The 120,756-nt window shown below is 40.5% G+C and overlaps 3 protein-coding genes across 4 annotated transcripts; all 3 read left to right on the forward strand.

Annotated features, from left to right (window-relative positions):
* Nucleotides 1–10,279: 10,279 nt before the first annotated feature.
* cUnh5orf22 (chromosome Un C5orf22 homolog) lies at nucleotides 10,280–29,256 on the forward strand. 2 transcript variants are annotated; one of them, XM_084368507.1, is made up of 10 exons: nucleotides 10,280–10,524; nucleotides 16,141–16,286; nucleotides 18,918–19,067; nucleotides 19,981–20,114; nucleotides 22,562–22,854; nucleotides 24,224–24,286; nucleotides 25,598–25,719; nucleotides 26,188–26,254; nucleotides 28,176–28,315; nucleotides 28,419–29,256. In XM_084368507.1, the coding sequence occupies exons 1-10, from the start codon at nucleotides 10,510–10,512 to the stop codon at nucleotides 28,573–28,575; spliced, it is 1,287 nt and encodes a 428-aa protein (XP_084224633.1). In that variant the 5' UTR covers nucleotides 10,280–10,509; the 3' UTR covers nucleotides 28,576–29,256. The 2 variants fall into 2 exon arrangements, with proteins under 2 accessions (XP_084224633.1, XP_084224632.1); XM_084368506.1 differs by lacking the exon at nucleotides 10,280–10,524 and adding an exon at nucleotides 14,687–15,030.
* Nucleotides 29,257–31,944: 2,688 nt separating this feature from the next.
* LOC311267196 (uncharacterized protein) lies at nucleotides 31,945–39,110 on the forward strand. The gene is made up of 7 exons (XM_084370098.1): nucleotides 31,945–32,302; nucleotides 34,778–34,922; nucleotides 35,645–35,740; nucleotides 36,984–37,128; nucleotides 37,280–37,425; nucleotides 38,585–38,724; nucleotides 38,928–39,110. The coding sequence occupies exons 1-7, from the start codon at nucleotides 32,203–32,205 to the stop codon at nucleotides 39,074–39,076; spliced, it is 921 nt and encodes a 306-aa protein (XP_084226224.1). The 5' UTR covers nucleotides 31,945–32,202; the 3' UTR covers nucleotides 39,077–39,110.
* A 14,321-nt stretch (nucleotides 39,111–53,431) lies between these two features.
* Nucleotides 53,432–108,086, forward strand: LOC311266374 (voltage-gated inwardly rectifying potassium channel KCNH6-like; the record flags this gene model as incomplete). The annotated part of the gene is made up of 22 exons (XM_084368721.1): nucleotides 53,432–53,507; nucleotides 57,069–57,299; nucleotides 72,010–72,174; nucleotides 75,814–76,264; nucleotides 78,818–78,990; nucleotides 79,817–79,896; nucleotides 80,481–80,600; nucleotides 84,654–84,826; nucleotides 86,573–86,711; nucleotides 89,177–89,314; nucleotides 89,575–89,729; nucleotides 95,207–95,448; nucleotides 96,251–96,450; nucleotides 99,810–99,897; nucleotides 103,177–103,341; nucleotides 103,493–103,614; nucleotides 103,740–103,811; nucleotides 105,180–105,279; nucleotides 107,204–107,300; nucleotides 107,410–107,507; nucleotides 107,669–107,930; nucleotides 108,083–108,086. The coding sequence occupies 22 exons, from the start codon at nucleotides 53,432–53,434 to the stop codon at nucleotides 108,084–108,086; spliced, it is 3,351 nt and encodes a 1,116-aa protein (XP_084224847.1).
* Between the last annotated feature and the right edge of the window lie 12,670 nt (nucleotides 108,087–120,756).

The following is a 120,756-nucleotide window of genomic DNA, read 5'->3' on the forward strand; positions in this document are numbered from 1 at the left end:
TATCATGATCTGTAATTGATGGCTAAAGAACAGTACCGACATGAATAGTTCAAAATTACATTTTGGGTAACACCTTACACTGCTATACATATGTACTCTTTAAGCAGACTAATTACATACATTGCATGATGTAGCATATGTACTTTTTAGCCACAAATAAATAAGAAAAAGATTATTTCCCTTCTAGATATACTTGGAAATCCATGTTTGTAGTTTACCCTCTGAATCGAACACAGAGTCCTTGTATTCCCTTAAAAGGGCATTATGGGTCAACCCATATTCCTGGACAAAGTTTTCAAGCCTTGTGAAAGTGCGACGTTGGAAACGGACCCTTTTCAGGTCCCACTGGCTCTTTTCCATGACTCCTTGGGTCCGGTTGTCCTTTGTGAAGTTCTGTTATGACCCAAAAGTTCAAAACAAACTAACTTATTATTATTTTTATCAACTCAATACGTGCTCTCTGTACATAAGAGCAACACACTTGTCATACATTAATAATTGAATTGATTGATGTTACCTGTGTTCTTTTGTCTGAACTGCTATGTTTGTCTTTTTCTTAGCCTGTCATACAAAGGGCCTTTACCATGGCGGCTAAGGTCACCTAGCAAATTAAATACATTACACTATGAAGTATCCATGACAGGAATAGTAACAGATCAATGAGAAGTATTAAAAATAAAATGGGAATGAAAATGCAGAGGATAAACTCACCTAGCATGATGCTAGACCACAGAGCAGTGTGGGGTAGAAAGTACCTCTCTAGTGAAGGCACAAATGCTGGTCAAAAGTACACATTCAGTTCACCATTTTGGTCCAGAACTCCATCGTGTATGACATGCTCAAAGTGCCTTTGAAATGGTGTTGGTCCCACATCATCCTGGAAGAAAAAATATAGCAGTTTAGGTTGGTGTGGAGTACCAAAAAGGCAATGATTTTCTTTTCTTAACTTATAACCATCTAAATTATTTTATTTCACTTACATTTTAACAAATAAATTTTAATATTATTGTCTATTACCATGTACATTCACAATGAGTCAAGTAACATAAAACAAGTAAACATACTGTTTATTCAATTAAACGTCATAACCATGACACAACCAATGCGAACATTCAAAAATCTAAGACTGTGGAAGCTTCTAGCTGTTTTTTGATTATTACCTGTTTTTAAACTTTTATTTATCAGCACAGAACTTGACAACACTAAGCCAAAATAGTGATACCTGCCTTTGTTAGAAAAAGCAACAGCTCCCTTTCATAAATATTGTTACTTCTTTCATCATACATTTTGAGTGACAGAGCAAAACGCTATGCGCCATTTGTAAAATTGATTACCTACCACAAAGTTTTCCTCCTCTACACCACAGTAGTGCTGCAGACTATGTCATCAAGCTCATGGAGCGTGGTGGCTTGTGTCATCAGCCTGAAGACGTGCATAGCCAGGTGGTAGTGTTTGTAAGCACTGTAGAAAAAAAGTAAATACATACTCAAAGTTAAATACATTTGAACACCTTATCATGTCAAACAGAAATACACATAAACAAACCACTTACTACTTCCGTCAAAGGTCCTTTGCATTTTTCATGATGTGGCTGAGGCATCGGTGTAGAATAGGTATGTGGTAGGCCTCTTTCTGTCCTTGTCCAGTGACAATGTGAAAGTTCTCGAAGACTCATTCCACAAAAGTTCTGTGATATGGACTCAATGAGGACCAGAGATCCATCACATGTGTACATCACACACCTTTTCTTGATATGCCTTCCATGGCATCTGATGCAGTCCGTCATGAATGACCCCGGGAAAAATGACACAGATGATGTTGTGTGGTCGCATGTGACAAATGTAGCCACAGGGACTGGTGACCCACCCTTCAAAGGATGTCTGACCACTATTTCATAAATATAAAATGATGCACTTTCCCCCTTTGCCTTTTTAATGATGCTCCCTGTTGCATCAACACAAACTATGTCCTCCTTAGCCCTTTCAGCAAAAAGCTGAATGGTCTCCAGAGACCACAGCATCACTCCCTTGGAGTGGATTACATCCCCCCTTCCTGAAGCTCGTCTTCAATGATCTTCTGGAGGCTAATCATTTCATTCTTGTCTCTGCGTTGTTTCTTCCTTGCACTCCAAGAAATTGTCTTCAGGACACCCGTTGTTGGTACTTCATCCCTGCACCCGGAGTCCTCCACAGTCTCATCTAGTTGACTAAGCTTTTCCAGGTACAGAGAATGGGGGAGTTTTGAAGTCAATGTTTTTTCAATGACTTCCCTTTGTTTACCACAGACAGGCCTCCTTTGCAACTCGTCACGATTGTGTCTGACACAGTCTCCCTGGAAGGTCACCATTGCTTTCAATCAAGATTCACTGTCCACCTTCACCTCCACACATACAGGACAGTCATCAAACATACAGTACCTCAAACAGGTGAAGAGTGGGGTGTCTCTTGATGACGTAATCAGTTTGACACTGTGGCGTTTAAATGCAAAACTACAATAGGGATTCACACAGTTCATCCCTTTTGACATGACATTTGTCCACTGAGATGTCTTGAACTGATGTCTGTGTTGTCTCTTGCGAAGATATGCCCAGTCCCCTGCAGAAATTTTTAAAAAAGCATGGCTGCTGAGGCAATTTCTTGATAAAAAATAAAGTATCCGAATCTTCTGCATTACCTGAAGAGGGTGTGTGATTGTCTGAATTGTCTGATTGACTGAATGTGCTTTGGTCCTCTTGAGGAGGAGAAGGAGGACTGAAGGTGCCATGTTCATCTGAAGTGGGGCAAGGAGTCAAAGTGCTGCCCTCCTCTAGAGGAGGAGAATGACTGAAAGTGCTTTCGTCAACCGGAAGAGGGGGAGAACCCAAAGTGCTGCTGACAACTTTAGGAGGAGGAGGAGGAGGAGGAGGAGGAGCAGGACTGAATGTGCTACTGTCCAGTGGAGGAAGAAGAGGAGGATTGAATGTGCTGCTGTCCAGTGGAGGAAGAAGAGGAGGACTGAATGTGCTGCTGTCCACTTGAGGAGGAGAACTTAAGGTGCTGCTTTCCACCAGAAGAGAGGGAGGACCAACACAGTCAACACAGTCATGAATACAAATTAACTGAATACATTACAAATGTGTTACATTACAAATATGTAAAATACAGAACATTACCTTTTGATGTTTGAGGTACACCTGCTTCAGTCTCACCCTATTTATGTGTACATTAGGGATTGCTATATCAAGGCATACATCTCCCAGAAGCCTTTAGCTGAACAGGTTTTTTCATCAGCAACGGACACACCAGCTGATGCCCTTAGCCTGCCAATGCTTGATTGTATTTCATCCACTGTTTTGGTTATTTTCCTGGACTTTAGGACACAGAACAAACAGTGATTTATCAAGAAAACACAATTATTAGAAAGCATATTGGTTTGAAGAAGATTTGACAATGGAATTGCTTAACACGTAGGCCTACCCATCCAAATGTAGAGAAAACATAGTGTCTGTATGTCACAAAAAAACAGAAGGGAAGAGGGAAAATAAATAAAAGAATCATTGAAACATGTGATTCAGATTTAGACTCTAACCAACATTTATATGTGAAAACGTCCACTTAACATAATCAATGGTCATACAATACACATATTTGCTAATGACTGAATAATGCATTCTCTGAAATGCAATTGTTGTATTATAACATTTTAGGGGTACAGGAGATTGTTCGGCCCGGTGAACATGGCGCCTGCTTAGGTGATCTGCGAGACACCAGACCAAACAATGTGTATTTAAAGACAATTGATAAATCAACTGGAAGTCCAGGACCAACTAAGCAATACAGATAATAGTGGGCGAATGTTTAACAGTTACTAGAGGAACGATCAAACAACAGAGAGAGCGAGAGAAGGCGTTCGCCACCGTGGCTGAGGAGATGGCGCACCTGCCTGGGCGAAACTACTGCTCCGCGAAACACTGGCGATCAAGTCGGACCTAGCACAAAGGTTTGAGCAGCTTGAAAATAAGTTTGAAACCATGCAAATTCCATCCAGTCACTGACGAAAGAAAATAAAGCAACTGTCAACAGAGTATCCAACGCGGAAAAGCGCATCAGCGCGCTGGAGGACAAGAACAATACAGTTAGTCCAAGAGTGGAAAAACTCCAAAAAGAAATCGAAACCCTCCACAATCAGGTGGATGATTTGATAAGTAGGAGTAAGAGAAACAACATACGTCTAGTAAACATCAAGGAGGGAGCCGAAGCTGGTGGCATGGGAGATCTCCTTGGCAAAATCCTCCGCTATATCCTGGATCTCAAGGAAGGCGAGAAACCACCGGAGGTCGACCGGGCGCACAAGGTGCCTCAACCAGCCGCCAAGGGCCATCTTCATCCGCCTTCTCCGGTGGTCCGACCGTCAAAATATCCTCCAGGCCGCGGGGAAGAAGCCCTCTCTCTCCTGGGAAGGCACCCGTTTTTTTGTCCGTCAGGATCTCTCCCCCAGGGTGCAACAGCAACGAGCAACATACTCCGGCATTATCGAGAAGATTAAAAGCAAAGGATACCGGTTCGGAATACTACACCCGGCGAGACTGATCATCACCATTGACGGGCAACGATTGATCTATGAATCCGCAGCAGAGGCGGAGAAGGAGTCAGATGCCGAATATCTTCTGAGTTGGTCTGGACAGTATGTGAGTAAAACTGTGGATAAACTGTGCAAAAAGACAATGACTTTCTTTCCTCCTTTTAAAAAAATAAATAAATAAAAATTATTTTTCTATTATGTTTTCTTAACGGTACTGTAAATCAAGAAGAAAAACGTTGGTGGCAGTGATTTCAGTTAAAGAACCATCAAGTGCCTGCATCAATATACTTAAGTGCAATGGGGATTAGGTGTGTGTGTTTTTTTTTCTTTCTCTCTCTATTTTTGGGTTTATATATATATATATATATATATATATATATATATATATATATATATATATATATACATATATAGGCTATGTATATATATATATATATATATATATATAATCTTTTCCCCCCATTACCTTTTTTTTCTGTTTCTTTTCTTTCTCTTTTTGGTAGTCAGCTCAACGACTGAAGAGAAACTTTAAGTTGAAAATAAAGTGTGAAAGACTGCACAGTTGCTGTTATATGTTCGATTGTTTTTCAAATCAATTATGTAGAAAACTCAAGTGGTCTGGTATACAGGTGCTGGTCATATAATTAGAATATCATCAAAACGTTGATTTATGTCAGTAATTCCATTCAAAAAGTGAAACTTGTATATTATATTAATTCATTACACACAGACTGATATATTTCAAATGTTTATTTCTTTTAATTTTGGTGATTATTACTGACAACTAATGCAAATCCCAAATTCAGTATCTCAGAAAATTAGAATATTACTTAAGACCAATACAAAAAAAGGTTTTTTAGAAATGTTGGCCACTGAAAAGTATGAACATGGAAAGTATGAGCATGTAAAGCACTCAATACTTAGTTGGGGCTCCTTTTGCCTGAATTACTGCAGCAATGCGGCGTGGCATGGAGTCGATCAGTCTGTGGCACTGCTCAGGTGTTATGAGAGCCCAGGTTGCTCTGATAGTTATGAAGGTAGATTTGTGTCTTTATTATTCAATCAAAAAAAAGGTTGCTTCAATCAAAATATATATTTTCAATAAAAAAAACCCTTTTCAATCAAAGAAAAAGTGTTTGAATGCAAAAATATTGTTGAGACTCAAAAAAATGCATTTGAACACTGTTTTTCTTTGATTGAAAAGTTTTCTTTGATAGAAGTGAAGGTTTTTTTGTTTGAAGCAACTTTTTTGATTGAAGTAATGTTGTTTTGTTTTTGGGCCATATTATGGGTAGGACATTTGTGTCTTTATAATTCAATCAAAAAAGAAGCTGGATGTATTTTATGAGTGTTTACAGCTGCCAACGTATGTAACGCTGCTACTGTGATGATAAATGATGGTTAAATATTGAATCTGTGTCTATAATAACCAGATCCTGACATGTAAATGTGACATCTGTGGGAATAAAAAGCACCAACGTCGTTTTTACACAGTGATTTCTGATAATCTAAGTAATAATAATAATAATAATAATAACAGTCATGGAGACAAATAATTAAAAAGTCCGCAAATCAAGATAAGAAACTGCAACTGGCAGTGAGCCTGCTTTCTTTTCTTTTAGCAGTGAAGTGATAAACTCCATGACAGGTTATTAGATGTTGATAAATACTTCGTTCTGTTCGAGCGTACGGCTGACACCTTGAAATGGCCCACAAAGGTTTGGCCGTTACTATTGCAATGTGTGTTAACTGGGAAAGCCCAGGAGGCATATACATCGTTGTCACCAGCTGACAGTCTTGACTATGATAAAGTCAAGGCTGCCGTGCTTAGAGCATTTGAATTGGTGCCTGAAGCCTATAGGCAAAAGTTTCGCCGGTATAAAAAGTTAGACAACCACACTTTTTCTGAGTTTGGTCGGGAGAAAGAGGCTCTGTTTGACCGCTGGTGTCATTCATCTAAAGTAACAGAGTTTGAACAGTTACGTGAGCTCATCCTGCTAGAAGAGTTTAAAAACTGTTTATCAGATAGGCTGGCAAACTATATTAATGAGCAAAAGGCTTTGACACTCGCAGCTGCAACTGTCCTTGCGGATGAGTATGTGCTCACCCACAAGGACAGTTTTGAGCGGACTCCTGTGTCAGAGCGTAGTTCTTACTCCTCATGGCGCAGATCTAACACTCCTCACTCAGACAGCTCTTCTCACTCAGACAATGTTCCAGTAAAAACCTATGTTCCATTTGTTAAACGGGGGGGTGAAGAGAAGCCTGAAAAGTCAGACAGTGGGGAGGGTGTGAAGGAGAGGCCAACCTGCAGTTATTGCAAGAAAATTGGTCACACTATTAACAAATGCTTTACTCTAAAGAACAAGTCTCAACCACCGAAATCTGTTGTGTTAATTAAAAGTGAGTCTTTGATTTCAGCTCCAGCAGAGCCGGTGCGTATTCCTGACCCGGAGTTCCAGCCCTTTTTAATGAAAGGTTTTGTCTCTTTGACAGAGGGGGACCCTAAGGTACCAGTTCATATCATCAGGGACACTGCGTCCAACCAATCTGTAATCTTGGAGCATGTGTTGCCATTTTCAGATAAGTCTGCCGTTAAATCAGATGTGCTTGTTAGAGGTTTTGATATGCGATATGTGGGCCTGCCGCTTCATAACATCTATCTTGAGTCAGATTTGGTCAAGGGGTGCGTTAAGGTGGGGCTCAGCGCGCAACTCCCAATCAAGGGGGTGACTCTGCTCTTGGGCAATGATTTGGCTGGTGGTAAAATGCTCATTAGTCCAGAGGTAATTGCTGTTCCTCTGCCAGAAAACTCCGACGATTTGGCATTGAAATTTCCCAAAGTGTTTTCTGTCTGTGCCGGGACGCGGGCAATGGCCGAGCGTCAAAAACTGGAGGCTGAGGTGGAACTGTCTGACAGTTTTCTGGTTGACTGTTCAGCTTCCCCACCTGTTTTGCCTCAACTTGACTCCAAAGTTTGCATGTCACGTGAGCAGCTAGTTGCCGATCAGAAGCGGGACGCGTCACTAGCTCCTCTCTTTGAATGTGTGATTTCAGGAGAGGCGTTAGATGATTTGTCAACAGGGTTCTTCCTAAAAGGTAACGTGCTCATGCGTAAGTGGACACCTCCACAGTTATCTGGCCATGACAGTTGGGGGGTGGTGGAACAGGTCGTTATCCCTCAAACATATCAAAGTGAGATTTTGAAACTAGCACATGATGATCCACTTTCTGGTCACCTAGGGATTAATAAGACTTTTGAACGTATCTTGCGGTACTTTTTCTGGCCAGGGCTAAAAGGTGACGTGCGTCACCATTGTAAAACTCAAGCCATCTCTCCATATCCACTTTATCCAATCCCTGTTATTGGTGAGCCGTTCGAGCGTGTGCAAATTGACTGTGTTGGGCCTTTCCATCGCACCAAGAGTGGTAACAAGTACTTGTTAACTATAATGTGTACAGCGACTCGCTTTCCCGAGGCCATTCCTTTGCGTTCTATTACAGCTCCAGCTGTTGTGAAAGCCTTGGTCAAGTTCTTCTGGCTGGGTGATAGCAAACCTCAAAATCTGCTCGACTATGTGTCAAAGTTCCGTTTCAAACTCCGCCACGCTTGTGAATTGGCGAAGCAAAACATGACCGTTGCACAGGGCAAAATGAAGAGATGGTTTGACAAAGGTGCAAAAAGCAGGAGTTTTAGTCCCGGTGATAAAGTGCTGGTTTTATTGCCTATTCCTGGCTCTTCTCTGCAGGCGCGTTATAGCGGCCCTTACCAAGTCAAAGAGAAGGTGGGCGATCGAGACTACATCATTGACACCCCTGAACGTCGACGGCGTAGTAGGCTGTGTCATATTAATATGTTGAAGCCTTATTTTGACAGGGAGTCTCAGTCTGTTTACACCTCTTCTGATGGTCCGGAGGTCAGTGTGGCACCGGAGCTGTCCAGTGGAGGAATTGCTGATGGTGACAAGGTGACTCTGGCGCTGTCTAGCAACGCCAGCAATCCTCCTCCTGAATCTCAGGATGACCAAGAAGATATTGTAGGTATATCCAGTGATGTTATTCATGGGCGGCTAAAGAACTCAGAAATGCTTTCTAATCTTCATGATTGTCTTCCAAATTTGGTTCAGTCTCAGCGTGAGGATGTGATCGGTTAATTGGCTCTAATTTAACTCTCTTTTCAGATGTGCCGACTCGCATGCATGTGTTGCAGCATGACATTGATGTTGATAATTCTCCCCCAATCAAGCAACACGCCTATCGCGTTAATCCTGAGAAAAGGCTTCGTCTCCAAAAACAGGTGAACTACATGTTGTAAAACGGCATAGCTGTGCCTAGCACAAGTGCTTGGAGTTCACCCTGTCTTTTGGCTACCAAATCTGACGGCTCGGATCGGTTTTGTACAGATTATCGAAAAGTGAACGGGGTCACAAAACCTGACTGTTATCCTCTGCCTAGAGTAGATGATTGTGTTGATAATGTTGGCTGTGCCAAGTATGTCACAAAACTCGACCTACTAAAAGGTTATTGGCAGGTGCCGTTAACACCTAGGGGTCAAGCTATATCTGCCTTTGTGACCCTTGACGCTTTCCTAGAGTACACCGTAATGCCATTTGGAGTTCGAAACGCTCCAGCAACGTTCCAGCATTTAGTGAACACAGTTCTGTCGGGTTTATCGGGCTGCGAGGCTTATTTGGACGACGTTGTTTATTTGCGCAGTGTTTGGCAGATTGAGTGCGGCCAATCTCACTCTGAATCTTGCCAAGTGTGAATTCGGGCAGGCTACAGTGACATACCTCGGCAAAATTGTGGGTCGGGGTCAAGTTAAGCCTGTCCATTCTAAAGTAGAAGCAATCCTTTCGTTTCCTCCTCCTGTCACTCGCCGTGGTCTAATGCGCTATTTAGGAATGGCAGGATACTATAGAAGTTTTTGTAAGAACTTTTCTGCCGTCGCAGCCCCGTTAACCGACCTGTTGAGCCCAAAAGTGCGTTACCAATGGTCTCCGAGCTGTCAGCATTCTTTTGATGGTATAAAAGCCCTGTTAACTAATGCTCCAGTTCTTGCTGCACCTGCGTTCGAGCGGCCATTCTAACTCGCTGTGGATGCAAGTGATGCGGGGGCGGGTGCGGTACTACTTCAAGATGGGGATGATGGGATTGAGCATCCGGTCTCGTATTACTCGAAAAAATTAAATCGTCATCAACGTGCGTATTCCACAGTTGAGAAAGAAGCGCTTGCGCTTATTTTGGCCCTAAAGCATTTCGAGGTTTATGTAGGCTCTTCTACTGAACCTACGCTCATTTATACTGATCATAACCCTCTTGTTTTTCTGAACCAGATGCGGAACACAAACCGAAGGTTAATGAGGTGGTCAATATTCTTGCAGTATTTCAACGTTGAGATCAGGCATGTCCGTGGCAAGGATAATGTCCTGGCTGACACATTGTCACGCTCTTTTTCTGATGAGTGAATGACCTCACGTTGCACTCCCGGTATTCGCCATCATAGGGTGGGGGTGTTGTGCGTGGCCATGACATCCCTCACTCACTCACTCAGACATCACTGTGCTGTGCCTAAACACCCATGTTTCTCCTTTCTCATCAGGCTGGCACACTCAGGCTGACACACCTGCAGCAGATCAAGATCGTTACAGCCCAATTACCAGCCTGCTGTATAAGCCAGCCAGTTGCTCTAGAAGACACAGACCCAGCAACACCTTAGTCCAACAGTATGATTTGTTAATCACCTTTTTCTTTCAGCAATCTTTAACTTAGTTATTTTATTTTGGCCTGGAGATGGCTGGCAGTCCTTCTTTTTGCTTAGTTTTTAGTTTATAATTTGGTTTTGTTAGGCAGGGAGGGGGGCCAGCTTCGACGTCCCTATAGGGGGTGGCCTGGTTCCCCCCTCCATTTTGCTGAGTTGGCTGGCATCTCCAGGTTCCTTCTGGTTTGATGATTTCTCACTCGGTAAAGTATTTATATTGTAGTTCTGCTATGGTTTCATAAAGAATGTTTATTGTGGGAACAGTTGGTTAATAAAACCTGTGAAAATGTTCTATTTTCTGGTGTCCTTCTTTTATGTTGAGGTCTCCAATTTGAGCCACTGTTACTTTATTTAATTGTTTGGAGGCCGTAACAGGTGGCGACTTCAACCTGGTCAGTGATGCCAGTGTTGACTGTTTGAGCCCCTACCATCAGATAGAGCATCAGCAGCAGCTTTTAGCGAGATGAGGAGCTCACTGGCACTGACTGATGTGTGGCATTTGGTAAATCCACAAGAACGGAGGTATACATATTATTCAAACGTGGCGACAAAGCAGGTAAAATGCTCGCCTATCAGCTTAAGCAGCAGGAGAACAAACAGTCAATTCCAGCAATAAGGGACAGCAGTGGAAATATTATTTCAGAACAGGCTTTAATAAGCTCCGCTTTTTAAAGAGTACTACTCCAAATTATATCAGGCTGCAATTAAAAAGCTTGCCAATGGCAAATCCCCTGGGGGAGATGGATACACCATAGAATTTTATAAACGGTTCCAGAACAGCCTGTCTCCAGTCCTGACTCAACTTTATAATAACATTATTGAAATAAGTCAATGCCAGCGACAATGCGCACGGCTACAATTTCACTTCTTCCCAAATCAGGAAAAGACCATTTAGAAATGGGAAATTTTCACTCTTTAAGTCTATTGAATAATGACTATAAAGTATTCGCAAAAGTTCTGGCTCTCTGTCTAGAAAAAGTCATCACCTCCCTGGTTCATATAGACCAGGTAGGATTTATACCAGGCAGACTCTCAGCCAACAACATGAGAAGATTGCTTCAAGTCATGTTAAAAGCTAGCTCTCTCCAGTGTCCAGCGGTAGCGATATTGCTGGACACGGAAAAAGCTTTCGATATATTAGAATGGCCATATTTGTTCCAGATATTGTCAAGATATGGTTTTGGACCATCTGCTGTGCAGGGGTTCAAGGCCCTGTATAATAGCCCTGTTGCCGCAGTCAAGGTCAATGGTCTGATCTCTAAGCCTTTTCATCTCTACCGTGGCACAAGACAGGGCTGCCCCTTAAGCCCTTTAATATTTGTCCTAGATCTGGAACCACTAGCATGCGCCATTCGTGAGCATGCCAATATAACTGGCATAAGGATAGGTGGCCACAATTTTAAGTTAAATATGTATGCAGACGACATTTTATTGACCTTATCAAACCCAATTCATTCCGAATTCAATACCGAAAGTTTTGGAATTAATTTAATCGTTTGGCTTGTTTTCAGGATACCAAATTAATTGGAGTAAGAGTGAAGCAATTCCGTTGAACTCTAAAACCTTCTCAGCGGACCTGAAAACCACCCCTTTTGTGTGGAGACCAGAAGGAATGAGGTATTTAGGAATAACCATCAGATCGCCAGTTTTCGAAAATTTTTGATCTTAATGGTTCTCCCCTTCTAAGAACGATTTGTGAAGACATCAAAAGATGGACGACTCTCCCACTGTCACTATGGGACAGAGCAGAAGTAATATTCTAGAAGTAATATTCTACTAATATTCTACCGAGATTAATTTACATCATTGCTTCCCTCCCATTGCAATTTCCACAGGGCTGGTTTAAAGAGATTGAGGCTTTATTCACTAGCTTCTTAAGGAAAGATAAGAAACCAAAAATAAACCGTAAAAAGCTCTCCAAATTGAGATCCCAAGGTGGGTTAGGTGTCCCAGATGTATTTCTGTATTATCTGTCATACAATGCGAGATTTCCACTCTCTTGGGGCTACAATGATATCTCAACCAGAGGTACCTGGGATTGGCTTGAGAGGGAGTTAATTATGGAAAACAACAGGTCCATTTCTTTATCTTCACTATGGTATTGCCCCAAATTTCCATCTAAATTAGAGAATCTAATCATTAAATTTACATGCAACATTGTGAAAAAGACACATAGTAACCTAGGCACCAGTGGAATTTCCCTCCCCTCGTGTCCCCTATGGAACAATCCCTTATTATCAACAGGTGGGAATCCATTATCTGACAAAGCATGGCAGAGTCTGAATATACATAGGCTTAGCCAAGTGCTGAGGGATGGTTCAATGCTTCCACTAACTGCGCTCAAGGCAAATTTTGGACTGAGTAGCAGCTCTTTCTTGACATACCTACAACTTAAAGCCAACTTAAACAGATTATCAATGTTGGGCAGTGCCATCGGTTGCCACAAGGAGTTGGATGAGAAGTTGGAGGCTATCGCCCATGGGAGAGGAGTGGTATCCAAACTTTATAGGCTTTTATCCCTTTCCTCCCCCAATTGCAATACCCCGACCCAATTGCAGTGGCAGCAAGATCTGGGAATTAACTTGTCATCTTCTGAATGGGATGGCTTGTGGAGGAACTCAATTAATACAAGCAAATGCGTAAGATATAGATTAATACAAATGAAGATAATGCATAGGGCATATCTAACTTTGGTCAGACTAAAAAAGAAGGACCAGAGCCTATCAGCTCAATGTTGGCGTGGATGTGGAGAAGAGGGAACGCTCCTCCATATGCTATGGCACTGCCCAGTCATTGAGCCCCTATGGAGAGAGGTGGCACATTTCCTTTCAGGGATCATCGAAGTTGACTTTCAGCTTTCCCCTAAAAATGCCTGCTCGGGGCCCGTGTCCAGAATATCCAAAGTAATAAACACCAAAGAGTGGTTGCCCTTGCGTGCCTCTCAACAAAGCGTATGATTTTAATGAACTGGAAGGTGAGGAAACCCTCCTGCTTCTCCAGAGATAGATGGCTGGAGGAATTCCTTTTAAGAGATCAACAGTATAAATACCTGTGATAAATAGTGTGCTTCGGGGAGCTGATTCAAATTTGTTTATTTGAGAGTGTTATGGTTTAGAACATTAGGATGAAAGTATATGAATATTAGTCAAATTATGTCTCAACTATGTTTAATAAGTTGTTGCAGTACTTTTTGGGTTGAGCCCATTTGTTACACAGATTAGCTAATATACCAATTTTGTACACCTCAGAGCTTATAAATCACAATAACACACGAAGACACTGAAGAACAGCCCATAAAAAACTACGGCTGTGATTTGATATCAAAAACCTTTTGCATTCAGAGATTTATGTAATAACACTTTTTTTAAGGTAGTATTTAAGTATTTTAACATATTTGAGAAAGCCATATATCCTCTGAATGTCGTCAAGCTGTTTTTATTGTTGAGGTTCACAATGGGTCATTTTGAAAACCAAAGTTAAACTTTAAAAAATATTTAAAAATAACCTTAATTACATGAATTAAGTACTATGGGCCCTAACTTAATCACACATTGAAAATATAGGAATGAAAAGTCTCATCTTCCCAGTCATACATAACACAATTCCAATATTGTGCAGACCACAATATGCAGCAATATTCAAATTATATATATGTATATATATATATATATATGTGTGTGTGTGTGTATATATATATATATATATATATATATATATATATATATATATATATATATACTTTTATTTTGGCATTTCTCCACATTGGTGCAGTAAAAAAAAAAAATGATGATAAGTGTTTTTTATTCATCATGGGCGCATGAAACACTTTAATATAACATTATTTTAAATGTAGGTTCGATATATAGCTTACTGTTCTTAATACCTTTATTTTGAAAACCGGAAGGAAATACGCTGTTTCTCCGGATTTACCATGATCCTGAGAATACTTGTACACTCGAAATTTAAGTGTGGCTGATTTGACCACGGAGATCGGAGTGACGGCTGGCCTGACCGCATAGCGGACCAGACTGATATCAAAACACTGTTTCATAACTCCAGTGATGTTTTAGTTATCTATCGCCACGGCGCAGCTCCGCCGAACAGCTGGAGTTATGAGACCAAGGAGTTCCCGCGATAATTACATAATCACCCCGACCGCAGTTATAGGTATGTGTTATAAACACCACAACAACACGAAGTGTTCCCGACCGAATGATTAGAAGAAGAGCTTGTATTTGTCTCTTTTTTGAGGTTTTTGTGCTGGCATCAGCACGGAGTGTTTTATTTTGAAAATTAACCGGATGTCATGTTGTTGTTTCGTGTCTGACTTCCTGTCTGCTATGTGCTAAATTCGGCTGGCGGACTGCCGGAGCTGGGACGCAGCAGACACGCAGCGCAGCGGAGCCAGTAGGTGGCGGCATGCAAGCCCTACACGTTGGTTTGCGATCCAACATTAAACTACAGAAGAAGAAGAAGAAGGAGAAGAAGAAAAGGAGACACTTTCTAACAAAACGTGATAATAAATGTGCTGGAGAGGGAGCATGAGACCGTGACATTGGTCAGCTAAAGCCAAGCTAAGAATCACGTCAACGTTACCTTCACATACGGAGTCAAGAAGTTACACGTAGATCTCTGTTTAAATGAGTTCTGTTCGGCCAAAGAGGTTCTACAAGGAGCTGCCGGTGTGGATAGTAGAGGACCACCATGATGTAAGCCCTTCTCTGATGTGCTGTCATTTAGCTGTGATGTACAACCCACTGTTGCGTCTGGAGGCTTCCACTTACTGTACGTGCAAACAATGAGTATGAGCCTTTGACGATTAAACAGACAAAACAAAAATAATTATAGAACTAGCCAGGCGTGTAGAGTGGCATTGTTTTCACAGCGATACATTTCATTTTCACGTCAAAGCCTGTCACTCGCCTTTTAGCCAATCACCAGCCTCTTAGCACGCTCTTCAGTTACTGTACCAAACACGGACTGTGAGCCCTGATCAGATATCCGCTGAATGAAGCCTCGGGCAGGACAACTCTTTCTAGAACTTATCTCATCACGTACGACATGATCAAGTTTCTCTCATTTAGTATGAGTTGTCTCTGGCCCCTTCAGTCTATTCATACTATTACAATGTGTGCTACAGTACTTGTACAAACAGTACTGTTTTCTTTCTGAGCTGTCCAATAGACCTGGAGGCTACAGTACATTGGCTTGTTTTGTTTGCAGTGTTGCCATTTTGCCATCACATCTGCCAGTTCTGAGTCACTAACTCAGGAAACAGAGGTGGTATCATCCAGATCATTACACCTACCTGGAATGATCAGAAGGGGCCTGGTGAGACCCACAGATTTAGGTAGGGTTCAGATTGTACCTGTAACTCCAGCTTTGTCCTCCATCTGATGGGACTGTTAAACTGATGACACAGACTGAACCTCCAGTCATTTGGGCCCAGATTTATCACCTGCTACCAAACTGCCAACTTCTGCTTTGGCAAATTTCAATATCTCGGATTGTTAAATGTGTTACATTCTGTATCAGCTGTGCTAATAGAGTAGCAATTACTGCTGCACAAAGCCTCACCCAAACACCTTCATTTTGGATGTTGTGTGTGTATCATTACTATGGATTCTGTACGATCTCATTTTATGGCTGTCTGATGTGTCAGATAACTGTAAAATGCAATTTGTTCTCTTTCTGATGAACGTGTTGGTGATTGACTTGTGAAGTGTCTTATAATTTTATATAATCTGTAATTTCTAATGTTTTTTATATTTCACGAGTGAAAGGGCTTAAAATCGCGTATTTGACTGTGTCTTTCCTAGGTGGTGTGTCATATTTATCGTGCCATTGCATCCAAACACCTCCCGCTGGAGAACATAAAAATGGTGCATTTAGACTCCCATCCTGATCTGCTCATCCCTGTCAACATGTCTGCCGACACCGTCTTTGACAAGGAGAAACTCTTCAGGTATGTTTGGTTTTGTAACAGCACAGTGTGTTGCTACCAAGACCGACTCATTCTGAACGTTCCCTTCAGTCTTCTGAAAGCCTCATCATGAAGCTGTGGCTTGTGTTAGTTCAGGCAGAGGGTTATCTGAACAGATGATAGCTGGATGTGGCTACGGTGTCACTTATCTGTTGGAGTAGCTGTTGCACAAAGTTAACATTATTAATTAAGCAGCTGAGGCGGCTTCACAGTAAAAGCTGTAGCATGGCTATCTGAAGGGTTGGTTCACCCAAATTAAAAGTGCTTGGTAGAAAAAACATACTTATGAAACTGCTGACAGTATGTTCTGTGAATTATTCAGATAACTGAAGTTATTTCTCTATGTTTAGTACACAAATTCCTTCAGACAGGCTGTCGTTTTGTCTTTGGTGTCAGTATCCCAGAATTTGACAAGAAACTGAGATGAAACACTGAACTAAAAGTTCATGAAGTCTGAGTATAGTGCCTCTTTTACAAACACAACTTGTCATTGTCCACCTGTACCATCACATAAACTGGCAAAAGTCCAAACCGTTAGAAAACAGCATAGTTGTGCAGCAGAACACATTTTTCAGCCTGTAAATACTTTTTAGAAGATGAACAAACTTGTCTTTAGTGCTTCAACTTTTTAAAGTATGACAAACTTATCAACTCCTGTTATATAAACCTGGAACATGTAAGAGTTTACCAGCTTGCTTTACATAAATCTGAGATCATTTCAGTGCTTTGAAGTAACTTGTATTATGTAAACCTGAGAACATTTCAATTCAACCTCAAATATGCATGTTCTTCTTCAGGAACGACAACTGATCAGCATGCTCAGAGGTGAGTGCACTTCTCTGAGCGGTAATTGGCACCGGTATGAGTCTCGTGCATCCCCCGTGTTCGTAGCAGTTAGGAGTGCATTTCCACCATTAAACAGCGCAATATATTTCGCAAGCTCCTGCCAGCTAGCCGTTTGTGACTGACAGGATAGATGGACCGGTCCCACGGGACAATTCTCGCAATGTTTGGTCTCGCGCTGACAGGCCAGCCAGTGATTATAGCTACCGCTGACGCAGTGCTGTGGAGGGACATCCCTATGGTAACAGTGTGAGAAACGCTCACCATCGTAGTCAGTCCAACTTATCATTTGGCATTGTCTGTTTACATTTTCTGTCATCCTGAGTGAGGGGACAACGTAACGGCGTTTGTTTCAAGACGTGCAGCACGAGAGCTAGCAGCTAATGGAGCTAACAGCTTACAGCTGAGCTAAACACAGCAGGGGGGTATTCCAGAAAGGAGGTTCAACAAACTCTGAGTCTAACCCTGAACTCTGAGTTGATTTACCCTGTGAAGTGAAACTCTGAGTTGAGCTCGTGCCTGACGACTAGTAAAAAGCCATCATCAATGGAGCTCCGATACTGTGATTCACCATGGCAACAGGGGAGAAAACAGGAAGCAGACATTTTCTGGGGGGGGGAGTAACACGGCTGCGGCCGTAATAAAAATCACTGACAGTTTTAGATGCGGTCGTCTTTTCATTTGGAATTTAACATCAGTTTCTTTCATATTAGCCTTTGGGGAAGTGGTTGAATGTTGTTCAATGTTTTATTTTATTTTATTTTAGGCTATTTTATAAATTTATTTAAATTAAATTATTATTTATTTATTATATATATTTATTTAAATCGGCTGAAAATGAAATAGCCTACCTATAAAAACAGTCTCACGGTGGCTCCTCCTCCTTCTGGCTGCTGGAAGGTCATTGATTAACCTGCGAAGTGATTAAAAAAACAAAACAAAAAAAAACCGCAGAGGATGGTTCAGACCTGAGAGCACGTCAGCGAGGACGTGTAGCCTGATATTCGCTGTGCGGCCGGAGAATATAAATGACGGACTGATGAGGAGCGGTAGCTACTGTTCGGTTCAGTCCTCGTCAGGGAGTGAGAGCTCATCTAATGAATCTAAATTCTCCTCCTGGTGTAAAACTATGTGAATTATTTCTGCTTCAACATGATCGGACTGAGAAGGAAAGGACAGCCGCTGTCAGACAGCTCCGTCAGACTCAGGGTTTCTTCAGGTAAACCTGCCAGTGAGCAGGTTAGGTTCACAGAGTCAGTTACCGCGGTAACAGACCCAGAGTTTAAGTTATCTCTCTTTCTGGAACTGAAAACTCAGAGTTTCTCTCATCTCAGGGTTAACAAACTCAGAGTTTTCACAAAACCCGCTTTCTGGAATACCCCCCAGAACTGTTCAGCAACAACAAGACATGTTAAACAGTGAACTGCAGTTAAAAAGTTCACACTAAACAAATGTGCTGAAGTACTTTAGCTGAGTACAGTGTTGTCGGTGAAAGTACTTTAAGTTTGGATCACTTTGCATCTGTGAACATTTTATCAATCTGAAGTAATCAGGCACAAGCAGTGCCCAGGAAGTGGAGTAGTTGCTTCAGGGAGCAAAGACTGAGACAACTGAGACTGAGATGCAGAATTTTTCCTAAATTCTGTGATTTATTTACTTTTTCTGAATTCTGTATTTTACAGTCTACAGATAACTATAACTATTTAGATAATTTTACTGCTGGGACAAGCATTATGTTGGACCAATCACTGTATGTATTTTTTGTTTCAGTGAGTTGAGTATAGAAAACTGGATCATCCCCATGGTGTATGCTGGCCATGTGTCCTGTGTGGCATGGCTGCATCCATACTGGGCCCAGCAAATCCGAGAGGGAGAGCACAGGATGACTGTAGGAAGAGACTCATCCACCACCACCATCAGGTACCATACACACACTAAAACAGCCTCATACTTCTTTGTTAAATCATCTTTTGCTTTAAGTTTTTTATTATGAAAGCTACTGTAAATATACATCATAGTGTAAAATAATACAAAAATAAATCACAGAGGATCTGTTGGAGAGTTTTCTATTTTTAATTTAGATGTTGAAAACATCTAAAAACAAAAAACAAAACTTTATTTTTCTCACATTTGGCTCCCTCTCACAAAACGCGTCTGTTTCCTGGTGACACTGATCTGATTGTGGGTAGATCATCATCTCCTAACATCTTTCATGTGGTTTTTGAAAGACATTTTATACAAATCTACATTTTTCATATTTTTCTTTTTGGATAACGTCTTGCTCAATTGAATTGTAAATGTCATATTTTCATTTTTCAACAATTACTATTAAATTACTATTGAATTATCTTGCTTTGAAGGATTTGTAGGATTGTTTTATGATCAGTTATTTACGTCAAAAATAACTTTTAACAGGCACATTTGCAGTAACCTTTGACTAACAGGACCATTTTCAGCGATGTGTAGAACCGATCGGGCAGCCAGTATAGATTAGATACCGACACCTTCATTAAAGCCCCAACACTTCCAAACAGGTATTTTTACATTCATTAGACTTCTTCTCAGGACTGTTTTGGCCCGTATACACTTGGCTTGGTTTACATCTCCCTCATTCTGCTGGTAGTTGCAGGGTGGGATAAGTTCTCGTTATCATGCTTGTAGGTACATACAGTAGGGGTTTTCAGCATGCAGCTCCAGCACAACAAGCCAGAGGAATGGAAAACACCTGAGTGGAAGTGCAGGGCCTTTAAGTATGCAATAGATTTTTCCCTGTTTTTCCTCTTTGGTTCATCATGAACTCCACTTATCTCTATCTCTATCTGGTTCTCTGCAGGCTGACCAGTACAGACAACTACTTTCTCAGTGATGGTCTGTATGTTTCTGAGGAGCAACTGGAGAACTGTAAACCTCTCAGACTGGATGTGGTCAAGGTCAATCCTGTCAAAGCAAGTCACAGGTCACCTTCAGGTGTGTACTTTAGCTACTGAGGGTGGGTGGACAGTAGTCACAGAGATGTCTATCCACTATCCTCCCCAGAAGAATTTCTGGGAAGGTTTTTGTGCAGAGGGAGAGAACCTTTTCACCACATTAAGGCTGACAGATGGGGATAGGAATCTGGGCATCCAGACTTCTGGTTTCGCAGACAAGCCTGTGCTAAATGGAATTGCTGTCTTGTTTGACACACCTCTTTAGTGTTGCATGGAGGTCGGTGACAGTACCTTTGGAGTGGCATACTGGGGTGGTGGTTACCATCTTTAAGAAGGAGAGTGTGCTCCAATTATCTAATAAACTGCGGAACTGCAAGTGTTGCAGACCGTTGTGGTGAAGAGGGGTCCATTTAAGTTCCAACCCTCACCTATGGTCATGAGGTTTTAGTAGTGACTGAAAGAATGAGATAGCGGATACAAGCATCCGAATTGAGTTACCTCCGTAGGCCTTAGCCTTAAAAATAGGTTGAGAAATAGGTTGAGGAGCTTTGACATCCATGGGGAGCTCGGAGTAGAGCTGTTGCTCCTTCGTGTCAAAATGAGCCAGCATAGGTGGTTCAGGCATCTCATTGGGATGCCTGGATGCCTCCCTTTTGGAGGTTTTCTGGGCATGACCAACTGGGTGGAGACCCCGTGGCAGACCCAGAAACCACAGGAGGAATTATGCAGTATATCTCATCTGACCTGGGAACGCCTCAGAATCTCCCAGGAGGAGCTAGAAAGCATTGCCTGGGAGAAGGACATCTGGAATACCCTATTGAGCCAGCTGCCACTGCAACCCGACCTGGATAAGCGCAAGACGATGAATGGAAAGTCGACTAATTCCTACGTCTTGGAGCCATGACAAAAGCCATTCTGAATAGCCCAACCCATATTTGTCCACTTTCTTCACAACATCCTTCAAAGTCAAATGACAAATCAAATAAAAAAAATGTGATGTTGCCTATAAAAAACTATGAAGTTATTTAGGTCTCACTGTTGGGCCTAAACGTTAATAAGACAGCAGAGCATGCCCCCTTATTGTTATCCACATACGTGCATGCATGCTTTCAAATGAATTAATGCTGCCAACTTTTGAAAAAAGTAAAACCAATCATGAATCATATGACAGTATCTGTCAAAAAGAACAGTAGGAGAGTCTTTACTCTTATTAAATAAAATCTAAGGATATTATTTTCAAAACTTGTGAGCTGTTGACTGTTGCTTATTTAGTTATTAATATCTGATGTTATCAAGAGACACTTTGAAAACCAAAGTTTTCGGAGGCTTAAAGGTTTTTCCACTTAAAAATAAATATTTTTTATTAAAAAATGTGACCATTCACTGATTAATTAATTTTCAATTAAGGAGCTTTGTCCCATTGGGTTAGGTTTAGGATTAGTAGTTAGCCTAATCCATGATGTTATAATTGCAATTGTAATTTTGATAAATAATAAAACTGCTATTAAGCTAAATACACGTTTTGTGTTGTCCTATTCTTTTACTGTATATTGTCATAAAGCATTTTAATAATGCTTATTTTTAAACATCAAAGTTTTGATGGATAAGCTTTACCTTGAGTTATTTAATTGTAGCAGCAGTGTGGTCAGTGCAGGTTAGTTTCTTTAGTCACATTACCTGCTGCTCCCCCAGGTTGCACCAAACATCTATAGCAAAAACTATATCTTTTGTCATGTCTTCCCTAAAATATTTTGTTACAGAGGTGGTTTGGTCTGGGGGTTTATATTCAGCAGCATAGAAAATTTGAATAACTCAGTGATCATAGAAATGTTATAGGAGTTCTAAAGTGTGTCTTGATCCTCTTCTACGACTACACATTGCTACTTGTCACCCTGATTATGAAGGCGACACTACTCTACTAGAGTCTATAGGCTACAATATAACATAGAATTGAGAATTTATAGAATCTAGTTTAGAGAATGTTTAAGATCCAAGATGAAACTGACAGAAAGGCTGGACAAGACAAAGGCACAATTACAAATGTGTCTGCTGCCTCGGCGCCATGGACAGCACCATGGATTTATCAATACACAGTTACTGATTTTTCCTTCTGTCAAACTATTTCTAGATGAGAATGTAGGAAGGTTACCATGTGTGATGCACTTGGTCATTTTGCTAACAAGGTACAAAAGGGCAGATTAATCTTTAGAAAAAAGTATTTATGTCAGACTGCATTATATTATTCAAGTATTGGTGGTAGTTACCTAAATGTATAATTCCATAACTAAGTCGCTTAGTTAATTATTTTCCATTTTTGTGTTTTATTTCTTTATCAGGTATTTTTAATTTGATTTATTTCCATCGTCTCCTAGTCCTTGTTCTACCTTTGATTATATTCTGTTTATTCCTAAATTAGTTATTGAACTTAGTTCAGTAATGGACAAACCTCAGTCTTACACTGCTATGCTGTTCTGTGTGACATTTCAGAAAAGAAAACAGAAGAGGACACAGAGAGATGGTTTGTCAAGAGAGCACGTACAGAGGATGATAAGGGTGGGGAAGCCAGCTGCTCCGAGTCCCTCTTAAGATGCACGGACACACTGCATCCAGCAGAGAGCAGCAACGGGACAAACTTGGGGGATGATGATGATGGTGACGGATCCACGAGTTATGTTGTTAAGAGAATATCTGCATTTCTGAGTGAGACAGAGCCGTACATCTTGGACATTGATTTGGATTTCTTTTCATGCAAGAACCCCTTCAAGGAGTTATATACACAGGTATGTCCCACTGATACACCTCCACCTCATTCATAATTGTGTGTGTGTGTGTGTGTGTGTGTGTGTGTGTGTGTGTCATTATTGTAAAAGAAATGTACAATATTGATGTAAATAGTCATTAATAACGTACTTAAATGGAGCCAACTGATACTTTTTTACCCTTATTCTTGATTAGAAACACATTCTATCAGTGGATGATTTTAACATGCTAAAAAACAGGAAGTCACCATGAGTCCAGAGTTTGGAATGATCCCTGGTCTGATTCAACAGGAAATGCATCATATCCAGAAAGTAAAGAGTCCATGGGGCTTTTAAGGGAAAAGAACTGTATTGAAATAGAAACATAATGGTTGTTGCCACAAACATTAGAAAACAGACTAGAGACTGGAAGCTTATACAATACGTCTCTCAAAGAGATGGACAGGTCGACAAGACATTATTTATGATTGTGCTGTAGCTCAGGTGGTAGGGTAGGTCAGGCAGTACCCCTCCTTCAGACATGCTAAGATGAAGCGGTGAAGCCCAGATTCCTGTGCTTGTTTGTGTCAGGCAGATGAATGTAACATAATCTAATCATGGTATACACAGGAGTAAACTAGGCCTTTATCTTCAATTATGAGCAGTTGAGAAACATAAGCAGGTCATCAACTACATACCTGCATTTTGTTAATTGATGAAAATAAACTATTAACACTTTAGTTAACAGCATTCGAGAATCGAATTGATTTGTGACCTTAAAATCGCTAATTGAATGGAATCGAGGATTTGGAGAATTAGGACACCCCCATGAACTATAATAATCAGCATTGTTTCACAGTAAAGGTGCATGTGGAGGAAACCTATGAACAACACCAGATTCTGTCAAACTAACAGAGCTTGATGAAATATACATTGTCCAAACTGAAGAATCACAGAGCTTAAAACAGCAGAGTGTGAGCTCTGGATACACATTTATAAGCAGTTTATCTTGAATGTTTAGTAAATGTCACAAATGTAATGGCCTCCTGATGATGCTTGTTATTTTACCTCCTCTACAATGCAGTGTAATTCATAAAGGCTAAAAAGTGGCGTTATCATTCTTGTTGGGCCTATAGTAAGTACCAGGTTTATCAAAGAATTGTTAAAGTTTATGAATATGACCAAATTATTACCAAATTCACATTTTTACTTCACAATGAATCCAGTCATTCACCCATGTATCCCATTTAGCTTAAAACAGAACAATTATAACCTGAAGAAAGATGAATGTGCGAATTGCATTTTAAACTATGTGCATCGACATAAAGATCCCTCTGTAGTTTAAATGCAACATAGTAGTAAAACATGTTTCCTTGAAGTGACCTCAGCTCCATGTTGTCTTTGTGTCAAGGAAGAGTACACCATCCTTCAGGAGCTCTACAACTTCCAAGGACCCAGCCCTGATGCTGATAAGGTCAGACCTTGTTTTTGCTTTTGTTTAACCAAAAATTATAACCCTCTTCTTACAGTCTCCATACAAGTACAGGGTAGGACCCAGGTGTGGTTGAACCTGCAAATGATGTCTATGTGAGAACTGTGTTCTATTATAACACACAGGGCTGCATAATGGAATGAAATTCTGTAACTCCATCATGCACTTATACGTGTATACACCCACAGCTTTGGTTCTGGTGCCCATTCCCATTTACCTGAAAACCTCCTCCTCCAAAGATGCTGTGATAGTGGTTTTAAACAATTCTATATACTGTAAATATAAGTGTAATCCTCTGAAGGAGAAACTCCACATGTATTTTACCTAAACCATCCATAGTTACTCTTACAATTAAATAGTTCACTCTAGAACGAAATTCAGCCATTATCGACTCACCCTCATGCTGATGAGAAGTCCGGTGTAGTTTCTTATTCCTCAAAGTGCAGCTGGAGACCCGCGGGGTACCCTCCTGCAGCAAAAATCCATATAACGACTGTCAATGGTGCCCGAGATGAAAAGGTCCATAAAACTACAGAAAAACTTTGTAATATTCCTCCATACTGCTCGTCCGCTGCAATCCAAGTGTCCTGAAGTGGCGACATCCAGAGTTTACTCGAAATGACGTCATTTAGTACATTTTTCTAGCCTAAACAGTCACTATGCTACATCTGCCTGGAGGCACGTGAGTCTCCCTCACAGCGTTTGCACTACGGAAGCCGCGCCGGACAAGATGAACGAGACTCGTGATAGATACACACCGGTATTTACATCCTGCTGTGAGTGTCAAAGTTTCAAATCACTAGTGCAGCAGATCCCTCTTGTGTTGTGTGTGCTCGTTGCTCACAGCTAGAAAAATGTACTAAATGACGTCATTTCGAGTAAACTCTGGATGTCGCCACTTCAGGACACTTGGATTGCAGTGGACGAGCAGTATGGAGGAATATTACAAAGTTTTTGTGTAGTTTTATGGACCTTTTCGTCTCGGACACCATTGACGGCCGTTATATAGATTTTTGCTGCAGGAGGGTACCCCCGCGGGTCTCCAGCTGCACTTTGAGGAATAAGAAACTACACCGGACTTCTCATCAGCATGAGGGTGAGTCGATAATGGCTGAATTTCTTTCTAGAGTGAACTATTCCTTTAACCTTTTAGAGCTGTGGTAGGTTTTTATTGTAAATGTATGTTTTGATAACTAACTAAGGTGTCTGTGTGTCTGGTCTGTGTGATTGATTGATTGTGTGTGTGTGTGTGTGTGTGTGTGTGTGTGTGTGTGTGTGTGTGTGAGTGTCCAGGAGGAGCTTGATGCATGTGTGGATCGTCGTGTTCATCAGTTAGAAGACCTGGAAGCAGCATTTGCTGACCTGCTAGAGGATGATGGGGAAGAGACGGTTACACGCTGGGCGAGAAACCCTGGGTAAGTTTCTCTGTGACAGTACAGAGAGCTACACAACACACTGCCTGAACATTGAAGTTAGTGCATTTTTTAAAGGGGAGCTTAGACTTCATTGGGTCTAGTACTCAACCTGTGATGTGATGTGTTGTTTTTTGAGCGACGCATGTTAGCAGTTTCTTTTTATTACACATTGTAGAGATGCAGGTGACGGGATGATTATGGAGGGAAATTAATGCTTACGCTACTTACTCTATATTAAGCAGTAAACTGAGTTTTCTGAAACTTAATTGTGGTCATTTAGCCTCATCACTGACAAGTCCAGCACTTTATAGATCGAACAGTTATGTTCTAAAGTGTAGAGTCATGCATTATGTCACTGTCAGTAGAAAGTCCATGCCATTGCTCTCTGTCCATTACTGTACATTTGTAATTTTTCAGGGTACAGTAAGAGCTCATTTTCTTCCCTTTTTCCTTATATGTGTTTTCAAGCATGGCTTCATTAACCCAACTGGTTTCCAGTCTGAGGTCGAGAAACCTGTGCCCTGACTATGAAATGGTAAGAATGTTACTGAACCTGTGTACTGTAACTGTATCTACCACTGCTTCCAGAACCACCATAAAAGTATAAATAGTATCAATATGTAATTATTACACCATGTTAAAGCAGCTACAAGGAACTTTCAGTTTTTTCACTGCAGACAGAAGCATATGAGCCACACTGCCTCCTGTGGAAAAGATCTTGGTCTGGCTTGTGTGTGCATTTGTTTTGGAAGCAAGTGAAAAGAATGATACAACTTATTTTTAAAACAATTTTTAAACAGGAAGCATGATGATGAGGTTGTGTCTTTAGACCCTTTTACAATGCCTTTTTATGGCTGGAATCTTGCACCGATATTCTGCCTCGCCATCTGTACAGAGGGGGAATGGGCGACAGTTTTGTTCCGCCCCTGCTCTGCCAGTGGAGGTAGTAACAGAGCCTCAACAGAGGTGAGACGATGTCTGTGTGGTACTCCCAGATTCCACCGAAACATCACGGCCATGTTGCATTCTATACAATGCTCGTATTTCCACCGGCTGCACCACCGCACGTTTCGGCAGCATCCCGCTCTTCTCCACAGAGAATATGTGCCGTGTCTATTTTCAGGAAGAGGACCGTAGCTGCGTCAATGTGCAGGAGCAGATTGAGCCAGACAGGATTAAGGAACAGCATGGTGCATCCAGTCAGTTTTCAAAATAAAACACCCAGTGCTGACTCGGGATATAAAGCACAATGAAGGTGGAAATATTAACAATAAATACAGTTAAAAGAGACAAATAATGAAATTATTTAACTATGTAGCCAACTCAACTATAGTAGAAGCACAAAAAGCCAAGAAGAAGTAATGAAATAAACACAATCTGAGCCAACAACATCAGGGAGGCATGACACTCCGCTTCTGAAACCCTCCTCATGGGACATGAAGTCACATGGAGGACGGAACAAAACAGCAGTGCACACAGCAGGTAACATAGACGTGCCCAGTGGAATCAAGGGGTCTCAGCGTGGGACCGGTGAGGTGCTCTGATGCTGTTCACAGTCAGACATCTTAACACATCCTTCAGTTATCAAATAAAAGAGAAATGACCCACAAAGCAATGTTACAAGACCCAACAACAGTAAGGTACGGTCTTCGACAACTTATATGAGAAAAAAAATACAGAATTTATATGTGGAAAAGTTGCTGTCATCGTGTCTGTCCTACCTAAATGACACACTGTATGCTGGCACTGCTTGGTTCAGTGTGAACAAAGGCGAGCCTTCGTAGCAGCAATAATGTGGAATTTGTGGGGAAAGGGCTTACATAAGATTAGTAACTGTAATATGACAACGATAAAATAAAGTAGACTTTTTTTTAGTGTAGTACCACCAGACTATAGAGCGGCTTCTTTCCTCAGGCTATGAGTCCCCTCAATTCATCCTCAGCCTACTGCTAAATATAGTTTAATTCAATCACTTATCCGACCAGGTGACAGGCATAAAGATCAACGATAATAATTCAATATCAAAACAGCTGATCTTTGTGCTGAAGGTTTTGTTTGCTTATGTAGGGCATATAGAGGCATCAGTATTAAATGGAGACTTCTTCTTTAAAGTTAAAAGTTCCTTGTACTAGTGCAGTAATTATTGACATGGGTGATTTGGTAAGATGGACGTTTTTATTTCTGTCTGTTCACATAGCTGTCATTTTGTTGACGTCTGCCTGACCAAGGCTTTAAGGGTTGCAACATCAGAATGAAACTCAAAAGGACAGGATCTTCAGCTCTTCAAATAATATGAATGAAAGATTCAGACATGATTCAATGATAACACAGTGCCTTTTCAATTAAAGGCTTAAAATATCTCAAATGAAACATCATTCCTTCATTCTGGCTCCATTCTTTTTCCTCCTTTTATTTTCTGTCTTTCAACCCTTCTCCTCCCCCGTCTGTCCTGTCAGGTGCATCAGGCTGGGTTAACCTGTGACTCTGTTGAGCTGCCTCACCACATCAGCACTGATGAGGAGATCGACAGACTCGTCTCAGCTGTACAACTGCTTCTGAAGGCTCTGCCCAAACCTACACTGGTGACTATGTCAAGGTAAATATACCAAACACAGAGTTAAAGGTCTGCGGATGTCAACTTCTGAATTGAAATTTTAATTAAGAAAAAGAGGTTAAATGTGTTTAACATGTGTTTTCAGGTCAAGTCTAGATGAGTACTGCCCAGTGGAGCAGGTGGATTCAGTCCAGACCAGAGTGCTGGCTGTACTGGAGAGTCTGTATGGACCACTGGATTTGCACAAAGACTTTGAAAACAGCAGCACAGAAACTCGGGACTGCCAACCTCAGGCCTCTTAAAACAGAAATTCTCCATGTTATGTGGATGTATCCCAATCAGTGTTGATGGTAAATATAGTTAATTAAGGGCAATAAATTCCCCAGTGTGTGGTGTCATGACAGAGAAAGTTGGTTTATTAGAGTTTTCCTGCTTGCACAGCCTTGCCTACATGTACCAGGATGCAACCTCCTGACGCTCCACCCCCGAATACTTCCCAATCTGCCTTCTGGATTGTTTGGTCTTGTGATGTTACTTTGTGGGTTGAAGTGTTGGACATTTCTCTTTCTCTTCTTATTTGATGAGTGAAGGATCTGTTTAGTTGTCAGACTGTGAACACCATCAGACCGACACAACCTTGGTCTGCGCCTCCCCTTTTCCATTCACACAGACGCTGTCTTACCTCTGCTGCAGCTCTGATACTACCTCCGGAGGCAGATCAGAACTCCAGCAAAACTGTCCCCCCTCTCTGCAGCTATAACTTTCACACAGACAACGAGGCAGAGTATTGGCGCATGATTCCCGCACTGAAAGGGCAGTGTGAATGGGGCTAGAGATCTGGAAAACATCATGGATCAAGCTGTTGCACTGGATGGGCTGACCTTGTTCAGAGCCAGCAGGTCACGGAACTCATGGCAGTCTTTTACCAGCTGACACGCCCCCTTAGTGGTACTCAAACGCAGTAAAAGTTGATGCACAGTGTTCACCAGATGTCGAATTTCTGATGCTAAGATGTCATACATATTATCTGCCCAGAGAATTCAGAAGTGTTTTTATTGTTGCTGTGTACATTCCCCCAGATGCAAACTCAAAAAATGCACTGCAGGAATTGTATGATGTCATCAGCAGCAACATGACTAAACAACGGGATGGAATTTTCATTGTAGCTATGATCAAACAGACCTCAGAACTATTTTATCTTAATTCCACAAGCATGTTCAGAAGAAATATCCTCGTCCATGTGCATACAAATATGTCTGGCAGCTACAAAGCTCTCCCCTGTTCTCACTTTGGCGTTCGGATCATATTTCTCTGCTTCTTCTGCCTACTTACTCAGTTGATAAAAAGGGTCAAACCATCAGTTAAAACTAATAAAGTGTGAGGAGTCCTACAGGACTGTTTTGAGTGCTCAGACTAGCAAATGTTCAGAGATGCTGCCACTCAAGATAACAACATCAGTCTTCAGGAATATACGTCTTCAGTCACATCATATATCACCAAATGTGTTGATGACGTGGTGATCGCAAAGACAGTAAGATTATTCCCCAACGAGAAGGCCTGGATGAATGGAGAGGTGAGGGCTCTACCCAGAGCCAGAAAAGTCTGCCTTTCAGTCAGGTGACATGGTAGCATACAACAACGCCAGAGCAAGACTGAAAGCTGGTATCAAGAAGGCAAAGAGGAGACATGAGCAGAGCCTGGAGACTTCAACACCAACAGCACTAAAGATATGTGGCAGGTAGGGATGTAACGATAGCAAAAACCCATGGCACAATATCATCATGACAAAGAGTCCACAATATGATATTTATCGCAATATTTAAAAACAAAAAGCTGACTTGAAAAATGTCTGTTAACACTAAATCTGATGTGTACGGCATTGTACACCCATGACTGCACTCCTAGACACCAAGAGAACTCTATACTGAACACCTGTCTCGGTCATCACACGTCACCATCCTGGTTAAAAAAGCACAGAAAATGCTCTACTTCCTACGGAATATGTAATGCTAAATTCCAGAGCAAGATTCACGTCAACTTTACAAAGGAGCAATAGCAAGTATCCTGGCTGGAAACATCACAAACTGGCAAACCGCCAGCACATGGCCCGGGACAGGAAGGGTTACAGTAGACAATTAAAATCACTCAGAACATCATTTGTACCCATCTACAGAGCATCAGTGATGTTGGTGAAGTGAGGTATCTGCACAGAGCCAAAAGGATACTAAAAGACTACATTCCCCCCCCAGCCACAGTCTGGTCACCCTGCTGCCATCTAGCAAAAGATGCAGAAGTATCTGCCACCAGACTACAGAGCAGCTTCATTCCCCAGGCTGAGACTCCTCAATTCATCATCAGCACTCCATTTTCTAAAGCAAGATAGATAGATATAGCAAAAATGATATTACAATAAATGTACCTTCTGACCTTGTATAATTACATCTCTCCTTGTATTACCATCCAACAGAAATAGTCTCTTCGCCTGCCACTGTTAAATAATAAAGTTGAAAATAAAATAGTAATCTATGTAAATCTGTTTGTTTGCAATTATTTTTGAGTTTTCAATTTTAACATTAGAAACACATCAATACTAATAATTGGGTAGGTAATACAAGACAAGGATTTATAAAAGAAGGGTCAGAATCTAAGCAGCAAAGCCATGGTGCCCCTAGTAGAGGTCAAGCTCGTTACACACTGAAACCTACAGTTTCTATGATACATCTCAATGTAGTTTTCATTTGACGTCCTTTCCTCCCACGTGACGTCCTCTATTGTGAGCTGTTTCAACATTATTAGGTAAGCTGGATACATATTACAGATATCCATTGTTCAATTCTTTTAAGTTAAAAAGAACATTTCAGATATTCACATTCTCAGTCTTCCTAGGACAATGACATCATGTTTGCTATTCATGTGTATTGGGCTTTTAATTTCAGTCATCCATAAGTAGATTTTGATATCCAGAATGAACCATCTGATAAATGAAGTTCCTACAAAGAAAACTCTCATTTAAGATCTGCAGTCTAACTGTTACTGGTCATAATTTTAATTTTAGACATACAAAATTAAAAGCAATTCCAGATATCCATAGTTTAATTTTGAATATCCAAAAACATAGTGACTGGTAAAATGTCTTAACAGATCTACTAAATTGGCATAATAACGAGTACAAATGCAGTTTTAGATATGTACAATTGGAATAATGACTATAAAGAATGCACTTGCAGATATCCACAAATGTATTGTGGATTTATGTTGACGGTTAAGATAATAAAAGCCAAAATTATTCACTTAAGTTCTAACTAGTGACAATCACACTGTAGACACAGTGGACATTATACAACAGTCACAGGCTGTTTAGTAGCCTACTCCTACTGATATGTGAACTGAACTTCATAAACAAAAGTATCTGTTTGAAATAAAGCCAATAAGAGCTAATAAATAAATGTGAACCCTCAGTAAGTGAACTCACAGCATGGCCAGATAAAAAACAGAAAAAGAAAGAATCGTGGGAACTGTAAAGTGAGGTGAGTGATCCTCGCAGGGGACCGTCTGGTTAGTAACAGCAGTTTGGGGATGTGTATTTCCAGTTTTTCCTGTAGAGGACACCATCGCGCCTCAGCGTCCCGTGCCTACCCTAAAACCCTCCAACCTCATGGCAACGACGAAAAGCACTTTACCAACTCCGAAAAGTTACAGTATCAGAGCCAGGTCTAGTCATGTATGCAGATGGGAAGGTTAACTTCTGGTGGAAACGGGGCCATCTGTGTGTCCGAGCCTTCCGTCTTTTTCCAGCAGTTCTAAGGTCGTGGGCGTATACAAAGAGCACGTGAAGGCATCATTTAGTCAACGTGCTGTTGTTTGGTAACTGACAGAAAGCCAGCAGAAGAGCAGCACACGCAAACAGGCAAAGAGGAAAACGAGCTAAAATGAAGGAGAACAGTTTGCCCCGAATAGTTGTTATAATCTTATGTCTGGCCGTGTTTATTGCGGTTTTAGTTATTAACGCTTTGGCCGGAGCGGGCAGAGGTGAGTGAAACGTGGTTATGGGTTTTCAGTGTGTTAACTAGAGTTTCTGGAATCTCGGCCGATTTGCAACGTGTTTACATTTGACATAACGTTAACGTACTTAGCCACACGGGGTCTGTGTTCGCCTTAACTTACACAACAGCGTCTTCTCTAGTTACGAAACTGCAAAAGAAACTCCCAGTTGAGATGTTCCACTAGCAGCTCATTACGTTCCTGCGCACAGACACTATGAGGAATTGTTTCCGTCAGCGTGCCTGATGTTACATTAGCACATTTAACAAGGAGTTGCGTGATTAGCTTACTTTTTATTTAAGGCGTTGGCTTTTTGTTTCAAGATACACAAATGATACGGGCTTGTTGTACCGTGTTCATCATGTCAGCAGCGGCAACATCTCGGTCAAAAGAAGTCACTGAATCTGTAGAGTTAGTGGACTTTCTACCAAAGACAGAAGGAACCAGCTTAAACGAATGTTAATGGGAGTTGTTGCGGTGTCCCCACACAGCCTCTGGAGCTCCTGGGTGGGGAACAAAGTCATTTTAAAATGAAAATGGAAAAAAAGCCTACATCCATTGTTAGGGTGTGTCATAAAAATCTAATTCGATGCTTTCAAACAGATGATGAGACATTTCCTTCACGGTGGGTGTCGCCCATGGTTGATGCACGTCAGTGCATTTTTTTCTTCTTGTTTTGTACTAGCCCACATTTGTAATTGTACTGTTATGCCACACCCAACCAATGGTTACACGTGTTAGTGATTTGGGTTGATGTATTTCTCAAACTGACTCCCTAAAAATTGTTGACAGTGGACCATTTATTACAATATTTATATAAAGAAAAAGATAACTTGAACAATGTCCTATAATAGTAAATCTAATGTGTTCTGCATATAGTATTTGTATACTGTTTGTTTTTCTTTTAACTTGAGGTACTTCTGCTTTCATTCTATAGTAAGCTAAAAGTAGTCCATGTGAAAAAAGTAGCCACTGTCTTTGGCAATGACTGACTGGACTATGTACAATTGCAAAACAATACAGCAGCCAGTAGCAGTACCAATCCCCCCTCTGGTTGTACCGGGGGCCTCACAGATCTCCCATCCTCTTTTTTTCCAGCAGACAACCAGGGCAATGGAAATCTCTGTCAGCATAACTGACATGTTATCATTTCCTAACTGTAAGTTTAGTGGTTGTCTGGTGTTAAGGGGTTGACATAATTTTCTCAAGGTTGGACTGTGACCTGTCGTTTCCCCGCTGGGAAACACTGTCACTTTGGCTGTCGCAGCTGCAGTGTCAGGTGAAGCAGACGGACTAGGTGGCGGAGCAGCGGCACGCAGCACCGTGGCAATCGGCCTATTTGTTCCACCTAACGAGCCTAGGGACACTTGCAGTAAAGAGCAGGTCCAGAGGATGAGTGGCCTCGACAGGAGCGGAGGCTGAAGAGGTCAATGTGTCTGTGTGAAGAGGTTGGAGTGTTACTACAGCTCAATCATCCCAAAAAAAACAAACATTACCAGAGTGACTGTGTGAGTGAACAGTTAATGTCAAGCATAAAGAATGCAACCAACAAAGCCAGCCAAGCAGAGGTGGAGTGGGCTGGGTCTGTCTCTTTGAGCAGTTTGATTGCGCCCTCTGCTGTTCAAAAAGAACGATACAATGACAAGGACATACAGTATAGTAGAATGCATTTTTACTGATTTCCCTTAGATCCATAAACTTTACAAGCAGAATATCCTTGTGATATGGTGGTAGATATCGACACAGTCCCACGACAGCATTGCAACAGTTATTTATTGCAAAATTCGGTATATTGTTGTGTCCAACTGCTCACATATCAATAGATATGATAAATCAATATTACAGTCCAAGTAATATTTTTGAATGAATCAGTTGTACTTATAGTGGAGTATCCCTCCATTTTTGAACTTGTGCTGTTACTTAGTTCTTCCACCACTGCTTCCATGTTTAAAGGTTTTTGCAAGATAACAGATAAAGCTTCTGAATGCGCACACAAATTATTAATTTATGTTTCACACCCAATACATACCATCTCTATAACAATACAAATTTGTGCTGAGTTGAGACTTTCCATCTGTTCGCTGACTGACTCCATGACTTTTCAATGCAGCATAAATAGTCCTGTTTTCTTATAGAATGACGCGTGTGTCCACATACTGTAATTGTTCATGGTCTGAGTGAGGCTCCTTACTCCCAGTAAAAGAAATATTCATCTGACCGCATACAATCCTTTTTTGGCCAATTGATAAAAAAATAGACAAACTGTGTCCTCCACAGTTTGTCTTTGGCCCTTTCCAGTTTCACCATGACAGTGCAATGGCATAGAGCGCCAGCTCTGTAAAGAAAATGTTTTTCCAGTTTGGAAGAACTTGACAGGCCTGTACAGAGTTCAGTGAGCCAGACCTCTTCACCTAACATTGCTTTTGGAGATCAGTCTGGTGAGTTACTGTCTCTGCTTTCTAGGTCCGTTCCACTCCTCTACAGGTAATGTGTCGGCCCGCTATGAGACAGACATCACTCCAGCTGGCTGGACCTTCTCCATCTGGGGTGTCATCTATACCTGGCTCACTCTCATGGTCATATACAACACAACATATGTGTTCAGAGGGTAAGTTAACATCAAATTGATCTTACTGGATATTTATTTCAGCAGTTGATGTGTCTGATAGGACTCATTGGTCAGAGCAACATGCCAATGACAGCACTGATGCCATCATGTTACAGACGTACTCAAGTTCTGTACTTCAGTCCAATTTTGAGTTACTTTACTTTAATATTTATTTCATAACTTCAGTTACTAACTTCAGTTCCTTTGCAGATTACATTCTGCATCAGAGCCAAAGTAGCACATATTTAAATTATTATCTTTTGCTAGGGGGGCAGCTGTATGGTAGCATCAAAATCGCTATTTTTAAAACACTAAGAAGACTCGACACAACATGAAACTTTGCACCTAGTATCACCAGGGTCTCTTCACATGAACATGAGCATTGAGAACATTGTTTGTGTACACAGAGTTTACTAAAAGGAAGGTTTTTGAACAACTCATGTTAGCAGTCGCTTGCTCTGCTCACCACTGTCCTGCCAGTCGAGATGCGTCGATCCCCGAGTGCAGTGTAAAATGGAGCTTTCTCCTCCATGTTACAAAAAAATCAAAACACTATAAGACTTTAAGTCAAGTCCTATCTGTATAGGTGACTTTCACTTTTACCAAAGTATTATTTTATCACAACACTACTAAACATGATACTTGTACCTTTCACTCAAGTATGACTTTTGAGTACTTTATACCACACTGAATGACACTGATATTTGTCTTTCTGTAAATAGGTCCTGGGCTCAGTGTCTGCTGCCCTATGCTTTCTATTTTTGCTGGCTGGCCAACATGGTGCTGAACATAACATGGCTGCTGCTGTGGGACAGGGAGTATGTCTTCTTCCTCTACTTATTATGTTATTTACACTGAAAAATTTAAAAACAACACCAAACAAAACACAGTCTGAGTTTAAGTTGGATTTGGCTTGGTGACAATATGGGTTAGCCCAGGCATTGAGGAGCACTAGAGGCCCACTGAAATGAACAATATATAAGAATAAACCCATTGTTACATTAAACGGTGTAATGTATTACCATAGAGAGGTGGAGGGATTGGGGACAGTATTAAGTATTTAGGTATGAGAATAGTGAATTACATTTATGATTAAAATTGGCTAAAAATCTTCTTAAAGGGTGGTACACCCCCCAAGAAAGTCAAGATATCAGTCATGTAGTTTTTCTCCAAAAAAAACTACATGACTGGGAAAGTTTTTCTCCAAAGTCACATTGCATTGGTAGGTGAATATAAAATGTCATAAATATGGAACTGTAAAGGCTGTGTGCTGCCAACAAAAAGCTTCCAGGACATAGTAATGGGTGCAGTTTTAGACATTGCGCTTACTTCTATAAGTATTTAGAGCATAACAGCTTTTAAAGGATGCTGTTACCTCACTGTCCATGGATCCAGGGGACACACCCTATTTTATCTCTGGTAGTGCTACATTGTGAATGACAAATCTGTACTGAAATAATTCTAAAAAGAAACTCAGACAGAACTCAAGACTCCTGTATTGAGTGTTTGTTAAAAAAATGAATATCTTCTTTAATCTGCTAAGAAGAGTCTATCGTCCTTTTGGATCCTGTCTAAGAAACAGCATTTCAAATCCAAGTGCAGTATGGTCTAAATGTGAGTGTGTAATCAACCTCTTCAATAGTCGGTGAAATGTTTTTTACGTTTGAACCTGTTTTAAACCTCTGTTCACCAGTGACCATAGACATTTTTTTAAATGTCTTTTCATTGATTTAGTTTATAAAAAAACTTCAAAATGAATTTTGTTTGATTGCAACTGAGAAATGTTTTCATCAATTATTTTACGAATGGATTTGATGCCCGTTTTGTTATGCGAATATAGTTAGTTTTGTCAGTATTCAGTATGGTTGCCTCTCTAATAATTACAAATAGCTTTGGGTTAGGTGGGAAACACAATCATCAATATAATTATGAAATATGAGGGGGGTCTTGTGAAACTGCTCCCAGTATTGTTCTGTGGGTGATCATCACTTAAAAACTGACATTAATGCAGCAAATATTATGCATTAAGGGTCCCTCGTTCTTTCTCTCTCTCTCTTGCAGGTTGATGTTGGCTGCTCTGGTTGTATTAATCATGATAGCGATTTCCAACTATGGTGCTTTATTCTTCTGTTGCTTTGCCACGGATTACTATGGACTCTGGTTACAGACATACCATCGCAAAGACCTGGCCTGTCTCAGAATACTGGTATGGCTTTGTGTGTGTGTGATAGACCTCAGAGTTTTGGCAAACTGTGTTTTCCATTTGTGCAGTACACTGCTGATGAAAAAAGTCTCATTTTAAACCACACCCTTGTGAATGATGTCAACCTTGTGCCCTTACATGGTGATATGTTCAGGTCCAGAATGGTTTGGCTCTCTACACCACATGGACAGCCATCGCCTCTCTGATCAACTTCTCTCTTGTTCTCCACCTGTGGGGTGTGGACAGGAGCACAGCAGCGACAGCTTCTCTGTGCATCCTGTTTGGAGAGGTGTTGGGATGGTAAGTTCTGATTGGACCAGGTTAAATTATAGATAAAATCTGATGACTTTAAAATTGATGTTTAATTCAACTGGTAAAGTGTAAACTATATCACATTTATAAATAAGATATGCAAAATAAGGAATAACATTGGGTAACCTAGTAGCTGACTTAGTAGTGTGTGCCCCGTGTACACATCATATGTCCTCCATGTAGTGACCCAGGGACCTGCATCAACCTTCCCTCTGCCATTTTGAATGTATGATGCCATATCGCAAATGAACAAAGACATAAATAAAACCCATTTTCTTTTTTCTTTTTAGAATATTTGCCATGAAACTTGATACATGTTACTAAAAACAATTCTATCTAACTGGAGAGGAGTTTGCAGGCTTTTAAACTCTGTGTGGGTGTGACCTTACAGAGTCGATAAGATCATGTGTGAGCTCTGAGTTTCAGAGTCTTTTAGGCCACTTGTGGGTCGTTAACCCAACCTGCCTTCATGTCGGTTGCTAGGTCAGGTGTGTTAAGCTGTCTGGGGAGGGAACTCAGTACAGCATTGTAGGTGGGTGATAAGTAACATCTTAGGCCTCCTCCTCTGTTCAAAGACGGTCGTTCCAGTTTGACATAGATGGATTCTTTTACTCCTCTTTCAAACCAACTGTCTTCTCTGGACAAGATGTTTACATGTCTCAAAGGAATGATTTGTCTCCTTCAGATGTAAGTGGACAGCAGAGTCTTGACCTGAGGAGTTGGCCCTCATGTGTTGTGCCATTTGTTTATGGAGAGGTTTTGTCTCCCCAATGTACAAATCTGTGCAGTCCTGTCTGCATTGGACAGCATCAACTACATTCTGTTTATGCCTGGGTGTTTTGTCTTTAGGACGGACAAGTTTCTGCCTCAATGTGTTAGTAGGTTTGAAATGAACCAAGATATGATGTTTATTGAAGATCCTCCTGAGTTTCTCAGATGTTCCCCAACATAGGGAATGAATATGTGGCCAAGTGGCACTAACGACTCTGAAATGCAGAGCTCACACGTGTCCTTAACGACTCTGTAATGAGACACCGACACAGAGAAACAAGTCCAGTTGCCTACGATACAGCACTTAGAATTACAGTGACCTGGACGACTGAAACCTCCATCAACACGTTACTAAAGACAGTTGCTTTGTGTGCAGGTTCATCCTTGAGAACTGGGTGCTGGACCGTTGGGTGCGTAACATCGTGACTGTTTACCCTGTGGTGATTGTGGCTCTGGTCGGGAACATCATGAAACATTTTAACCCAGCGGACCCCACTACAAATTCTGTGTTCATGGGTGAGTTTAACAAAATGGCCACCCCAACTGTGACTTCACCAACACCAGCTCTACTGCCATCTTTCACAGTTAATTAAATTAATACATTTAGAATAAAAAGAATGGTTGTGGCTTCCATTTTAAAGGTTTTTTTTGGAGTTTTGACAGTTCTCCCAGTCATTTTTTTTTTTTTTTTTTACTTCTTTCCTTTTGTGTCTTATCAGCTGTATTGCTGGTGCTAGTGTGTGTCCTGCTGATTTTCCGAGTCTGTACCGTCATCTGGAGAAACATCAGGCGGCCACTTCACTCCCCAGGCTCAGCCCGGCTGATGATATCACCGCTTGATGGCAGCAAATTCAAGGTCTTTACTTAAACAAAAGTAACCGATTACAGTCTTTCCAATCCCACTGCTGTCTTTAAACTGTCTGCCCAGACCCACTCTTATTTACAGCTTCAAACAAGCCATTGCAATACTCTAGGATAATAAAATTAAAAGGATTTTGCACTTATGAAGGAGTTAATAGTTATGGATTTTGGAAACATGGATAGGAACTGTATTTCTTTCTTTGGAATGTTTGAAATTGATTTGAATTGAAAGGGGGGGTGTTAAAGGATAACTATCGTTTTTTACAACCTGGACCTTATTTCTAGCATAAAATATGGTCATTTACTCACCCAGATAACTTTGGTGTCATTTGGAATCGTTCGGAAGAAATTAGATCCAGTGGAGCGCCGCGTATATCCATATAATGTGAGTGATCCGGGCACCGAAGCGCAGCCTCTATGAGCATTATCTGCCACGAAACTAGTTCATTTCACCAATATTTTGTTATGATACGCTAGTGCTATTCCCCTCTGAGTCCGGGGTTGCCTGTTATCAACATCCGGGGTCTGTAGGTTGACCTACTAACCTCTGACCTGGATGATGTCACCTCTGAAAGCTGTGCGCACACCCGCGACAGCCGGCTTGTTTACCTGTAGCTGCTACTGCTAGTTTTTTGCAACATGGCTGAATATTTTTCCGCACTAGCGTATCATAATAAAATATTGGTGAAATGAACTAGTTTTCGTGGCAGATAATGCTCAGAGGCTGCGCTTCAGTGCCCGGATCACTCGCATTATATGGATATACGCGGCGCTCCACTGGATCTAATTTCGTCCGAAAGACTCCAAATGACACCAAAGTTATCTGGGTGAGTAAATGATTATATTTTATGCTAGAAATAAGGTCCAGGTTGTAAAAAGAGTCTGTAATGGGAAGATTGAAAAACTTCTCCTCTCAAACTGCAATTAAGACAATGCCTCCACATCTGAAACACTTTCTTTGAAATACTAATAAACCACTTCTGTTTTCACTATCTACCATGAATGTTGTAAAGTACTTTTTATACATAGGCATGCATGTGATTTGATCATGTTTTGTACTGTTATTTTATCACAGTATTATTATTGCATTTATGGGCATTTTTTTCTTATCCATTCAGTGAAAATGGACATGCGTACACTGTTTCTTTGCTTTTTGACTATATCATTTGAGAAAATTAACTATCATATGTTTTCAGAACTTTGTTGAATTCATTCTGAATTTCCAATTAAAGCATTCATTTTTAACATCTAATGCAGCCTGGAAAGTTTTATCAAATCAAATGAAAAATGTATTTGACTGTTATGTTTGGACGAGATCTATCCCACCATGAAAATAAATCATATACATGGAGAGTATGTTTACTTTTTAAAACTGGGAACAAACCATCTTCTCTGATTTGTACCAGAGCACCATTCATTCTCTCCTCTACTGTTCCTGCCACTTCTTTAATATGACGTTACTAATCGGACCAAAGTCACCCATTGTCTGGATGAATACTCGATTCTGATCGGCTGCAGGGTGTCAATTCAATCTTGATGTATGGACACCTATGTAACTACTCAAATAGTTCCACTGAAACGGTTCACTGTTATAAATTAGCCTCTATCGAAAATGAGTGACATTCACATAGCTGGCTGCACACACCTTGATCTTCAAAAATGAATTAAATGAGAAAAATCTGAATATCTAAGTGTAGTCTTCAGTGCATTGTCCTCTAAACACCACAGGATGACGCCTACAACACAGAAGCTACACTAAGTAGCCTACATTGTTCCTCTGAACACAAGCGATCATCTCACTTCTGATTCAATATTCAACTCACTACTTCAGGCTGCAGCCAACAGTACATCAGGGAGTAAAAATGTTTATATTGATTTTGGGACAATGACATGGCTGCTAAATATACTGTCTTACTATATTTACTGTTTGTCGACCGTACACAATGTTATAGATGCAGAACCTAGCCGCCTCTTCAGGCATTATCCCTTGGATAACCAACACGCTTCCGGGATAATTGGCTTCTCCACACCCAACTTTGCAGGGCTAAACAAAAAGGTCTTTGCACGCATTGCAACCTCAATAGCACAGGACATCACACACCCGCTCAGTCAACTCCATACCCTGCAGGTACAGAGCACTGAGGAGCAGAAGGAATTGCTTTGGGAAAAGGTCAAACCCCTTCAGCCATACTGTAGATGCCTGAATGAACTGGCCTAAATGAGTCTGTCATTGTTTGTAAGTGAAGTGTATGGGCTGTCGTCCTCCAAAGGTGTCGGTGTGTAGTATGTTGATAAAGGAATTCTGTGGAGGCAGGCTGGGTGGAAGATAGAGCAATCTTTATTGAAACAGATCTCAAGCCAGCGTCCGAACCAGAGTGTGCACTCCCTGGTATTCTCAAATCTCGGCAAAGTGATGCCCAAATGCTTTGCCCTCTGCTCTATCAGAACTCCTCTCGGACCCTCAGTCTTAGGAGATCAACCAAATTCACCCCCGTTCTTTGGTGTGCGGGTCCTTTTGAGAGTCTGTCCATTTCCTCTAATTGTTGTTTTTGGGGGAACTGAGGGCCCCTCTATCCTGTTGAGAAAGAATGGGTCTGCATAACACCTCTGTAGAATATTTCTCAAGAGAATATGTTTGTGTGACCATATCGATGTTATCTAAAGTTGACCTGCTAGTCTCTCTATACTTAGATGGAAATGTATATATTAAATCAATCCTAACCTCTGAACTGGTCAGTTCTCAGTGTGGGCCTCTTCCTTCAGCTACTCTCTGACGCACACTACAGGCTAAGGACTTGTTGTTCAGTACATAAGACCTTTATGTCGTCACCTTCCCACATATACTTTAAGGGAAGCATCTGGTCCTGTCCCATCCTGTCCTGTCACTCAGAGCTCAGGAGGTCTAAGAAACACACAGACACTACATAAGCACTATAGGTTGTTTGGAATTTCCCCTCTAAGACAAGTTTAAAGATTATTGAAACCTGCAAATATTAGACATCCCATACATGAAGACAGTCAGAAAGAAGTGTAGGACTGAATAAGTGCAGAGGTGCTGTCACTAATTGATTAATGCCTTGCTTTGACATCTAGTCAAATGATTCTGGTAATGTCTACTGCTCCCACCTCACAAACATATGGAATACAGTTGTTGCCCTAATCACTCTAGATGTGTAAAAAACAAAATGTTGTGAAATTTTAAATACTGCTTCCTTTTGTGTTACTAGTTCCAGTGCTTGCAAAAGGGCACAGCAAATCACTGGTATGAGCCAAGTATGATTTACTGTTATTACACAGCAAAGAGTAGCCTGCACCACTGCTTCTTCAGTTGTCTGACCTTTTTTTTCCTCCCATCAAGTGTTTGCCCTGTTACAGCATGCTGGACCACAGCTTGATCCACACAACTAAATGTTGACCCAAGTCAAAGTTTGCGATGCTGCTCAATAAATTACTGTTAATAATGGGGTTATTACCTTGCTTTGATTTTCACTCATGATGACAGTGCCCACAACCCAATTGCCAGAATAAATGTTTGGAATCTACGTTGGATATGGTAAAATGTTACGTTTCTTAATGTTTAACTTTACGTTTTGTTAGGCTACATTCTTTGCTGTGACAGTGCTGTGCGTATGGTTTGGTTAGATTTAGGCACATAAAAGGCTTTGCTAGGGTAAGGACATCATATCTGGGTTTTCCTGGTTCTGTTACCAGAAACATGGATGCAAACTGTCCCAACAATGTTGTCAAAAATGTCCAGCTTTGATGCCATTAACACAGTTGGAAAATGTCTTGATGTCTGGCTAAAAATATCCAGTGGTTTCATGCTTAAACATTGGTCTCTTGCACAACAATCATCTGCCACCACCATCCTTACAACCATCTCTTCATTCTCCTGAAATGAAGTCTGCTCATATGCATGTAATGTGAATATGATATGACACGTGTAAAAATGTTGATATGATATGTATCACACATTAAAATTTGAACAAATCAGTGGCTTGCACAAATGTAAAATGCCTCTCTTTCATTCTGGTTACTGGGCTGAGTGCCCAACATGACTAATGACATGCTGGCAGCATGGTGGCGCAGTGGTTAGCGCTGCTGCCACACAGCAAGACGGACCTGGCTTGAGCTGGGGCAGGCCCTTTCTGTGTGGAGTTTGCATGTTCTCTTCTCTCGTGCATGTGTCTGCGTGGGTTCTCTCTGGGTAATCCAGCTCCCTTCCACAATCCAAAGACAGGTTACTCTAAATTGTCTCTAGCTGTGAGCGTGAATTGTTGTTTGTCCCTATATGTCAGCCCTGGCGACTGAATTATCCCTAGCTCCTTTGTGTATATAGTCTGTGTGCTTCCTGCTCTCTTTGTCAGTTCATCTGTTCAGTTCCCTGAATCTGTTCCTGTGTCTCCGTGTCCTATCCCATGGTGTGTTTTGGGTTTTTGATTCTTTGTGTTATTCCTGTTGTGGAATTTCAGCTCGCTTGACCTTTCAGGAGAGATGAAGAAGACTCGATGACTTAAGTTAAAGTAATTTATATAAACTTGCAAGGAGGGTTAGGGTTAGGGAAAATAACAGCACATCTGTCTGCACAGAGTCATGTCATGTTAATCCTCACAAGTCTTTCTCAATGTTCAGATTATATCTACAGCTCAGAAAGTATCCCTCCCTTACATGGTTATCTGGGACACGTTACTGCGGAGCTTCTCACCTCTGGTCAAGTGAGGGATAGAAAGAAAGTGGGTAGCAGAGAGTAAGTCTGATAGATCAATGGCCATCCTACGGGTTTACACAAACAACCAGCTTTGCTTTGGCTTGTTGGTGATCTTGTTCTGTAAACATATCTACGAGATATAAACTCATAGAGCAGACATCACTATGCCCTTATCCATACCTTAACGTTTATACAGGGTACATATGACATCCGATCTTATTAGGTCAGAATGTTTAGGACCTTAAATATTTCTCTCCCACAGTTCCTGGTTTGTACTTTCCTTTTTTAAATTGACTTTATTTTTGGTTTGTAATTTGTTTAGCTTTTGCTTCCCGGATTCCTTTTGTTTCGATTTCATGGACTTTGGGCTTTCAGCGTATTTGATAAAGCTTGCTTTTTGTACCTTACCTGCCTGCTTGTGTATCTCACGTTTGGGTCCCTTTTTGTCTAACCACTACAGTCACATGTAATCAGCTTGGCTATTGGGCTTTCCTTGTGCATTCGAGATTGAAACATCCACTTCAGTCTCTGTCAGTAAAACCTTTGGCAACCTCAATGAATTTCTTGTAGTTTGTATTGTCACTGTCACATCCTTAAAGTATTAAGGATGATGACTGGTGCTGGGTGTGTCTATAGATTTACTGAGATAGGGGGTATCTGCAACGTAAATTAAGGTGATTTGACTTTCATGAGAACTGCTCCAGCTCAGCTTTAAAGCTCTGTTAGTACTGAATACAGCTCATGCAGTAGCTCTCCAGTAGCTCTCCAGTAGTATCTCCAGTAGTATCTACAGTATCTATCAGAAAATCCAGACGTACACAGAAAGGTTTTTCTTGCTGTCATTTTCCCATCTCAGTGCTAGTGATTGTCGGAGAGCTATGCTCTCATCTAAACCAGAACTCTGCCTATTACTTATCTTCATTTTCTGGTCTACAACAGTGCATGTCAACTGTTGCACTTGACATGCACTGCCACAACATGGCACTATCGGTGCTTTAGGGATTTAGGCTGAATCCAAATTTTCACCCTCTGGATTTGCAAACTGAACCCTCAGTTGGATGTACCGTGATGTGATTATTAGGCCTGTTCTCTGAGTTAGCCAGTCCTGCGCAGAATCGATCAGCAGCGATTAGATTAGTTAGATTTGTGTCTGACTTGATCCCCATTTGCTCTGATGTCATGCACACATGGGAAACAGTATCTTACAGCTGATTGGTTTAGATGTTGTCTCAACTATATGACATTTTATAGAAACTTTTTATTTTTACTGAATTGAAGAGATTTTGATCTTGTCTGATTTTGAATGTTAAGGCTATTCTGTTAACAGAATACATGCCGTGTGACTGGTGTGGAGACTAAATATCCCACATTCATATTATAAACAGCACACAATAAATAATTGTCTATATTAATATTAAGTATATTTGACTAATTCAATTCAGCCTGTAAAATATTTCACAACACAAAAACTTGTGGTAAGTGGGATGTGAGATGTGAAACCCTGACAGTATAAATATCTGATAGCTCAATAATGAAAACTATTGTCTTGTATTTCTTTCCTTTGTGTTTGACCTTTAATGTATTCCATTTATTAATGTTGTCTGAGAGGGACAGGTGTGCTCAGATGATTTATAAACAGCAGCAAACTGATATGATGCTGATTTAAGTGACAATTACTGTAAAGTGGAGGTTGAGCCATGAACAAAAATCACAGATCACCTGTGTAGAATTTAAATAGGCTGTGGTGTCATAATTAAAAACAACTGAAGACTGCTTAAAGACTACAGACTGATTAAATGTGTCTGATAACATTTATAAATCAACCGTTATCGTTACATTCAGTGGTCAGTTGTCCTACTATTGAAATAGACATTGAAGTGGACCACGTTAGTTTACTATCTATCTATCTATCTATCTATCTATCTATCTATCTATCTATCTATCTATCTATCCAGGAGGTGAAACACTTTACATCATGAAATGTTAGAGATATATCTTTCTATGTATATATATCTCTATCTCTCTCTATATATATCTTTCTCTTTATCTCTATCTATCTATCTCTCTATATCTCTCTCTTATATAGAGAGATATATATACAGAGAGATACAGTATATCTCTAAATATAGATGTATGTATGCATACAGAAGGGGGCAGGGCCGTAGACTGAATGGGGGTGAAACACAATTTACGTCATGAAACGTTAGAGATATATCTCTCTATGTATATGTATATAGAGATATATCTCTCTATATATGTCTATATCTCTCTCTATATAGAGATATATATCAAATCAAATCAAATTTTATTTGTATAGCCCAAATTCACAAATGACTAACCTTGGTATACAGGGATGACTCATCATTAACATGTATATCTCTAAATATAGGTATATATCTGTATATACAGATATATATAGATCTCTCTCTCTATCTATCTATCTATGATAGCCTGCCCCCTTCTGTATGTACGCATAAAGAAGGGGGCAGGGCCTTAGACTGAATGGGGGTGAAACGTCTTATTACCTCATGAAACGTTAGAGATATCACTCTAATAATATTAATAATAATTTAAAGAGCATTATTTGTGTGTTTTTGCATGGGTGTTGTATAGTCTGATGGCACCAAGTAGGAATGATTTCCTGTGCTGTTTCTGTTCCTTTAGGCATCAGGGTTGAATGAGTCTGTTGCTGAAGCTGCTCTTAAGCTTGTCCAGAGTTTTGTGGAGGGGGTGAGAGGCATTGTCCATGATAGCCAGCAGTTTTGCCAGCATCCTGTCCTCCACCACCTCCTCCAGGGTGACAAGCTTAGAGCCAACAACACACCTGCCTTCTTGATGAGTTTATTCAGTCTGTTAGCGTCTTTCTGTTTGATGCCTGCGCCCCAGGACACCACAGCCAAGAAGATGGTGCTCGCAACAAAAGACTGATATTGTACAATAATATTGTGAATAGTAGTTTAGTAAAAAGTTATTTTGTGTGCGAGTTTTTTTTTCTTTCATTTTATTTGGGGGGGCGCTGAAGGTGAGGTTCGCCCAGAGTGTCACGCATACAGAAGGGGGCGTGGCCATAGACTGAATGGGAGTGAAAGACACTTTACGTTATGAAATGTTAGATATCTCTCTCTCTCTCTCTCTATATATATATATATATATATATATATATATATATTTATATATATATATTGACATGTCTATCTCTATCAATAAAGATATACATATCTATCTTTATCAATAGAGATATACATATCTACATATAGAGTTATCCCTCTCTCTATATATATATCTATATATATATAAATAGAGAGAGAAATATACATCTATCAATAGAGATATACATATCTACATATAGAGTTATCCCTCTCTCTATATATATATCTATATATATATAAATAGAGAGAGAAATATACATCTATCAATAGAGATATACATATCTATCTTTATCAATAGAGATATACATATCTATATAGAGTTATCTCTCTCTATATATACAAATAGAAAGAGATATATTTCTCTATCAATAGAGATATACATATCTATATATAGAGTTATCTCTCTCTATATCTATCTATCTATCTATCTATCTATCTATCTATCTATCTGTCTGTCTATCTCTGTGTTTAAGTGAGACGCATACCAAAGGGGGCGGGGCCATAGACTGAATGGGAGTAAAAGACACTTTACGTTATGAAATGAGATATCTCTCTTTCTCTCTCTCTATATATATATATATCTATATATATATATAACTATATATATATAAACATATAATATATATAAATATAAATAGAGAGATATATATAAATCAATATATAAATATATAATATTTAAAATATTATACATAATATATATCGTTATATATTATGTATATTATAGATTGATAGATATGTATCTCTATCAATAGAGATGTACATATCTATCTTTATCAATAGAGATATACATATCTTTATAGAGTTATCTCTCTATATATAAATCTCTATCTATCTATCTATCTATCTATCTATCTATCTATCTGTGTATCTGTGTATCTCTGTGTTTGAGTGAGACGCATTCAGAAGGGGGCGGGGCCATAGATTGAATGGGAGTGAAAGACACTTTACGTTATGAAATGTTAGAGATATCTCTCTTTCTCTTTCCCTCTCTCTCTCTCTCTCTCTCTCTCTATATATATATATATATATATATAAATCTATATATAATTCTAAATATATATATCAATATATAAATATACATAAATATATATAACATATATTGTTATATATAATAGATTGATAGATATGTATATCTCTATCAATAGAGATATTCATATCTATCTTTATCAATAGAGATATACATATCTATATTTATCAATAGAGATATACATATCTATATAGAGAGTTTTCTCTCTATATATAAATAGAAAGAGAGATATATATCTCTATCAATAGAGATGTACATATCTATCTTTATCAATAGAGATATACATATCTTTATAGAGTTATCTCTCTCTCTATATATATATATAAATAGAGAGAAATATACATCTCTATCAATAGAGATATACATATCTATATTTATCAATGGAGATATACATATCTATATAGAGAGTTATCTCTCTCTATATATATATAAATAGAAAGAGAGATATATATCTCTATCAATAGAGATATACATATCTATCTTTATCAATAGAGATATACATATCTATATAGAGAGTTATCTCTCTCTATATAAATCTCTATCTATCTATCTATCTATCTATCTATCTATCTATCTATCTGTGTATCTGTGTATCTCTGTGTTTGAGTGAGACGCATTCAGAAGGGGGCGGGGCCATAGATTGAATGGGAGTGAAAGACACTTTACGTTATGAAATGTTAGAGATATCTCTCTTTCTCTTTCCCTCTCTCTCTCTCTCTCTCTATATATATCTATATATCTATATATAATTCTAAATATATATATCAATATATAAATATATATAAATATATATAACATATATTGTTATATATTATAGATTGATGGATATGTATATCTCTATCAATAGAGATATTCATATCTATCTATCAATAGAGATATACATATCTATATTTATCAATAGAGATATATATATCTATATAGAGAGTTTTCTCTCTATATATAAATAGAAAGAGAGATATATATCTCTATCAATAGAGATATACCTATCTATCTTTATCAATAGAGATATATATATCTATATATATAGTTATCTCTCTCTCTATATATGAATCTATCTATCTATCTATCTATCTATCTATCTATCTATCTATCTATTCATCTATCTATCTGTTTGTCTATCTCTGTTTAAGCGGGACGCATACAGAAGGGGGCGGGGCCATAGACTGAATGGGAGTGAAAGACACTTTACGTTATGAAATGTTAGAGATATCTCTCTTTCTCTTTCTATGTATATATACATATATATATCTATATATATATCTATATATATAAATATAGCTATATATATATCAATAAATATATAATATATATAAATATCATATATAATATATATTGTTATATATTATATATATTATAGATTGACTTTATCAATAGAGATATTCTATCTATCTATCTATCTATCTATCTATCTATCTATCTATCTATCTATCTATCTGTGTATCTGTGTATCTCTGTGTTTGAGTGAGACGCATACAGAAGGGGGCGGGTCCATAGACTGAATGGGAGTGAAAGACACTTTAGGTTATGAAATGTTAGAGATATCTCTCTTTCTCTTTCTCTCTCTCTCTCTCTCTCTCTATTTATATATATCTATATGTCTATATATATAATTATATATATCAATATATAAATACATAATATACATAAATATCATATATAATATATATTGTTATTTATTATATATATTATAGATATTATAGATATTATATCTCTATCAATAGAGATATACATATCTATCTTTATCAATAGAGATCTACATATCTACATATAGTTATCCCTCTCTCTCTCTATATATATATATATATATATAAAGAGAGAAATATACATCTCTATCAATATAGATATACATATCTATCTATCTATCTATCTATATCTATATCTATATCTATATATATATATATATGTCGGTGTTTACATCCCACCGCATGCTAATGTGCAGGAGGCGCAGCGCATGCTAGCCGACCAGATACTGAGTGTGGAGCGGACTAATCCGGACTCTTTGGTGATTGTGCTTGGTGACTTTAACCTCAGCCATGAACTACCCAAATTCAAACAGTTCATTAATGGCCCGACCAGAGAGAACAATATTCTGGATCACTGCTACACCACAGTCAGCGGTGCATATCACGCCGTCCCCCGTGCTGCACTGGGCCTCTCCGACCACGTCATCGTCCACCTGATCCCTGTTTCACAGCCAAAATCATACAGCTAAGGTTGCAAAAGGAGGACGCATTCAGGAGTGGGGACAGTGACAGGTTTAAGAAGTCGAAGTATAGCTTTAGCAAGGCAGTGACATAAGCTAAACAACAGTACTCTGAGAAACTTCAACAGTTCTCATCTAATGACTCTGGTTCTGTCTGGAAGGGGCTCAGACAGATTACAAACTACAAACTACAAACCTAAACCCCCCCCCATCAACGACCTGCGACTTGCAAATGAATTAAACGAGACGGGACGCCAACAAGCTCTTCAAGAGACAAGGGCAAAGCAGCCGGACCAGACTCTGTCTCTCCATCCACTCTGAAGCACTGTGCTGACCAGCTGTCTCCAGTGTTCATCTTCAACACCTCACTGGAGATATGTCATGTGCCAGCCAGCTTCAAAGTCTCCACTATCATCCCCTGTCCCCAAAAAGCCAAGGACCACAGGACTGAATGACTACAGCCCCATCGCCCTGACCTCTGTGGTCATGAAGTCGTTTGAGCGCCTTGTGCTGTCCCACCTCAAATCCTTAACCAACCCACTCCTGGACCCACTGCAGTTCGCCTACAGAGCCAACAGGTCTGTAGATGATGCAGTAAACATGGCCCTGCACTATATGTATGTATATATGTATAAATCTCCTTCTCACCCTGGTGGGGTTCTATCTGTGTCATCTTCAAGCTTGGGTGCTCTACCAGAGGCCTGGGAGTTTGAGGGTTCTGTGCAGTATCTTGGCTGTTCCTAGGACTGCACTCTTCTAGACTGAGGCTTCAGATGTTGTTCCTGGGATCTGTTGGAGCCACTCTCCCAGTTTGGGGGTTACTGCCCTGAGTGCCCCCACTACCACGGGGACCTTCCACATCTGTTCCAGCTGCTCTTTCAACCCTTGGTACTTCTCAAGTTTCTCGTGTTCCTTCTTCCTGATGTTGGCGTCAGCTGGGATCGCCACATCTATCAACACCACCCTCTTCTGCTCTTTGTCCACCACCACTATGTCCGGTTGGGTTAGCTAGTCTGGAAGCTGAAGTCCCACAGAACCTTGGCCCTGTTGTTCTCAGCCACCTTCTGTGGTATGGCCCATTGGGATTTGGGTACTTCTATTCAATACTGGTTGCAGATGTTCCTGTGTACTATCCCAGCCACTTGGTTGTGCCTCTCCATGTACGCTGATCCAGCTAGCATCTTACTGCTACTATGTGCTGGACTGTCTCAGTCTCAGGGGCTTCTTTGCACAGTCTGCATCTTGGGTCTGATCTACTCTGGTAGATCCTGGCCTCTATGTCTCTTGTGCTTATGGCCTGTTCTTGTGCTGCCATGATTAGTGCCTCTGTGCTGTCTGTCAGTCCTGCGTTTTCCAGCCACTGGTAGGATTTCTTGATATCAGCCACTTCCTCTATCTGACGGTGGTACATGCCATGTAGGGGCTTGTCCCTCCAGGTTGTCTGCTCCTCCTCCTCTACACTCTCATTAGGGTTCTGCTGCCTGAGACATTCAATTAGCAGTTCATCCTTCGGAGCCATTTTTTCGATGTATTCTCGAATTTTCGATGTTTCATCCTAGACCGTGGCCTTGATGCTCACTAGCCCTCGGCCTCCTTCTTTCCGCTAAGTGTATAGCCTCAGGGTGCTGGACTTGGGGTGGAACCCTCCGTGCATGGTGAGGAGCTTTCTAGTCTTGATATCTGTGGCTTCTAACTCCTCCTTTGGCCAGCTTATGATACCAGCGGGGTATCTGATGACTAGTAGTGCATACATGTTGATGGCTCGGACCTTGTTCTTACCATTCAGCTGACTTTTAAGGACCTGCCTTACTCTCTGGAGGTACTTGGCTGTCGTTGACTTCCTTGTGGCCTCTTCATGGTTTCCATTAGCCTGTGGGATGCCAAGGTAGTTGTAGCTGTCTTGGATATCACCTATGTTGCCCTCTGGTAGGTCAGTCCCCTCAGTCCTGATCATCTTGCCTCTCTTTGAGACCATCCGGCCACACTTGTCCAATCCGAATGACATCCCTATGTCATCGCTGTAGATCCTGGTGGTGTGGATCAGTGAGTCTATTTCTTGCTCGCTCCTGGCATACAGCTTGATGTCATCCATGTAGAGCAGGTGGCTGATTGTTGCCCCACTACGGAATCGGTACCCGTAGCCACTCTTCATGATGATCTGACTGAGGGGGTTCAGGCCAATGCAGAACAAAAGTGGTGATAGCGCATCTCCCTGGCACTTGATGTTGACTTGGGCAATCGGCTTTGAATTGGCCTTTAGGGTTGTCTTCCACATTTCCATCGAGTTCTGGATGAAGGCCCTTAGGTTCCTGTTGATCTTATACAGTTCCAGACATTCCAGTATCCATGTGTGCGGCATTGAGTCGTAGGCTTTCTTGTAGTCAATCCAGGCAGTGCACAGGTTGGTCTGTCTCTTCTTACAGTCTCGGGCGACTGTTCTATCAACCAGTAGCTGGTGGAATAAAGCCCCTGTGAATTGAATTGAATTGAATTGAATTGAATTGAAATCTATCTATCTATCTATCTATCTATCTATCTATCTATCTATCTAACATATTTAGACTCATTATTCAACTTAAACTTTGCAAAATGGATGGAAGTTTGTTATCGTCTGTACCCTTTAAGTGTCGGTACAATATGATCATTTTGAAATGAATCACAGCAGATTTAAAGTATGCTACATCAGACTCATTACCTCACCTCCAAGCTGCAGCTTTGCTGCTTAGTAAGCTTACTAAAAGCTTACTCATATTACTATGAAGCCACATGTGCCTTGTTGTTCGCTGTTACTGACACACCTGGGTTTTCTCATGCCTTAATTTGAGCAGCACAGTGTATTTAAAGAACTTTGTATTATTAGCAGCGTAATAATTGTAGTAGTTATAGAATCAGAAGAAGCAACACTAGAAGCAGTAGTAGCCTAAAAGCTACTAATGGCTGCTATTATATCTGTATAGCCAACATATTGCACAGACCAATCAAAGCTGATGATTCAGATTAAGGTTGGACCTGTATAGTCAGGAGAGAGAGAGAGAGAGAGAGAGAGAGAGAGAGAGAGAGAGAGAGAGAGGAATCAGAGAAGATGAGAGGGGAAAGGATGAGGGGATGTGGCAAAGCTTGACCAGAGAAAGACGATAACAGCTATTTTTTTTACTTCTGATAAAATAAAAATGTGCTAGAGACAACTGCTGTGTAAGAGAGCAGCTTGTTTGACAGAACAGCTAAGGTTTTAGCCAATCACAGCCAAAGGAGGCTCCAACAACAGCATCTGAACCATGCCGGTGAGACGAGGCCATGTGGCGCCCCAGAACACTTTCCTGGATACCATCATACGCAAATTTGAGGGACAGAGTAAGTACAAGGATCCATTAAAGGTGCTATTTGTAAGAAAATTTTATTTTGTGTCTCATTCCAAAAAAACTGACAAGTTGGGATTGTAGGACAAGTCGTCCGCCACCCAAAGCGTCAATTTTTGACGAGTTGGGAATGATACTCAAAAATCAACTTTTCTTACAAATAGTACCTTTAAACCTACATTGTAACTGTTTGAGTTCAGTACTAGAATGACAGCAGGATAAATGAAAAAAAACTTCTTTGTTGAGGTTTATAGGCTATTTACAAAAACAAAAACAAAATAACTTTTTGGGATAATTCTATTTTTACAGTTAGTGGGGATGAAATGGACCTGCATATTTTGCCTACAGCTGGAGAAACAAAGATACTATTTTGTTTGTTTGTCTTAATACATCCAATATGTATGTACACACATAGAGACAAAACACGAGCAAATTCAGAGAACATCTCCGTCGATCTGACAGCACATTTAGAGAACATGCTGCAGATACAGAAATGGCTGCAAAAATAAACGGAACCAACTGATGTGTAAATCAGTTACATAAAGTTTTGTATAGAAAGTAAAGCCATGCATGTATTAAAAGACATTTTTTTCTCACTAGCTTACACACTATAACTGGGCCGTTTAACCAGGTCCATAGCCAGGATTTTAGAAATACTGAGGGCATGTACTTTTAACTAAACATCCCAAACCCATAAACATTTCACACAACTTTAAACACTACTCCCGTTTTCACACGATTCAGATTTGTCGAACTGTTGGTGAAAGACTCCACACTAATCCCTTTATTGATCACTGTCCGCACCGTGTGATCACTTAGAAAATGGTCAACTCAGTTAACACACAATTCCCCATATGTAAGCACTGAGAGTCCAGCTTGTTCAAACACCCATATGAACCTCAGAATAGAAAAGTAAAAGGGGCATGTTTTTTTTTTCTGCATGACCAAGACACCTACATCTGTGTTCACCTCCTCAAAGTGATGGAGAAGGCCTGCCTAGATATTACAAGGGAAGCTTGCCAGGGGTGGATAAGACATACAGTGGGGTTTTCTCCCACTGCCTGGCTGTGGCTAATATTGCCTGTGATGTCGAGAATCTTTGGCTTTTTGGCCCTATTGTTAAAATACATCAAAATTATTTTTCTAAAAGTTTGGTTTTGATGGAAAGATAAGTGTGCAGTTGTGCATTTGTGTTTAGACTTAGACTTGGAAAATGAAGCATAATTTCAAGAAATGTGTCTTAGCAATAGAGAAAAACTGTAAACAGTCCTGACAGATGCATATGACCACAACCACACTACTGTATTGTCCCTGCTGACCAAAGTGTCACTTTGGTGCATTGTGAAGGAATTTACTGGTTTTATATTGTTTTGTTCAATTGCTAACATGCAACAGTCCGAGCTGAAGTCAAAACTCTTTGACTGACATGGTCAGAAAACAGACGTCTATATGGTCCAAACTTTGAATCATTTTTCATTGCTGTCACACAAAATGCATTCAATGACCACATCTAGCAGGATCCATGAAGTCTTTCTCATTCACACTCCACCACCTGCCAAACCCTGTATATTTGTCAGCACATTTTTCAGATGCACAGCTGAAACAGAATGATGGTAAATTTCATACATTTCTGTAGTAAGCATATATAAATACATAGAAAATATTAGCAGAATACTGACAATAAAACAAAGAAATAATCATTCTACACACAGCTGATTGCAATTTCAGTTGAAAGCCGACTATTGTGTCCTGTATTAAAGTTTTAGAGCGTGACAACTAGAGCCTTCAGTACTGTACATTTTATTTGTATTTCTTTGTCATAGAATTTCAGAAATGTGTTGTTGTTTTTTTGCAACATTTTATTATGTTATTAATTATCTTAATGTATTTTTTTATAAGTAAATTACTATATGCAATAAAAGAGAAAAAAAAGAAAGCATATTAAAGCAAATTGCTGCATTTCTAGATCCTTAACACATGCACTGCTACCCTGACAGGAGCTGAATGTGTGAGTGCAGATGTCTACAATGTCTGATTGAACCAGTGCCTGAACAGAGCAGGTCATTGTCCAGAGAATTCACAGTGAGCAACTGGATGGAGTGCTGCTGCTTCGTACTCTTTGCTGCTTGCTTGCATGTTGTTTTCCACTTGTGCTTGTAGTATTACAGTATACTGTAATATCAAATGCAAAAACAGTTATCATTACAGATTAGCCCTCCTCCTCCTCCAGCAGCCTCAACCCAGGCAGCACCCTCGCTGCCTTAACCAACCAAAGTATTTTGGTGTGTGAAAGGGCACCACCGGTTACACAACAGATTCTCTGGATATTTGGTTCATACGTGAAAATGGCTTCCGATGCATTCATTTATTTTAATAATTTTATACTTAAGTACACACACAAAGGTGCTGTTCTGTCATGAACTACAGATGTATTGTTATTTTATTTAAAAATACAAATGCATCAGTTATGTAACGCTCCCTGTTGTTAGTGTTTCTTTGGTCAGTGTCTTGTGACCTTGTACAAACATCCTACATGCTGATTCAACTGTTAGAACAGCAGAAAACGCATTTGACTAGGCAGGAACCCGAAGCAATTAGCAGAATACTAAATTGTGATACCTAAAGGCTAGCACTGACCAGATGCATAAAATATCTCCAGGGGTAATCTGAATTCATAGAAATAATGACCAGATGTGTGAATGAGGTTGGCTATGACTGAAAGTAATAGGACAATAAACTCAAAGAAGTGAGATAGACGTGAAACTGAAACACCATGCGAGATATACGCTATTATGCATCATAGAACTTGTGCAACCTCATAAACAGAGAAAATGCTTCTGCCTCTTGATGCGAGACAGGCAACATGCTGAGGCTACTGTGAAACCTGTGGATGGTGAAAGAGAGCCACGTGGCAGAATACGTCAACTCTGCGTAAAAGTTAGGCCGACAGTTGATTGTAAAATTTGGGATTTTTGGTAATGAGGTCAGTGATGACCTGGAACTGCTGTGTGAGGCCATATAACCATGCCTAGCCAGGTCCGAAATGCCTTTGACTGGTTGATGACTTTTATTTGTATACCTGATACAAAAGCGTAGATCTTGTAGGCCTATACACATCTGTTAAAGGAAGCAATGGAAGAAGATTGAAAACAACAAGTTTCACGCTTAATATGCAAATAAACTCATTTAGAACAGTTAAACTGATGTAATGTGATTACAGGTGTGCGGCTTCGAACACGGCTCAGCCATAAACAAAGATCTATCTGATCTGTAATGTGGATCTGAAAAGACTCAGCCACTTTGTGTCTGTGTATGTATGTTGCTGATAAATATTTGAGAATATATAGGGTGCCATTTTTAAGATCCAGTAATTTCATAGTATGTAAGTATCTGTGTGTGTGTGTGTGTGTGTGTGTGTGTGTGTGTGTGTGTGTGTGCTGTTTGTGCATGCTGCGATTTTAAGCTTTGTGCTCTGTGTATGCTTTGCATTTTTGGGATTTTGTTCAAATACTTAAGTTCTAATCTCTTCTTTCTTCTCTTTCGTTTTCCTGCAAAGACCGAAAGTTTATCATCGCCAACGCACAGGTTGAGAACTGTGCCATCATCTTCTGTAACGATGCCTTCTGTGGGATGTGTGGTTACACCCGGGCTGAGGTGATGCAGAAGCCCTGTACCTGTAGCTTCCTGTATGGACCTCACACCAAGAGACCAGCGGTGGCCCAAATGGCTAAAGCTCTGCTGGGAGCAGAGGAGAGGAAGGTGGAGATTTCCCTCTACACTAAAGATGGTAAGATCCTGTCAACTCTGATTTTCCTAGATTCTGTCATCATTTGTATCAGTTAAGGTAGGATTTTTCTTATCTGCACATACCTGTCAACATGAATATATTAATATATATATATATATATATATATATATATGAATATAAATAGATTTTCAACAAATACCACCCCCACAAATTATTTATTCATTTGTAGTACATTAACTTTAAAATTTATATCACAAAAAACATCTTGAAGGTCAAACATTGTGTGTGGGGGTTGAGGAGCCGTCATTCCCAGGTAGACTTTCAAAAAAAGCAGGACTTTAGTCTGCGGAGTAGAGGCAAGAGGAAGAGCAAGTGAGGCAGGAGGCACGTTTCAGTGAGGAAAGTCTTTGAGTATCGGGTTGAGTGAATTTGGAAGCATATTTCTTTTTCTTGGTTCCTGTTTCATTCCTTTTAAGCAAATGGCAAACTGAGCAGAGGCTTTTAGCGAGTGCAGGAGCCAGTGACACACGTCAGGCAGGGTTGTTTGCACATGCCTCTGGGTTACCAGGAACCACAACACACAAGAAGGAAACTGATAGACTGCAATTTGATTTGTATCGCTATGAAATCGGGAGATTAATGAGAGAAGATGCAAATCTAGAGCACAGCCGGAGAAAAGGTTCAAAATCCGGTGTTGACAGGTTTATCTTTCATTATGAGGTCTGGCAATGTAACAACTCCAGTAGAATAAATAACAGGAGTAGAGCAGCCAAGTAGTTCAGATAACGTTAAGTGGCATTTTTTGTACTTCTGGTGTGATCATGTTCTCCACCTGGCAGCACACACTACTGTTCTATGAAAGTATGTCTCCTGTCTTACCAGGCTAGATCTATAAAGTAGAAAACAAGACCTAAGAACAGAAACCATGATCCTTTTTTCTTATAATTTATTTTTAAAAATATTTCCAGACTCACTTGTTTTTTAAAGGACAATCAAAATCAGTGGCAACTCAATAGGGGGTGCTAGAGGGGACATAATTCCAGCCTCGGGCGCAAACATTTTTCACTGTAATCACTGTAATACTGACACAGATAGGAGCTCACTGGGTGCTGACTTTCACCGCCCCAAGGCCGTGATAGACAGCATGAGAAGAAGTTGACGTAGGAGCAGATGACGTAGAAGTTCGTAGAGAGTTGGAGGAGCCTTGAAAGAAAGTTCAACGCCGTTTGAGAGGAGAACGCTGCAGGAAAAGCTCAGAGTGAAAGAGCTCGGACCTGACCATCCGGACATCGTGATAAAACAACAAACGCAAGACAGAGGAAGACGGTTCACCCCGTCTTTTTCATGAGGCTGGTTTGCGAAGAAATCATGGCTAACTGCATGCAGTGAGGTCGACACTTTATTTTGCTGTTCCTGCCTCTTTTTTCAAACAGCAGGAACGGAAACCAGCATGGATCCAGTCAGGTATGACTGATTTGAAGCACTTTCCAGAAAAAGTGAAAAGACATGAACAAGCTAAGAGTCACATGGAAAATGCTATGCTATGCTATGGCACGTTTGGTAGAGTAAATATTGCTGCTCAGCTTGATGAAGGTTACAGGATATGGATCCGATTTGGATTTTTTGGATTTACATCCAGCTGTGAGTTTCAAAGTTTCAAATCACTAGTGCAGGCAGATCCCTCTTGTGTTTGTGTCACTCACAGCAGGATGTAAATACCGGTGTGTATCTATCGCAAGTTCTTGTTCATCTTGTCTGGCGCGGCTTCTGTAGTGCAAGTGGCTGTGAGGGAGACTCACGTGCCTCCAGGCAGATGTAGCATAGTGACTGTTTAGGCTATAAAAATGTACTAAATGACGTCGTTTGGAGTAAACTCTGGATGTCGCCACTTCAGGACACTTGGATTGCAGCGGACGAGCAGTATGGAGGAATATTACAAAGTTTTTGTGTAGTTTTATGGACCTTTTCGTCTCGGACACCATTTACGTCCGTTATATGGATTTTTGCTGCAGGACGGTACCCCCGCAGGTCTCCAGCTGCACTTTGAGGAATAAGAAACTACACTGGACTTCTCATCAGCATGAGGGTGAGTCGATAATGGCTGAATTTCGTTCTAGAGTGAACTATTCCTTTAAGGTTATTGAATGACTCTGGTCATTGTTCAAAGCATTGAGGAAGGAAAGTGATATGAAACAGCAGTCACACACTATTTCATTCATCCCATTGGATCCCTGAAAGGTTTTGTGGCACTGAAACAACTCCACAGTACTTCTGGCTGTTCTTTGAAACTATACAGGGAACTGCATTGCCAGGCTCGTACTTTCATTATAACATTACTTCTTCTTCTATAGACAGAACATTACAGCCTATGTAAACAATAACAAATGACTGTGTTCATTAATATAGGCCTTTGATTAACGAGAAAACAGCATCATAAAACAGAGTGCCAGATTCACACACCAGACATTACTCTATTAAGCTGAATAGGTCAAATACACTCAACAAAAACATGAACAGCACTTTTTGCTCCCGTTTTTCACAAGTTAAAGTAAAAGATTTCAAACTTTTTTTTTTGCACATTCAAAATAATTAAAGCTCTCACATATTTTGCACAGTTTTATTAAAATTCATTTTAGTGAGCACTTCTCCTTTGCCAAGATAATCCATCCAGCTGACAGGTCTGATTGAACAGCATTATTTTTGCATGGCAGTTCCTCAGACTGGGCCTCTCTGAAATGTACATTTTTATCGCACAACACACTACACAGATGTTGCAAGTTTTGAGGGAGTGTGCAGTCGCACGCATGTCCATCAGAGCTGTTATCCATGAACTGAATGTTCATTTCACTACCATAATCTGTCTCCAAAGTTGTTTCTGTGCCAGTACATCCAACAGGCCTTACAATCATAGACCATGTGTAACCACGCCTGCCTGGGATGATACATCTGGCTTGTTCACCTGCCACCCAGGCAGCTGATGCAACAGTTGGCTTGCAAAACCAAAAAATTGCCGCACAAGCTTTCTGAAACTGTCTCAGCTCATTTGCATGCTCCTGTCCTCAGGGTATTGACATGACTGCTTTTCGTCACTGGAACCGACTTGTTTGGGAAAATACGTATTAGTGGTTGGGCATTACAGTTTTACATTAACCATAGTAGACATTCCTGCAGTCAGCATGCTCTGCACTCCCTCATAACGTAGGACATTTGTGCCATTGTATTGTGTTCTAAAACTGTGCATTTAAGAGAGGCCTTTGTTTTGTGACCAGTCTGAGGCACACCTCTGCTGTTTAATCTGCATCTTGATATACCACACCTGTCAGGTGGATGGATTATCTTGAAAAAAGGAGAAGTGACCACCATCACATATTTTAACAAATCTGTGCTCAAAATTTGAGAGAAATTATTGTTTTGTGTGCACAGAAAAACCTTGGATCTTTGAGTTAAAATAATTTCTATTGCTATAATGTGAAAAGTAAAAAATTAATATTCCCTTTGAAATGTGTCACATTTTCCCACTTCTCCTCTTGTGCTCTGCAGTGGTGCTAATAATGGGGATTGTGACCTGCAGTTGTCCCAGTAAACAAACTACCCTCATCAGCTGTCACAGTCCCTCCTGCCCAGTCAGCTGCTGCTATTCTTTTATTATACTCCTCCTCCAGAGCCTCTCTTCGCTGCGGGAGTGTCTCTGGGCGAGAGAGAGTGGACAGGCTGAATGTCTGACGGGCAGGCTGCCCCTCAACAAGCAGCCTGGTTTGTATGGTGCCACAGCCCTCTCTGCAGACACTCTGCCTGTCCGCTCTCTCTAGCCCAGAGACACAGCTGAAGGAGTCAGTGTGTCAAAAAGGGGAAAGTGCAGCTCAAGTGTCCCTCTGTATCAAACTAACCACATCAGGGCAGAAGGACACCTGGAGAGAGTCTTGAGAGGAGTTCACGCGGACAAATAACTGAGATTACTGCTGCTGTGCAGTGACACTTTTGTTTTCTTTTTGTTTTCTAGTTAGAGCTTTTGACTATAAAATAGATCTTGCAACTATAGAGGTTGCTCTAAAATTTGGAGGTTTGGCAGATTATCACAGATTATTCATTTGATAATTATTATAAATATTATTTAAATAAAATTATGGCAGCAGGCATAAGTGCAGCTATGCTTAGCTTTTAATGACAATAAAGGCATTCTGATTCTATGATTCTGATAGACATACTGTACTCCATGGAGAGAGAGAGGAGAGCAGTGTCATATGGACTTGAGAGAATATGGACAGTGTAGTATCTGCAATACAATCACTTTCTTTGATCATGAAGCCTGATGATGCTCTGTGAAGTGAAGTGTATGAAGTGTATTGCAGACTGGAGTTTATCAGTGACAAACAGACTGATAGCCGTCTCTATGAATGGGTCCAAGGCTGGTTGAATGGATATTGATAGATCTGCGTTATAGACACTTGTCTACTTAACGAAATGTCTTTACCCTCAAATGCACTGCATCTTTACAAACAATGGTGAAGTAATGGGACCTGGGTCAAATAGCCGGTGTCCAGGACATGTCTCTCCCTCTGCATCTCATGGCAATTCGTCTGTTGACCGTGTTGTTGCTGTGGCTGCTTTGACAGTATGTTGGTGTTCAAATTTGCCATCTGTTGCAGTGTAAAACTTTCTCGAATAGTTAACCAGATAGAACATTGGATGACCCTTAAAAGCAATTAAAACAGGTTTTACAGGAAGCGGGATAAGCAAAAATATTGTTCAATACGTGAGAGGCACATGTTTTGTGCCATGGCGATCCCAGTTCATTGCAGAAGGCCAACTGTACTAGAGTGCAAGTGGAGTCCACCTCCGCCTGAGACCACCTCTGTCATCTGATACACAACATAAACTCTATGATAATGCAGAGATTTGGAAAGGGGAAAAAGAAAACTGGACTAGAGAATGGAATTAGTGTTAGAATGGCAGGGAGGAAGAGTGTGGTGTGAGATGGAGTGAGAAGCAGAGTGTGTGTGTGTGTGTGTGTGTGTGTGTGTGTGTGTGTGTCTGTGTGTGTGTGTGTGTGTGTGTGTGTGTGTGTGTGTGTGCGTGTGTGCGTGTGTGAGGGATGTGGGTAATCTTTTGGGTCTTTGCATTAATCTTTAATCCATTAGTTTATAATTTATTTCGGCTTATATGGTATTAATGCTCTTATAAAAACTATGATCCTATTTCTCTCATTGTCCCGAAAGACAAACGTCCTTCACAACGGCCTCCAGGAGAGATTAATCTTGGCTGTAGGGGGAAATAAATACATCACCATTCTCTAACTAGGAAACCTCAAAATAATTCTGCAATCTATGAATATGTCACCTTTCATGTAGTGTTTGTCCTGTAGAATCTGCTATGTGTTGAAAACTTAACAAACAAATAAGAGCACAAATTCCACACTTCCTGTATATGTTGTCTGGCTACACAGAGAGCATATCTGGTGTCATGAATTCCAACTTTTGTCTGTCAGGAAATAATTGTGATGTTGTTGTGTATTATATACAGTACAGACCAAAAGTTTGGACACACCTTCTCATTCAATGAGTTTCCTTTCTTTTCATGACTATTGACATTGTAGATTCACACTGAAGGCATCAAAACTATGAATTAACACATGTGGAAATATGTAAAACAACTGAAAATACGCCTTATATTCTAGTTTCTTCAAAGTAGCCACCTTTTGCTCTGATTACTGCTTTGCACACACTCTGCATTCTCTTGATGAGCTTCAAGAGGTAGTCACCTGAAATGGTTTTCACTTCACAGGTGTGCCCTGTCAGGTTTAATAAGTGGGATTTCTTGCCTTATAAATGGGGTTGGGACCATCAGTTGTGTTGTGCAGAAGTCAGGTGGATACACAGCTGATAGTCCCACTGAATAGACTGTTAGAATTTGTATTATGGCAAGAAAAAAGCAGCTAAGTAAAGAAAAACGAGTGGCCATCATTACTTTAAGAAATGAAGGTCAGTCAGTCCGAAAAATTGGGAAAACTTTGAAAGTGTCCCCAAGTGCAGTCGCAAAAACCATCAAGCGCTACAAAGAAACTGGCTCACATGAGGACCGCCCCAGGAAAGGAAGCCCAAGAGTCACCTCTGCTGCGGAGGATAAGTTCATCCGAGCCACCAGCCTCAGAAATCGCAGGTTAACAGCAGCTCAGATTAGAGACCAGGTCAATGCCACACAGAGTTCTAGCAGCAGACACATCTCTAGAACAACTGTTAAGAGGAGACTGTGTGAATCAGGCCTTCATGGTAGAATAGCTGCTAGGAAACCACTGCTAAGGACAGGCAACAAGCAGAAGAGACTTGTTTGGGCTAAAGAACACAAGGAATGGACATTAGACCAGTGGAAATCTGTGCTTTGGTCTGATGAGTCCAAATTTGAGATCGTTGGTTCCAACCACCGTGTCTTTGTGCGACGCAGAAAAGGTGAACGGATGGACTCTACATGCCTGGTTCCCACCGTGAAGCATGGAGGAGGAGGTGTGATGGTGTGGGGGTGCTTTGCTGGTGACACTGTTGGGGATTTATTCAAAATTGAAGGCATACTGAACCAGCATGGCTACCACAGCATCTTGCAGCGGCATGCTATTCCATCCGGTTTGTAAGGGCTATTTGACCAAGAAGGAGAGTGATGGGGTGCTGCGCCAGATGACCTGGCCTCCACAGTCACCGGACCTGAACCCAATCGAGATGGTTTGGGGTGAGCTGGACCGCAGAGTGAAGGCAAAAGGGCCAACAAGTGCTAAGCATCTCTGGGAACTCCTTCAAGACTGTTGGAAGACCATTTCAGGTGACTACCTCTTGAAGCTCATCAAGAGAATGCCAAGAGTGTGCGAAGCAGTAATCAAAGCAAAAGGTGGCTACTTTGAAGAAACTAGAATATAAGACATATTTTCAGTTGTTTCACACTTTTTTGTTAAGTATATAATTCCACATGTGTTAATTCATAGTTTTGATGCCTTCAGTGTGAATCTACAAGTTTCATAGTCATGAAAATAAAGAAAACTCTTTGAATGAGAAGGTGTGTCCAAACTTTTGGTCTGTACTGTATGTTGTGTCACAATCAGCATTATTTGCATCTCGTTGCTCTTAAACTTCAACAGAAATAGACATATTATCAAAAGGAGAAGCTGTTATGTTGCTCTGCTTGAATCGACAAAAAATAAAAGTAAACAACCGGGATACGAGGCATTTCCTTACAGTGGGTTTCAAACTGATGCACAAGACCAGACTGAGTGATAACAAGTGAAACATAACGCTTCACAAAAAGTGCCGCCAAGACTGACCCGTCCTACTCTAGCTCTGACCTGCAGGTCATGTCGTAGTAGGTTTAGCATGCAGGCCCTAAAGTTATTGTCTGGAACCACAGATGAAAACTGAAACTGCTACACAATGCCAAATTGAGTGAATACACATGGAACACTTTGTTGCACTCCATAGTTTTTTCGGTCATTCATGCTGCTAGTCTGATAGCCAGCTTACATGATTGGCCACAGCAGCATGATGTCTGGTTTGCATTTCCCCTGAAGTTAAATCCATCTCAACTTTTTTGCGATGGACTTAGGTGATCGGCTCCTATATACGTCTCACACACACCCGTGGCTGAGCTCAGTAGAAAGTTTGGTGCACACAAGAAGAGGTCAGACCATCCGAGTTACCACCGCTAGCCAACCCTTGGCGTTGCACCAAATTGTTCCGATGTTTAGTAGGCTTCATTCAGACCAAATAGGGTGTCGCGGCAATTAGCCACAGGGTGGTGCCGTGGTGTGTCTTTTTTGTAATTATTTATTTTTGTTTTGTTTAATTCTGTTTTAATAGGACCAATGCAGTTTAACATAGCTCCAACACAGAGTATTCAATTGATGTGCTGCACAGAGGGCTTATACCCAGCAAGCTACTAGTTGACTATCTGTAACCCGTTTTCAGCGAAAAGAATCTTGAAATTGTTTAGATTTAGTTTTGGCTACTGCAGCTGGCAGGGTGTATGATTTCATCACGTAAGAAAAGTCAACAGTGATTACAAGGTGAAATCTGATTTAAAATGCAGTTACAACAATGTGTCACAACGCACTAATTTCAATTACACATCATTTTATAATTTGCTCATTTGTAGGTTTTGAGTATTTTTCCAAAGTCACTGGCAGGTGAAATGTGTTGTACATGAAGACGTAATTTCAACGCATTTAATGTCCCATTTAAAATGTCATAGGTATAGCAATGTTTTAGCCTAGATGTCAGGTTTAAGTATAGATGGCTATTATATGTCTTTTCGACATAAAATTGCTTGCTGGGTAGCTATTGCTAATTTTCAACTCATGTCCCTAGTTGGGTTTTTACATGTACAGCATGATTATTTTAATTATTCCATGGCCCATTGTGAAGTTTCGCTCCCCAATCCAGAAGGTGGCAGTAACGTACCACACACAAGTTTGACAACTGCCATTCAACAACAAAGGAGAAGCTGCTATGTCACTCTACTACTATCATGATAGTCTTACAAATGATTGTTTGTCCACATCAACAGATTATTAAAAGACCAGGATGTTAGCCATATCATTACTGTGGTGTTAAAAAGAAAATTAAATAAAAATGCTTTACATTGAGAAGAATGTACTGTTGTACAATAATACCAGTGTTGCATGAGGGCGCTATGTTGACATGGTTTGTTGCTTGAAAAGGGCGCCAAGGGAGTTTGGAGGCACCATTGTTTACAAGGAGTTACTCAAGTGTAGATGTGTTTTTCCACCTGTCTCCTAATAAAGTAGCCATCGTTTGCTAATATTTAATAATATTTAATATTTCCTAGCTCAGGCCTGGTGGACTCTGGGGGTCAGAAATAGACTCGGCACGTATTCTCTGCAGAGAACGCTGTTGAAGTGTTCAGTAGCAACGCATCAATTCCGGCAACTGAGTTGGAGCTGTAACGCAGCTGAGACAGGCCCGGTGGAATCTGGGGGTTACAGATGTACTGGCCAAGGATACATGCCAGACAAATGCTGTCTAACGTAGGTGGAATGCTTGGCATGTAAGAAGAAAGGATACATTGCCAAGGCTTGCTGTTCCCTACATGAAAGGGAGAAAAGATTGCAGATCAAATGGACCAAGCACCTGGATGCTATGGCCCAGATGAATTACAGCGACAGGAATAAAGTGCGCTGGTGGTAGAGGCTGCGACCTGTCTGTCAAGCCGGAGCAACAGGAAGCCAGAACTCTAAAGTCTAAACCAGCACCGGGCTTTGTCATGGAGTACCGGGTCAGAGGGGTTGAAGTGTTTTCCATAGCAACTGAAAGTGAGGACACTGTTTCTGAAAGTGATACAGAGAAACAATATTATGTGCATGTAACGGTAAAAGAGTAATGATTAAAAATGGAAGTAGTAGGAGCAGCAGTGTCTGTGATATTAGAAAATCTGTACAAAAAAGGACAAACAGGTAGGTTTAAGTAGGTGAAGCTGATGCCTGCAAATATACAGAAGAGAACCTGCAGTAAGCAGTCACTGAGGCTGCATCCAAATGTCCGGACTTCAGACTCGCAAACTTTGTGGGCACATTAGCAGGGAGTCCTTAGACTGAGATGGAGCATTTTTTGTAAAGGTAAACAGTCACAGACTTAACATGGTAATGATACAACCTTGCTGGGAAGAGACTGGTTCTAGAAGTTTAAACTTGACTGGTCTTCTGTAAAAGGAGTTTTGTGAGCCCAATCTAGGGAAGGTGACAAGGACCAAAGCCAAACTCCATGTAATATCAGGGTTATTCTCACCGCAACTCCTGATTTAGTCTGAACAAGCCTTAGGCTGCCTGTCTTTAAAACACAGTCACTCTTCAAAGCAACCACATATGAACAGTTAGGCAGGGGTTGTTGCACAATGGGGATATAGTTTACCACTAAATACATAATGCTCATTATGGCTGTATTTAAATTGCACTTTCATACATGGCAGGATTCCTGACAATACTATTTACATTCTTATTCCATCAGTGCAGCTCATGAGAACACAAGGCAACTTTTAAATAATAGTTTTACTACATAACTACATAACGGATTACTTGAATTGCAGAACTAACGTGTTATGTTTCAACAAAAAAGTAATCCAAGTACTCTAAAAGAAGTTACCTCCAACACTGACCATAAGCACTCATGTGACATTATTTTGTAGGAAAATGTCCCCAAAATCTAGCTGATAGATGGCCCTGGAATTTTGGCTGTATTCTGACTGGCTGTCAGTGTTTCTAATGTTCATCAAATCACTCTGAAAGTGATCCCAATGATATATGGGTTTAACACCTGCAACTCCCCTCCAGAGAGGTGAAACGTCTTCAACAAACTGAAACAAGTCCAGTTGCCTACGATACAGCACTTAAAATCCCAATGACATCGGTCCCCACTGTGACTGCCGTTATAGTTGTGATGTGGCCAGTGCCATCCAGTTTAATTAGTGAGATTTTTAAAACAATCTATTTATATCATGCATTGTTCTGAACTGAAGTTTTACATATTCAGCGACACCCAGTCTGTGGGGACCAAATTGTGAATTATTTTTCATTGCTCTTACAGAACATGCATTATATGGCCATATATAGATGTGTAGACATTCTTAGCAGAATATTTTCTGTAAAATGAAATTACTGTAACTTTGTCTTTATTTTGTTCTAAATGACAGTATGATCAGCCAATCATTGAGCCTCTTTGTGTGTCTTCATTGGATCTAAAGCCGTAAACCTTTAAATCAGATGTTGCTTTAACTAGCTGCTGGTGTGAATGTTTCTCAAATCCTCCACCTGCATTAAACTCAGACAGTGACATACAAAGCGGTCTGATTATTGAATTCTTCCCCATAATCAGCCATTAATCCAGATTTGTTTGGATTCAATCATAAAGTAGTCACTCCTGATGGAAGTCATTTTTGTATTGAATTAGGTCAGTACACCTCATGGTTTAGTCTCAATGTTGGCTCATAGTTTCAGGATTATCACATTGGAAGCATGCCTAGATATAGTGTGTGTGTGTGTGTGTGTGTGTGTGTGTGTGTGTGTGTGTGTGTGTAATATCTTAAAACTCACTATAGCAGATGGTCTTCCAGTCATTTCATTGTCATATCATTATTAAGGTAGAATAAGTTAAATGTAGCGACATTAATCCATCCTGGCTGTTAATTTAGTAACAACACCAACCCCCCTCTCCTGTCTCTAACAACCTGTTCATACACTCACAAAGGCTGCTGCACTGGATTCTGTCTTATCCATCTATTACATTCTATTTCACTAGCTAGGAGAATGATGAAGCAATATGTATTTCAAAGGTTTAATGTGTGTTCAGGATGTTTTTGATAAAGATGGCAGTTGAATGGTTGTAGAGAGGGAGGGTAAAGATTTTGTCTCTAGGCTTGTCTGGGATGATGTAAAGGTGGTAAGGCAGAGAGACACTCAGTGTGGGGCCCAAACTGATTACAGGCCCCCAAAAGAGTCAGACTTGAATTGAGCTGAGTTGAGTGTGGGCTTCCTGGAGATCATGAAGGTTGTTGTATAGGAGCAATATGTCTGAGATGACCAACACTAGAGGATCTGGATGGTCTGGTCTGAAAGCCCAGTCTAGCGGCTGTGGAAGCTGGGTCAATACAGAAGGTATGCTTCCTGTAGTGTTATGATTATAAACCTAAAATTCAGAGGACTTAATGCAGATACTTTTGGAACCAGAATTGAGGTCGGAAATGAGTGGCAAGCGTCTTGCTGTGAGAGCAGGTTCAGGTGTTTGCGCAAGCTATTGACTGACATTGTAACATGGGAATGGGAGGTAGAAGAGCAAGTGAGGCCAGTGATTCCTGCTAGGTAGGTGGATGGTTGAGGATCTGATTTTTTGCATGGAATGACCATGGGTGATAAAGTTGCAGATAAACATTGTCCGGAGAAGGAAATGGCAACAGTTCCATCTGGTCAAGTAGGCTGAGAGGGGCTCAGGGTGAGCTTCTTGTGAAGCCTTAGAGAGGTTCTGCAGCTGAGGGGCTTGTTAAATGTTCTGGCTGAAAACAGCGGGACTGATGCTGAATGAGAATCCAATTCTGGGGCCAAGCGTCTGAATTTCTGTAATAAGAATGGAGACAATGAATCAGAAATGCTGTTTTGTTAACTGGGAATATGGGCTGCTGGAAGGATGAACTAGTGTTTGGAGCTGAGATGAATGTCAGTCTGTGCAGGAACTGCATGATGAGAACCTAACTGAGGTGAAAATGGCTGAGAGACATTTAACCATATTAGAATTACTGTATGTATATTAATGATCCAGCAGATTTGGTCACATGTTCAGAAGACCTTTAATAAATTCATTACTGAACCAAACTTCATGACTGTTTTTGTGACAAAGTAGTTTGTGTTGTAGAGCTGTAGAAATCACAGGAACTGAAGACTGACATGATGAACATGCTCTTCATGAGTGTATGTAGATTTTTGACCACGACTGTACATTGAAAAAAGTTTTATAGGTGGTTAGATCTAGAGCCCGATCAGAAGAGACGATCCGATGAACTCACCAGACAATTTGTCTATGCGCCGCTAAAATGCCACACACACCTGCTGCTAACAGGTAACCAGCTAACCTCTTGCTATATTAATACAGATTTTCAGTGCCCTGATGTTTTTAACCAGCACAATATATTCACGAGGTCCTGCCAGCCGCTTGTGACTAGGGGAATAGATGGGCCGGTACCCTGGAGCAATTCTCGTAACATCAGGTCTCGCGCTGAGAAGCCAGCCAGTGTTAATAATTAGCGCTGACACAGCGCTGTGGAGAGAGAGATCACTATGGTAATAGCAGTAGAAGATGCACTCTGTCATAGTTAGAAATTCATCATTTGGGATATGTTTACATTTTCTGTCGTCTCAAGTGGGCGGACAATATAATGCCATTTATCTCAAGTCCTGCAGCACAAGAGCTAACAGCAACCAGAGCTACCAGCTGACTAAACTAACACTTACAGCTGATGGAGCAAATAGCCTGCAGTGGAGCTAAACACAGAAGAACTGAGAGTTTCTGTTCAGAGGAACATGAAATGTTAAACTGTGAACTGCAGTTAAATGTGACAACACAACAAGTTTACACTCAATAAATGTACTGAAGTATTTTAGCTGAGTACAGTGTGTAGTTGAAAGAACCTCGAGTTTCCACATTCCACATACCTCAGAGATGGCTGCAAAGATAAGGTAAGATAGAACATTATTAATCCTAAGTAATTCTTGTGCCAGAGATTGCTCCAAAAATGTACAGTTCAACCAGTAACAACCAGTGGGTTCCCCGGGTCAGGGTCACACACTGGGCTCAGTTTTTATTAGAATAAAGGCAAAGGAGCAGTAAAGGTCGGATTTGTGGGTGCACTAGTATGTTCCCTGATTAAATTGCTGTATCTGGCCAGCTGCCTGGTCAGCAAAGTGGATGTAAAACCTGTCCCTCAGAAACACAAGGGCCATGTCAAGCACAATAGAAGGATAGACCAGTTGGAAATATAATAGGGGTCAGGGAATTGCCAATTAGGCTAGCCTGTGGTGGGGCCCTTTGGGTCGCTGGACTTTTGTGCTGCTGTGTTGGCTGAGAGAGAAGAGGTAGAAGCAGAGGCTGTATTACTGTTAACAGCTGAAGGAAGAGTATAGAAAGGGATTTTGGGATGGAAGGCTGTATGTGTGTTGGGATTTAGTGCAGCCTGCAAACACAGGGATGAAAAGAAAGTGAGTCAAGTCTGGCATAGATGGAGCAGAGGTGTGGTTGAGGCGTGGCCCTGCACCCCCAACCCTAAGTTTACTAAGTAAGTTAATTTCAAGAGAAGACAGAGGTCTTTATAATAACATCTTTTTTGACTGAATTAAAGACATGTAAAACATATACATATGTAGTCAATAGTATATATTTCCCATATTATTAAAAAACTAACAACTACACCGATCAGCCACAACATTAAAACCACTTCCAGGTGAAATGAAAAACATTGATAATCTTGTTACAATGGAGTGTTCTGCTGGGAAACAGGTTCCATGTAGAAACCACTTGACACGCACCACCCACCTAAACACCGCTGCAAATCATGGCATCCACCTGAATGCCAGGGCCCAAGGATTCTCAGCAGAACATTGTTGACATCTCTGGGTTTAATGTTGGAACAGTACATATACACAGTGTCATTTCAGACTATCTTAAGATAGGTAATTGTGAGAAAATACCCCAACACTATGCCAATCATATGTAAACCAGTATAAAGAGGCAACCCGATCATTCAAAGTATTCATGGTGAACATAATAAATAAATGCCACACTTGGTTAAAGTTCCACCATGTTGAGTTATATGATGTTGTAATGTGTAATATGTTATACTAGTATTATTTGTATGAAGTATTATACTGGCTACAGTGGCAAGGCTAACATCAGCCATGTTAGCTTAGCCTAGCTGTAATTTTAGTTTTGAGTACATCATTGGCTATGAAATTGCTTTCTTTCTTTCTGAACAAAGCACCACACATTGGTTATGTCTAATGCACATATCCCAACAACAGAACAGACAACAGAAATGCATAGATTCTTTTATTATGATGCACTGTTGGGCTAATTGTCAATAAAGAAAAATATTCAAAATTGCATGCACCTACTGACATATTTAGTTCTCTCTCAGACAGAAGCTTGTCAAGTGTGTGTCAAAATGGAATGTGACTCTTCCTACTTCTATCCTCTTCTATGTCTCTTTGTCCCTGCAGGAGTGTGTTTCCACTGTGTAATAGATGTGGTTCCAGTGAAGAATGAAGATGGCCTGGTCATCATGTTCATTCTCAACTTTGAGCTTCCCACTGACCACAGACCAATCAACAGCTCTCCAGCTAGAGAGCTCAACAGAGTGCTGCGTATCCCCTGGCTGACCTTGGGTATGATTCATTTACACCGTCTTCAATCAATTCATACATGCCTTGAGACTTAATCTACATTATACAACACGTAGTTCCAATCAAGCAATCTGATGCTTGCACACCTTAAAGAAGGGAGGGAGCACAAGCCAGTGTATTTATTATTATACACAGTGTGTGATTTGTGAAAAGATCAGTGGGAGGTTTTGAAATGTTTTTACTCATGAAAATAAACCTTGAACCACGGCCTGTATGGACTCTGTTTGGCTATTTCTATAAGCTGTTTAACTGACATTTAGCTGATTGAAGAAGCATGAACTTGAAAAAAACAATTTCAGATCTTGAACTTAACTACTGCATTTGCAGAAGCTCTCCAACATACTTATATAAGTGATGCATCTGATTAAATGAGTTAGTCTTATTTCTCATTAAATCGTCCTTCTGATATAATCGATGGTGCTGTTAAAGTGCCAATCGACTGACTCGTTAATACAGGTGCTGTGTGCCTTATGTGCAGCAAGCTGTGGAGTTGTGAATCATGGAAATTATTACATCTATCTTTTTCAATACATTTTGACCTGGATTTTTCAATGTTCGAGTTATTTGAAATGTTGGGATCGCATGGAAACTATTCAGCCATGATGTTAAACGCTCCTGCATCCATCGTCACCTGTTCTGACATTATGCACAGAGACGTACCGCAGCGCTCCTCCTCTAAGTTGAATAGAGTATTTGCTCATATGCAGTTAACAGTTGTTGTCATCATCTCTATTGATTATTGATCACTATCAAAGGCAAACTCCATGTAGAAAGATAGGACTCTCAGTACTGTAGCTGCACCGTGTAGCTTGTATCAGTGGTACCTCCATGCCCCTCCAACTGATCAATGAGAAGTGACGCTTCCTCCAGAGGGAGGATGACTGATTCTTTCCTCTGTACAGCCCCCCAGCAAACAAAAGACATCATTTAGACATCTCAGCTCGATAGAGCCCCAGTTTAGTCCACTATCTGTAACCCACTCAACAGTGATTATAAGGTGAAATCGAGGCAAATAATGAATATTATACGTATTACAACATCTTGGCTATAGCCCTGATTTAGACCGGCAGCAACAAGCTAATGCTAAATGTGTTTACAACATCAACGTGTCACAAACCACAAATTTGTGTCATCATTTTTATAACTTCCAGCAGGCAAGGCAGCCCGTCTGTGACTTTAATCTGAAGCGTTACGTTGTACGTCACACACGTCATGCACAGAAACTGTTGTAATAGAAGAGAAAACAGCAACAGACCCATTGTGAAAGAAGCGTCAGTAAAACGGTGATAAACAACTGTGTCTGCTGCAGAGTCAGTTGACCCGGGTGTAACCGCAGAGTGTACACGTTGTCATTGCATGCAAAAGCCTGATCTTAGCAGGTTTAAGTGGGATTTCCAAGCAGTGGAAAAGGGGTATTAGAGGGTCAGAAGGTACTGGGTGCTGTGGCTGAACGTGCTCCTGAGCCGCCTCAGTGGTCGAGGGATTGTGAGAGGGAGTGCGTGGGGAGTAGGAGAGGAAGAGAAAGGGAGAGTGGTAAGAGAAGGAAAGGAGGGAGGGAGGGAGGTTGTGGTCAAGGGAAAGAGGGGGCATTTCTAATGTCTCCTGTGACGAAGGCCTTCTTCTTCCTGCTCAACAGGGCTGTTCATTGTTGGGAAAGCAGCAGACCATCCTGGTGAGCTTTAGCTCCTTAACCTCCTTGTATGCCTCCTTATTGTTGGCATACAGTAAGTCCCAGTTTGTATACCCTCTAGTGTTACAGGTCACATGAAGTGAAGTTGGTCAGGGTCTTTGAGATATTAACATGGTTAAAATCTCTTTTTATCATTAGGAGAGGGTTGGGATGCAGTGAATGACGTCACAAGTGCGCACCACCACTGCTGACGGTTGAGTGTAAACAATAGGTTGGTTTGAGATCGGCCAGTTCTGCGCAGATCATTGTTGCACAATGCATGTTGGTCAGATTTGTATATGACTTGATTGCAGCTTTTTGGCTCTGCCCCCTGTGGCTGCCGCCCGGTCTCGTCCACTTTCCAGCCAAATGAGTCTAGTGACAACAATGATGGCCGAGAACTCTCATGGCAGATTGTATGGTCTCAGTCCAACATCAGGCCTTCGTAATAACATGTCTCGAGTTCCACCATTTGGAGTCAATAAAGACAGCAAGCCCTTCACCTAACTGCTTACTGCTTTGTCCGTGTCCGCCTGAAACAGTGTGAAGCCAGCTACTTCCAATGAATAGTCTGGAATTTTCCCGTTCAGCCATGTCTCTGTATAATTGGTGTAAGACACCGCACCCCGGGTGCTCGTGCTGTCTGCTGACCAGGGCAGACCGTTCATCCACCTTGTTAGTTAGTGAGCGTACCTTTCCCCATGACCACTGAGGAAATACTGGGCTTGTATCTCCCCATCCTCTCTGTCTTCTTATTCCTCACCATCACACTGTGTTCCTTGCATCCTTCTCCTTAACTCCCCCGGTTGTCCTTCAGATACGCAATGGGTCGATCCAGTCCTGAAAGAGCTTCTCATATGAGTAGGCTAGATCTTGTTGTTGTCCTTTGATGGGTGCAGTGTTCGATGTTTTGCACATTGTTTTACCTCAGTAGTCGTTGGAAAGCGGTCTAAAGTACTTAAACTTCCTATGATTATTAATCTTATTCATAAAACAATACAGTGCTACAAAAGTAAAAAATAGCAAAAGAAGAGTCTAAGAGCCCTTTGAACCCAATGGCACATTATGCGTCATTATTTGCACCACTTCAGTGACATTACCTAATCAAATCAGTTTTTTTTTACATTCATAAGGGAAATACCTCCAGAAAACTGCTTGAACTTTAAAAGACCAACCTAATTATGTCAGATCTGCCTCATAATCACTATTGACCTCAGTATCAACTGTACAGTAATCCAGGTAAGAGTTATCTGTACAGACATGGTAACAGTGCAACAGGAGCTGCTAATAGTTAATGAAGTGCAACTTCATCATGCCAGTAAAGCAAAATCGGAATCAGGTTTAGACTGCAGCTAACTCACTGAGAGTGTCATGGTAACACTGCTATTTTGTTTAGATTTCTATAAGTATGATGGAAACCCTGGGGGCAAAAACTCAACACACATTCATCCCCGATAGAAATATAATCTAGATATTAGTTCGAGAATTTTGTTTCACATTATTACGCTTTTTTATTTTAACTTTTTACTTTTCAAAATGACAATACAGTATATAACATGCCAAGTTATTGCATGCAGTGACCATGCTATTGAGCTAAAACTTGAAGGGAGTGAAAACCAGGGTTGGATTAATCCCTATAGGAGCTCAGATAACCAAGCAGTAGCCTACTCCTACTCTGGAGCCCTGGAGTAAGGTCCCTCCCTGGGATAACTGTGTGTCTGTTAGTCTATGGTAATTGGATTTCAGTATGGTCCTTGCCATTTCAGTTTATACTGTGTATAAACTATTGTCATACAATAAACTTGGGGCCTTTGGGCTCCTGGGCAGTTGCTTCCAACAAAACACAACAAAAACCTTTATAGCAACATAAAGTATAATTGTATTCCACCCTTTCTTTGTTAATTAGATCAAAGAGTAACTGAACCATCACTGTCTTCCTCATCCGCATCCAGCTCGGCGGCAGCGTCTGCGTCTCCTCTTCCGCTCCCTGAGCTCCCACACGGGTGTCCTGTCACAAGACACAGAGCTTAGTGCTCCTTATGCTGACCTCCCTCCCCTTGGACATGAGTCTGTGGCCCTGGACAAACTGCTTTCCCTCCCTGAAAGACAGCAGCTGGAGGAGGCAGGAGCTGGACTACTGCTGTGGGACGAAGAAGGGGAGGAGGAGAAAGAAGAACGAGTAGGAAGAGGTAGAGAGAGGGACACCTTGGTGGCACCTAGGCGAAGGAGCGAGGGAGACAGAAAGAGACAAAGGGACGATGATGCTTGTGGGCTGCTGGTTGATATGAATGCAGGAGGAGGAGGAGGGAGAAGAGGAAGGGACCACAAAGGTCTGCCCCCAGCTCCAGCCTCAGCACCCCCAACACTGGCCATGCCACTTGCCTATTCACATGCTCCACAAAGGTAATTCAGTATTTACATTATGTTTTGTCATGTTTTCATTTTGACTTATGAAATATAAAATATGTCACTGGTAACTCTTTATTGTAATGTAGAGTATTTTCCAATAATTATGACTTGTCCCGTGATGACACATTTTGCTCTTATGATTATTAAGACAGGTTGTTGAAGACTTGGTTGTGAATTCCAATAAACACAACTGGCTGTGTTTATGAGTGGCAACCTTTATTGTCCTTGATCTTTTCAGCAGCATCAGCAATACTGGTTTGTCTCAGATGTTTGGGACAACTTATTTTTCAGGTTGTGTTTGCGACCTCTGCATATACTAATGACACATTCTGGGACAATAATTCCTGTTGGTGACACTGCCTAGAAGTCTCCCTAAGTTCCCTTTCCATAAAGAAAACACAACATGGTCTTAATTTTATTATTATTACATACTTAATTTTTATTAAAATGAGTACAATGATTACATTAAAAATGATAACTTAATAACTACTATTTTAACTAATAAGTAGCAGTAGCAGGGATGTGGAATGTTTTAACATGTCTAGGAAGGAAACCATTTCCATCATAATCAATCATCCAATCAACTATGTGTATGCATGTGAAGTTTGTAACTACATGGACATTTTTCTTAAAGTTAGGGGGGGATAAGGAATCAAACCCCCAACCATGTGGTCTTGAGCTATATACTTTACCCATTCTGCCACAGTGGCACAGATGCAATTACAGGTATAGTCAATCATACAATGTAAAGTTTTTGAATACATCATTTTTCTTAAAGTGGGAAGATGAGAGGAATACTGAACACCTTGCCATGTAATCCTGAGTATGTATTTTACCCATTCAAAGAAACTACAGATGTAATCAGTCATACAGTCAACCAGGCCTATGCATGTGTGAAGTTTGTCTTAAAGTAAAGAGATGGGGACTTGAAACCATGACCGTGGCTTCATGAGACATGTGCTTTATCCACTATGCCATAGAGATCATGTTTGTGTCAGCTAAGGGTCTGGAATAGGGCTGCTGTGAGTCATGCTATGCGGGGTCGAGGTGAAGTCTGAACAAGTGAGTCTTGAGTCTTTTGCGGAAGATGGCGAGTGACTCTGCTGTCCTGACATTGGTCAGGAGTTCGTTCTACCACTGGGGCGCCAGAACAGAGAAGAGTCGTGACTTCACTGAGTGACCTTTGTTTGCGCTCAGTGATGGCGGTACCAGCCGGCCAGCTGATGTAGTAGAGCGAAGTGCTCGCGTTGGGGCGTGTGGTCTGACCACTGTTTGGAGGTAGATGGGTGCAGTTCCGTTGACGGCCTTGAAGGCCAGCACCATGGTCTTGAATCTGATGCGGGCCGCAACAGGAAGCCAGTGGAGGTCATGGAGGAGGGGGGGTCACATGGGAGAATTTGGGTAGATTGAAAACAAGGCATGCTGCAGCGTTCTGGATACATTTCAAAGGTTTAGTCGCAGAGGCTGGGAGACCAGCCAAGAGCGAGTTGCAGTAGTCCAGGCGGGAGATGACCAGCAATTGAACCAGGAGTTGAGTTGCGTCCTTTGTGAGGAAAGACCGGATCCTGCGGATGTTGTAGAGGGCAAATCTGCAGGATCGGGCCACCGCGGTGATGTTGGAAGTGCAGGATAGTCCGTCGTCAAGGATCACACCCAGGTTTCTCGCAGTTGATGAAGGCGATACTGTGACGTTCTCGACAGTGACTGCCAGGTCTATGTGAGGGCAGTCTTTCCCCGGGATGAAGAGGAGTTCAGTTTTACTGAGGTTGAGTTTAAGATGATGTGCAGTTGTCCAAGCGGAGATGTCTGCCAGACATTCCGAGATGCGCGTGGCAACATGGGTGTTGGAGGAGGATGGGGGAAAGAGAGGAACAGTTGGCATATGACCATCACCACCATTATTATTATTATTATTATTATTATTATTATTATTATTATTATCACCACCATCTGAAGGCTGTTTTTTGACTGCTGAAAGGTAAATGTTTCTCTGTGCTCATCTTAAATCCCAGTCTTATACCTGAATGAACTTGCTGATAATGTGGCACAACTGGCCCAGTGTGCAACTTATCTTTTGCCCTGTAAAACTTTTGAAATGAAGGTTTTTGCTTATTTATATTTTAAGTGATGGAGAATACGTCATGGTAAGAATTTATATATTAAAACCGTATCAGACAAAAAGATCTTTAAAAATGTTTATTATCAAAAAAAAGAAAAATCCAACTATTTGTCATTTCCTATGTTGATTTACTTTGAGTTTTTCCATTTTTTTAGACTGAACCATTCAGTCTTTTATTCTGCCAACTTAATCTTTAAGATTTCTATTTTGTATATGTAAAGAAACTGATATGCCAATCCAATATGTTGAATATAAGATGTAATTTAACGTATATCCTAACAACTTTTGCTACAGTGGTGCTACTGTACCTTTTTTTTCTTTGTGTCATTGTTTTTGTTTTTTTATTCTTTTTATTCCATTTTTTTTTTTTACATAGAAGTTGTTGGGTAGATAAGTGTATGAGAAGCTCACAAATCTACATTCTGTAGGAAAGAGGAGAGAGGACGAGGCAGAGATAAAGATGATAAGATCCACGTCAACCATCCTTCCAGCAGATTAGACGGCAGCTGTGTGAGTTTGAAACATTCCTCCTCAGTGGATGACATCAAGAGTGGACAGGGTTACTGGGAAAAGAGGCTGCAGCTGAGACACAGCTGTACTGGTGAGAATAACACTGCATTTAGTCCAATTCAATCCCCCTCCTGTATGCAGCACACTGTTTGTAATTGGTGCAATAAGCCACTGAAATGACAATGAAATGAAAAGAAGTATTGCTGATTTTCTTTTTTCTTTTTTTTTTGCCTTGGAAAGAACAGAAATAATCACGTCCCCTACAAACCAACTTCTGGTCAAAGTAGCTATGTAAAAATTCAGTCAGAAGTTCTGCTCATTGATACTGACTGTACGGTAAAAAGCTATTATAGAGTGAGTCATAGCTGAAAGTTACCTATTAACAGAAGTTTATCAACAAAGCTATATACATACAGAATTACCTATACATTCATTCTTATAAGGAGCTGAAAAAAAGTCTGTCTCCCTCAGTAATTCTCATCCTTACATTTCTGTTTCATTTATGCAATATTTGTAGCAGCAAATAGAAAGAAAAACAAAAGAATGTGAAGAATAACTCTCATGCCCTCATTAGTGGGGGAGACAGGGCAACATCTCACTTGGGTTATTTGGGCAAAAGTACACAACACAACTTCGTCAGAAGTGAAAGCTATTTAGCTTTGAGCAAAGGAAACCCTGCGGCACCCAAAGCTTCAAACATCGATCACTCCTTAAAAATTCTGCTGTTGATTGCTATCAAAACTGCTCTCATGAATCAATCCTTGCACGCTCTGAAATATTAATCTATATATTATTTTGCCAACTATTACTTCTGATAAACAGTATTTTTTTATTTGAATTTTCATTTTGCTTGGATTTGGTATACTTCAATTTAATAATTATAGATGCAACAAGTCTGCCCTTCTTCTCTCCTTCAGCTGGAATAGTGACCATTAGAAAGAGCAGTGCACCAGTTGGGACATCAGACACTGATTTGCGTGTCCTGAACAGCAGCCAGGTGAGACACACAGACACACTCAGTCAGTCTGCACACATGCAGAAACACACACACATTTATCATTGCAGTTTGACAAGAAGTTCCAACATGTTAGTTGTTCCACTGCTGCAGCAAATCATAGCAACATTAAAGGTCATATTGATAACATTTTCATGGATACATGTCATTTTTTGAAAATAATACATCCACAGAGCTTGTAGCAAGGTGCAGAATTAAAGACCGTCTTTTCTGTAAAAACATTATTATGATTGAGAATGAATCGATTCATCTTTGTTTGTATATAGCACCAATTCACAACAAAAGCCCTCTCATGACACTTTCCAAATTGAGCAGGTCTAGACCATACTCCTTGATTAATATGATTTAAAAAATGTTGTCAGGTCCAAAACTATTGTTTTGTTTACCTCTGTGTAAGAATTCTGATGGTTGGATCCAGCTTCTAACAAGTTTTGTGAGCCAATAGTATAACGGCGTTGGTATCACGTGGTATCTGTGCTTCATCAGCATCAAGAGTCATGGTAGTTGTCAGTTTGTGGAAAAAATGTAAAAATGTGAAACGGTTGTTGTTTGTGCACATGCCACAGATGACCCAGAGCCTGCTTGACACAAAGACGGAAGCCTTTGTGGCGTTACCTCCTGGTGATATCAGACCTCCCTGCAAACTGATTGACAGAACACACCATGTCACTGAGAGAGTCACCCAGGTTAGTAGAGACTTAGTACTTAAATGTTTCTGTTGCATGTTTGGTTGCTTATCCAGATCCAGGACAAATGGCAGCAGGCTGGAGTGCAAGTCCATAAAGCTGCAAGGGTTGTGGGAAATGAATTTAATTATCTACCAATGTCCATGCAGGTTAGAATAGACTTTCTACAAGCAGATTAAATGTTATGACCATGCAGACTGTAAGTGCAAACCGTGCAGACATGCAATGTAGTATTTTCAAAACATTTACACATAACATTACATAACATGTAACATTTACACATTTATACATACTTATGACATATGTAATCGCTCCAGCTTGAGCTGGGTCTGCCTCAGGGTCTCCTCTGAGATCTTCATGCCTCGAAAACCTTTGTTAGAGGTAGCCAGGAGGCATTCTGATCAGATGCCCGAGCCACCTCCGCTATTTTTCTAGTTTTACAACTAGACACACAAAATAAAACTACATATATTTAAGGGGCAGAAATGATTGTGCAGGTGAGGGCCAACATGGTGGAAGGAAAAAGAGAAATGTTGAATGACAGTGAGTTAATGAAACTGTTGTTTTTGTTCAAAAAGTTTTTCAGAGTCTTAAAAATCACCCAAAAATCACCAGGAGTCTTCAAAACTAAGTGCAGTAGAGTTTTATTGCCGGCAGCAAAACCCGAGACCACATACACAGACAACGTCTATGAGGAATGATCTAATATTGAGCAGCAGGTTTCTTCTTTTATACCCAAAAACTGGGAGTGGAAATACCCAACTCCTCCCATAGCCTCATGGTCTCATCCAATCCTTACTCTTCCAATAGCTATACCTCAATTTTTCTTTGGTATTCCCCTCCTCCTTCTTTCTCTGGAATCAAGGCTGTTCCTGACACCAGTATCTCCTTATCGCTTTCCTTGGTATTGAAGGTATTTTCCTCAGAATACACCTTTAGCTTTCAGTAACTCTGGTCTTAGTTTAAAAAACAAAACAAGTTTCCTTCTTGATATGTCCCATTACTCTTTTAACTGCATTTTTAAAAAAATAATAGAAATCAAATCAAATTTTATTTGTATAGCCCAAATTCACAGAGGGCTTTACAATCTGTACAGAGACGGCACCCTCTGTCCTTCGACCCTCGATTCAAGTGAGGAAAAACTTGCCCCCAAAAAAAACCCTTTTAACAGGGAAAAAAAAATGCGGAAGAAACCTCAGGAAGAGCCACAGAGGAGGGATCCCTCTCCCAGGACGGACAGACGTGCAATAGATGTCGCATGTACAGAGCAGATGTATACAATTATAATGGATGGCTGACAGGAATGAAAGCACATAAAGAGGTATTACAGCAATAATAATGAAATGCACATAATGGAAATGTGACTACTAGTAATAACAGTAGTAGTGGTTAACGGTAAGGATAGTATGTTGTAACAGAGATATGACTAATATTAGCAACAGTAGTGGTGGGTGTCAGGCAGGGTCATGGCAGTAGGTGCATCCACGATCAGGCAGGGTCATGGCAGTAGGCGCATCCATGACCAGGCAGGGCCATGGCAGTAGGCGCATCCACGATCAGGCAGGGTCATGGCAGTAGGCGCATCCACGATCAGGCAGGGCCATGGCAGTAGGCGCATCCACGATCAGGCAGGGTCATGGCAGTAGGCGCATCCACGATCAGGCAGGGCCATAGCAGTGGGCGCATCCACGATCCACGACCCGGGCGCGGCCAGGATCCATGAGAGCCCGTAGGACTAGAAAGCACAAGGACTCCGGGGAAGAAGTGAAGTCAGTGACATGCAGAGATGGGGCATGTATACAGGCATAATGTATACAGATGGAGAGGAGAGGAGGAGAGAGAAGCTCAGTGTGTCATTTGTCCCCCGGACTGGGCCTATAGCAGCATAACTAAGAGCTGGTCCAAGACAGGCCTGGGCCAGCCCTAACTATAAGCTCTATCGAAAAGGAAGGTCTTAAGTCTACTCTTAAATGTAGAGAGGGTGTCCGCCTCCCGGACCAAAACAGGAAGATGGTTCCACAGAAGAGAAGCTTGATATAGCTTGAATAGAAGTGTTGTATATTTGGTTACATGATTCCACTCTTGTGTCTGGTTACATTTCACATCCATAGGGTTTACAATACAGTAAATTCAATTGATAAGTACACATTTAATCAGCTGGTGTAGAATAACATACATTTCAACCACTTATCATGATCCCTTCACATTTGATTATCATTTAGCAAATACAACAATCATTATCAGTAACTACTTATTTTAATTTTACTCTACAAAACACTACAGTTTAGATGGTGCAGAGAAAATGTCTGTCTATCTTATCAGAGCTGCTCTGATATCTCTGACCCAACACCATTAAGGTATAACAGCAGGAATTAAAAGGATCATGACAGGGATGTATAGCCTAACTATTATGGTAAGAAAAAGCCCCCTCTTCTTATATATCACGCCTTTCTGGTGCACTACTTTTGTAACAGTATTAATTTATTTAACACAGATGCTCATTACATTAAAATAATATTCATTATTACACCATGTCTGAATAGAGACTAAATTCTATGATTAGGCCTATTCATTTCACTGTCCATTTCCTGTGCGTTTTCACTAAAAGTGCATTATTTCATTTTTTGATCAACCAATCACAGTTTTTAAAAGAATGTGTCACACCTAGTAACGGGTCAACCTTGCCTCCTCACTAAGATAAAAGTTTCTGTCTCTTCCTGCTCAGAGTTGCTCAAAGAAGTTTCCTAAATCACTCTGGAGCTGGGATTCATCACTAGAAGTTTTTAGGCTAAGTTAAGGAGCTCTCTGAGAGAATTCTGAGACTGTTTGTGATTTGAAGCATGTCAGCAGACTTCCCAGCATGCATCATTTGAGAGTTAAAACTCTCCTGAGACCTTTTTTTCATAATTTGAAGAAAACATCTGTGGTGGAAACTTGCTGTGTGTCTTTAATACATTTCAATATAGTCATGTTTGTGTGGTAAATTTTTACACTAATGAAAACATTGGTAACCATGACAAAGGTTGGTATTGATTTCAGTCTGCACCCACTCACGGAAGTGCCAGGTTAGAAAATCCTACAGGAACTAAATTGTTGAGATGTGTAAAGGATAGTACATTTTACAGTCATGTACTGCATGTCTAACTTAAATAAATATGTCATGTCAAGTTTGTTTTAATGTTAACTAATAATTTTGAGTATAGCCCACTAATGTAAACTTGCTGTGTACTTGTACTTCATCCAATTAATGCTCTAAGTTAATACAACTAGATATGTTTAGTTTCAGCTTTTGTAAAAACTAAAATGGTTTAAGGCAATGTGTTTCCACACAATTTTCTCAAAAAGTCAACTAATTCTGGTTAAGAGTAAAGGAGTTTGAGTACCTTTGGAGTATTTCAAGCTTGAAATATCACCTTTTAAAGTTTATGATCCATTTTTTCATTGATCTCATCTACCAAAATTCATTTGCACTGAAATATTTTTAAACGCATACAGCAAATATTGGTGTGTGTGATTAGTTTTGATTAATCAATCAGAGAGCTTTTAATTAATTAGATACATGTTTTCAATCGGTTGACGGCCTATCATAATTGTCTAGGGGTGACATTTAACCCAGGATATAGTGATGGTGCCCCTTGGTTTGCATATGGGGAGGCGAGCCCTGCCATTAAAATAAATCACTGCAAAAGAAAAGGTAACAGCTGCTAGCTTGTTAATGTTTGTGCAGTTAGCATACAGGTTAGTGTTTGAGTAACTCACCAGTTGCTAGCTTGGAGGTTGTTGTTGTTTCAGGTAGCAATGGAGGTTTTAAAAACATAAACACAGACAGGCGCCCAATGACAGGCTTTATACCACCAGTCTACATCAGGTAACATAGTACACAAACACACACACACACACACACACACACACACACACACACACACACACACACACACACTTGCATTTTAGGTTACATGTTGATCTGTCACCCAACTTTAGTTCCTATTTTTGTGCCTTGTGTGGCCACAGAGTGGGGATGAATAGATGAACAGATACCTCTGTTTCCTCTAGGTGCTGTCTCTGGGTGCTGATGTGTTACCAGAGTATAAGCTACAGACTCCCAGGATCCAGAAGTGGACCATTCTTCACTACAGTCCATTCAAAGCTGTGTGGGACTGGGTTATTCTACTCCTAGTGATTTATACAGCCATATTCACTCCTTATTCTGCTACATTTCTACTGAGGTTGGTGGAGATTCACACAACACTGACCACTGTAGTAACTTACTGATAACAAGGACAAATGTGTTTTGGAGGACACCACAATGAGACAAACGATCACTAACTGATCCTCTCAGGATGTTGTGACATTAGGTACAATTGTTTTGTACTGTAATGCTTAACAAACGGCATATTATGTATTGTTCTCTAAAGAAACTACATAGTTGGAAAACACCTGTAGACACTTTTAAACAAATGGCATATTATGTATTGTCCCCTAAAGAAACTACACAATTGGAAAATACCTGGAAGACACCTATAAACAGAGAACGTAATAGGCGTGCATTGTCCAATACTGTCCATGCTACCATTATTCATTTTAACCCCGTATACACTTCATTCTTGGTTTAGCTTCAACACACACAGAGTTGTTATGCACCTGCAGATTTAGCAAACACTATATTGTTTAAACTGTAATACATTGAGGGCCGGATCTACTAAAGGTTTGCGTCTATTAAAACGTGTGCAAACTGCTTGCACATGCAAAAAAATGTACAAACTGATTTACTAACAGTGCGCAAAAAGGTTTGCGTCTGTCAAAGGTGCAAAATAGCGCGTCTGCATTCAGTTAGTACGTTTGCAGCAATGAATATGCAACATGGGGCGTTTACACGCAATTGTGCGTGTTGTGGGTGGAGAAAATGTAAATAAATTAATTAGCACACGTAAAGTGATTTATCAAACCGGAAAGCAATTTTTCTCATAGAAACTGCGTCTATATTTAACACGTCTCAAAGGGAGGTGCAAACGCTTTGTATGCGTAATTGCGCACACGTCTGCCGTTATTGTTGCAAGAAGGAGACACCGAAACAATGGAAGGAGACGCCGAGAACGCATTTTTTACCCTCGTGTGAACATTTTTGGGATGAATGAGGAAACTATCATTAGAACATATCGCCTGTCCAGCCTTGCCATTTTGGAGCTGTTGGGGGAACTCAGAGCGGATTTGGAGCCAGCTACGAGAAGGAGTCACGCAATACCTGCAATAACAAAACTCCTTGCAAGTTTACTATTATTATTATATCTATATTATTATACGCCAATTTTTCTTTTGTTCTTCTTCTGATGTCTTGGTATCTCCTTTTCACTTCATCCACTGTTCGCCTGTTTTTTCCAACAGCATTAACTTTTTCACCGATTTGCTCCCACGCGGCGTTCCTTTGCGCGACCGTCAGATTCCTTTGCTGCAGCTCATTGAAATGTTTATTCGCTATAAGACAATATATACATTCACTTTAACACATTACAACCATTGTTTTTACCTGTAAGGAGGAAAATAGAAAGGAATGAAGCGGGTACGATGTTGCTGGCTTCAAGTCCAAAGTGTAATGAGCGAGCCGCGAACAACATCCTCCCCTTACAGGAAAACACAGAAGACCAGAGCAATACATCACCTGGAAGACCAGAGCGATGGATTACAGATAACTGAGAATTAAACCAAGGGAAATAAAGAAACATGAACTGTTATTTCAAATGCTATTTCAAAGCATTTTAATGTAGAAAATGAACTCCATAAATATATTTCAATAGTAAGGGCAAGTCTGTAAATGTTTCTTAAATTCCTTGTCCTTTCACTAACATGTTTTTAATGTTGTGCTAAAATAATTGTAAAGTAGCTGCCATATTGCTGTTTGTTTGTATTTTTTGTAATTTGATGTTTTATTCTTTCCTTAACACACCCAAATAATTTATTGATGTATTTTCTTTTAGTGACCAGGAGGAAGCAGCCATGCAGACCTGTGGTTACTCCTGTTCCCCCCTCAATGTTGTGGATCTTATAGTGGACATCATGTTCATTGTTGACATCATCATCAACTTCAGAACCACATATGTTAACTCCAATGATGAGGTGAACTGATCTGACTGTCCAGTAACCTAAAAATTAACTGACTAACTAACCAACCCCTCAACTTACCTTCTCTGTGTGTAAAGGACTGACAGATTGACTAAAACAGATTGTGTGACTAACCAAAATTGTTCTTTTTTTTAAGTGTGCTAATAGATATATATGCTTGAGTTTGACTTTGACTTTTTTTTGACGAGTTTAGTGACCTAGTGATTCACTGGTTCATTTATAGAGAGGTAGTTTCACAGTGAAACAAATGATCTGCTCATTGTAGTGCTGTCAACTTTTCATGCAGAGAAAGTAATAGCAGTTATGCAGGTTTGAACTGTAGCTCACCACAACAGGGTCTATATGGGTTGTAATTTAAAGAAATAAAAGCTTGTTTATTTTATTAGTAACTAAGAAAAGAGGTTTCATTAATTCCCTTTATTTGCCTTAGTTTAGTTGAACTAAGAATGGTGTGCAGCATTCATAAGATCTACAACTGTACATAGATATCCCCAAATAGGTAAATTGATTCATTGATTATTTGCTTTCATTTCTAATTGCATGAACAATTTATCTATCTTTCATACTGCTTTCATTAGAAGTTTTTATATTCATAATTTTATATTTTATATTATTACACTGTATTGTATAATCTTGTACTGTATAATGAACTGTACATACATACATACAACATGTACATGGAGCCCTGCCAGTATGCTTTCAGAACCAAGAAATCCACAGACGATTACACGTCCACTGCCTTCCTCTCATTCTTCATACACCTTGAGGATAAGAACAGCTAAATCAGAATGCTGTTTGTTGACTTCAGCTCAGCATTGAAGACAGGCTCACCCAGAAGCTGCATGGAAAACTAAACACTCTAGGTTTGAGTACCGCACTCTGATTGGAATTGGCAGTCATACCTCTGCTACAATAGTGCTCAACACTGGAGCCCCCGCAGGGCATTGTGTTCAGCCCCCTCCTGTTCACACTGTAACAGTTTTTTCATTCGAGAACACCAGTTCTCAGCCAACTGAATCGACTGTTTCTGTCTCAAAGTCCTTACTCCATCCATCAACTCCACTTCCCCCACCATCCCCCTCAACCTCAACAGAGGCCATTGACCTCTATTCAACTGCCCACCTTAGTGGCCCCCTTCTCCCTACCACGGTGAGAACTCTCTCCATCCTGGAGATAGACATAAATAGGGTTTTCAGGGGCAGAAGCCCTGCAAAATGGCCGAGCCAGACTTTGCCCCTCCATCCAGCCTGAAACTCTGTTCTGATAAGCTGTCTCCGGTTAAGCATCTGACTCCTGACAATCAATGTGTCTTCCTTCATCAACATGTCCACTATCGTCCCTGTCTGCAAAAAAACAAAGAACCTTTGGACTTAATGACTACAGACACGTCACCCTGGCCTCTGTGTTAATAAAGTCATTTAAGTGCCTAGTGCGGTCCCACCTCAAAGCCATCACCAAACCACTCCTGGACCTAATGCAGTTTTCCTACTGAGCCAACTTGTTCGTAGAAAATACAGTGAACATGGTCCTTCTCTTCATCCCCTGGCCTCCTTAGGAACCTATGCCAGGATCCTTTTGTGGACTTGACCTCTGCTTCAATCATCCTGGCTCAGCTACAGGAAAAGCTCTCTGTGCTGAGTTTGAAATGACACAACTTAAATAAAGTGAATCATAGACTTCCTGTCTGACAGGATAGCAGTGCATGAAACCAGGGGAACATGTCTGAAACTCCCACATATTAACACTGGATCACCCAAAATCTGTGTCCTTCCCCTTTGCTTTAATTCCTGTATACCAACAGCTGCACCTGTAGTCAACAGTCTGTCAATCTCCTGAAGTTTGCAAATTAAACCACCCTCTTTGGGAGATTGACCATCTGGTGACCTGGTACAGTCATAACAACTTGGAGCTCAAAACTCTAAGGACAACAATAAGAATAGCCATCTATCCAGGAACTCCAAAAGGTTGTAGCAAAACCCTCACACTGCAAACAAATGTTGTCTGAGACATTCTCCTCCACCTGTGGCTCCTCAGGACCACAACCTCACACCATAACAGTTTCTTCCCATATTGCACATTGCAGATGTTCTTTAAACTTAATACTGTGACATTATTCCTCATAACCTGACCAACATTTTGCACATTACTACATAAAGGTTACTGTTATTTTACTAAAATAAGAGATATAATATATTGTACATATAGTTAAGATTTTTAAAAAAATGTTTTTGTGAATGATCTTTTTTCTATTCTAATCTTTCTTTATATTTTCTTGTTCTATATTCATTGTTAGGCTTCAAATTCCTTGTATGTGAAAATCTACTTGGCAATTAACCTGATTCTGATTCTATAATGTCATTTGACAAGGTTGTTGAGTTCAAAGTACTCTCTCCCTCAACAGTACACTTATTAAAATGTGATGATACATATGGTTTACTCTGTGTGTTTTGTCTCCTCAGGTGGTGAGCCAGTCTGTTCGGATTGCAGTCCACTACTTCAAAGGGTGGTTCCTCATTGACATGGTGGCAGCCATTCCCTTTGACCTCCTCATCTATCGCTCAGGAGAGGAGGTGGTTAGGGGAGGTGGAGAGGGAGAGGTAGGGAGGAGGGAGGGAAAGAGTAAGAAGAGGGTGGGTTGAGGAGTAAGGAAGGGAGGAAAGACTGTTGGGGTTACAGGAAAGAAACAGAGAGAGAGAGAGAGAGAGAGGGAGAGAGAGAGCAAGAGAGAAAAAGGAGAATATGGAGGCCTGAAACTGTAATGATATACTGTATTGTATTTATTTATTTTTTCAATAATTTGCTCATTTTACCAAGTCACATAGTCATATTGCTGCTTCCTGTCTCCTCTTCCTAACAGACCACCACACTGATTGGCTTACTGAAGACTGCTCGGTTATTGCGATTGGTTCGTGTAGCCAGGAAGTTGGATCGTTACTCAGAGTATGGTGCAGCTGTCCTCTTCCTCCTCATGTGCACCTTTGCCCTCATCGCCCACTGGCTGGCCTGCATCTGGTACATTACTCTAGTTTTCAGTATTTGTTACTCAGGCCCAAACTTTACTAAGAATATGTCACCCAGAATATGGGTGACATAACAACCAAAACCAGACATCCATTTCATCCTTGCTGTACAGTGGTACCGTAAAACCCTGATTCCAAAAAAGTAGGAACATTGTTTGAACCATAAAAATAAAACCAGTATGCGATCGTAGTATGCAAATGAATAGTGTGAACCAACATCCCCATGATGCTGCCACCACCATGCTTCACGGTGGGGATGGTGTGTTTGTGGTGATGTGCAGTGTTTGGTGTCTGCCAAACAAAGCGTCTAAGCGTCTGAGCATTAGACTCTGACATGGTAAGAGTCATCACCACAAACCAACATCCCCATGATGCTGCCACCACCATGCTTCACGGTGGGGATGGTGTGTTTGTGGTGATGTGCAGTGTTTGGTGTCTGCCAAACAAAGCGTCTAGTCTGATAACCAAAAATCTCTGTTTTGGTCTCATCAAATCAAAATCAAATCAAATTTTATTTGTATAGCCCAAATTCACAAATCACAGTTTGCCTCAGAGGGCTTTACAATCTGTACAGAGACGACACCCTCTGTCCTTCGACCCTCGATTCGAGTGAGGAAAAACTTGCCCCCAAAAAAAAAGCCCTTTTAACAGGGGAAAAAAATGCGGAAGAAACCTCAGGGAGAGCCACAGAGGAGGGATCCCTCTCCCAGGACGGACAGACGTGCAATAGATGTCGCATGTACAGAGCAGATCAACGAGATCACAATGTATTCAATTATAAGCGATCATCATCAGACCAAAGAACCTTCTTCCAGTTGACCTTGGAGTCTCCCCTGCCTTTGGATGAACTCTAGTTGAGATTTAATGAGCTTTCTTCAACAGTGGCTTTCTCTTTGCCACTCTCCCATAAAGCTTTGACTGGTGAAGAACAGTTGTTGTATGCAGGCAGAGTCTCTCCCATCTCCCCTGCTGAAGCTCTTAACTGCTTCAGAGGTGTCATAGGTGTCTTGGTGGCCTCCCTCACTAGTCTCCTTCTCCCACGGTCACTCAGTTTGTGAGGACGGCCTACTCCAGGCAGATTTACACATGAGCCATATTACTTCCATTTCTTAATGATGGATTTAACTGAACTCTTGGGGATGTTCAGTGACTTGGAAATGTATCCATCCCCTGACTTATACTTTTCAATAACCTTTTCACAGAGTTGCTTGGAGTGTTCTTTTGTCTTCATAGTGTAATTAAGCCAAGAATACTGATTAACCAGTGACTGGACCTTCAGACACAGGTGTCTTTATACTACAATCACTTGAGACACATTCACTGGTGAATACTTATGCAATCACTTATTTTACATTATATATTTGTGTTACTCTGTAAAAATCTGTTTTTACTTTGACATGAGTTTTTTTTTTTTTTGGTCGGTCAAAAAAGCCTAATTAAATTGACCATGATTCCATTTATAAAAGCAATAACCCCATCCAAGGGGGTGAATACATTTTATAGGCACTATATGTGTTTCATAAAGTGGTGGACATTGCCCCATCCTTGCTTGTTTATGGTCCATACGGGTCCTTTTATTGACCATTCCACAACTTTCCTGACATTTGTTGCCCATGTCCCAAGTTGTATGAAACTTGTTGCTGGCATCAAATTCAGAATAAGCATATGTTCACACAATTAAATTGAGTTGATGAGGTAAAACTAAATACATTGTCTTGGTACTGTATTTAATTGAGGATATGTCAAAAAGGATTAGGAAATTATCACATTCTGTTTCATTTCCATCTTACCTCTGGTTTTCATTGGGCATGTGTCTATGATGTTACGTGTGTGATGCTACTTTGCTCTGTCCTCCACGTGACTGGGTATCCCACCAAGAGCCTTACAGAAGCGGAGCGTGCTGCCAGCTGATACAGTAGACCTCGTGAGATTTTGATTATTTTGTCACATTCTTCTCGGTTTTTGTGCTTCCACCATGGGTGAGTAGGCTGTGTACTTCAGCTAGACTTGCCGCATATTCTCCGCAGAGCAGAGCGGAGAGCAGAGAGCCACTTCTGGGATGCTGCTGAGACGTGCCGTGGCGCAGCTGGTGGAAACATGAGCATTGACTAGAATGGCCGCGATCAGCTCCTGCAACCATATCGTGACCGTAATGTGGCCATGATGGTCCCGGTGGAATCTAGGGGTTAGACAGTGTCCCAGCTTTTTTGGAGTCAGTGTCGTATATAAAAAAAATGCACCAAATGTTCAGAAGTTATACACTAAGCTAAATTTAGACATGATGTTTAAATTAAGAAAAAACTGGGATAAAATGTGTGAAAAACAAGAAAGGATAATAATAATAATAATAATAATAATAAAGATAGATAGATAGATAGATAGATAGATAGATAGATAGATAGATAGATAGAGCTTAGCATAGTCAGATAAAGTAGATTTGCACTGTAGCGCCACCTACAGGTGAAGAAAACCACATTTTTACAGCAGTGTTGGTGATTTATGTACTACTCAAAATTGGTGGTAATTACATCATGAGAGATTCATCAGTGTCCACAAGTTGGGCTGCTGGTACCATGCTTTAATATGTCATGCTCCTGGAAAACTCATGTACCGAGTTTTATTATGTTATATCATTACTGTAGTGGCCCCTGTGGATAGAATTGTGAAAAATTGTACATACTTGTGCAATGTGGCTGTATGACCACTCTCCCAAATATGGTTTCAATCAAATTTAGCGTAGAAGAGTTACAGCCTGTTACGTTCCTAAATGCCTTAACTGGCATGCGGATATCCTCAGTTCTGGACCGTTACCAAACATTTATAATTTGAGGTAGATTGGACCATATATATTCAAGTTGCAACAATTTCCTGGTTCATGAAGAATAACAATTTCCAGGTCATGGAGCTGCCACAGTAGCTGTGTCAAGTGAAAACTTGCAATCTTCACCATATACCAGGGGTGGAGCCAAACCCGAATACGGTATTCGGAAAGGCACAAATAACGTGTTTTTTACGAATACTTATTTCGAACAAATACTTTAAAAAATATTTGTATTCGGGAACAAGAAAAACATCATATCAAAAAGCTACGTTTCCTCATGAGACCGCAGTACATGCCCGGGTGAGTGGAGTCGGGGGTGGGGGCAGGGGGGTCGAAACACCGCTGTTCCGCCCCCCCCCGCCCCCGCAGCTGTCCATGGTGCTGCTGAACCAGGTGACGTTGTTGACACTCTGCGTTGTGGCTTGTCAGTGAAACGCGCTGCTCAGGGACTGGGCAGATCTGTCCCACTTGCTTTGTCCCTCACTCCGTTGGGAGATCTTCCACAGAGTAAAAGAAATACACATTGTTTCTCTCCCCCGCTCCGCTCGAGCGCAGCTGAACGCGGCTTGAGGCCACTTCACGGGCGCGAGGCTGCTGCAGCCGGCGACCCTGCTGACAGCAGACCGGGGGAGAAAAAAAAATTCTTTGCTCATTGCTTTGGTTGGGTTTTAGGCAATGAAGAAAGGAGTTGGTTAAGTTTAGTAAAAAAGACCAGGTAGAGGCCAGAAGCATAATGACCGTTAGCTATAGGCTACTATGTCATATTATTTACAGATCAAGTTTAGTTCTTGGAGCTCTGTGCATTAGAAAGAACAGTTCTCTTAAGTATTATTTGTTTTTATTCTGTCTATTCAACGTCCTCCAACAAGGACGGGTGGTGGTGGGGTTCATAATGTTCACAATGATATTTTATTAGTTGTTGGTTTAACCATGGATGAGGTAATGGCTGCTATGTTATTTTCTTTTCAATGACATTCCTTGTTACATGTTCAATGCTGGATTTATGGAAAAACATCAACCAATATTGCATATCCATAATTATTATAATGGATAATTAAAGAATACTTACACTATAACGAAAATTAGAAGTGTAACTCAAAAAAAAAAATATATTTTTACGCCTATTTTGAATTTTACTCGAATACAAATACAAATACTTTTCCCCCCTCAACAAATACAAATACAGATACAAATATCAGCTGCTCTGCACAACCCTACCATATACCATTATCAAGGTGTTAAGGCTTATCTAACCAAATTTGAGGTGGATCCGGTAGGCTTGCTAGGACGACTACTGCTGTTTCTCCATCACATCTGCCGGCCTGGCTCTACTAGGTTTGACAAAGCAACCCAGCGCGGCAAGGACTTGCATTTCCACTACAACTGGGCTAACTGCTTGAAGGTGTGTCTTAAACCAATGACACGCTTGTCCCAATCCCCACAATACTATCGAAGAATCACTGCTATGTTTGAAAGATGTTTGAAAGAACAAACAGGACAAGAGAAACTAAAGAGATTCAGTTAGAAGCTACAAAAGTACTGAGAGCTGTTTAGTATCAATTTGAGGGGGAGGCAGGTGCTTGTTACGGGTTGGCTGCAGTCACGAGATGTCACCACAGCCCGCTTGAAGGTGGGGCAGACCCAGCTTTACCCTACTCTGGAGCAGGTCCAGCGCTGGTTCGGCTTGGCTCAACTTGATGCAGTAAAACTGGTAATTTGTACTGGTTGATGCCTTTTGGGCAATTTTTAAGTAGATAACGGACAAAAAAATATGGCTTGCTGTGCAGTTAATTGCATTGAAACACCTTCCCATTCATTTTAATAAGGGTAGTCTGTTTGGGTTGCGGTGGTGCTGGCTGCAGGGGGTTCCAAAAAAACGCAGCCATTTGTGGCTAAAAACTTTAAACCAACTCAACTTTCAGAGAAACACATCCTGACGTCACATTGCGGTGGCCAATCACATAAGCTGGTGATCAGACTCACAGCATGAATGACGGAAACCACAGTGGATTGTAACGTAATATGTCATTCTCAATCTCATAACAAACTTTATTAATTCTTTAGGAAGAGTTTCAGATTAAAAAATGTCAGTTAATGAGAGGTACAGAGGAGTGACGTGACATCACACCACCACATCCTTCCCACAAGACTTTAAATAAACAGGAAATCTTTACATTGATCTCTTCTTTGAAGACACCCTCTTCTCTGGCATGCAAGAAGATTGCTGAATGTGTGTGCTGCAAGCATTCACACTATTGTTCTTTGGAATTTATTAATAAGTGTGAATGCTGCAAGCAACTATCAAAATATTCAGCTTTATGTTCAGCTAGAGAAACTGCTCAACTATCAAAATATTCAGCTTTTTTAGCCCATTCAGCCTATTACTTTTCAGCTTTTCTGCCTTTTCCACTTTTTGAAAAATTCAGCTTTTCCTGAAAAATTTTGACCATTCATTCATATAGTTTTATGCATTTCCGGCAAGTATTTTCCAGTACAGTCAGCAGTTTTTCTGAAATCACTTCAGCCGTCAGCATTCACAGTGTATTTTTGCAGGAAATGCAATTTTTCTAGTTGGCTGAATACTACCTTGTGCATCCCACTGTAGTGTGTATAAAAGGTTCATTTTTGTGTTTGTCTCCTTACACCAGGTATGCCATTGGTAATGTGGAGCGGTCAACCTCTGCTGGGATTGGCTGGTTGGACAATCTGGGCGAGCAGCTGGGGAAGCCATACAATGACTCCATCATCAGGTCGGGTCCCTCCATTAGGGATAAATATGTCACAGCTCTGTACTTCACCTTCAGTAGTCTAACCAGTGTAGGCTTCGGGAACGTCTCCCCAAACACCAACTCTGAAAAGATCTTCTCCATCTGTATCATGCTTATTGGTGGTGAGTTGTACAAAACAGCTGTCAGGACTTTTGGCTTGAACTTGAGTGGCAGCAGTTTGGTTTGAAATAAGAACTTTCTTTGAGGGCAGTATCAGTGATTTTGACTTGAAGCTTACCACACACACACGCGCGCGCGCACGCACGCACGCACGCACGCACGCACGCACACACACACACACACACACACACAGCAAACTGACATTAGATAACACATTAACCTAGGAAACATTAGCCCAGAAGTCAGGCTTATTGCAAGGCAAGGCAGCACATTTGCAGAATGTAAATGCTTAATAGTTAACTTAATTACAGTTAGCTAACTTACCATGGTTTTACTGTGTTCACATTTCCTTGTGAATACAATTTTATGAAGGGAACATGGCCTGCTAGTGTGCACAGTTTATAAATCTGATGTTTTTTTTTTTTTTTGTCACTTGCCATTTTCGACTTTTGTACACTTGTACACTTTTATCATAAATCCAATGCAGTGTTTTGATAATGAGTAATGATCCTGACTAATGCTTGTGCTTGTATTATACTTTTTTCATATGTAAATCTGGTGTTCTCAGTGTTTAAGCACAGTGTTTATGTATTAGGAATTCTAAATGTGAACAGATAATTAATTCCTCAATTATTGTCATGATTTCTTGTTTTCAATGCTCTAATGAAACACTCTAATGGACAATGGACAATGCTCTAATGGACAATCAACAATGGAACTCATTTGATTGTTCGTTGACTGTTGCTCGTTTTTATTTGTAATGAATGACAGGCTAATAACATGGTCTTTGTTTCCCTCCTCCAGCTCTGATGTATGCCAGTATCTTTGGTAACGTTTCAGCCATAATCCAGCGGCTGTACTCAGGTACGGCCCGATACCATGCCCAGATGATGAGAGTTCGAGAGTTCATCCGCTTCCACCAGATCCCTAACCCTCTGAGACAGCGACTGGAGGAGTACTTCCAACATGCATGGTCATACACTAATGGGATTGATATGAACGCTGTGAGTATGAGAGACTTTCAGGTGAGCCAATACTGTCAGCCACATTCAAAGATCTCACCTCTTGCACAGCCATTTCAACAGAACTTAAAAGACATGGTTCTTATTTTCTATATTATTTTTGAAAGAGAACTGATTATTTTCACAAGACTAATGGCCTTTGTGTTCACGGTTGCTGTGTTGGCTAGTTAGATACTGAAATAATACAGCTTATTTGGGGGAAAATGATCAGAAGCTGAATGAATTATAATTTAGGAACATGTACTTCTATGACATGTACTATTAAAACACTATATATTCTTACATAATAAGGGGCTTAATACAGTACATGCCCTGACATGAACAATAACTTGTTACACCATAGACATATGTAATGTCACAATGTTACAAGGTAAATGTAGTATAATTTTTTAAAGCGCAAGGGTTTGATAAAACAAAACTATGTTTTAGTCCTTTGTGCTATATTCACAGAGAAAGAAACCCCAATCTATTTTATAAAATGGAGTGTTGAGGATGAGTTCAGGAGTCTCACAGACTGAGGAAAGAAGCTGCTCTGTAGTCTGGTGGTATGGCAGTGGATACTTCTGTATCTGTTGTCAGATGGCAGCAGGGTGAAGAGACTGTGGCTGGGCGGGTGTTGGCTTTTAGTATCCTTTGGGCTCTGTGCAGACATCAACACTCGTTATATTTTTTGTCGTTAGTATGGAGCTATTTTTACTATAATTTTTTGTTTTGTAGTGCTATTTACACATTTTTGTTACCACAATAATGTTAGATCCTGTGGTTCTGTTTTGAGTGTCTAGGTTGGGTGGTGTGGTTGGTGGGGGGGTGGTTTCCCCTTCATAAGAAGAAGAAAATGGTGTCTGTATTCAAAACTGTATTTGTTGTATATTCACTGTTTTTTTTAATTTTTATTTAACCTGTGTTTTAACTTATAAATCTTACATTTGTATATTCACTAATGATTTGTGCATATGGGACTTCACTCTCAATAAAAAAAATTTAATAAAAAAACCCAGAATATATCAGAATAACAATACAATTCACAGGGAGTCATATGAAAATGGAGATTAACAGGGGCCTCAATCATTGGTTGTGAATGCTGGATGCATAACTTAAGTTCTTCTACTATTCTTCCGGGCCTGTTTTTTTTAGCCATTAACTCCTTCAACATTTTGCAACGTAGAAACATAATTCAAACATCAAAAGAGTCATCTAATTAGGACCTTTATGCTATCATTCAGAATTTTGATATCTTTCATACTTTGAGAAATATTCAACTTTTTTTTTGACATTTTTCCTCCATTTGGCGGATTGTTCAAAAATGCAAAATTTTCATAATTTTTCAAGCATTTTCAAAACTTAACTAGTCACTCATGCTTTCAGCTAAAAACACCATTCAAACTACATTTAAGCTGTCATCCAACTTTCAAATCACACTTACACCTTTCAAAATATTAAATTTTATTTGAAGCGTAGTTATAATGGAAGTCAATTACAAATCACATCAAACCCACCCAGCCCACCATTCATACATCCGCGTAGAAACGCCATTCAAACTTTAAAAGTCCACAAGGATTAGGACTTTCCCGTATCATTCAACTTTTTCATATCATTCATACTTTTTATACAGTCAAAGTTCAAAAGTTCATAATTTTTTCATTTTTAGATTAGCTGTCAACATTCTGCCCCATCCATACCCACCAGAGTGGAGGACTCAACTGACAAAGTGAGATGAGCTCTAAAAAAGTCTGAAAACCTTCATCTCGCTCCCATTCCCACAATGTTTACTCAACCAACATAATTTAAAAATCAACTTGTAGGTCGCAACAATGTATATCGGACCAGCACTCTTGGCCTGGTGAACTTTTAAATGACAGGAGCGCTGAACAACTGCAGCATGAGCTCCCATTAAACTGAGAGGAAAAATATCTGGAGACAGGCAAACACATCCACTTTTCTGAACTGCTCCACCAGCCACATTTTTGACAATTGACACAGAGAAATTTCACGGTGCTCAGTAGACTATCATAAACCATGTCATAATTTAAATGATAGCAGTTACTGTCTTGAGGGAGAACATGATCATGTGAGGAGAGCCTCTAACCCAACTATCTCTGTCTGTTACCACTCCCAACTTAGTAGCCATCACCATGGCAACCTCTGATTCCAACTGGGGAGCTGAGACTGATTTAACATTGAATGCAGTTTGACACACACACGTACAAATACAGTCAAAAATGCACATGTAAGCGTGCACACATTCCCACATACATATACACCCACACAAACACAGATATAGTATGTTTTCCAACATTTTAACGATATCCAACTATTATCTTGTTGTTTATTCTTTCAGCAGCAAACTCCTTTTAAATATTTCAATGATCCCAATCTTTGATACATTATTAGATTAATTTAACTTCTCAGTCCCATTCAGAGTATGTGACTCATTCTTACTCTAACATCTCTTCATACTACGCATACTGCTTCTCGACACAAATTATAGCTTACAGTGTATGTTGAATCCTTCATTCTCACCCCTATACTATGACTTTTCATTCTCCTTCAGATATGTTAAAGCTTTAGCTTTCAACAAACCGTAAAGTATTCAAAATCATTCATATATTCTTGACATTGTTTTTTATAGCAAGCAATGCGTATTTGGCATCAGCTTTTCAACAGCCAGCATTCCCTAGTTAATATAGCCATCATTTTTCTCAGTAGTGAAGTGTGAGAGTAAGCAGATATTAAAGACTGGTCATGTAGTGTGGAATAGTGTTTCATCCAACTTTTAAGTTACTTAAGGTGGAATTTAAGAAAGAATCCCAACAGGAAATAGACCAAATTGCCAGACATCCACTGAACAGTTCAATTGCATTCAAAGTCTGATTAGAGACTCAGCTAACAAACTGGGAGAACTATGAAATAGATGGTACAGCAGAAGATCCCCACTGAGGTGCTGCATTTTATTGAAGCTGCACCTTGTACAGTTATTCAGATGTGTTTGAAACAAGTCATAAGCAGGTATGGTATATACGCAAGCCCAGTTTCAATGTAAGTTTTTTCACCAACTAATTACCGCGAAGAAATGCTAATCCATTTCAACTGCTACTATAACTCTTAAACCGACTACCAGCTTGTCAGTGAAGCCTACATAAGTTTCATTAGTAAGTCTAACTCTTCATTCTGATTCCGTCCTACACTGATGCAAACATATAAGATTACTTTATGAAGGGATTGTGTGAACAGTTTACAAAGGCCGTCAGTCAAAAATGAGCTACATAAACTAATGTCTGTGTGCTACTTGTAGCTAAGGTATTAACTGCCCTCCTTTTGTGTCCTTCTTCTGACCTATCCAGGTTTTAAAAGGTTTCCCTGAGTGTCTCCAAGCAGATATTTGTCTCCACTTAAACAGGTCACTACTGCAGAACTGTAAAGCTTTCAAAGGTAATACTATTTTACATCACACATGAAAGTGGATGTTTTATTAACACAATCAGATATTATCAATTTACAGTGGTGCAAAGTAAGACTTTTACTCAAGTACTGTACTAAATACAAGTCGAATATATACAAACAAACTCAAGGGGACCAGGAGACAGGGGCAAAGGGCAGAGCAAGTTTGAGGGGCAAACAACAAGCCTTTACATAGGGCAGAAGCCTCAAGCAGGTCGGGCTGGAGGCCGGCGGTGAATGGCAGAAGCCCTCTGGAGACTGGGCAGGAGTCAGCCAGGTCGCAGACTGGGAACCACTGGCAGATGTTATTAATGACAGACTTGAAAAGCACATTAATTTAGCTTTTCCTATTAAAGCTTTTAAGCTTTTAGCTTTGTGGGCTCTAGGCTGCTAGCATACAAAACATGGCTGGGAAAAGGAGATATGACTACGAGTTAGGCAGTCAATGCATTTCTCCGCCTGTATGTACAGTATGTGATGCACTCTTGCTGTTTGGAAATATTGCTTGTATTTTCATCCTTGTTGAACTTGTGGCAACAAGCAATGTCCTCAGTGCTTGCAGGTTAAGACAGCTGCCCAGACCCCGCCCATTGCATAGATGGACAAAACTTTCCTGGATTGGGAGTAAAAATTAATTATCTTAATTTCTCCAATCACAGCAAGAAGCATGGTTAGCCTAGATCAATGTTTTTCAATCCTGGTCCTGTTGCCCCCTGCCCTGCATGTTCTAGATAATTCCCTTCCCCAACGAACCTGATTCAAAAGAATGTCAGGCTTCAGCGGAGCTTGATGACAAGCTGATCATTTGAATCAGGTGTCTTGGAGAAAACGGTTGAAAAACACTGGCATAGATGCACCTCTTGCATCAGTTATATCAGAACTGGAGACTATCTCTTCATTTAAAGAAGACCAAAGAACAGCACTGAAATCTTTTTCAATGGTAAAAATGCTTTCAATCATCTCCTGGCTTGTTCTGATTGTTTGACTTTAGCCAGTGATAGACTGTTATAGACAGATGGTTCATCCAATCACCTGCCAAGTATTTTTTGAAAGTAACTGCCTTTTTTTCAAACAGTTTCCAATGATGACTTCTCAGATGTTGCATCAGGTTTTTGCTCATCAGTGCCCTCTTAATTACTGCCCTGCTACTGGGCAGGAGGAGATGAAATGGCTGGTCTGGCCACAGTACACACGCCAATTCTACTCCTTCCTCCTTGAACCAAGTTATACAGACCTCAAGGTGAGGCTTGGGCTGGAGTGACTACCACTGGATTTGGAGACCTGCTGCATTTGCTCACGGGTCGATCCAACACTTGCTATTGGACAGAAATCTTTTGGAGGCCCCCTGCAATGGAAGTTGGTTGAACCTCAGAAAATGAGGGGTTGGATGATTAATGGTGTGTGTATTTTCTCCTATGGAAACTGTCTCTAATACAGACATTGTAAACCTGGATGAACCATAGAAACCAAAACTTTCATGAAAGGTGCAGCATTTTGCAGTGGCGTTACCTGCCCCATTACCTCCAACAGAAATATTGTATTCCATTCAAATGCTCTCAAGGAGATCAGTGAAATCAACACATTACACAGTTTTATTACACACTTTTAGTACGGCCACTGTCATTTAAACATGTCATTGCCTGTCAAATATACAGTGGGGAGAACAAGTATTTGATACACTGCCGATTTTGCAGGTTTTCCAACTTACAAAGCATTTAGAGGTCTGTGATTTTTATCATAGATACACTTCAACTGTGAGAGACGGAATCTAAAACAAAAATCCAGAAAATCATTGCATGATTTTAAAATAATGAATTTGCATTTTATTGCATGACATATTCCGGCTCTCACAGACCTGTTAGTTTTTCTTTAAGAAGCCCTCCTGTTCTCCACTCATCACCTGTATTAACTGCACCTGTTTGAACTCATTACCTGTATAAAAGACACGTGTCCACACACTCAATCAAACAGACTCCAACCTCTCCACAATGGCCAAGACCAGAAAGCTGTGTAAAGACATCAGGGATAAAATTGTAGACCTGCACAAGGCTGGGATGGGCAACAGGACAATAGGCAAGCAGCTTGGTGAGAAGGCAACAACTGTTGGCACAATTATTAGAAAATAAAAGAAGTTCAAGAAGACGGTCAATCTCCCTCGGTCTGGGGCTCCATGCAAGATCTCACCTCGTGGGGCATCGATGATCATGAGGAAGGTGAGAGATCAGCCCAGAACTACACAGCAGGACCTGGTCAATGACCTGAAGAGAGCTGGGACCACAGTCTCAAAGAAAACCATTAGTAACACACTACGCCGTCATGGATTAAAATCCTGCAGTGCATGCAATGTCCCACTGCTCAAGCCAGCGCATGTCCAGGCCCGTCTGAAGTTTGCCAATGACCATCTGGATGATCCAGAGGAGGAATGGGAGAAGTCATGTGGTCTGATGAGCCAAAAATAGAGCTTTTTGGTCTAAACTCCACTCGCTGTTTGTAGGAAGAAGAAGGATGAGTACAACCCCAAGAACACCATCCCAACCGTGAAGCATAGAGGTGGAAACCTCTTTCTGCAAAGGGGACAGGACAACTGCACCGTATTGAGGGGGAGTATGGATGGGGCCATGTATCGCCAGATCTTGGCCAACAACCTCCTTCCCTCAGTGAGAACACTGAAGATGGGTAGTGGCTGGGTCTTCCAGCATGACAACAACCCGAAATACACAGCTCCGTAAGAAGCATCTCAAGGTCCTGGTGTGGCCTAGCCAGTCTCCAGACCTGAACCCAATAGAAAATCTTTGGAGGGAGCCGAACATCCGTATTGCTCAGCGACAGCCCTGAAACCTGAAGGATCTGGAGAAGATCTGTATGGAGGAGTGGGCCAAAATCCCTGCTGCAGTGTGTGCAAACCTGGTCAAGAACTACAGGAAACGTCTGATCTCTGTAATTGCAAACAAAGGTTTCTGTACCAAATATTAAGTTCTGTTTTTCTGATGTATCAAATACTTATGTCATGCAATAAAATGCAAATTAATTACTTAAAAATCATTCAATGTGATTTTTCTGGATTTTTGTTTTGGATTCCGTCTCTCACAGTTGAAGAGTACCTATGATAAAAATTACAGACTTCTACATGCATTGTAAGTGGGAAAACCTGCAAAATCGGCAGTGTATCAAATACTTGTTCTCCACACTGTATATGCTAGTCCAACAAAAGCACAGGAACATTGTTCTTGTAGCACAAGACCAACTCATTGTATTTCTTATGGTGTCTAGGATCCACCAAGGGCTGTCTGAGGGCCCTAGCGATGAGGTTTAAGACGACCCATGCTCCTCCTGGTGACACCCTAGTCCATGCTGGAGACCTGATATCAGCTCTGTACTTCATCTCCAGAGGATCCATAGAGATCCTGAAAGGAGACGTGGTGGTAGCTATACTGGGTACGTTTTTGTTTGAGCCATATGATCCATCAAGTGGCCCAACTCCAATGTTAGTTACATTTGTAACCATTTCCTAGGTTGCGCACATCTAAGAAATGAACACATCAAGATTCCTATTTTCATATCATGACAATAATTTATTCTCTTCAAGGAAAGAATGATATCTTTGGGGAACCCATCGATCTGTATGTACTGCCAGGAAAATCCAGGGCTGATGTCAGAGCTCTGACCTACTGTGATCTGCACAAGATACACAGGGAGGATATGCTGGAGGTATCATGTGTTTGTCTGTTGTTTGTGTCCGGATACAGTGAATGAATATGAATAGCTGGATAGATGGACAGATAGACAAATATTTTGAATTGACACAGACAATTTCCTGTTATTTATGTTTGCAGGTCCTGGACATGTATCCTGAATTTTGTGAATATTTCTGGTCCAACTTGGAGATCACCTTCAATCTCAGAGATGTATGTTGTGCATGTTGCAGCTCTTCTATTTATTGAAACCAGGTAGAAATTATGACCTGTCAAAACAACACTGGATATAACAGAATTTTACTTTTGACCAGTCATCATTGAAATGTTGGGACGTGAGCCAAAGGACAGCTGACTAACTGATTAGTCATTTGGCTAATAATAATAGTTTATTTGTATAGCACCTTTCATGCACAAAGTGTAGCCCAAAGTGCTTTACAGGGTAAAAGAATGGTACAGTAAAAGGCAATACAGACGAGATAAAAAACATTAAAACATAATGCATGCAATTTAAAGTATACAGTTCACAACAACAACAAGGGGGGAAAAAAAGGATAATAATAAAATAATACCAGTGATTAATTAAAAGCTAGAGTATAAAAATAGGGAGTGTGGCAGTGGCTTGTAACCAACAGGTGTACAACTTGTAAACAGATTCATATTACATGATCAAACTTTGTAGAAAGTTTAGCACGCGCACCCATACACACACCATTTTGCAACATTTGTGAGGTTGTGTGCATTTGGATGTGTGAACCTGTTGATGCCTGCACGTTGCATCTATTGCGAATATATATATATATATATATATATATATATATATATATATATATATATATATGGAATTCAACAAAAACATTAACAGTACAATTAAAAAAAAAAAAAACATCGCATGTATGACTGAATAAATTAGATTGAAAGAACTTTCAAGAATGCAGTTAACATTGTCATACAGCCAAAAGAACAAACAAGCACAAATACAATAGCTGCTACCAGCTGACGTGTCTGCACATGCATTGCATGTACACATGCATTGCATGTACACATGCATTGCATGAACACATGCATTGCATGAACACATGCATTGCATTTACAATGTAAAGAGACTAGTATGGGTGCTAGTTTTGCCCCTGAATATGCCTTCCTCTGCGGGACTCTGGGACTCTGAATATGTTTTTAACCCAGCAATGAATTGCTTTAGTGACATTAAAATGAGAACAGTTCACTTCATTACAGTGGTTGTTGCCAATGATTTGACAGATGTGTTCATGCACCTTTCAAGATCGTTCCATGTAACAAACCCTCTGCAGCTCAGGTTATCAGTCTCTCCTGTTGCCACTTGTGACAAACAGGTCCAGATGTGTCAGCAAAGAGATTTTGGTTTGTGTCAAACTTTGAATTGTTTGGGGAACATTTTAGGAACACGTTGAATGGAAATAGATATTTCCTCACACTTTACAGCCTTGGTGGACCTTTGTCTTAAATGGACCATTTCACAAACAAACTGTTGAATGAATTGCAACTTTATCTACAGGCGTGATTCTTTTACCTTTGGAAATTCTTCCCGTTCCTTCTCTGCAGGTGAATAACGAAGCTGTGGGTTTCCTTAATGGAGAAGACTCCGAGTGTGAGGGATTCAGCAGAGCATTGGGGAAACGCAAACAGTCTTCTGTTCACACAGGTAGCACAAATAAAACCGCTTGTGAGGACATACTGTACCTGCCGAGAGGTAAATGAGGTACCGAGAGGTTTGCCAGTCTCAATTTCTCAACAAGGAATAGAATGTTTTAAGGATTTAAGAAATTCTGTCAGGGTTCGGAAATGGAGGCTCAATCGCAAAACAAAGAGGCACAAGGCTGGGACGAGTTACAAGCAAAAATAATTTATTAAAGGTTGCACCAATACAAAAACTAGAACCAAGGAAGGAGTGACACGGCCCCCAAAGGGCTGGCGGGGAATAATTCAAACCCGCACAAACAAAAGACGTAAGAAACTAAACTTAAAAAAAATAAAAAAGAAATCAGGATAAAGCTAAAGAAACTAACAACTAAAAGCGCTGTCTACAACAAACTAGACAGGAACGGGATTCGCTACCAGACAGGAAGAGAGAGAGCGGGCTGGGCTGTGTCTGCAGGCGGAGATGCGGCGGACAGGTGCAGTCTTCCAGGGGAGAGCGGGTGTGTGGGTCCGGAGAGCTGGGTGAAGCCTCGGCGGAGGAAACAGGAGAACAGGCGGGTCCGGGAGTGCAGGCGAAACGGGGAAACTGGAGACAGAGACAGGAGTCAAAAAATAGTTTCACATGGAAAACACGGCTAGGGCCGAGCAACATACTAACTGTAAATTGAGTTACGGTCCGGCGTCGAGTTGTGGAGAGCGTCTGGTTTTTATGGCGGCAGGTGAATGGATGAGATCGCTCCCCTCCCCGCCGCACGGATCAATCCGCTGATTGCGGAGTGGCTGCACCTGTCCGCCCTGCACCCGCATCATGCTCCAGCCTGCCAGAGAGAGAGGGAGAAGAGAGAGAGAGGGGAGAAGAGAGAGAGGGGGAGAAGAGACAGAGGGAGAAGAGAGAGAGAGGGAGAAGAGAAAGAGAGGGAGAAGAGAGAGAGGGGAGAAGAGAGAGAGGGGGAGAAGAGAGAGAGAGGGAGAAGAGAAAGAGAGGGGAGAAGAGAGAGAGGGGGAGAAGAGAGAGAGGGAGAAGAGAGAGAGAGGGGAGAAGAGAGAGAGGGAGAAGAGAGAGAGGGGGAGAAGAGAAAGAGAGGGGAGAAGAGAGAGAGGGGGAGAAGAGAGAGAGGGAGAAGAGAGAGAGAGGGGAGAAGAGAGAGAGGGGGAGAAGAGAGAGAGGGAGAAGAGAGAGAGAGGGGAGAAGAGAGAGAGGGGGAGAAGAGAGAGAGGGAGAAGAGAGAGAAAGAGAGAGGAAAAAAGGAAAGAGGCTGCCACTATCTGCCCTTGAAGTGGAGGGCGTGACAAATTCAGTGCCAAGAAATCTTGTTTAAAATAGGTCGATAAAGATAAAGAGTTCGGTTGAGTTTATTGAACCACAAAAGGAAATTCTTCTCACTCCAAAGCATCATCAGTTTTTCATTTTACAAGTATATCACATATGGAGGGTTATTTGACATGTAAAATATATGCACATGTGATATTCACATATTTTATATTCAAGACACCATATAACAATTTCAACACAACACAGTCACACACACTGATAGCGGAGGCTGCCATGCAAGGTGCCACCCTGCTCATCAGGAGTAATTTGGGGTTCAGTATCTTGCTCAAGGATGCTTCGACCTGCAGCAGCTGGGGATTTGAACCTTCTGATTGCTGGACGACCAGCTCTACCTCCTGAGCTACAGCCACCTCACATGATATGACATATGAAACACATTTCAGATGTGATATCATGGGATTTTTTTGTTAACAAAACAATTAGACAATTGAAATGTTGTTAAAAGTGTAGAGACACACAATACAAATGTAAATGTTACACAATTGTCACATGGCAGTTAAATACTGTAATACTTAATTCATTAGTCTGAAGTACTTAGTTTCTGTGAACCTTGGTAATTTCTTCATGTTAAAGACTGTTTGTGGATATTCATCAGGTGACAGCATCTCAGCGAGGAGACAGAGCGCTGCCTTCAGACACAGTTACTGGGCACAGCACGACGGCCACATCAAAAATGATCATAAACATACAATGTAAGACTTGGTATTTATTTCCTCTGCTATGAAACATACTTAATCAATTTCAAATCGGTCTATATTTTCCCCATGACAAAACGAGCCTCTCAACTAAGTGCTTCTGTAGATATGGCCATGCATTCTCCAGTGAGGATGAAGGGGAGGATACAGAGGTAACCAGCCCTGCTCACACCTCCATGATTCATGCTGCTGCCACGAAGAGAGGTAAGACCTGCAACCCTTTAACAGGCAGGTGTAAAGATGCATTCAAGGCACATGAGATAAATGGGACAAAAAAAACAAACAACTAGTATGGTAACTAGAATGGTGGTGGCAGCTCCACCTGACACTGTGTGTGTCTCACTGTCTTTCTGTATGTTGACCAGATGCACTTTCAGGAGTATCCAACATCTTTTCATTCTGGGGCTCAGAGAGTCGAGAGAAGCAGAGATACCAGGAGCTGCCCTGCTCCCACAGCCTCCCCGCCCCTCTTCCCGAGTCTCCCTCCCAGCAGCTTCCAGAGGTTCCGTCCACTTCCCACTGTCCCTCTAGTCCTCCTAATCTCCATCCTCCTCCACCTGTCTTGTCTTGGAGGCAGAAGGTGGCATTGGAGAAAAGGCTGGAGGCACTGCAGGGACACATTACCAGGTGGGTGACAGGACAACGCTTTATCAGGGTCTTTATCAGTACTGGTGATACTGGTGATTTATGTCAGATTTGAAGTCAAATACCACAATAACAAAAAATAGTTGCTAACAGTCAAACCTCCAGTCAAAAATGTGTTTTTCTTGTTCCTACAGTTGAATATTTGAGCGTGGACTGGGGGCGTTGCCTTAGTCCTTTGTCCTTTAGTATTGTAGGCCTGATGCGCATTCTCATCGGCTCACATTGGGTGTCTCATCACTTGTAACGTCAAACAGACGTGATTTTTATTTTTGGTGATCATTACTGCTCCTGTCCCATGTAAAACCAAGTGGATTCTGACTTATTTTTTAAATCCTGACCACGATCTTTTACAAAACCTAAGCAGGTATTTTTATTGCCTAAATCTAACCAAACAAAATATAAAAACAAACCTCCACTTCCACATACTGTAGGACATGAACTCTGGTCACCCAGACAATAGTCCTTTGTATTAACCACTCAGCCAGCTCTTCATTCTGATTTGTGAGCAGAGCAATATGAGATATTAACAGTGAGAGAGAGAAGTTGTGTTTTAGCTTCCAGATCCCGTCTGTTAGAGTTGAGTGGAAGAATAGTGCATTTAGACCAGTTGATAGTGTAGTCTGACATTTTAGAGTCAGAGTTAATGAGGTGAATGGTTTTAGGTAATGAAGATGAGATGAGAAGGAGGAAAAGTAGTAAAGTAGGAGGTAAAGTAGAATGTCGTCTGCATAGAGGTTGAAGTTATGGTGCAAACCTTTGTTTGGATTCCTGTGATCTTAATTTTGTGATGGATGGCTGCTGCGAGTGGTTCAATGAAGATGGCGAATAAAGACGGGGAGAGTGGGCATCCCTGCCTTGTACCACTGTGTAAAGTAAAGCGTTTTACTGTTCGTCCATTGGTGGTGAATATGGCCATTGGTGATGTGTATAAAATCCTCACCCAGTGGATAAATGATTCACCAAAGCCAAGTGTACCAGTCTACACTGGTTAAGAGTGTATCAACTTCATATATTCACATAGCTTGGGTTCTGTGATGATGAAAACAGGTTAGAGTCAAATCTTGGAAAGACTTCTTTATTTCTTCAGGTGTCTGCAGGGTCTTCTCTCCTAAATTCATAATCATTCAATTTATTGATTTTCCTTAGTTGCGCTTAATTTGGTTAGCCAGGTATTTTCCAGATTTATTGATGAATTCAAATTGTTCTTGTCTGAGTGTGTGTAGAAGGAATTAGGTTTTCTTATTTGTGTGTTCATTCGGTTATAATTTGTAATTCCCTATGTACTTTTGGATTTGTAATGTGGAAGTACTTACATTTTTATGTTGTAATTCTTTAATTTGTTGTTATAAATACAATGCCTGTTCACTGTCTTTCTCTTTCTTGTGTGTGGCATATGATATGAAGTAGTGATGAAGTAGTGATGGTTCTATTTCAGGTGGATCATTTATTTGGAGGAAGGATGTCCACTCTTTTTTGATGCACATATCAAAGTTGGGGTCCTCAAGTAACAATATTTATTAAATCGGCATCTGTTGGATGGTTGGTTAAAATCTCAGGTGAGAGACACAAGAGCATGATTGCCAGTGGTTATTAATATGTTGGGGCATTATGCAACATTTGTAGGGAATTTATGTTTAATTTGGCTATCAATAATAATTCATAAATATCAGAGATGATTGTAGTGGTAAAATGCTGCATATGTGAATTTCTTTAAGTGACTGACATTCTTTACATCACCTGTCAGGCCTTGAATGCTATCGGGGACACATAACCATGGTTCCAGTGTGGACATGGGTAAGGAGTTACTTCTGAATGAGTGGGTTAAGGTTGTTTTCGTGTTTCTTATGTCACCAACCCCCTTGTCTTATTCTTGGCTTGAAGCCACAGAAGGTAATTGTGTCAAGAGGGGTGATGTATGAACTACAGGCGTGTGTGTTTACCTACCTTTCAGATGTCGACCATGACGCTGTACCTTCTGTTTCTTTTGGTAATGTTCAAATTTTGCCACAATGTGATGTGGGCGTTTGTTAGCAGGGGTTTCCAGGTCCGATGAGGTGAACACTGTGGAATGTACTGTCCTTAATAGGGCTTTTTTTGGGGCAAGTTTTTCCTCACTCGAATCGAGGGTCGAAGGACAGAGGGTGTCGTCTCTGTACAGATTGTAAAGCCCTCTGAGGCAAACTGTGATTTGTGAATTTGGGCTATACAAATAAAATTTGATTTGATTTGATTTGATTTAATTGTGTCCAGGGAGATTTTGAGGTGAGTGGTCATTAATGAAGTCCTTAATAAGCTGCTCTGGATTGTCGTCATGTGGTTGCTTTGGGATGCCGGAAAAAACTAAAAATAAATCAATCTTTGGATACGTAAAAAACCCTATACAATCCCCCAGTTGCAACTTTCAGTCTTCTGAAGTTCCCCCTTTGGTTTCCTTGTTCTTTCGTACTTCTTCCAGCTTCTTGTCCTTCTCCTTGAATTTGTCATTCATCGCTGCAATGAGTGCTGTGCGGTCCTCTTTGTTGGCCTCCATCTTCTGATAGAGCTTCTCCTCAGCCATCTTGCTGAAGTTGTTGTTCTCCTCCACATCTTTCTGCAGCACTTCCTTTTCATGCTCGTGCTTCTCATGCTGTGTGATTGTAGATCGCGAATAGTTTCTTTCGTGTATTTGTTTCCTTTAGTAAGTTCATAGCTATTTCGGCATCTAGAGCAGAGAGATTGAGTTGGAAGGTTGGAATTTCTTGTTGGTTGGTGTGGAAGTTGATTTGTCCTTTTCTCTGCTCTTTATAGAGTCGCTCATTGCGCAGAGGCAGTTGAAATATTCATTATCATCATTGTTATTCCAGTTGATACAGGGAGTTCTGTTGTAGAAAATGTTAGTTATGTTTGCAATCTAGCAGCAGGGGGCTAGATCTTTTGGATCTCATACTTGGTCTGACTGTATCACTTATCAATGTAAAATATGTCCTCTTGGGGTTTAATGCTTTGGAGCATCTTTGTCAACAAGAACAGTTTTCATTTGCTCTCATACAGTTTGTCACTATAGTATTTAAATTCAGCAATACAGTTTAGGAACTTCTGATTTACTCTGGCTCTGATCTTGGCTCTGCAATTCCTTACTACAGAAACACCTTATTAGGGCTGCACCACATTATGTCACACGAATGGGCCATGGAATGACACTCCCACATCACAACACTTTAGCGAGTCGTCACAATGACTGATTTGGTCTGAATAAAGCCAGAGGCTTCTCTACGACAGCCTGATGACACCAGCTGCAGAAACAGCAGCAGCCCTGCCTCTGTGATTTTATATTCATTACATAGAGGGACAAACAACTCGGCACACACACGATGACTTACTTACCAGTGAAAACTTGGTTGACAAAGATTCTTCTCATCAGACAGTTTGGGCAGTCTATACAAAATAGAACCTAAATTAACAGATTAATGTGAAATAAATATTTATGTTTATGAACACATGGAGTTGCTGTACTATTGAAGACTTACAGTCTGATGTATCTCAATACTGTATCCTCATAAACTCATGTAGGTCTATCTATTTGGATGTGTGTGTTTTTCAGGTTGGAGTCTCGTATATCAGCAGACGTCGGTATCATCATGCAGCTGCTTCAGAGGCAGATACCAATGATCCCACCTTCCTACAGCACCCTGACATCCACACCCAACACACCCTCCACCCCCATCTTGTGTCCTACTGCGGCCTCTCTCACAGACAAGTCCCCACCCACCAACCCCCAGCAGCAACTGTCTGATGAAAACCAAGATCAAGTCCTTCAACAACTTCCAGAATATAAATCCCTCCATGGTGGGTCCACCGTCCTCCATTTTACTGCTACAACCCCTCTCACCCATTCCTCACCGCTGAACACTTCCTCATATCAGTCACTGATTTCTTTATCCAGCCTGCCCCCAGTACACCCCAGTCCACCTCCACAACCGACCCTTACTGCCAGGAAACAGGGATTAGTCTCTGTCTCACAGGTAATGTAACACTTTTAGCAGCATATCAAATGACAGTTTGAGCTTCACTTCTTGAGGATGTTGTTTTCAAAATGAACTGTTGCCTAATAGAGGTGGGCGATACTACAAAATCTGTAGCGCCACACCTTATTCCTTTACTGTTTGTCTTTATCTGGCAGGATTTGGTCACAGACTGTGAGGACGAACCCTCCAAACTAAGCCTGTGTGTTGACAACAAAGACCTCCTTCAGTCAACGTCCCGTCAGTCAGAGCTTCACCTCCACAGTGGAATAAACCAATCAGAAGATGGGCTGCTGAGTCTCTCACCTGCTCAATGTAATACAGAGGAGGCATCTGGGCAATCAGAGCAGCATGGAAGCCAGCGGCACATGTCGATGCCAGGAGATCCAGCATCATTATCGAACAGCAGCTAGCTGACTCAGCACTGTGGCTCAAACCCAGGAGGTCACCAGGGGTGAAGAGGTCTGGTATATCACCACACTACAAAGAGTCATCTCTGAATTTTGTGATGATGCTTCTGCAGGATGAAGTGACATGGATGTAGTGTCATCTGTCAACATAATGACATAAACTATAGATTACAAAAATGACCAAAATCAGGTCCATGGATCCAATCCACATTTTAAAAACACTGTCATTTCTTTAGGGTTTTGTTAATGTAGCACTATAGTTTGAGATAGGTAGAGGAGTGCAAATCTAATATTCAACCTTTTAGCACTGGTTTGGTATCCACCAACAGCCAATAAAAAAGCCTATCAGTATTATACGGTTGCAGCAAGTATCTAAAGGATAAGGAGATAAAATGCTCCTCACAGCATGGCAGAATTTTCTCTATGGTTGTTTTGTTATTATAGCATTTTTATCACAGGAGCAGTGGGTGACATTCTTTATACCTAGCTAATATAGCTGACCTTCATTTAACAAAAAAGATTTTCATTTAGAGCATTCCTCTCATTTTCAAGAAGGTCCTGTCCACACACACACAGTTACACATCCATAGCTGATGCCTGGTACAACCACAGTCTGATCTGTCACTGAGCAGATCCACAGGAGCACCTGGGGGTTAAAGGCATTGCTCAGTGGTGGTAATTGGAGCTGTATACGCACATCCAAGCTGAAAAAGGGCAGGTGCTGAATCAAATATAAGCATCACACGAAATAGAAAAAGGTGGCTGATATTATTTAATGCACCAAAGTAGTGGCCTTTAGAGCAAACCTGCTCTTCATCAGACTAAAGTGACATTGCACAGTGGCATCTTGAATACATGGGAGAAAAGTCACATGATCAGTCTCTAGTAAGTAGAAAACATATAACATTGTGCGTATACAAACATTCAAATGATACAAATATACAAATGATGTATCGCATAGTCCCCAATGGCAATGATGTACAAGTGTTGCCTTAACAAACAAGGCTATCCTAAAGGGAAAACAGTACATGAATATCTTCAAGGCATTCTAATACACGAGAAAACAGCCATGAAATAGCAAAAAAATATAAAATACTGTATCCACAATTATATCATAGAGGGAAGACTTTCCACAACCACCATCAGGCTACAGGCTGTCATGAAGTACGTGAATGAACTAAAGCTGTCCCTCTATATGTCCTAAATATGGTGCACAATATATCAAATCAAATCAAATCAAATTTTATTTGTATAGCCCAAATTCACAAATCACAGTTTGCCTCAGAGGGCTTTACAATCTGTACAGAGACGACACCCTCTGTCCTTCGACCCTCGATTCGAGTGAGGAAAAACTTGCCCCAAAAAAAAGCCCTTTTAACAGGGAAAAAAAATGCGGAAGAAACCTCAGGGAGAGCCACAGAGGAGGGATCCCTCTCCCAGGACGGACAGACCTGCAATAGATGTCGCATGTACAGAGCAGATCAACGAGATCACAATGTATTCAATTATAAGCGATGGTTGACAGGAGTGAAAGTACACAAAGATGTATACAGTCAGAGACACAAAGACCATGTATAACAAGTGGTGGACTATACATACACAATATATACGACTGTCACAAGTGGAACATAGCAAATACACACTGATCACAAAAAAGGGCGAATGTCCATTTCTTGGTTTAGGCCCTGAGGTGACATGGAGCCTATTTAAACAATCTATAGCACTTGGTCTAAGGCGCAAGTGCGTTTAGGGCTCGTCCAAATCCATTTTGCTGGTTAAACGCTGGATAATCTGGCCCCAAAGTGAGGAGCACAGCGCAAAGGGGCTGTATTTAGACTCGGAATTAGTCATGGGGCGGAACATAAATGAAACCAATCAAAGTGCAATCTCCCATTCCCTTTGACAGCTGGTTGTGCAAGGACCTGGAACATTGCTATCCTCTCAATTGACGGACAAGGGTGTTGTCCTCTGCTGCTGGACCCTCTGCCCTGCCATTACACAATCTGTTCCATCAACAACTGTCTGTCTGTCTGTCTGTCTGTCTTTGTAAACATTTTTAATCCAAATCTGTAGTTTGCTTATTGAAGTCAGTATCTGTGGAACTGGGAAATTAGGAGACTCTTTTCTTCTTGTGTCAGCTCGACACACAGGTGGTCACTGTTACTCTGAGTAGTTGTGAGTGGGAGGGGCTGGAAACATACATCCACCACATGCATTTGTTTCTCTGCTGTGCGATTGGCTGTTGATGTAGTGTTTTCTAGGTAAAGGAAAACTGACTCAAAAATAACTATATCGAAAATAAATGTCATAACTTTATCATCTTTATCATGGAAAATTTTATCAGGAAAATTATCGAGATCGTTTTATCGCCCAGACCTAGGATGGTGCCAATTTGTGAAGGATGGTGACACTGTCCATGTAACAATGAATTCCTGTCAGTCAGTTTTCTATATAGGCTTGTGCTGAAGTTTCCATTGTTGTTTATGATTATTCATTATTGTGTTACAGTATGTCCAGAAAGTTCCTTTTAGAAGGATCATAGGCCAAAGGGGGTGTCAGATGTCCATTTTGTGTGTTCATGAAGTCTGATTTTTGCCTCGATGGAGGTCCATATGACAAAAATATCATCAATGTACCCTTTATATGTATGGATGTACTGTAGGAATGGGTTCCTGGGGGGATCCATTACAATCTCCTACTGGAACAGTCCATCATATAGTTAGGCAAAAAGGTTATCATGTATTTTAGTTGTATGTATTTTAGTTTTAAGTTCTGATGTTGGATTGCCAGATAGTGTGTGGTAAGAGCTGTCATTTCCCAGTGGTGTCACAATTTTCTGGTTATATGCATCTCTGGTCTAGTCGAGGTGGCTGACGGATTTTCTTGGTTAGTCTCAGTCTGTGTACCTCAGGAGGAAGCCGCCCCCTGCGTTCCTTGAGAAGAATTACGAGAAGAATTCGTGAGACCCACGATTCTCGTAACCCAAGTTATGAAAAACTTTTGTAAGTGGATAAATAAGAATCATGTACTTATATTGGTTTGTTGAGGCAACACTTGTGTACATCATCTCACCATCAGGGACTATGTGCTACATCATTTGTATATTTAAAGGAATTATGTAGAATTTGGCATTTTGTGTGGGCCAGGGATCACATTGCCTGGCGTCTGTTTATTTGTAGCACACATGACTTTGCATAATGGAGCACTTCGTCTCAGTCCCTTCTTTTCTCAGATGTAGATGTTTTCATAAGCTACCAGCATTATAGTGCTTTTATTTCTGTTAGTTACACTTAATTCTCCCTTTTTGACATCTGCTGCCCTTGCAGCTATTTAAGTTTATTGCTGATGAAAACGATTGTGGTGGTAGGGTTAATGATTTCAACTCAGATGTGGATGTTGTCATAAGGATGACAGGATTGTACAGTGCTCTCATATAAAATTACAATGTCCTGATTTTTGGAGAATTTTTTTTTTTTTTTTAAATGTTGGTATGCACATTGCCTATATATGGATGGAATCAAACTGCTGATTAACAAGAACATTTAAAACTTCATATCACAAAGGTTGCCAACCCCTGTCGTACCCACAGCCATGCTAAAACCTGACCTCTGACACAACTGTGCAGAGGATTACATGCAGTAGCTTGAGTAACAAGCAGAAGTCTGTCGTTATTCACCTGATTATTCACCTCACTAAGTCCTGTCTAAGAAAAGATGTTTTTCATACTGTTTGTTGTAGAATAAATGTGTAATATACCATATATGTGTTGTAAATGAAACAGTAATACCTAACAAAAGTTATAGTGTAGATCAACTTAATAATGTTAGTCATGACTCGTAAACTTGTATCAATGTGTCGACTGTTACCTAATTTTATTTTTTTCATTATACAGTATAAGTAATAAACATCAGCTCAGTTAACCCAAGATTCATTTAAAAACATAGCATGTACCGTGAGAAGCCTTGAGTATATATTTGCAAAAAACTAACTTTCTGTTAGAACATTAAATATCTTATTGTGGGGTATTCAACTAAATATATGTTGAAAAAGAGTTGCAAATAATTGCCTTCCTGTTTGTATGAATGTTTTACACAGCATCCCAATGTCTTTTGTAAAAGAGGTTGTAGTTTAAGATTGTCTGCGTTGAATAGAATGGCAGCATGTAGCAGCAGTAGTGAGGTAACTGTTAGAGAAGAGGGCTGAGCAGAAGAAAGGCTGAATGAACGGTGAGAATATGCTCAGGAAGAGGCTGCTCTGATGAACATATGCTTTTAAAAATACCATATAGAGTTTGTACATTATACAGAACCTTTGACTCGGACACACACTGACAAACGACAAAAAGGATACTTTTTTCAAAGTTATGGCAACTATTACTTTTTTTTAAAGCAAAAAATGAGGGAAAGTATCCTTTAACATTAAATTGCGTTCACTGTTACAATTTTGTTGTGAATTATGTTAAATAACATAAGTACAGCTTTAGCTCAATTTAGGGGAAATATGGCATTAAGAAAAGTTATAACCCCAACCACATTAATCATTCGTCGACCAATATCATTTCCTATTCGGCAAAAATAAAAACAAACACGTTTCCTCTGTGATCAGTCAAAAAATCTATGAAGCACACATTCACTTTGGGGAAATAATCATTTGCAATTCAAGTAAAGCATAGACAGAACTGGCATGCATTAAGACTGAATGTAAAATGACTGTTAAACAGAGGCACTGACTTATATACTATATATAAACTTTTATTAAATTACACTACTGACACAAGACAAGACACTAGCAACACAATAATACACCAAACTACATTTAACAATGAGACTGACCAAAATAAATACAAAGATGGAGTTTTGGATGAGACTGTGAATGGTGTTGAGCTGTGTTCAAAAACACAACATACACAGAGCGGAGGAAGATTTCAAATTAAACAAGGCCAGGCATCATTCACTGCTGGCAGAGCGTCAACAGTCGAGGTCCAAGAAGAGCATGGAGCAGAGAGCAAGGGAAGACATGACAGCTTCATAGTTTTTCTGTTTTTAAGTGTCCGGTGAAAAGGGGGAAGGGCGCAGTGTGATGTCATCTGTGCGATACCCTCCCCTTCTGTACCCTCCCCTTTTACTTACTGTGTTTCTTGCTAAAGAGTTGATAAAGTTTGTTAAAAGTTTGAGGTTTCCATACACATTGAGTTCCAGTGATTTCTACTGCTCTCAAGTTTCTGTGATGAATGAGTGGAACACACAAACTACTTTGTCACAAAAACATTCATTAAGTTTGGTTCAATAATGAATTTATTATAGGTCTTCTGAACATGTGACCAAATCTACTGGATCAGTTATTTTAATATTTGGTTAAATGTCCCTGACACATATAAAGTAACAGGAAACTGCATACTTAGTTTAAGAGTTATACACATTATTGATCCAGGTGTGAATGCTATAAATGAAAATCACGTTACCTCATCAAACATATCCGTGTGTATGTATCCATATATAAATTAACCTATAGGTACATTTATATGCATGAGAAAATTTAAATGGAAAATAAAAATCAATGTTTTCTCCTGGAATTGTTTCAAAGGATATTCCTCTGACTGTCTCTCTTCTAGAGGGGCCGGGATGTAGACGTGAGGGTTGTCACACACATTAACAGACACACAGACCTGACTGCACTCCGAGGGTCAGAGTGGCATTTTAACTCAAATGTTGTCTCTGGGTTAATGGATAGGTCTTGTTGGTTAGGTTAAAACAACCAGTAATAATGAGTGGGTTCCCATGATAAGAGTCACACACTGGGCCCAGGTTTTATGTGAATAAAGACAATATGGTATTAAATATTAGTGAAATATACAAAATATAAAGTGCTGAAAGAGTAAATGCAATAAAGTGATGCCTAAGAGAAAACTAAAAATGAACAAAAGAAAACATATATTATTGGGCAGCCATATCGAAAGTAAAATTGGCAGTGACAATACTGCACCTGATAATCAACATAATGTGCACATGATGTTGAAAAGTTAAAAACAGTACACGTAATATTGGTATTATTGTTGTCAGTGTCCTTTATTTCAGCTGTTCTTCCCACAGAAGGAGGAGGAGTTATACAGGTTGATGGCCACTTCTAGAAAACACCTCCTGTGGCGTTCTGTGGTGCTCCTCCGTGGTCTCAGTCTAGGGTAGACAGTGCTCTGCTATGACTCCAGGTGGTTATACTGAGTCGTTTTCTCAGCATCCTCCTCTCTGACACATCCACCAAAGACCCCCAGTTCCACTCCAAGGACATAATGAGCTTCTTTATCCAGAGCAACATCCATAAAAGAAACCTTTCACATTTAGAAGTTTCAGTGTTGAGTGAAACCACAGCCACTGCTAAAAAATATCCATGTGTATTATCATCCATGTGGTGAAATAAGACAAAATATAGAGACAGAAGCAGACTTATTGTGACAAAGTTATGATAGCTATTGATATTGCTTTTATGTGTTTTTAATATTTGATTATTAGTGTAATGTAATTATTAGTTTAGTTCTTCTTTCTGTGTCATGCCAAACTTTGGCCCTTCCCAGATGAAAAAACTTCCACGTATCACACATAACATGTGTGACACTAATGTATGTTACTAATATATGTTTAATTATGTTTTAAAGTAAATATTGTATTTGTATTATTTATTCATACTTGATTGTATTTACTTAACATTAAAGAAATATTCAAATAATTGTGCTCAAGGATTATTATGACTTGGTCATACAGACTTAAGAAAAATGCTTTATTACATTATATTTATTTACATTAAAAACTAGATGAATATGAAGGACAACATAAGTTCCTCTTAATACTTCATCTAGAGACAACACATTTTCATTCTGATCTTCTGTCAGTAGCGCAGGGCAACAGAAGATCTTCCCCAGGATGCCTTCGGGATGCAAGGGTTTTTTGTATGTGTACAGTATGTATGACTATTGCTTAGCAAATGACCAACTGAATCAAGCACTGACTACAACAGTGTTTCCTCTCATGCTTTAATATATGTATCTCTCTCTCTACAAAACTCTGTCAGTGCTAGTTACAGTCGCTGACAGGCTACTTAGTGCAAAACCTAAGAAAAATGTGATCTGAATTTCAGAAAAATCTGAAATGTTGCAGTAAACTCTATCGACAAATACATGTTGGGAGAGGAGCTAGTTAGCTGTTGGCAGCCGGTGGCCAGCAGTCCTGTAGTGTGGGGCTGGCTAATGGAGCTAACTTCTAATGGAGCTAAACACACAGCAGGACAGAAGGTCTCTGTTCAGGGGAACATTAAGCATGGGTGAGCTGCAGTTTAATATGACAAAATGACAACTTTACTTCTTTAAGTTTTATTTCTTCTTTCAGTTTTCATTTTTCAGCTGGCAAACTAGCTTATAGCCATATTACCACCAACTACTGGATTTGATTGTAGCAGTAGATTGGTATAAAAAAAACATTACTAAATTCTGTTATTCCTGTTACTCTTAAGCAGCCTAATTATGAGAAGATTCTGTACTTTTCATGATATGTAATGTAATATTTTATGGGGTTTTTTCCCCATTTAGTAATGTTATAAATTCCCTTCTGTCTTTATCAAACCTGTGCAATCCATCAGGTCATGTTTGACAGTTTCTGGTTTATTATAGTGTGCACAGTCCAGAAGGATGCTTGCCTATTCTATGGAGTGTCTGATTTAACAAGTTAACCATACATAAATGTACTAAAGTATTTAAGCTAAGAACAGTTTGGAGGTGAAAGTACTTAAATACTTATAACTAGAGGTGTCAAAATAACGCATTAATTTAGATTATTTATGCGACGGTGAGCCGTTCCACAAGCAAAAGTCCTGACCCTAACCTCTTCATTATCTTTATAGGCTGCTGCTGTCAGACTTTTCTTTGATGGCCAATTTGGCATATAAAAAAATAACTACTGGACATATGTTTTAAATAGCCATACATAGTCAACATTTGAACAGCATTAAGCACAAAACACACAAATGCTATGATACCCTGGTACTGAACATTTTGTCTATTCCCTTCACCTTTTTCATGTGGTGATGACATTGCGTGGTAAACCTGTGGTCAGTACTTTAACGCACTAACTGGGTCCACCCCAGCTGTGTTATAGTGTTAACTATCAAAACGATTAAGAGTAACCATTAGTCTGGTGCTTGTTTATCTATAAATATGGGTACATTCATAAATATAGTCAGAAATGGTTGTCCAGAAATTCACAGCTCAAGTTTCCACATGCTCAGAGCATCCTCTGTACGGAAGATCTTTGTGGTCGTTATTAAAATTAAAAGTCCAACTAGAATTGAAAATTAAAAGAGATGTAATCAAAGATTATTTTATTACAATATGAGGGATAATAAGGCACTAAT

The sequence above is a fragment of the Pagrus pagrus genome (genome assembly GCF_965226575.1).
Source record: "Pagrus pagrus genome assembly, chromosome: 12".
Classification (NCBI taxonomy): Eukaryota; Metazoa; Chordata; class Actinopteri; order Spariformes; family Sparidae; genus Pagrus; species Pagrus pagrus.

Coding starts and splice junctions, on each gene's coding strand:
- cUnh5orf22 (XM_084368506.1), top strand. CDS start 14,962: ATGAGTTCTGTTCGGCCAAAGAGGTTCTACAAGGAGCTGCCGGTGTGG. Junction 16,287..18,917: donor GACAAGGAGAAACTCTTCAG/GTATGTTTGGTT, acceptor TTTTTGTTTCAG/TGAGTTGAGTATAGAAAACT. Junction 20,115..22,561: donor AAGTCACAGGTCACCTTCAG/GTGTGTACTTTA, acceptor GTGACATTTCAG/AAAAGAAAACAGAAGAGGAC.
- LOC311267196 (XM_084370098.1), top strand. CDS start 32,203: ATGAAGGAGAACAGTTTGCCCCGAATAGTTGTTATAATCTTATGTCTG. Junction 34,923..35,644: donor ACAACATATGTGTTCAGAGG/GTAAGTTAACAT, acceptor TTCTGTAAATAG/GTCCTGGGCTCAGTGTCTGC. Junction 37,129..37,279: donor TGGCCTGTCTCAGAATACTG/GTATGGCTTTGT, acceptor TGATATGTTCAG/GTCCAGAATGGTTTGGCTCT.